Genomic DNA, 114,759 nt, shown 5'->3' on the forward strand with positions numbered 1-114,759 from the left:
CCATGAAAGAAGTCCTGTTTGCACGATTTGAAATTTATTTATAATTCTCTGGTAGTAATATTTCCATTTGAAAGTAGTCTAAAGAATAGCCTTGTGTGTATTAAATGGGAAAAGTGAATAATAAATCATTTGTTATGGATGTCATCACTCTTGGTAGGGTTACGCTGCTTCTGCCGTTCTGAATCCTCAATTGCATTGAAATCTCAAATAATATTTTGCTGTTGCATATGTGCTCCTTAAACTAGAGTATCTGACATTGCCCTAAGGAGATCTTTCATACGACCATAAATAACAAAGACATCTAGGTGTTCCCATTCATACACCCCACCCTGTATACGGAATGCGTCCACTGCAATGCCACAGACAGAATTAACTGTGAGCTATTGCAATAAATATTCTATATAATACGGTCAATAAGTAATGCGAACGGTGGCACTTGCTATTGAGAACATTGGAGTTGGCGCATTTCAGTGGAAACTATGGCAAGGTGATAATCATCTTCCATTGAGACGATATATGCCAACACTGATTAAAGAAATGCATCATTTATTGTATTTATTAGTCCTTAATTAAGTAAGGAATCAATTATGCTATTAACTAGATCATATTCCCGCTAATTCATATTCTTTCAAACTACACAGCGTCTAGGTATTTATTCTTCTAGGATATTCATCCATTACACTCTAAAACGCAATAAACAATCATTATATAAATAAAAATTCAACATTGTCTCCCATAAGATATCAATAAATAATTCTTTTAATCAAGTCACATCTTAAACAGAACATTCGTCTAACAATATTAACGTGTCGAAGTATTTGCACTATCAGACAGTTCAAATGTTATTTATAATAATAAATAAATGAATCAAATTTAAGTTACACAGGTCATTTATACAATTTTGCATGAAAAAAAGTATGCTTTAGTCCCTAGTTGTTCATACTTAAAAAAAAAAAACAGTATTCTAACTGCAAACGCTAAATCTAATAAAACATACTAAATCTACTAAACCATCAAGAGGCAAATTAGTTGAAGTTACAAAGTTGAACGATTCTCATCTTTCCTCTCAAAATACTATCACCCTTTAAACACAACGTCAGCTACTCCCACGAGAGTTGTTTAATGGTTTCGAAGATTCGCATTGTTCTGGCGAAGATTTACCTGCAAGTTTCACGCTAAGTTTTCCAGAAGTTTCGTTAGAAGTTTCTAACTGTACATAACGCAATACCTGTGCCAATAGAAACTCCACTGTAGGTGTTCTATGAATTCAAGGCGCGCAACATTGTTTGCCAAGACAAAGCGGCGCGTAGCCACTGCGGATCAATGGCCTATTGAAAATTTGTTTACATTCGATCACGACGACCTGCGGACGATGTTTGCGAACAGGTGCATACGTATATTTCGGCTCTGCGCAGAAATAAAGGCTCCTTGATCGTGCAGCGTGTTGCGTTTGATTCTGGTGTGAGCTAGGACGACACCACTAGTGATGCGCACGAGACGAGATAAATCTCGATCTCGAATCGCATCTCATAATTTTGTTCATCTTTGATTCTGTGTAATAAATTTCACAGTTCATAAGAAATTCGTTAGAAAATTTTCAAGAACGTCATCCAAACCACCAGGTCGTAAAATTAAACGCGAAACGTTCTCATAGCATAGAAAATAATAATTTATTCAGCGTTTAGCGGAAATATAAACGTACAGTGTACTGCAGGAAAACATTTTTCACGAAACGAACGAGAACGTCAACTATCATAAACAGCAAACAGATTCTATTGCCTATAACAACCATCGGCAATGCACACCTCTCGTCGCGTTGTTACAAAACGGTAATAAGATTCATCGTGTCTAAAAAACGTATGCAGGCGTGAAATTGGTAAATTCGCTTAAATCTTTTACCAACGAAGTGCTCTTCATCCAAAAGAACCTAATGTGTACCGAAGGATCCATGCTTAAGTAACTCACATGGACATACAATGGATTCTTGATGCGTACTTTCGTACAATAATTTCTCGAATGCACATTTCAGTCCATTTATTCGTTTTGTTTTAAATTCGCATTTTATTATTATGCCATCAAAATAGTCGCTATCGTAGACTATCTTGTAAACCTCTGTTCTACATATGTGTTTTTTACAAGACGTAGAATTCAACGTATAATATACACTTGTCCATAGTTGTTACTTCTTAAATAAATATTCAAAAGCTCGGCATGCACGAGAAAACCTGCATATTTTGTTGAGACTAATGCAGTGAAATGTTTACTTTTTAAGGAATTAAGAAGGTAAATGCGTACTCATGTCTCGAATAACACATTTTCAATAATAAAATAAGCGTCGGGGATATATTAAACAATTTTGTGCGTTTGATAGTTGCGATGATACACGGATATGATGAACTGTGATAAAAGGAGAGGAATGGAAATGTTAGATGTAGAAATTAATTCTGTATCTTTACATTCGATCATCTATAACTCTAGATTAAAGAGAAATATTTATCTGTTGGTTTGTTGAGTTTTTCGCTTCATAATTTCGATAAGAGAGGAGTCTCAGATTCAAAAGGATACAGTTGTACGAATAAAATATCGAAGCAATAAAATTTGTTCGGTCTGGAGTTTTAAATTATAATATGTAAAGATACAAAAATAATTTTTACATCTAATATATATTCTAAAAATTCTAAAATTCGTAATGGAATATCTGGAAAGTAATGAATATTTCTTTTTTTAAAGAACCAGCTGTTTTCATAAGTCATGCACCCGTTCAAACGTCGAAATTAATAAATATCAACGCGGAGAAAAATATTCTACTATAACTCAAGTGTGTGAATGTTGTAAAGAGTTTATAAAGAGTGAACATTTACTTGTTCAATAATCATGTTTATTAAACCTCACAAAACATATATAAACACTGCACAATGCTCAATCAAAATTTGCAGCCATCGGTGCACCTAAATAGACTTAAAAATCATGATACAGTTGATAACTAACTCATAAAAAATCTATATTAAAAAATTCCAGTTGATTAATCAGGTAAAATATCCATTAATTAATCATTGAACGTGCAAGCAAGCGTTTGCGTTCAACGAGAACTTCTTAATCCAATTGCACTGAATAGTTTCCAAATTCATAAGCCCGGAGTCGTCGAACGATTTTCAAGAGTTGACTGAATCGATACATAAAACGTACGTACATAAACAAAAATGGATAAACAATTGTTCTCGGCGAAAATTCCATCGATACAACGGACGTTTCTTCACGATCGACACAATTTCTGTAACGTTACGACGGAAAGAATCCACTGTATCGCGGGTTTATTGCTTTTCCAACTTGCGGTTCGAAGTGCGCGGCTACACGCGACTTCTAAACGCGATATAATCTCGCAGAAAATCACACTTCCAGTGCTCCACGCTACCTATCTATGTAAATTAACGATATAAAAGATCGCACAACGAACGGGGTCGGGGAGATAAATCGCATCGCGTTTTACAGAATAATTACCGCGTAATAATACTCACATTCATCTTGTACAAGTACATATACATGTGTATCTCTATAAATATATATATGGATGGTTCCATTCGTCTTCACCCCAAGACGTACACGTCGAGCAAAAGTGAAAGAAATCGATATAGACGCTTCCTTTTTACCAAAATCTGGAAAAAGTTTTGAACTTGTTCAGGAACGAATGATATTGATGAAAACTAATAAGAATTCAAAATTATATTGGCCTATTATGTCGGTCAATTTTGCTGATTTATATTACTGGGGAATTTAATTGTGAATATTTATTCCATCGATATAATGATTAAAATAGCTCACAAACTAGAAGTGCATGCGTGCAGGTATCCTTGAATGAACTATTCAATGAACCTTTAGCCATGGACTCCAGTTTGTTAAAAAGTGGGTTGATCATATTCATCGAAATTAAAAATTCTAGCACAGTTTCATTTTACATGTACTAGATTTAAAATTATTTCCTTCGATGAAATTATTGTAAACACAAGTGTTATAAACAGGTTTTGTTTAAAAACTATGTCTATCATTTTATTAAAATAGGAAAATAATAAGAAAATAAGTCGACATCTTCAACTTCCACTCGACACACACGTTCAACACGAACACGAATGAACGCAACCGTGAGTATATAATAATACTAAGTCGTAAGAAGCATTTCATTTACGTATCCTAGGTATCAACGACGCGTTACTCTCATCATTTATCATTAACTTCCTCCTACATCGTACAAAGTAATGCACTCGCTCCAATGAGCGTATGATAAATTATCATACTTACAATAAATCAACATTGCATAATTATATCGCGTTAAGTCTCATTTGGCTGACGAATTGCACGCTTTCAAAGGAAACCGCTATATCACCTACCGCGTGTCGGTGTTCGAAAAAGTACTGTCATTTCGACGTTTGCACGGTGCCATTATTTTATTCTTTTTTTTCCTTTCTTGCGTGAAAATTTCTTATCGGACATTTTAGTAGTATAAAAATATTGTCATTGAGTTGATTTCTTGCATAAGCTTGCATTAAGTTATTACGTGAATAACGAGTAAAATATTTCACGACTATCATTGTACGAATAATTTGTTCCCAAAATCACCTTTCATGGATAGATCAAAAACTGTTGGGGTTTACTGCAAAAATACTTATAGCTGAAAGTAAAGATAAGGAAATTTTATGTCAAGATTCTTCGATTTCCACGTAACAATACCTGAAAACTTCAAAGTTTAGTTTCTAAGGATTCTAAATGAATGTCCCATGTACCTATTCTGTAAGAATGAATTACATATTAGAAATACCATTAATCTAATCGGAAACTTATGTTCTACGTTGATAAAATTTAGTTTCCAGTGACAGCGAAGGTGTAACAGACCGAACAACTTAACAGATTTTGATGTCTACATTTTCCATCAAAATATTTCCCCCTTTTCAAACGGCGTTGCTGTACATCGAATCATTTCCAGGTGATTCAGTGAGTAAATAACAGTGATTAAAATAATAATTTTACAGTAAGTAAAACTATGCATGATTCAGCTTATTTCTTTTGTTTCGAGATATCCGACTTGGATTAATTTCAACAAAACAGATATCAAGTCATTATTTATCTGATCTAGAAATCAATTTTTAATACGAGGTATGGTGCAAAAATAATGAAAATTTTAATAATCAAGCTTCTAATAATCAAATTCCCCTATATCTAAAGAATAAAATAAATTGTCGATTTAAAATTGCCAACGTTAAAATTGAATTTTTAAGAAAAAATTATGTGAATTATGCGTGTCATCAGAACATTGCTTACAATTTCCCAAGGCTCAACTTCATTCTCCTTGACTTGAAGAATTTTAAATGTCCCATTGGCATATTTCAAAATTCCAGATTTTCGATGCAAATATTATTTCACACATTGTAAAAACTGCGATAAACATTGTGAATAAATTCCAAGGCTCAAATGTTGGAATACCAATACTTAATGCAAGGCATCGCATCTCGTCCAATGGGACATCCGTCCGTGGATGCCAAAATGGAAGTACTTTTTAGGACACTGACTACTAAATGCGTATTAAATCGATCTGCTGAACACGTATACATAACACAACAGCGCAACAAGTATATTATTCCACCGCTACTCTGCCACGTAAATTACTTCCAGTTTACGTTTATAATTACACAATATGCACAGGGCAATAGGGTATACACACGAGAATCCTGCGATACGCTATGACGCCAAAAAACAACGCTCACATATAAAGTCGCGCAAGGAAGGTATGCGACAATAACAGAGCTAAAAGCTGTTCGCCGTTTTGTTCAACGTAAACGACTAACGAATACGTTCAGCGGAGAACGGAAACTAACGAAGCTAAAGGCAGCTTAACGAAAGAACAGATTTACAGCGCTCGAGAGATATATGTATATGTAGATCTATCGATCGACTTCTGCAATATTTTTTAACAGATTTGTTAAAACGTTATCGTCCCCCCAGCGTGTTTGTTATGCTGTGTTTGTGTGAATAAATGTTTGAGTCGATTTAAAATTGATTTCTATATAACTGCACTGTCAATTGTATGATGAGATGAGTTTGAAAAAGATGGAAGAGGTTGAAAGAACAAATTTTGAAATAGAGTATCGTTTGTTTTATGGAATCTAGAGTAAACACAAAATACTAAGGTTTATACCATTATTCTACCTATTTAATGTTGAAAAATTATTAATTAATTGTATATTAATTTTAATTCTTATTTTAATTTCATCTCCATCGTCAATATCACAATTTAAAACTAAATTTAATTTTAAACGATGTATCTAAAATTGAGAATTATATATTGAGAGAAATTTGTATAATGTCGCTGTTTATAATAAGTTTGGAATATTAAGCTATGATATTTATTAATTAAAAATACACAGTTGATAAAGTATTTATCCACTCCAAACATGTTACATATTTTATGTATTTGAACAATTTCGAACCTGAATTGAAATTAGAAGAGTAGTAGACAGCTTTATTCGATTCCCTAATCGTTTGGAATAAAAATTCAATTTCGTGTTCAACCGTGTCCAAAAATCCTCCCCCATTGGGAATGCTACGTTTCCCCAGGGTATACCGTCCCCAAACGAAAAGCCACATATTCTGTTCCTTTCTGTTTTCGCTCCGCTCATTCTCGTCGAGGGTGCAGTAAATCCAACAGAGCCCCATTATCCGAAAATACGTAAAACAAGTCAGACAAAATGACGCAAGAAATTACGCTTGGAAGCTCCGTGGAAACGTACGGGGCCGGCGCTGGGCTAAATCGAATAAATCCGAACCAAAGACGGTCGGTCTGGTCGTAGCTAATGCACTTGACCGAAAAATCTGTTTGCCTGTCGTAACTCTGGTAACTCCAAATCCTACCGGTAAACCGGAAAATCTACTTGCGGCGATCCTACCCGTCGTTGTTGCTCTAAAACGTGTATCGCAAATGGTTTGCCAAAATGTACCGCGAGCTATTTCCCTCCAGAAGAGGACAAACCGTCTGGAAACCACAGCCGAGCAAATTTTATTTCGAACAAAATCTCCGCTGGAAACGTGCGATTGCTTTCAGTGTGATGATCAAACGACTGTGCTTCATTTACTGACTTGTGCTATTATAGAACACGAGTATTGTTTAATTTTCTACGTACAGTGTAGAAATAATTAATTTTCTTTGAGAGCTGGCCGCCATGATTGTTTCACCGTACGGCGAGTACGGTAAATGAATTTCTATTTGATCACTGCGAAATATTTGATTCTACAATTCAATGTCTAATCTTTCATCGTCTTCATCTCAGTAAATGAATATTTACTTTACACGTATAATATCGTAAACTTTGTAAATTAAATCTGTTAAATAAATGGAAGGAATTAAGAGACGTATACTTTTCGATTTTTTCTGGAGTCCTGTCTTGGACAAACGACTTTGAGTGACAGTAATGAATTATTGTCCTGATACCTTTCTTCAAGGCCGTGCCTTTTTTGTATCTTTTTGTACAAGCAGTTCGTGACATTAATTTTGTGCTGAGTAACGCTTTGGACCAACGGTTTCTCTTAATTTTATTGTCCTTTAACACGTTCATTGTCCACTGAACCACATGTAGGTCAGAAGAGTTCTCATTCAGGAATCCCTGACCTACATACAGCTACTCGCAAAAGATATCCATTCACCCCATACACATTTAAGTATTTAATCAATCTTAAAGTTGGAACAACCAATTCTTATTCAACTTCGTAGGAATAGTGAACGTGTTAATATTGATGATTTTATTTCTTTTTTTTTTTAAATTTTTGCGATTGAAAAAATGAAGTTTAATTTAAATATTAAGTTAAAAAGAGATGCTTTCGTGTCGTTTGCATAAAAATTGAGTAATAAAGTCGCAAAGCGCTGCAGAATCTGTTTTTCTGTTAAGGTTCAAAACAAACACTGGAAAAAGTAATGGCTGCTGCGACGCTAAGAAGTGTCGCAACAAAATCTCGTCGAGATTCGAGGAAACGACGACGACGGCAACATGTAGAAACTACGATTTAACTATACAGTACAATAAAATACGAGGCGTGGGGTATCTGGTTTTGGAACGAAACGATTAATACCTGAACAGTCCTCGCGATCAGCTGAGGCGTGTATCTGCGAAAAGAAATGAAATCAATCGTTTTTACGTATAGTAATCGTAATTCAAATTTTCATTTTCAAAACTTTGTGCATTAATTGTTATTTGTAACCAAAATTTTCTTTATTTACATTTAGAGAAAACAAACATGATAAATAATTATTGATTTTCTATTATGAATTACGATAATTCTATTACGAATTATTAAAAAAAAATTGTAACCAGTAAATAACGAGCAAATGTATGATTTTATATAACTTATTCAGATACTTCATATAAGTGATGCCATTTAAACTATCCAGTAATGAGTAATTCCTCATTTAAATAATACCCATCTCTGCTAAGCTGTGATTCATCTCTAATTATATATTTCTCTTGTTATTTAAATCTTCCAGTGATAAATAATTCCCTATTTAAATACTCCTTTAAACAAGAGCTCATTCAAACAATGCCCAACCCAGCTAAACCTCCATCCATCTGTAATTACATACACCACTAACCTGAGCAGCAATTTCTCGTTTTTCCAAAGAACACAAGTCAGCATCCAATTCCTCCGGCTTGATAGCCTCGGAATCCACTTTATCGTCGAAGAAGGTTCCTTCCGTTGTCGGTCTGCCGGGAGCCTTTCTCTTTCCCGCAGACTTCGCATACCGATTCGTGCCATTCCCTACGGAACCATCCTCAGTGGGTCTTTTCGTACCGATCACAGTGTATCCGACTTGAAATTTCACTGACTTCTTCCTTTTAACCTTACCGGCTTGCGTGCTCGAATCGTCGCGCTCGGAAGCCTTCTGCCCTGAACCACTCGTCGGTTTCTCCTCCACGCCACCCTCCTCCGTTATCTTTGCATCGTTCGATCGACTCGAATCAACTCCATCGATTTCAGGTTTCTCAACGATCGGGGAACGCTTGATCTCCGTTCTCAGCGCACTCAATCTCTCGGCGCTTCTGTCTACGACTGACGTTTGGAAATTGTCCCTCCGCGAGTCGAAGGACCTAGCCTCGATGGCCTTGGCCTCCAGTCCCCTGCGGATGCTGAACACCGACTGGTGTCCCGATATCCTGTCCGCGTCTACTCTATCTCTATCGTTGGTTCTCGAATCCTTGTCGGTCGTCGTCTCGCTTCGAATCTCGTAGTACTTAACGAAGCTCCTAACTCTACCCGGGGTTATCGTTACAGTGTCGCGGGATTGGTCGTCACTTACAGCTACGGGTGTTACGGCCCTGTTATTGTCATTATTATTACAATGGGGTCGAGGAATTCTCCTAGCTATGGCACTTTTGTCGCCGCTACCCGTCCTCCTCCTTAAATCTAACTGTCGCTCGATCGCGCCACGATTATCCGCCTTGACGTTCTCCCCGTAGCCACGATCATCGAGCTCGTCCTCGCAAACTCTTGCGTCAGTCTTTTCATCGCAGCCCACCATCTGCAGAGATTCGACAGACCGTTCGACGAATCCATCGCTCCTCTCGAGGGACGCGTTGCCCTTGCCCTTGCTGCTTGGTTCGACGCGCAACTCAGGTACGCTCATCGATAACTCTGAGCGATCCTCGTTCGTGGGTCCCTCGGATCTGTGTACGTCCACCTTCACGACCTCTTCGGTGCCGGTGTTCTTCGTCCTGTAATTCCTTGGGTAGTCCACTCGATCACTTCTGCTTGCTGCATTTCTTGAATAGCCGCTGTTTCGTCGTTCTTCGTGTTTCTCAGGCAATTCGGAGCTTTTGTCGAATTCTAGTCCACGATTGCTTGAAGGCTGTGCGAGGATTTGGTTATCATTTGCTTCACTTACGGAAGAAAGGGTGCTAGTTTTTTGTTTTAGATTCGTGTTCCTGTCGTTCCCTCCCTCGTCGTGCAAATTACTCTTACTTGAACTTTCCATGTTACTGTCTGACATAGATTCTATTTTTTCTGTGTCGTCAGTTACCTGCGAAAGGCTTTTAGAATAGACTTGCCTTCCACTGTTGACTGGTTTCAATTTGATGTTACTGAAATTAGAGAGCAATTCGTTTAACACGTTGCATTTCGCCTCTCCAGCGTTGTTCCTGTTAGGTTGGATGATCACTGTTGACCTCGGCTTCGGAACTGGAGGATTCATTTTCTTCGATGCTTCATTGGAGTCCTGTAAAATCTTTTGAATATCCGTGTCCATTCGTATTGCCTCGTTCAGCCTATCTGCGAGCTTATCTTCGTCTCTCTTGACTGGGATTGATTCTTGGTGAGTCGTAGATAATTTTGGAAAAGCACCGACGACCTTGCATCCTGTCGAAGCATTCCAGACTTCGTTCGATTCTTCGGAAAGCATATTTTCTAAAAAGGAGTTTCGTCGAACGTTAACTGGCACACTAACGTTTTCCTTGAAAATTTCTTGAGGTGCATAATTATTTTGGGAAAACGCATCTTCGACTCTATCCAAAGACATGTTAAAAATATCTGGACTACTATCTTCCACTACGGAAGCTTGAATTTCTTCTTCAGGATCGGTTGACGAGGAATCGTTATAAGTTAGGATATTTCGAAGCGATTCTTCCACAAACAGTTTCCGTTTGTACTCCTGACTGTTCTTTTTAGGTGAGTCGATTACTATTGCCTGTTTCCGATTACCTTCCAGCCTTCCTTGGACCAATGACACTCTTTCATCGATATCAATCCCTAATTCATTCGATACTAAATGTTCCTTCGCAACCTTGTCCTCTGCCACGTTTGTTATCGACTTTCGACGAAAGACTTCATCCTTCCTTTCATTTATTGTCGATTTTTGTTCACAGACCATTCCTTCATTTTCAAGGTTAGCGTTTTCTGCGTTCACCATTAGCTTCTGTTGAGTATCATTTACAATTTCATCTGTACTTCGGAAAGTGGTTTCTTTGTTCACCTCGATATTGTTATTTTCGTTCTCGCAGAAATCGTCTGGCAAATCCTCCACGACTTGACACTCTTCAGCGTGAGCGATACAATCCTGTAAAGTGGTCTGTGCCAAATTTTTACTTTCTGTCATCTCTTTCGAGCCATCATTAGTCTTATCTGATACAGAAATGCATTCCACCTTCGATACTGATAAATTCCTATCTGTTTCCAGTCTGTCAACGGCCACAGCAGAATCAAACGATTCGTTATGCGACTCTAGAGAAGTGGAGTAACGAAAGGTCTCGCTTAGATCAGCACGCACAGCGTCACTTTTAATAAATGATCCTTGATCAGGTGGATTAATGGAAGATCGTTCAATGGCGTTGTCCTTATTGTTTAAAACTGGAGAATCCACTTCATCCACGGTTTCTAGCATATCAACCGCCGATGTAGAATGGAAAGATTCGTTCTGTGATTCTAGAGAAGATGAAGAACGAAAAGAATCGCACAAATTAGCACGAGTATTGTCACTTTTCATTAATGGTCCTCGGTTAGCTAGCTTGACAGAAGACAACACGCTTTTCAACGAAGGCCAATCAAGGGTGTCGTGTTGGTTCTCCAGGGCGAAAGAATTTTTATCATTTATAGGTTTCAATTGGTCAACCTCTGATGCAGAATGGATCTTGTTCAAATTAACAGGAGTATCGACATTCGATCCTCGATTAGCTAGATTGATGGAAGCTAACACGCTCTTCAACGAGGGCCAGTCGAGAGTGTCGCTTTGATTCTTTGAACCTGAAGAATTTGAAGAATCTGCGTCGTTTACTGATTTATTTTGGGACTCCAACGAGGTGGAGCTAGGAACGGAGTCGTTTAGGTCAACACGAGCATCCTCAGATTTGACAAACGATCCCGTATTAGCGAGATTGGCGGAAGACAACATACTTATCAACGAAGGCCAGTCATGAATTTCGGTGTAATTCTTCCAACCCGAAGAACCTACTTCGTTCTGCGAGGTGGAACAAGAAACATCGTTTATATTAACACGACCGCCATCGCGTTTGTTAAACGATCCTCTACTGAGAGAAGACAATACATTCTTCAACGAGGGCCAATCAAGAGTATCATTTTGATTTTTCAACCCCGAAGAATCTGATTTATTCACTGATTCGTTCTGCGAGGTGGAGCAAGGTGAATCGTTTAGGTCGACACAAGCAGCGTCGCGGTTCTTAAACGATCCTTTATCAGCAAGATTGGAGGAAGACAACACGCTTATCAACGAAGGCCAGTCGAGAGTATCATTTTGATTCTTCAACCCCGGAGAACCTGCTTTATTCACCGATTCATTCTGGGAGATGGAGCAAGGACTGGGATCAACACAACCATCTCGTTTGATGAACGATCGCCTATTACCAAGGTTAACGTTAGTCAACACGCTCTTCAACGAAGGCCAGTCGAGGGCATCGTTGCGATTCTTCAAGTTCGAGTTAAAGGGTGCGTCCTCAAACTCATCATTCTGCGAAATCTGTTTGTTGCTCACCTCCACTTCTTCGGTGACTTCCGTCAACTGCACGGAAGAGGTGCAAACGTAACCTTCCTCGTCGTCAACGATGGGTTCGATATTTTGCAAACTGTCACACGTGGCGTCGCCATCTTCGCTCAGTTCGTAATCCGGAGTGGAGGAGCTCGGGGACTCGATGACGAATCTCACCTTTGTCAAACGGGGAACCGCGGGTTCTTCCTCGAAGCTCTCGTAACACATCGGGCCAGCCGATCGTCGAGCGTTGGTCTTGTTGCTTCTGTCTATATAATCGTCGAAGATGAAGCGACTGGACTCGTCGAACTTCTCGATGAACTGGCCTGTGTAGGTGGCGTTCCACCTGTCCAGGCACTTCTCGAACGGAAGGTTCGTAGTGGTGACACGGAAGCATAGATCGTTCTCTTCGTCGTCCAAGGAATGTTCAAAGGACTCGTGAATGGAACTGACGAACTCGACGGAGGTTGTAGTCCTCGGCTCGTCCTCGTTTTGCAGCGTGTTGGACATTACGTTTTGAAAGTCCTGAAGAGTGAAGAGCAGAGGTGGGTACTTGTTGGTCTCCATTCGTGGCACATTGGCGAACAGAGGGTACGGGCGATCGTTTGAAGAGTTCGTAGAGTTGCTTGGATCATAATTGTCGTTCTTGTCAGTGGAACTATTGCTCGTTTCCTTCGTTGGTATCAAATCGGTGTCTTCGAACTGAAGGGACGTCGGCTGGGATGTTCCCTCCGTCTCGCTAAAATTTAGACTATTCGAGGTTTCTTCGAGGTCTTCGGTTGATCTGGTGTTGGAAATCGTTTCCTCGTGGTGATCTTTAGTTGCGTGGTACTTGATTCTGCGGGCCGCCCGGGGCGGTGGCGGCGGCGGTGGTAAACGCTTTCTGTCTTGCTTGCCGGGACCCCTGTCCTGGTTGCTTGTCGGTGACGTCCCTTGCGGAGGTTTTACTGTCGCTGGAAACTTAGCTTTGCGTTTTTTGCGTCTCGGCGGGACCGGCGGTCTGTTTGCAGATTCTGCGCCTGAAACAACCATGGGTCGAACGTTGGTTTGCATGGTACTGGGGAGTGTCTGATAATCTTTGCTTAGGAGCGGAGGGTACACTCTTAGCGGGCTAAGGATCGAACTCCTTCACGACGAGCACTGAGTGTACATACGTGGATTAAATGCACGATATAATTTAAGTGTGTCGAGTTTGACAACTGCAACTCCGTAGTTTAATAACTAGTGATTGTTGTATGGTACTGGGGAGTATCTGAGAATTTTTATTTGGGACTAATGGATACACTCTCAAATCAAAGTTTGAACTCCTTCACAATGAGCACTGATTGAATTAAACACTCGACATAAATTAAGTATACCGAATTTGATAACTGTAATTCCGTAGTTTGATAACTACTTGTTATTTATCCCGATAGTTCGTAATATCGAACGTTGGTTTGGGTGGTACCGAAGAATATTAGAGATTCTTTAGTTAGGACCAATGGATACACTGTTAACTTATCAAGTCCGAGTTTGAACTCCTTCATAGTGAGCACTAAGTGTACAGATGATTAAGCACTTTAATTTAAAAACTACGTAATTGTTGATTGGAAATTCGTTGTTACTTATGTTGATATTTTAGAATATTTACATTTGTGCATATCGCAGAATGGTAGGTCACGGTTCGCGGTTGGATTTAGGTATCGTGATGCGGAAACGCGTGACTGACCACGGCGTTAGACCGTCCGAGGGATACTAAAGGTGATTCTCTACAAATGACAGACGATCCGCCACCCCTCGCTAGTTCTTTCTCTTTCTAACGCGCGGTCAATAGCAGTGATTCACTAATGCTGCAAGTTTAAATTTCCTATTGAATGAAGGAAGACCCTGACAGGGTGTCTAGACAAATTCTAAAATCAATGACGATTCCGAAGGTGACGCGCGGTGCTAGGGTTCTCTTCGAACACGTAAATTCACCAAAATAGCCATACGAGAAATTATTAAAATAACTATAAAAGGAACTTATAAAAATATTATTCTTGCTGATATTAATACTTTACACATGGCTCGCGGTGGATTTGAAATTTAAAGAATTGTTTCTAGAAATCGAATTAAAAGCATTCTTTCAATTTTCTAGAGAAGAAGATTAATGTGCGCGTTGGTGATTGACAGAGTATCGGAATCTAATGTCGATTATTGTTCACACTACGCGCGGAGACGTTTTCCAAGATCGTATTGAAATATTTCCGGTTCGGTTAAAGGACAAGCTTGATGTGACCGTACGTATTAGATAGGCGAGTGCAAAGAGTCACAAATGGTGCCGCCTCGAACTCTGAGCAAGGCTTCGTCCGCTAAGTGGATAAAAACAATTCGATTAGGTTACGTAGGCGGTGTAGCTACGTCCGACATAATCGACATAACAGCGTTAATGGTATTTTCGACGGGATTTTACACGAACGGACCTACCATCCCAAACGGTGGACCGAAATTAAGAGGATCAGGGAATAGCCATCAACGTAAGTGGAATTAATAAGATCCATTTACATATTAAACACGTAACGATGCATTTAAAAAATAAAATACGTATGTTTAATTATAAATCAACACAAAATAAAAGAACTACAACGTTCGAAACGTAGAAATATATACACACGCTTGATGCGACTTCTCATGCATCTTTTTTTCTTTATTAAATTATGAATTCGTTTTTCAAAAATTCAATTAAAATTATAGTGTACGTAAGTATCGACGGAATTAGTTACTGACCTGCGATTAAATAAAGACTTGGCGGCTGGTTCTGCTGACGTCGAAGTCCTCTATATTCAGCAACATACTAGCGGACTTGAGACCACCTGCATCGACGAGATCGCTCATGTAGAGGCTGTTTGCATTGTGATTACCCATTGCACTCGATGCAGCACTGCTGTACGCGCTCGAGGTGTTTTGCACCGATGCGCCGTCGGTGGTCCTTTGAACGAGCCATTTGTTTGTCACACTCGACGTATCCGCTTCCGAGTTCACATCGAATCTGATGTCGCTGAAATCAATACAAACAGATCGTTAACCCGCGATGAAAAGATCAGCCGTTACATGCTAACGAACGACCGATGTCCGATCGCAGAGCGGATTTGCTGAACTATTTGTGCTATATCTCGCTCACAAAGGTCTCGAATTTAGACGAAAAAAATAATTAAAAATCGGCTATGCTCTTGTAATCAGTTCATGGTTTGGTAATGCTAATAGTTTGGACGCAAGGTGCAATACCATTGCGTTTCGTTCTGAATTTGCTAGTTGGACTCATTAGTAACGTTTATCTAGCAGATCTTGCATTTGACGTGACGCTATTAATCGTTTGAAATCGATCTGCTCAAACTAATTACGTACAATAAATTAACGCGTAATTGGGAACTGTTCGAATGATTAATATCGTCGCGTCAAAGGGAGGTCTGCTTGATGAGTTTAAGCGATGATTTTCATTAGGTAATTTAGCCCAAAACAGAGTAATATTTATTTTACGTGAATGATATTATTTTGTACATAAAAAGGAGTGTTATTATATCTGAGTTATTAGGATTACATACAAGTAGAATACAGAAGAAAAATCCAAGACCTTCAAAATGATATATCACTCATATAAATAAATTCCAATCCATGAAACAAGTAGAGCAAAGGTAGTTTCACGAAGTTTCACCGAAATCGGTTGAGAACTCTCATAATTATGAACATTTAAAATAGTGCTCCGCTAATTTTGTCCAGTATTTTAGCTAGCATTCACTGTTTTAAAAGTTCTTCAATTAAAAAATCATTACAACATGATTATCCCACCAAGGAACTTTCATACTCACTTCAGGTAATTGTTTTCCGCCACGGTGTGTTCATGTTTCTGCCTGGAGATCGCGTTTTTGCGCGAGGTGGGTTGCGAGAGGACCAGCTCGATCGTGTCCGACGAGCTCTGCAGCATCTTCAGAGCGTCCTCGTATCGCAGGTGTAACAAATTCTGCCCGTTTATCGCCACGATACGATCGCCTGACGCAAATAAATTTCATCGAATTAATGCAGGCTCGGTGAAAAATGATACTCGAAGCATACCTTTGTTCACGTTTCCAGCCATATCGGCCGATCCTCCAACCGACACCGCTTGAACGTAAACGCCACCGTTGTTACCCTCTGTCACTTGTAACCCTATGCTACCCCCGTGACCCCTTTCCAACTTAATCGTCTGCAGGATTCGCTCCTCTGCGAAGGACAACTCCTCGAGCCGCGCTGCTAAGGAGACAGACATCGACTCGTCCTCGGTAACGTGGAACGTCTCGTCGTCGGTACGGATATCAGCGTCTGTTTAGTGAGAAAATTATTCATGCTTTCTAATTTTATGTGGAAATTATATGGTTCAATTGAAATTTTATTGCATGCGTCCTTTGGGTATATTTAATTAACAAAATGATCAGCGTTATTGTTAGCCAAGAATGCAAGCTTCAAGAAAATAAATCTTACATCAATTTTTGAGGAGTACGAATTAATCGATACAAGAACATAAACAATTGTTATTTCCACACGGAATGTTAAATATAGTACAACACCAAAAATGTAATGAAATTAACGGTTGTGTGTATTAAAGTGTTGGCTATTGGAAAAGTTTGAAACAAAATTATTACTAACTGAGCACGTATGCTTCGGGCAAAGGAGATTCCGTAGACCGTCCTGATAACGACTGAATCGACGACTCAGTGTCCGATTTTAGCGATAGGGATTCCATGTCGTCGGTAAGGGCGGTATCTTTTTGCGCCAGGCTGCTGTAGATGGCTCGCGTACCCATTTTCACCCCCAGTCGCCGTGGTAAACTTGGCGTACGATAACCACTCGTTTGTCTGGATGTTCCATAGTTCGGTAAGCTCGAGGTCTTCATCTGCATGATGTGCGAAATGATTACAATTTTAGTTTCAAGTCTCGAGTCAATTTTCTCGCGTTAAAAAACTATACGGTGTCTATGTTACAGAATCATTCGAACAAAGAATATTTCACAGAGCATTCCTCTCAAAAGCTGATGGTAACGAAGGGGTTGAAAGTACCACTAAACAGTTAGGATCTTTAAATTTAAAGGAAATTTATTGTTTCTGTTTATAAAGTATACATAAAATAAAACACGATTGTAAACGTGAACGTAAAATAAATAAAACATTCATTTTAAAATCCAAATAGCCAAGAAAAAATATAAGTGTTGAGTAAATATACTATAAGATAAAGTGTGTTCTTTTAGTAAGAAAATAAGCATCATTATGGAACTCAAGTGTCAGATAAATAGACTTCAATTTAAAATCGTAGCCCAACCCTTCATTTCGTCATTTCCCTTAAAAAATCTTTTCTCGAACTTCTTTTATATATACAGAAAAATACTGATAAACGCTTGCTCACCTTGTGTAGCGACTTCTTCACGTCTGTCACGTCCCATACCTCCTCAGGAACCGGAAACTCCATTTTCCTGGAGATCCCAACCTTGTTGATCGCCGCGTACAGCTCCTCGGGATTCTCAGGCTTCTCCAGCGGATCCGAGTCGTTCGACGAAATAATTTTGGGAAGGGAATAACCACACTCCGTCGATTCCGTTCCCAACTCGATCCGCGGACAATTGTAAACTTTCCCGTTACTTTTCATTCCCTTCGCGTCCAACGAAAGAGGTTCGTTGGGGGTCGTTAAGCTTCTCTCGGACTCGTCCTCCGTGTCACGGGACTCCCCCTCGGGCTCCAATCGAACGTTCACTTGAGCGTAAAGCGCGTCTTCTTCAAAGTTGTATGGTCCAGGCTCGCGAATGGCGTCTTTCGTTTTCGAAACTGCGTTCGCCTCCTTCTGGGGATTCTCGTTTTCTTTGTTCTGGTATTCCTCGAGCTGCAACGGGTAACTTGGCCTCGGCTGAGTGTTCTTCACGGTGTTCGCTATGGCTATTTTCGTTTTGCTGTCGTGAGACTTTGTCTTCGACGGCGACGATTTCGTTTCCACCGTCGTGGGAACCCCGAACTCTGCAAACCATTGGTTACCTCGTATTCTGAACTCTGGCGTTTGGAAAGAGATATCTTTCTCAACCCTTTACGCTCTAGCAACTTTCTAAACCTAATATGAAATGATTTATATACGCGGATTAATAAAAACATTGTATTTTGATATTTTATGGACCTCCGTGTTTTGGAAACATAATTTAAGTCGCTACATTTTTAAGCACTTCATTTTAATATTAGGTTCTGTCTTCATCATTCAAGTGACCTCGTTTCATGACAGTGTAAAATCATATTTATTCTTATTGAAATTGATTTCAGAACGAAAACATAGGTTTACAAAACTTTCGAAATAATAAAGACTCCAGAAAACAACCTTCTGACACCACTGTCAAATCTATACGAGTCACTTGAAATTTTAATTTTAATTTCAATATCAATTTTAATATTGCTTCCTGCTGCTTTCTTCTACATCTCATCGAGTTCGCCGTCGAGCGAAGTCATAATTTTTTAATCGCTTATTCGCGCGTGAAAGTTAAGGCGTACCTTTCGCAAGCCCCTGCAACGAAGTAAGCTCCGAACGCAGCCTCAGGAAGAACTGATGGTGCAAAGAGGTGAGCTTGAAAGCAAAGTAACTTCTGGAAAAGAAAAATACTCTCTTAAACTATCTGCCTGTGCGACGCCCGACTCCACGCATTAAATCCTCTTTCAAATCCCATTCAGACGCCGAAACTTAAAGTGTTTTTCGACCGTTTGCTATTCTCCTTCGCGTTCAACTAAATCAAATATGTTTTCGTTTAACAGTCCTTGATTGAATTAACTTGCTAGATATTCAAGACAATTCTAGGTGTTACTTAAGCGAATCGATAGAAAAGACTAGAGGTAACTAGAGGTTTATATTGAAACTGAATGTATAGTGAATTGCGTGTAGATTGTATACGTTTTCTAAAAATGCCTTTATGCCTAAAAATGTCCTTCTTTTTTCAATTTCATTGACACACTTGCTTCATTATATCTATTTATATAACTGTTCAATAATAGCAAGAAGTAATATTTAAAGAGCTTTCCTCAACAAAAAAAAACTAAAATACCAAATCACCCAATTCATAGGGCTCCGAACTAAACGCTTTAAGCATATCTATCTGTAACAGCCTCCACTCCAATAGACCTTGATCACTTCAAGTTTCAAGCTCCCTAGCCAAATGATTAAATAATGATAATGATTTTAAATTAAACGAAAACTTACTTTCGATGATCCATTCGAAGCTTGAACTTGCACCGTTTCCCGTTCACCTTGCTGTAAACGACCAAACAGCTTTTGCTGTAGCTCAGCGTCTGTATATCTTTCCACTGAAACTGCGCCAGCTCGATCCTTTCCCTTGGCTCGCCGCCCCTCTCGAACAGCTTCAACCCCTGCGCGTGTATCGCCAACCAGACGTTGCTCTCGGTCTTCTTTTTGCCCCCTTTGCCACTTTTACCTCCGTGATTTATGTTATTATTCATATTATTATTGTTTTTGTTGCAGGCCTCGACGCGCGACTTGGGCGACTTCTGGCCGTAGATGTCGTTCGACGTTGCGCTCTTCGTTAGCCCTGGTTTCGTCTCCTCGCCCCCGTAGGGGATTTTAGGGATGTTCTCGGAGGATCCTAGCCGAGTGATCTCGATCCTGGCGCGCGGAGGGTACTCCTGACGCTTGTCGCGGCTGTACATGTTCTCCGTTGTCTCTGGCTGTCTATCCTCGCGATTATCGTTCGCGTTTTTCTTCCTCTGCTGTGCCATCACCTTCTCCAGCTCCTTGGAGTCCATGGTGGCTATGTAATAGTGCGAGCCGTAATCCGCCAACGTCTGCGCGTGAGTGACGAACATCTCCTCGGCCTTGTTCGAGTCGAGACCGCGTCTGTCTCGATGAGCCTGGTGAAGCCTACCTCGGAGGGCCTCCGTTCCTCCCTTATTGGTCGGCGACTGATGCTGATCTATGTTGAGGATCAACGACTCCGGGACGTAGTGCTCCAGCAGGAAGTAATCGCCGCAGCCGTGCTCCTGTGCGGAGGGGCGAAACGTCAGGCGTTGTCGAGGAGGAATTATTTGGGGGACGATGTGTGGAGAACAGTTTTGGCGAGGGTGGGTTGGGAGTAGTTATAATAGATATGATTAGGAATCTTTAGGATAATCTTGGTCCTCTTGGATTTCTTTTCACTTCGTTTTCTCTTTCTATGAGTTACCTACTTATACTCTTTGTGAGTTCAGAAAATATGTAACGATTGATATTACGTTTTCCAATTTTATTCACACACCTGCTTTATTTTATTTATTTATATAACTGTTCCATAATAGCAAGAAGTAATATTCTCAGAAGAATATGCTCAGGCACCTTCTGATAGCGTCAATATTTTTCAACTAATGGAATTGTTTTGAACCCTCACGAACAATTAAAAATACAATGGGATCATGTTTGGAGAGGAACGATAGTGGAAGGATAGATTGTACAACATTATCAAAATACATTTGAACGATATTTTTCACCGTTTTCATTTCGTCTGTGTTATTTATGGCTCTGCGCTTAATTCTGGCACCGATTCAATCGGTTTATAACTGATACCTACTTTCCCAGATACGAGTAAAATCGATGAATCTCTGGTTTACTCACGTTCACGTTATAATTCCCAAATTCGGCTTGAAGAGCTAGTCCAGTAAGATTAATTAACTCCTGGTACGGGCACACCAGCTGTTGTTCCAATATACATCGTCGTATTTGCAGATACAGTAGATGCTTCGATATCCAACTCCTGCACAAGTAATCCACGGTTTACACCCTGTACGTATACTGATTGCAACCTTTATATTCTTGTCTTTTAAAAACGAAATACTTTTACAAAACTACTAGTAATTATTATACTGGAAATTATTATGCATAAATGTACATACTGTTTGGTTCTGTTTAGCACGAATTTATTTAATTAATTAATATCATAAGTGCATAAAATTCGCAGTTTAGTAATACTATTAATAAAATGCATTGAAAGTGTCGATGATTTTAAAGGAACCACCACTGTAACTTCTTTGAACATGTTCACATAAACGTTAACTGTGAATAAACAACTCGAACGTACCTAATACCACGAAGAGAGGGCAGAAAGAACCTGAGTCGCAAATACAGCATAAAACTAGTCGGAAGACCCAGGAGGCCTTTGCTCTTGCCACTGCACAACCATCCCGGTGGTGCGACCTTATTCAATTTAGTTTCAGGCGGCAAAATCGCGAAGTCACCCGCCAAGAGCACAGCTAAGCCAAGGGTGAAGTTTTCGTCGAGGCTTTCAGCTTGAACGATGGCCTAAAATCATTTGCGAGGGGTGCATTATGCAAGCCACCTGATTAAACGGTATCAAAGATACGTTTTACCTAGACAAGCTTGGGAATCGCGTTCGCTTAATTACTGTAAGACATCCTAATTACGGAATATACGAATCTCCGAATAGTTGAAAGCAACTGTCTTTGCATTGGAAGAAAATAAGTATCATCCCTTAATGTAAAATATATACACAATTTTAAATAGATTTTCTTTCGTGCGTTAAAAATGAAGAAAATATTTAAGGTAGAGACAGTTTCTGTCTGTACAGCTATATTGCGATTGTAGTCACTTGAAATGACCACAAGTGAAGAAAATTCTTAATTATCAAGCGTGTGCTTGTATACACAAGTGTGGAGTATTAAATGATATGTTGAAGCTGACACGTAATTTATCCTATGCACAATAAACCTCCAACATAAGTAATAAGTGTGTCCAGGGATTCCTACTCCCTGGGAAATTTTATATTCGATATTCGAAAATGCATCAATTTAATTTCAATTTTTTCAAACGCAATCAATTATGTTAAAATATAATAGTACAGAAATGGAAGAAATCAATCAAATTGACGCTTGTTACGTATTGGCCAAGCCATAATCGTTAGTATATCGCATAACTGACGGTTTGTGGATTTGTCGTATATAATGATTAATCTTGGCAGAATCCCAGAATTTCACGAGAGTTCACGCCGGAATTTGTGGTCTCGTGAATAACCACCTACGTCTTGGTCTTCATAGTGTGACACTAGATATCTATTCAACGTGTCGTAAAATAGATACTACCTAAATTTTATTTACGTGTTTACTATTCCAAATAAAAATAATCTGACGTCACTGAGAGGAAACTCTCTTGTTAAAGGTATTAAAGGGATTCGTAAAAATAGTAATTTGAAATAAAATAAAAAATAATAGCGATATCAAACAAATGATGAAAACATGTATCTGCGAAATGTATACTTATCAGATATGATTATAATGATACGAACTGTCCTCCTAATCATAATGTAAGTAGAACTTTGAAAATAAAGAAGTTCTTATAAAATTATTTGTAAGCAAAGCAATCTAAAATTTTTCCAAATTAATCAATGTTAATGTTTTTAGAAATACAAAAGAATAACTATTCCTAACTCGTTTGTGAAAATATCTTGTGTTTATTGTAGAAAATCGATATGTTTCTGTAAATGACATTATACGTATCATTCAAACAAAATTGCCCAGCAAATTGAATCTCTTATCATCGAGGGACACTCTCCATAGAAAACTCTCGGCAGTTCGTAGTTTTGATTGAACTTCAGCACTTTCCATCACTTTTCATCTTTGAAAAGAAATATATACTACCTAATCGATTTACTAATTCTGCGAAGTATTAAAATCAAAGACTTGTTTGGTAAAAATTGATCGATTATTGAGAATTAAATTGTGTATTTATTTAGGAGAGATTAACGAACTGAAAATGTATTTCCCCAATAATTACCTGGAACAAATCACCAGCTGTGACTTTCTGGGGATCACATGTCACTTCCACTCGTTGACCAGTCAGCATTATTACGACTATTCGGCCAGAACTGCCAGCCTAGTTGAAAAACAATCAACTAGTATTAAATTTATTAAACAATAGTATTAAATTCCCTTGGTTACATTATGTACGTATATTATGTTATATTTAAATTTCTATATGATCCTAAAATTATTTATATTTAGATGACATATGTCTATTGTTCACAAATAATTAATTAGTATTACTAACACAATATTTAATCTTAATTGTAATACAGAGATATTATTATTAGTATAGACAATTTAGACTCGTCATATAACATATATCATTGAGAGATTAATATTATTTGTGTTTAGAATACCATTCAATTTTATAGAAACCAATAAAACAATATAATGAATTGTTTGGTGTCATCATAAAATAAATTCGACACATAACAGCGAGAGAACCAAGATCCGGTATGGTCTAGTGGCTAGGATACCTGGCTTTCACCCAGGAGGCTCGGGTTCGATTCCCGGTACCGGAAAATTTTTTTTTTATTTTGAACTCTAATAAAAACTTTGGGTACCTACAATATCAGACACTCGTAAACCCGGAATGATTTATGATGATATGTAAAATTATTTTTCTTTTCATTTTGAACCATAACGAGAAACTTGAGATGCCAAAAATTTAAGGCACTCACAAATCCGGTATGGTCTAGTGGCTAGGATACCTGGCTTTCACCCAGGAGGCTCGGGTTCGATTCCCGGTACCGGAAAATTTTTTTTTTTTAATTTTGAACTCTAGTAAAAACTTTAGCTACCTATAACATCAGGAAATCGTAAATTCTGTATGGTCTAGTGACTAGGATACCTCGCTTTCAGGGTTCGGGTGACGCTGCGCCTAGGCACACGCACATGAGAGCAAAGCGAAGTTTTAAAGTAAAAATCAGCATTTAAATCACTATAAAACACAGTTAGCAAATCAATCAAAGTGTAAAAATCGCGAAATAACTTAAACTATCATATAAAAACCCCACAGCGGGCCATAAACACAAAGTGCTGATCAGAACAAATAATATAACCTATAAACCTAGGCAGAGCGCCACGTGGCGTGCCCAAGCCACGAGACAGAGCCTCAAATAAACAAAGGTCAAGTGGAGCAGAAGCAAGATCTGGAAAACTGGCAAACCAGAAGCACAAACCCATCACAAATGCAACAACACTCCAAAACGCAAATGAGGAGGAAAGCGCAGCCAAGCTAAAAGACCTTTGGAGAAGAGCTTTAGAAACAACGTCGACCCCAGGCATGGCAAATAAAATAGAAAACATAAACAACTTACTACCACCATTAAACTCCAAAAAAAAAAAAAAATTAAACCCACAACCAAATCTGGATCAATCGAAGAAAAGAAAACCACAGACAACAAAAATGATGGACTCAAACGAATCAAATGAAGACAATAATTTCCTAAACAAGGACCTCATGAAAACGATAAAAGCGCTCACAGATGAACTCCAAGTCATTAATAAGGGAAACGAAGAGTTAAAAAAAGCAAACCACCAGGGAAAACTTGCAACAACGGTCAACAAATCTGAAAATACAGACATATTAACCCAAAACCGATTCCAAGAAGAATCATACTGTAAATTATTTTAAATATTGTAAGTAGCTGTACATACTAGTCTTAAGAACTCCCCCCCCCCCCCCCCTCCTACGAAAAGACTGCGTCCAGTTTTTTACACATCTACTTATAAAGAAGAGAAGCCTAGCGATAGGCCATTAAGTTTCATTTTGTTTAGTTTATAAGTACTATCCTTTGTTTGTCGCGGATACCGTCTTTATATTGTATTCAAAATTTAGATATGCAATAAACAATTAAAAAAAAAAAAAATACCCGACTTTCACCCAGGAGTTTCGGGTTTGATTCCCGGTACCGGAAAATAATTTTTCTTTTCATTTTGAACTCTAATCAGAACTTTAGGTACTTATACGATCGTACATCTGTAAATCCGGTATGGTCTAGTGGCTAGGATACCTGGCTCTCACCCAGGAGGCTCGGGTTCGATTCCCGGTACCGGAAAATACTTTTTTTTCCTTTTTTTTTACTTAAAAAATTTAAATATGTACAGATATACACAATTTTTCAACCATTTCATTTTAAATGTACGTTTGTTTCTTCTAATTTTTCGTTCTAATTTTCGTTCTAACTTTTTACTACAGTATAAGATCGAGTCTTTCGAGATTGCTTTAATGATAATACTTACTAGAAAAAATTGGTTTACCTTTATTTGACCAACACATAGCGTCTTTGGCGGCTGATTTGCACGTACCACGAATTCAGGACCAACGCACTGCGCTTTGTTGAATGATCTCATGGGTCCACCCACAGTTCTATATAGACGGGACGGCGCTCTTTGAACCGCTTTCCCGCGCCGAGCTCTGGGTCCATTCTTGATCAGATTTCTGAAAGCATCGATAACAAATGTGCGTTGAAAGCCCCGTTTGCATAACAATACTCTCCAGGACAATAAGGATTTCTCATATATACTCCTTTCAATTTTAAATCCAACAGAGGTCGAGAATTCTTCGATCTCAAATACTTTAAACATTGTATCATTTGTAATCTTTTAGTATTACGTACTTTGGGTGTTTTAAAAAATTCCAAATGTCAATTTTTACACTTTCCACAGTTAGGATTACCATCTCTAGATTGTAGGAAAAGGGTATTCAAGGTACTTCTTCATCCCCTATTTCGTTAAACGTGGTACCCATGGTGGCACACAGTTTATGTCAAAGTTCCCTTCAACCGCCTTTAAAACATTCTTAACCTCTTCAATGCCGAACTATTTCATTTTAAATAATAAAAAATTCGAACTGATCGACCAATAACATTCATGAATCTTCTGAGAATGTGACAGCATTATTCAGAAATTAATTATGAATATCTATTCATCATTTTAATGTTCAATTTCATGTTATGAAAAACGAACGTGTTATGTATTTGCCAATCATTTTGAAGAAGTTCACTGACGTTCGTGTTACATGTACATACTATTGCATTGTTTTTATAATATTACTCACTCACTGCTTTCGCAATACATTTCTTCTTTATTATCGTGATTCCACCAACTGCAGTTCTGTTATTCTCACTGGACAGATTATTAGGTTACGTGGATCACCTGCTATCTTCGCAGTGCAAACTATTGCTATCGCTTATCAGTATCGTGCAAGCGTATCTTCAAACTTTTTTTAATTTCTCGCACATTCCACGACAGCATTTTCTCAGTTTGCAACAGTAGCAATACTAATTTAGCATACACTTAAAAAAAAGTGAAGATAAATGTTGTCTATTAAGTTATTTAAAATTTCACTTAGCTACTTGGAACAATAAGATGCATTTCTTCTGATTATAATTTACACTTACATTTAAAACAGGCAATCAATTTTTATGTCTGAAAACAATCTTGTAAAGTCATCATCTTCAAAGAAGAAATTAAGAACAGTACTGTACATGGAAAAAAGGAAAAACAAATATGTGGTTAAAAGATAAATAGACGAAGAAGCTACGTAGCAAAACCATACAATCCTACAATCCTCCCATAAAATACGAATAAAATAAATATTTAATCTCAGATAATTAATTTCAAATCATATTACACGATCCCCGCTAAACTGGCGTTAATTAGCTCTCACAATCAGTCTGGAGTCGACTACAAAATACGGCATAAAGAGAATGCTTTTTAAGGGCTTTTTCAGAAGCAATCATAGCCGAGCAATTTTCTTCTTTACTCCCTCCTTTCTTACGTCTGTCGTTCCTTATTCTTGCACCCTTTCCTTTCTTAATTTCCTCCTGGTACTCTCTTTTCCCAGCCTGTTCCCCTCTGCTCTATGAAACCCTCCTTTTTGCCTCATGCCATTTCCTTTTATCGTTCCACCCCCTTCCCACAATTTCTATTCTTTTTCGTTGTATTTTCTCGGCACGAAGTTCGCCGGTGAACTACGGTTACAGATAAAGGATCGTGCATTCTCCCTTACTCTTATTCTCTTTGTGACAGGCCAACATCGATCTTTACAATTTGTTGGCGGCGAGTTGATAACGGATGAAAGTGGCAAACTCGAAGACTCCCTGTGACTGGCGGAACGATAAGATGACGCATTACTGCGTTAGCCAGTTTCAATGGCTTATCCAAATAAGAAGTCGCCGAATAAGCGAATTATTGAACGGAATTTGTAGATTTCCGATACTTCCGGTAGATTAACTACGTAGAGACTGTTTTTCGTTGGAAAATTGAAGCAAGACGAAGTGGATGTTAGAGAGAAATATTGATTTTGTATTATCAGTTGATTCTCAGGTAATGTTACTAATAGCGTCCATTTATACGATATAAATAATAAGATTTCAAGGTCTAGTGAAAATTAAGCACTTTATTAAAATTATTTAAATAGTTATTTCCATAGTTTCAATACTATCAGAAAATATGGAACGATTCGTCGTTCTTTAATGCATCTCGTTTATTACTAAACAAAGAAGAATGATCATATAGAATTTCCAGTGCGAAAGTTGATTATCTTGGCACATCGTAATCCGTCTTCATTCATTAATATCTCCTGAAATAATTGCTTCGTAATCCTACCCAGGATATTCTATTAAGTTTCTGACGTTTTATCCAATACTGTAACCCTACTTTTTACTAAATTGTTTTTATGCAACTATGGATGAAGCTCTCTTATATTACTTAGTCGAAAGATATCAACCGTGCGGTTGATTACAATGATTTTGACGATTGGAATGAATCCGAAAATTTGAATAATTGCGGCGTACGTAACGATACTAACTCTTGCGATGATTACGATACTTATGTGCGTAATATGTATATAATTGGGTTCATTGCGATTATTGTGATAATTGTGACTATTCTGATATTACGTTTACGTTCAAGCTAAAAATGCACCATGTGCTTTCACTCGATCAAAAAAAAATCAATCTTTACAATAAATATAAGAATTAGTGAAACAATATACTCATGGCCTAATTAATTTATTTCTTCCACATACACATTTGTGAACCAATAGAGTACCACATTCTTTAACCAAAACGCTTAATGATAAATAATAATTCTGTCAACAAAGAACACCTCGCGACAAATATCCACATTAGTAATTCGTTTATCCCCTAGACGAAAACGTTCGAATAAGCTTGTCGATTATATAGAAGGGGAACGTCTCGCGGAGTGAAGCAAATCCAAAATCAATGAGCACTTGTCGTCGGTTTGGGGACGAGTGGGCGGTTTCTGTGCGACAAACGGCGCTATGTCCTGTCGCTCTTAAGCTCGGAAGTCTTACACTCTTCTCTTTGTGGCTCGCCAGTTCCGGGGGCTGCGACCCAGATCGCTTGAAAGCATATATTAACGCGGACGTATGACTTGGGGGACAAACTTAATAACGAGGACAGAGGGGGAGCGCGAGAGACTGCGCAAAAGACTGTTTTATCGTTGAGCGATGCTTTTCACTTTAATTCAACGTCGCGTCTTCGCCACGGGATTCATGAAATTCCAACCCCCGAAAGTAAGAACAAGAACGGCGGTTATAAATTCCTGGAGAGCGTCGGATCGACTCGGCATTGTCGCGTAGCTCTTGTTTCACGGTTGCTTTTGAACTTTGGACCCGCGGGAGAATGTGGCTGGTTAATCGAACAGTACGGCGGGGGTGGATACCCAGAGATCAAGCAGGGAAACCGGGGCTGAAAGTAACAGGAGTGGGTTCTAACAATGCCTGACAGTTTCCGAATTTATGAACACATGTGGGTGAGAATGGCGGAGATGAGGGATGAAAGTTATAAATTTTAGAATTAATTTTGTTCTGACTTAATTATTTTCCATCGTGCACGATGTAATATTCTATAATAATTACAATTGAAAGCTTTTGAGTAATTGTTGCTGTTAAGACTTTCAGATGCTTCGATCAATATTTCCGCTAATCTTCGTAGGAATGCGTTAATATATTTTACATAGAAAGTACAAGCTTTCAGGTGGCTTGTTTTCAAAATAATTAAAATTAGTTAATATGAGAATTTCTATGAATTAGATCAATGACGTTATCGTTAACATATGTACACGCGTATGTTAACAAATATTAATATACTTCAAAAAGGGTAAGATTTTTAAGATAAACATGTCGCAAAGTAAATGGGCAATATTGTTCATTTTTAAACAAATATTAGAACCCTTTGTGTTAGGGTTTAATTTGTCTATTAATATCATTAGTTTAGTAACTACGTAATCTGCTAACCTCACAGATATCGTAGATTTTTATCTGTCTCGAATAACTTTTTTTTAGTTGTGTCACTTCTGAAATAAACGAGAAACACGACAAACAAGTGGCAAGATTGTCTTACCTGGGCGGTTTCGCTGGTGGTTCCAATCTGCTGCTCTCCGCCTCGGGGAACGGTGCCTTCTTCAATGTGGTGATTATTCGCGGTGGCTTCGGCGGCCCTTGAACACTCCTGACTCTTATGGAAGACACTGGATTTTGTTGCTGATCTATCTGTTCCTCGTTCCTCCTAATGGGCAGACATCTGTGATCGGTCGTCGCGAAAGTTTGCTCCGGAGACCGCTTGAAATCCTCCTCTTGCTGATCCCTGCTGGGCAGCTGAGGATTTGAGCATTGCCTCTGCAACGCAGGATTCGGTCGTCCCGCTGACTTTCCGTAAACCTCGTCTCGTACACGGTCTGCTGACGACGTCGCTATGTCTGGATGAGAGTAACCTGCTGCGGACGGTCGCCTGGAACGAATTATTTTTATTTCAATTATATTCTATCCTTCAACTTTTGGAAAGTTATGAAAGTGTTTGCTTTAAAAATAAATAGGAAAAGTATTGTAAGAGTCGTAGATAAATGCGAATATAAGCCGCCGAGTAATCTTCAACAATATTCTTTTTATTAGAGACGCTCTGCTCGCATTGAACGCTGGCAAAGAAGTGACTTTCCCGGCCTGGAAAAGTCTCTACGCTGTCTTCTGAATGAAGGCTCTTCAAGCCGGCACTTACTTGACAGTCATGAGACATCAGCGTTACGGACGGCTAAGTTTGAACGTTGTTAAACTTATATATAAATTCAAATAAATACTGTAGAATGCACAAATACAGATGTAGCTTTCATCTAACGGTGTATAGAATTAATAAGAAAGAATAGCCAAAAAATAATCGTCAGTAATGTTACAATTTTTATGCGACTGGAGTTAATCAATTTTTAGAATGAGGGTACGATATTAGATAAACGTACGCTCGTTAGATGTTGCTCATTTATAAATATGTAAAATTTTCTTAAAACAATTAACAAAAATATACTTGCACAACCATATAGTCAAATTTTTCTTGATTAAGCTTCAAACCTTTCGACTCGACAGGGTCGAAAGTGTCACATTAAAAATCTCAGAAACGTCTACTGAGATTACATTTATCTTCCACTTCAGTTCTACAATTTCCCTTGAATCCTAAATTCCAAATTAACATTCTACATGCTACCGACACGTGTCCTCCTCCCCAAACAACTGTAATAACAGGCAAACGGGGACACCTTGATTGAAGGGCCGAGCAAACACTTTCCAGGGTGAATCACAAGGATCATTAAGGAAAACGTAAAAATGTTTAATATACCTCGCTATCGTCGTGCCTGTGTAAACATCCTCGTTACAATGAACGACAGGTGGCTTCACGGAGAGCCCGTTTACCCTGACGTCTTGCGAGCTCAGGAACGGTTTAACAGGCAACGCGTAAATAGGGTCACTGTACACGTTCCCACCGGGATTGTTTTCGCCGAGGACGGTTGGAAGATTGCCGTTACTCCTGGTGTGCTGCAATCTCGTGTAGATCGGCTGGGAGTACGTTCTGGAATGGTGGTGTCGCCGTTGATGATGGATGGCTGGTCCGACTGTGCGGCTGGTCGCTTGAACGTTCAGCTGTGATTGGAACTGCGACCTTCGGTCCTCCAGGTTGACATCTTGGCGTCGATTCTGTTGCTGACCGCAGAGACTCGGAAGATTCGGGTGCGAGTGAGAGTTGTGCGACTGGAGCTTGAACAGAGCACCTTTTCCAGGATGATGGTGAGGGAAGTGATGGACTTTGGGTATCTGGTGCTGCTGGGGGAGATCTTGAAGCTGTTGGCGATGCTGGTAGAGGTGGACTTGACTGGGAGATCGCTGCACGCGATCCTGTTGGCTCTGGCGTGGAGGAGGATTGAATTGATTGGCGGAGTGATACGGTCGATCCTGATGCTGGTGACGACCCGTCGGTTGATTGTGCACCTGTTGAAGAGGATCGTGTTGCTGAGGAGGTGGCTGATGGTGGTGAGGATAGTTGCTCTGGCGACGATTCTGCTCCAGTCTGTCTGACGGATTTCGTAGAGACGGGGGAGGATTCAAATGCTGATAGATCATGCGTTTCCGGGCGGCGTACTGGGGCGATTTCACCACCTCTCGGTACATGTCCATCACTATGTGGGTGAATGGCTTTGATTGCAAGCGAGTGCGACAATATTCGGATATCACCTGAAACAGATATAATGTGTGTTTGTTACGGTTTCGTGTAAGATTCTCAAAATAATTCAAAGGAGGATAACGTTATTTTTTCTTCAAGAATTACGAAATTGAAAATACATTATTTATTTTAGAACGTTAGTTTCACCCTTTCCTTTCCACTTGGTTGCTACTAGGTTTGACGCAGCAAATAAAACGGAAATAATGTTTGTTCAGATTACTAAACTAATGATTTTCAAATCTCAAATTAGGGATCTCAATAAAATATTACCATTCTCGAGAAATGAAATATCCAACACTTGATTTCGATTTTAAAATAAAGAAAAACATTGGTAAAATTAATATACAACCATGGAATAGATGGCAGAATTCGTAGAAGGACATTCAAAGTGTTATAGCACGTTATCAACGGGTGGAAATGAGGGGATGGTAACGAGGACAGAAATTCCCAACTGGAACGAAACTATCGAGGACGGGTGTTTTAATAGATTTAGAAGTTCCCAGAAACGATACCGTTGCGAGTCCCCCGCGGGCTTAATGAGATTGCGCACGTGTGTTTATCATGTTACTCGTACAGGTCTGATTATCCGATTTCGAAATTGCCGCCACCCTCCTGGAGACAAACTATTAGTTTCAGTTTCAGGGAACAATAGCCCCAGCACAAATTCCGCAGACGCTGTGAACTATGATATCAACCGAGAGCCGGGACGCAGGTCCAACCAATTATCGTTTCATTGTGCTATTATTATATTACTATCCCGTAATGGTAACAGCGAACTCTTGGACACGTAGCTGTCTTTGGAAAACGGGTGTAGAGAAGACAGAGCCAAGAACTTCAAAGAAACATACATGTGTTTCAAAAATTTCCACCCTTACGAAATAATTCTGTATACCCACTAACAAACTTTGCTAAACATGCAGTATTCCCTTACATTGGACATCAGACTAGCTTTCTCATGTAATTTCAATAAGAAACATTAAGGAGACATGCATACATGTGTTTCAAAGATTTCCACCCTTACAAAATAATTCTGTATAGCCACTAACAAAATTTGGTAAACATGCAGTGTTCCCTTACATTGTACATTAGAGTAGCTTTTTCATGTAATTTCAATGAGAAACTTCAAGGGGACATGTATATTCCATAAATGTCTACCCTAACAAACTTATTCTATAGAAACAAATTCCGCTAAAAATATAATATCCCTTCACAGTGGACGTCAGGGTCCAAAAGAAATAAATCTCCCTAAAAATGTTTCACTTTGCATAATTCCCTACACCAAACCCACGTCATCTACAAAATAGCGCCAATAATAAGACCCCCGACCCGACTTTACACCACCTATCATCTAGATAGCAAAGAGGACCTGATCACTCGTCGACAAACGCAAAATCGATACCGTTAATTTCACGCCGACGTCCGCGAAAAGACGTCGCAGTTCCGACGCCGCCGTCGGGAGTGTACTCTACGTCTTATCTCGAGGGGCACTTTCCTTTAGGTTTCATCTGTGTACCAGTCATCGACGGAGTGGCGATCTCCGGGTCTAGAGTAATTTATCGCAGGTCGAGGATTCCTCGGAGAATTCGGCGGCGGTGGAATAAGTTCGCTTGTCGAAGAACGCCCTCGACCCCGATTTCATCAATTTCGCGGCCCATTCAGGTGCAACCGATGAATAACGAGCGGCCGAACGAATGGCTTTATTAAAGTGGACGGTTCCCGGGAAGATGGCGCCGATTCTTATGCACGTTCGTCGCTGGATCTTCGCTGATGCTCACGGAGATCGCGATTAGCTTTGATTTAAGGGAGTATTCTAATCCGAAGCGTCAATTTTCAGTGCTTCTGCGGGATCTTTTTTTTTTTTTAATCAATAAGGAATTTTTATAACGGTTCTTGTACGCATATTTATTCACATTTTAAGAACATATACGATTTGTTGCGGGTAAACGTAATCAAACTTGAATGAAGTACAAGCGTGAGGTGCAGTCTCTTCTGAAAAAAAGTATATTCATGGTTGCCACGATTTCAGGTGTACTGCTTATCTGAAATGAACAGTTATGAGACACGACTTTCTTATTTAACATTGCTAGGATGTATTACATTAAAAGATAAACTCTGTTTAGTATAATAAACAATATTTTTAATATAAGAGCAATAATCAAAGAGAGTCGAAACGCGCAATTGAAATTCTTTGGAAGAAATTGCTGCCAGGAAATTTGGGAAAAATCGTTCGAGTGTAACGCCCTCTTCCCGTTCGAAAACGTGCTCCATTAAATCATCGTACGAAGTATTAGATTGCGTAATTACATCGCTGACGTCAGTACGGTCGTCACGCGTTACCGATACAAATTTAATTATTGTCGTACCAGCGAAGGTCAGAACGATCCGTCGAGAATAGAGGCGAGTATGACGAACTTCGCGCGATCGTAGAGAGCACTTGAACGCTTGCAGGGGCGGACATAGAAGCTCGCTTTAATCGTATTATCCGTAGCGCGAATGGAACGGAGAAAGAGAACGGTGAGAGTCGAATGATTCCGGGTAATTCCTGACCTAGCCCTTCGGGCACGACGTCGATAGATAAATCCAGAAACGAATGCCTAGGGTCACCTTGCCGACAGCTGATTGCCATTCGGTTGCTGATCATTTTTTAAACATTCAATGAAATGTCTAACGTCACGCGACGATTTTTTAATTAGAGGAATAGTATATACAGTCAGTCCCATAAATATTCGTACCCTCTATGTCTAATATCTGTCGATCGCGAACATTGAATGAACATGATTTAAGATGCTTAATTAGTATTGCAGAAAGAAATAGAAGAGACGCTAAAAAAGAAAAAAAAAACCCTAAAAGCAGTCCACGAGTAGAATTGAAAATATCGAAGGCAAAACAATTTTTAATTCCAAGCAAGCATTTTTTTTCTTCGCGTAGAAAATTGCAATCGTTTCAAAAATTCCGCGTTGTTCATTGCATTATGCAAACGGAACGGATTACCCGAATGCTAGAGAGTGATTCCATTCGCCTGAACGGATAATGAGAAGTTCGGCTTGGACTTCGGCACACGACGAAAAATTTCAATAACATGAGGACACTGCATTTTATGGCCAGGAAATTGCATTATTATTCTCCCGTGCGGGTGGCCCGTTGTTCCCCCGTTGTTTGAATAACGCGCATGCATCCGATTCAACTCCGATGCAGCTGCTTCTTCAGGCGCGCTCGTGATTCAAGATAGCTTGGCGTTCGTTGTTCTTGGCCGTTACACGGAAATTAGTTTTCGGCTTCGCAAGAACTGTTCGACCGCCAAATTAGTGAGCAGTGTAATTGCGAATGATTTAGAACGCGCCGCAAAACGTAACGCTGTTTAGATTGGAAGCGTATTTCCAAAGGACGACATTGAACAATCAATCTTTATCTTAATTTTCTTCAATTTCTCCTCCACTTTTAGAATATAAATTAATATATACACAGGTACATGTAGGTGTCTGCATTGTTAGCTTTTGTCCAGTAAATAAAAGAACCACCAGACCTGCTATCTTTGCCTATTTTTTCACCCGATATAAATGAAATTTACACCGACAGAGCGTACCTACTAAAAACCACAGTCGTGTTTCGTTGCAACAAATGTGAAAAACATCTGAGATACACGGGTTGCGGCGGAAGAAATATTTTATCCTCTCCTTCCGCCTGGAGTGGTTATTTTTATCTCAAGGTGTCAAGCGAAGGAAGGACAGAGAGCAGCTACCCGATCTTTAATCGTAAGTTCAACTTCAACACCCCCAACAGATACTAATCTCTTCCTTTATTTAAATTAAACTTCTTTTCAGAAGGTAACCCCATAATTTTGTTCTAATTTTATTCGCAACTTAATATCTGGCGATGCAATGACAACGATATAGGGCATTTTATGGTGGTTCGAAAAATTGGATTTTTGTATTAAACATTAACTAATAAAATACAATTTTTAGTCACAATTTTGTCGTTAGCAATATCAATTGAATTATTAGATATATCTTCTGCCCATGTAAGTATTCGGTATACTATATTTAATTGATAGAATATTATATTGGTTCGCAATCAACGAGCAGCAACCAAACAAGCAACTCTACATTTTTCAGCATTCCACGCAGAGAATAATATCATAGAAGGATGAATATATTATCGCAACGATAATATTTGCCCTACGTAAAACATTGTAGGAAAATGCTTCTCAGAGTAATTGAATTCAGGATTCTAGAAGTCTATATCCAGACGCGAGTGTGGTAGGAGAAAAGAAAATAGCAGAAACCAATTTCCACTGAATTTGCAAACTTACGTCTAGGAGATTCATCAAGGAAGCTCGCCTTCGAGGATCGGGCTCCGTCATGGCAGCTAAAACGGACTGGAGCGCCGACGAGGGTGAAACGGAAACCGTTCCCATCAGAGCTGCGACTCTCGGTGTTGTGTCCAATAATGCCCTTCCCAGCGAGTACATCCACATCTGAAAGCAGCGAGATTTCGCATGAAGATGATAAATCGCTATGATTCGTAATAAACGTGGATAATGTCTACGGTGAAAAACTAGTTTGCCTAGAAACGTACCGAAAATTCAAACTAATATCGATCGGTTACGTGTAATTTTATTCATTTTGTTTTATTTTTATTTTATTTTTCATTTTATTTTTACAAACCTATGACGTTCGCGTGTTAAACAAGGCGTTCTATATTTGGAAAATATTTTGGGTACGATTTAGCACTTGACATGCATACGTATCGATATTGTATGAACGGGGAAAATAAAGTTCTCCTCTTAAAGGTAAATTAAGAATAATACCTGAAAGAATTTATTATTTTGAGGACCTCACGCCTTTTTAACAAACACAAACCGTAAAAATAATTCGATGAACAAGAGTCGATCGTGAATCGTATGTGCTGAGCACAGTGACGCACGTACGAGCACATTGTGCTCGTCTTCGTATCTCTAAACGTACTGCTCGCTAGCCGCTTTTCACGTGGTATCGGTCCACGGTCTAGTGCCCTTGTTCCCAGGTAAATTCAATCTTCTTCAGTCAGAAGAAGAAGTGAAGCGACGAATTAATTAATGAGCAATTCGTTTAATGGTAAAGAGATTACTAGCGGATCCCGTTGATATCGCGAGGCAAGTATCGGACCGAATGGAACAGGTGTCGGGGGAAACGGGACTAAAAGTTACATAGCAATTGTGTTCATGATATTCTCGTGCAGTGTTTGCACGGATCATTGTCTGCAATCCTCTCTTCTGTCTTTTTTCGTCCCGTCGAAATAGCTTTCGAGCACGTATAACGAAAGTTTCAATTTCCTGCGTAGTGTGTGCTTGGCGTAACAGAATTAGTTTTCTTATGCGCGCTTTTTGTTCTTCATTTGCTTCGGGACGAAATTGAAAGCAGCGCTGTACTTTACGTATATAACTCGTATGCTCGTAGCGGGCGCCGAGAATTCCATTTTTCTTGTCGGAACTGGATTACGGATTTATTATTGTTGTCAGTTACGTAAGTCTTCATTTAATGCACGTACCATGTTTATTTGATATACATAGTACAAACGAACATAGTAAGCGTCCGAGTTGTCATAAGGATGTTTATATTTACAACGGAATATTGGTAATTTAGTTAATAATTAAGTTGTTAATTCGTCTAATTATTGTCATGGAAATATTAATACTTTTTATGACGAATGCTTGTGTTGAAATAAATTCACAAACAATGGTTTTTCAGGTAAGAGTCAAGAACGCGTGAAATAAAGGCACAGTTCAGAAACGGTATTTCACAGACAAGGTTACCTGGCGAATTCAAGGTCTTATTAGCGTGCCAGGATCACCGTGTAAGTCACCTGGACTACCTGCTACGGGTCTAGTCCCTATCCAAAACATCGTCCAGGTATTGGACGCAACCCTTTCCAGATTATTCGTACAGAGCAGGTAGAAACTATCGCCACTGACTAAACTACTTAAAAATACTGATGATTATTATTGATTATAAATATATCGTTTGATTCTAAATTGTGGATTTTCACTGCCTCAGAGGTGGATAACATTTACAGATAAATTTTAAATGGTATGACGTATAGAATGAAATATTGCACAATGAACAAATGAAAATTTAACTGTTCAATTAAATAAACGTCACGATTAAATTTCTATACGTTCACTCGCGATACGCAATCAAATTTTGCGCGTCATTGGATGCAGTTGTGCGCGAAAACAATTGGTAATCAAGGTTGAAACATTCCGCACAGAAAGATGGAGAAATTCGGAGTAAAGAGACGAAAGCGTAAGATCGTTCGAAGGTTATTTATTACGCGAGTCGTTTGTTCTCCCTTTAATCTGGAGGAGATAAATACTGGCTAGCTGAAACAACGGACTTCTGGTCGACTGCGAACAGGAAGGAGAAGAGCAGTGAAGCAGAGGAACGGTATTCCTGCTCCTCAGCAGCGAAGTGCATCCATACAGTCAGCAAATATAGATATTAACACTTTGGAAATTATAAGTTACGCTTACGAACTCCAATTCGTGAAACTACTTCGCTAGGAGTTGTGTAATTTCACTAATACGCTTTGGAAGCGAAGTGTGGAATAATAACAATTTTCAATTCTTTGTTACTATCTTGGGAAATATTGTAGATTTTAGATTTAAGTTTGAAACAAACTACACGTTTGTATAAATATTCGTCGTATAATTTAGGTATTCGTTTAATAAATTTCATTTATTTCAATGTAACATAAAACGAAATATAAATAAAAAAAAATAAACGAATATCCAGTCCATTCATGAACTGAAACGTCAAATGTATAAAGTTACATTTTATCATTTCAATTTTGATCTTTATATATACTGCGCTTTCTGTGGGGAAACAAAGAACAGCTCAACAAAATTTCATCTGAATCACATAAAAATAATAAAAGGTATATGTAAATTACACTAATTTTGAATTTTGTATCATTAATAAAATATATAGGTAGCACAGTATTAGTCGAAACGAAAGTAAATCTCTTTCCACGTTTAATTTTCTGGATCACGATTTCAATTCAGTGTTATTCTCAGTTGATATTTAACTCGAATGAACTTTCATCGAGGAAAGCTCGAATTACCAGTTTCCACCAATTGCATCGGACAATCGAAAATAAATATTTCACGCGAACGGCGCAGGATTAAAGTCCCGCGATATCGCGAATGCGGGCGGGGGGAAAAAATGGACCGCTAATTTCCCGATAAACAATTTGTTTGCCAATTTGTTCGACGTCCGGCGACGCCTGAGCGTTTCGTGCCAGCTATTCCGTACTAAATTGTCGCATTGTATTAAACGTCATTATATATCGACCGTAATTAATTATCGGGTCGCGCGAGATACGCTGGCGGCGTTAATTTCGCCTGCAACGACGCTATTCAGGAAAAATGTCTACCCTTTGGAGAAAGAAGAAAAAAATGCACTGTAATTTAGGAACGTTCATTCAGGGCCAGTCTTTCGTGTGAAATTCGTTTTATTTATGTTGGTAGTGTCTCCTGATAAGATTTGAGCGATGAATTTCATAGCTGTTTGAGAATATTATACATACAAAAAATTATAAATCTGTTTGTACGAGGTTTCCCTAATGCTTCTAGTATTTTTGAGCAACGAGGATGAAACTTTGTTTAGATGTTCTTTATATTCTGATTGAAAGTATAAATTACTTGATTCCGGAATATGGTAGCTATAATAATTGTTAAATAATATTAGGATCTTTATTAATCAGGGTGGACAGCAAAGAAACTTCTCGAAAGGCAATAGAATTTTTACTAGTGTAAATAAAAAAAGAATTGCGGTAATGTTTCATCAAACATCAATTCTTCGTTATGTTTGTCAGGATAATGTATTAGTAATACCTGTAGTTTTTTTTTTATCTACGAATTGATAATTGTTTTAGTATTAAATATCACCGAATAATCAGCCCTGAAGCTCTCGATATTCATAACTAACGAACTGTTCGACGAGTTACTTGACTTTTAAGGAAGCGAAGGCAATATAAAAATAGCATCACCTACCTTTTCTGAATCTGTGTCCGAATATATGCGACCTGGTCGATATTCTGGTGGGAGATAAGCCCGAGCAGTTTCGGGTGGTGCAAGTTGCAACAAAACCCTACCACGTGGTGTCAGCTCCAACGTGTGAAGAGTCACCACTGGTCCAGCCCTCGATCCACCCACCACACCACCGTCTGAAACAGATTTTAATGAGCCATTAGCATCCCCGAATGTTTCTATTGTAATTTGTCCGCTTGATCTGTGACTTCTCATTGTCAGTCACAAACACTTACGCCTGCTGTTGGATGCCAGGCCTTTCAACTTATCAATTATCGTTATTTAAACTCGGTCATTGTAAACACTGTTTCTGACAATTATTAAAAATATGCAAAACATTTATAATTGTTCAGTACCGTGTGCGTAGAAAAATAGAACCTTTTAGAAAAACTTTGAAAATTTAAAACTTAATTACACCATTTCGGAAAATCTTTTAGTTCATTTGTTTATTTCCAAAAGTAGTGCTTATCGACTCAACTTGTACACTCCATACCACCTGAAAATCAAATGTGTAGTTTGCTTGCTTTTTACAAAACAAATACAAACGTTGCTTCTTCCTACATCTTCAAAGAATTTGCTCAAACAAGCTCGAAGGCGCAGAAGCAGGCGCAGGTGCAACTGCTCCACCAGCCGCTGAAGAGGGATTCCCTTGCAAATTACCAAGTTTATTTATCGCGGCGGCGGGGACCACCGACATCCTAAATCATTTATTATCGTTTGTAGCGCGCGAACCACTTAACCGTAACCTTCTCGAGCGTCGTTTCGTCGGGCAAGGAGAAACATCGATAGAATCGAATCAGCTTCCCTAAGAAAGTGGATAGAAGTTGACGAAGACTCGATGAAAAATCGTGGAAGCGCCAAGAGAGGAGACACTTCGGTTGCCTTCGTTTTCAGCAATTTTCTCCCCCATCGTCGGTGCCATAATCGTGTTCCTTCGATTTGCTGGCTCCATTTCCGTCATCTCGGATCCAATTTAATCGCGTCATGCCTGTGTAACCGACTTCGACCGTGAAAGATCCGAGAATACGTTTAAACTCGCGTTGCATCGACACCAGGTTTACGGAGCACTGCCATTTTTTACCCATTCCAAAGTTTACGACGATCTGTTTACATTTCTTGCCAACCGCTTATTCTAACTTTTAAATTTATATACAAAGAGGCACGAATATTATGGATGAAAATATACAAGGTTCCATTTAAAGAAATTAATTTGTTTGTTAAATCTTTCCTATTATTTCACTTGTGACCAAATTATTTACTGTATATAATTTGTGTTTTTGGACGAAATAAGTTTTGTTGAAACATTTTTTGGTAGCTTCATCCCTTTGTGATCGCACTTCTGAAGGACTCGTCAGTACCAATTTCCGGAACACACGCATCGGTCGACAGACGTCTGGCAAGAAGTGTCAGCTGTCCTTTAACGTCGTCGCTGTACATCCAGTATAATTCGCCATTCGGGCGTTAATTCCGCGCGTGTCACGGACATTAACAGGCTAACGATCGCTGGGGCGTTTTGACACAGGAAATGTTCTCCCTTCAGTTATGGCCTAGTAATTCAGGTATTCGTCCTGACCGAGGAATACTTTGCATCCGTCGGAATTCCAAGGAAATTGATGCGAGCCACGGGATGAAATAGCTCCGAGGAACGAGTTTCTGCCTGCAACTTGCAAGTTCGCCGAATTCACGACACTTACGGAAGCTCTCTGTACCCTGGGGAAAAAAGTTTTTCGTTGATTCGGTTTACATTGTCTTCGATTTCATCCCTTCAGGATCCAGTTGCGAATAGTAGTTGCCGATTGGATCCATTGTTGGTGTCTTTGGCGAAGTTTAATGCGAATTGTTTTTCGTTTGACGAGGAATCGATTTGTTAGACTTTCTGGTATCGCATTTGATCGACTACTGTTCTGCGTTAAATATTTTCATTGTTTGTGTCAGTGGAATGTGCTACGAACCTTGGAAAAAGTGGTTTGTCGATGCAACGTTCTGTTAATTTTAAAAAAACACTGCAATACAGAAAATTGTAATTAGCAGCCAGTCACAGGAAATATTCGATGTTTTTGATAATATTTTGTTGATGTTTAAACAGAATCAGAGTCCCATATTTACGAACGGTTCTCATTTGGCTGTTGCGTAACATGTGCATTCGCATGATAAAAAAAAATAAATTCATATCGATAACCAATCTGTACATGCAAAGCATTCAGCGAGTAAAATGCTAATGAAACGATCATCATTATTCACTTGATTTATCGCATAGAGTGGAAAATCCATTTAAATCTTGATATATTTGCTGTCAAAGCTTACGAGTAATATATATATATATGTATATAATCTCTCAGATTTAATATCAAGTTGCAGAATATTGGCGAATCGTACCAAAATTGCTAAAGCACTATACAATTGTTACGTGGGCGTATTTGTGAGATTTCAATAAGCTTGAAGATCTTAAAAGTCTTAAGAGTCTTGAAAGCTTGAAATCCTCTAAAAGTATTTAAATTTCTAACCACGCTCTTTCTCTTGTTATTATGATTTACGTTTACTTGTGTAATAAAACAAGAATTTTATTTAAAAATAATAAATATGCAATGAATGCAGATGTGGTAAGAAAATTAAAACTCGACGAGACGTTCAAGAAAAATGCCTATAGGGACAAGTTTATGAGATCTCCGTCTCTTTCGCTCGAACGCCTTCACTGACCTACCCGAAGCTTGTCACCTATGTAGAAGCAAGTATAAAAGTGGGTCACGGTTTCTCCAGAAATTTCGGTCGTAATTCAGCATACATATTAAACGCTACACTTCGAGGTCTCGTATTTCAGGAACCGATTGAGGCATCAGCTTGAAAGAAAATCTGTTTTCAATAGCACGCTTTCCACCGTTTCATCGACAAACAAGTTCAACGGTTTCATATTTCATCCAGTTCTACCTATTAAATGCTTTTCTGTCTGAAATATAAATGCAAAATAAAATTTTATACCGAATAAATTATGTTCAATTTGTCCTTTTCTTGTATATAGAATAGCGATGGTAACCAATCATGATTTCTTATGTATATTTATTTAAGTAAACTGCTCTCAAGGGAAATATGTGCAAAGATAGAGAGCCGCAACAAGTAATAATCCTTAATAGAGTAGTCGAGCCTTTCCTATTCCAAAATTATTTTATACACGATTCTTCCACATGATTTAGTCATTTTATTTCTAAACATTCGTCAAATACAAAGGCACGTGGAATGACCTAATTCTAATCTTGTAATGCTTATCTACTCGTACGAAACTAGGATGACCTCCATTATTCACGACTATATCTGTATGATATGCTAATTGTAAGTGCTACTGTACTTGAATAAGTCATTTCTGGTGTGATTTGGAAACTCGTCTTTATTTTTCTTAACAATCGTTACCATTTACAGAAACTATTTTAAGAAAATAGAGATAATATAATTGATACAAAAATATATATAATTGCTAAGCTAGAAATATTGAACATTAAAGTAATTGAATATTCCGTTTCAATAATAACGTACAGCTTGAAAATTGAACAGGAAAATTACAGATTACTAGGAGTTGATTAACACAGTATTAAGTTAATCAGACTGAATGCAGAAGCCGAAATGTAATTAAATTCACGCAAAAACCGAGTATATTAGTTCCTCTGCGCCGGCTGCAAGCAGAAACTAATTGCATAGTAATGTGATGCGAGTGATGCGTCGGAATGCGTTACGACAGCTGCGAAATGTCCTAAAATCGCGAAGGGAGATATCTAGTTGAAGAACAATAATCCGAGGTAAATGTTTCAAGTCTATTCTTCATGAAAAATTAATAAATAAATAATAAATAAATCTCACGATCGTAGAAACAACGAACCTTCGACCGAGAGGCGGCAACGTCAAGATCCTTTTCGAAAGGGTGGAAAGAGCAGAGAAAGATGAGGACGTATCTCTGTGTTGTACGTGGAAGCATCGACGTTGATGGATAGTCTCCTAGAGCTTTCCGTTCCCTGTCCATCCTATTAAATGCTATCTACTCTACTGACCATTCGAAACCTCGCCCGGTTTTCTCCCATTTCGACCCACCCCCTAAGGTATAGCATATTTACTGCTCACCGTGGACCCATTGTTCCTCACGGCCAATTTGGCATTCTAGTTGGCTGGCGTGCACTTACAGCCGACTGAAGGGTGAATAATAAAGGCGTGTTTACGAGGGAAAGGATTTCTTCAAGAAATAGCTATTGTTTGAAAGCACCAGTGACGACATCTGCGTTTAATTGGAAGGTAAACCCAAACGCCATTCGGAACGAACCTTGGAAGGCTTTCACGATCCTGTACGATGATTGAATATTGTGAATTTATGATACAGTAAAATTGTGAATATCAAAATATCACGAATATTGTGAACATTGTGAATTTTGTGAAATTCGCGAGTTGATTGTTTCATTCTTCTATGATTAATTGGAAGTCTTCGTAAAATAAAAACATTTTCTCAAAATTATAAGGAGATACTTAGGTACATTTAAATTATCTAATATATCTCTTCGTCTAGAATAATTGTAAATTAAATTAGTAGGATCTTTTGTTATCATAATATTATTATTCAGATACGTTTCTCATTCAATATTACATTAGTTCCTTGTATAACGCTTTCTCCTATCGTTGCAGTAGAACCTTGATAAAAAATATATTAATTTTTGTCTACGTGTTTGTTTTGCTGATGCATTACGTTTTTAACGATATCATTTATATATAAGTGTGAGGGAATATGGGAAATACTCTTTTTTACCGCGACCTAATGTAGGTAATCATTTAATTTAAATTCCTGTAGACAGCTAAACAGCAGGAGCATTGAAGCACATCGTAATCCCACTTCGCCATTTGAATTGCGAAATACTTTTTACGATTTGTATGTTAATGCTAACGTACTTGCGCGTTCTTCGCATTTTCAATAGCAAACGTGAAAATACTTATTCCACGTTTAATAGTAATATGTCTCTGTCGTTCGCGATAGAGATGGTGGAAAAAATCATACAAATGAAAAATTATTATGCACTAAACAGGAATAACAGAAACGATAATTATTATTTGCAAATGTGCAGAACCATTTTTACCATTTGCACCGTTATTACCAATTTTATTATTTTCGCCCATATTTTGTCTAAATACAGTTTGTTTCGTAAAAACTACATTTCATATGACCCTGCTTAATTTCTATAATACTTGAAATTAAGAATATGTTTGCACCACAAGTACCTAGCATTTACATATCGTTGTAAGCGGAAGAGTGACTGGATTCATAACTTTGGAAGAGAAAGCAAAGCGATCAAATGGTGGAAAAATTGTTGCGCGTTGCCAGACGATTTGCCGAGAAATATATAACGCCATCGGCTGTATAAATGGTATTAAGCTATTCCTGATACTGACACGACCCTTTCCATTCTCGATAAAGCGAAGAAAAATTTGCCATGGCTGGTGCTTATTCCCGGGCTACTCGGGCGTCGAGCCAACCGGGATGTCATTAGCATAATCGACCAAAACTTTGTAATCTCTCTTTCAACAGTTTATTTGATAACATGGAAAAACAGGTCTATATCGCACAGGTTATATAATTCTGTTTACCTTGACCAACAAATATTTTTCTTTCTAGTACGTGACCAAAAAATTAAAAATAAACAGAAAAATTCATAATATTCTTATCGAGTTAATTTTTATTTCTACTTTAGGGTAGAATTAGAGTTTAAGGATTATCGAAGAACCACGAATTAAAAATAAAAATACCAAAAAAACCAAAAATTAAAAATAAACAGAAAAATTCATAATATTCTTATCGAGTTAATTTTTATTTCTACTTTAGGGTAGAATTAGAGTTTAAGGATTATCGAAGAACCACGAACGAAGGACGTACGCCGCGGATGAATTTCAATAAGTAAAAGTGTAAGTTTCAGCTTCCAAGTGGTTGGAATTTCATCTTGTGAGGGTGAATCTGAAAATACCTGGAATTCCTCAGTGGCTATAATTTGCATAACTTTCGGTTGCAACAGACGTACAGGTTTACAAATGGAGATAATGTATATTAATCACGGAACAACATCAAAGAACAGAGCATTCATGATTTCAAAAATGAGTGCTTTGTTTATTGTTTCTCGCGTGTCTAGTTAAAATATATCGCAAATAACGTGATAAAAATTGTTAAAAAAAATACGAAAATTTAAGTAACGTAGTACAATTTTCATGAGGTAACATTTAGAAATGGATTTATTACATAAGATAAACGGTATATTTAAAAAATGATACAAGACAAATATATACTATACATACTAAATACCTTGAGTTATAGAGATATTTAAATTATAAACATTTTTCTATACTAAAATTTCTCTCCTCGAATCGTGTAACGTCCCGTCTAAGGTTCGCATCTTCTCTAACGACCACTTTCCCACTTTGTAAAACACTGGTTAAAGAAAATTACAATTTGGTAAAAATCAGACCAGACTGCTTTCTTATTTAAATGAAAATTGAAATTAGATTACTATTTCAAGTCTCCGAGATAGCATTTCACGGATCGCCGGTAAAGTCGCCTCTGAAATGAGTCTGTTTCCCGTAAAAGCACTGAAACAGTTTCTCACTGATTCGAACAGCGCAACTTTCTTGTAATGGGAATCTCGTGTTGCGACTGTGGAATTGTAGTACTAGCGCGCGAACAGGATATATACATGTGAAAGAATTACCATGTAATGGCGCACTCGGCGAACCATTCGGGAAAAGACAGACGTGTTGGTCAACCGCAGCGGGAGAATATAAAAAAAAAGAAAAAAAAAGAAAAATCAATGAATTGGAAATCCATGAAAGCAACAAATATAGACGAAATCGTCCCAACGTGACACAACTTGAATAGAGGGAAACGTAGACGATAATACACAGTTATTTTTTTTCATTGAAAGGCGATAATACACGTTCGTTTCAATTGAAAGGAAACGCGAGAGTACGACGAATGTCAAAGATCAAGAATGAAAACTTTAAAATCACTAATTCGTTAAACACAATTTTCAATACACAATTTTCACTTCATCCAAAGACACTTTACCATTTTTAAAGGCAAATTTAATTAAAAAACCAAAAGATCACCGTTCGCACAACTAGACGCGCACACAATCGACAGAGCTTTCCAGCGCACCGGCCGAATTTACGACGTAAAATTAGTATCAATTCCTCTGATGAATTAGAGCATTAAAAGCCGCAATGAACGTCAACGTTGATTTAAGGGGTGGCCTTTATCGACGCCGCCTGACCGGCGTTGCAAGTGACGGCCTCCTAAAAGCCAGACGCTCGTCTAACGAAAGAGAAAACGCGAAAATTAGAAATCCCCTCGGCGAGTGACGCCTGGCATTGACTGCTGCTTTACTTTGCGAGCAAATATTTAGCCACGGACTGGCCAGGCGGACCGTAAATGACGAAATAAGGACGAGAAGCCATTAGGCTACTATCTTGCTTCAAGAGCGAATGGGTCTCTCACCCCTGGCCTCCCTCGACCTACCCAGCGCGAGCTTCGAATCCAAAGAGGTGAACGAGATGAGGCCACCTGGCTGGCGGCGTACCGCTGTAAAATATGCCACGTTTTACACACATCTACCCCGACACTCTTCCTCTTTCGCGAGGTTCAAGGGGTTCTATGTATTCTCCTCCAGCAAAAGGGGACAGAGAGAGCTTTGACGGAATGGGGCGACTTGTTTGGCTGAACGCGATGATTAAAATCGAGTACGAGGTACCGAGAACTCGTTTCGGGATTCTCGGCAATGTAGTAGCCTTGTGGACTCGATATCGGTTGAATTTGAAATATCCAAACTGGCACTGGCTTGAGGGTAAACAGTTTAGATGAAATTGTCGAAATATCTTTCCGTATCTGCTTTAGTAGCAATAAATTAGATGATATATTTATACAGGGTGTTCGTTATTGATGGTAGAAGCGAGAAGAGAACAAAATTGTTCATGTTGTAAGATGGAAAACTTGTTCGCTCCATGGACTGATTAAATGAAAATATTTAGAGCTTGTTCGAAGAATCCATATTTTTTTTAAAGAATATTCGAAAATTGTAGAAAAATGTCGTTTGTATCATATTTGAAATAACCAGCTCAATGTCTCCCGATGTGTCGAAAATAATATTATTGAAGTGGCAGTTACGACATCCACGAGTGACGTTAAAGTGTCTCCAGCATGTTGACAGCACTGATAATGCGAAAGACGATTTCTAGTGGGCTACTTCAGTCTAGGGTTGGAGACGAGCGCATCTCCAGCTAATTAATGGCCGAGATAGAACCGTCAGGCGTACGGGGGTCGTATATACAGCCCGATAGATGAAGAGAGATCAAGAGCGAAGCTTGAAGGGTGAACGCAAAGTCTCTCGCATGGGCAAACCGGTGAGCACTGTTGCGAATTCGAGCTGCTTCGAACGATTGAGGAATTGGTCTGTATCGCGACACGGCTATTCTTAATTCAGACAACAGACAATATTTGCAATCAAGACTCACACGTGCCATGGGTCAATATCACTTCTACCTGACGTTCATATGAAATAAAATAAATAATTCCTTCCTGGGGGTGTTAACGATTCCATCTATTCGCAATGTATAATTCATACATATTATCTACGTGGAAGTGTGTCAGATAAAAAAAAATAAAAAACACGAAGAATTGATAGAATAGTAATAGAAGTTAGAAGGTAGGACTTGATTCACCCCTGGCACGTGCCATCTCTTAAAACTGATTTCTCTTTTATCCGAATTTCTGATCACGTAATTCGAGGCTCATCGACGTTTTATAAAGTAACATTGATATTGAGCACAAGGCAAGGATCATAACCACGCCTGAAAATGAATCTCTTCGTAGAAGTATTTTACAATTCTACGTGACTTCTATCAAAATTGTTTATGGGTAATTCAATCGTTTCATCGTCACGTTTTACACACATCTACCCGCATATTTAGTCCCATAATATATTAATTCATATAATATTTATAATATACTGAAGCTGAACCAACCATCATAAATGAATTATTTTTATCCAGTTGCCCGATAATTTCATACGCGTTTCCCAAAGTATACACCGAACCGCGAATTCGTTTATCTAATTTCCAAGCTTTTGGCACGTTAATGCTCCCCTTAGTTTGTTCTGTTTTGTCACATTTTTATTCCTGTCAGTCAGAGCGTCGCGGATATATAAAATATATCAAGATAACGCGAAGCTGCACACGAAGTTCTTTTATTCACTTAGCGCCCCCGATATTTCATGCAGCTAGATACAACGTTGAAGAAAAATGTTTATTGGAAAACATGAAAAATTGACACCACGCGTGGCAAAAGCCGGGAAGCTTTTCAAATACATCGCCGCGTTTGACGTCAAGCTGAGAATTTGTGGCACGGTCTCTATTTGAAAAAGCGAAAAAGGGAAAGCGATGAACGGTCGTATCAGAGATTTGCCGAAGTATCTACCTGTTTAAACGATTAAATTTTGTTATTGCTTAACTTTAGAAAACTTAAAAAAAAATGTGTAAAGTGGAACGTGCAGAATGTAATGAAAATTTCAGTTCAATTTTAAGTTCGAAGCTTATTTTATTTACGTAGAATTTAAATATTGAAAACATATCGATAAAATAGCAAGCATTTATTTCAATATCTTTTAATTAGAGGAAAATGATGCCAGGAAATATATGTATAAAGTGGAACGTGCAAAATATAATGAAAATTTCAGTTCAATTTTAAAGTCAAAGGTTATTTTATATGTATAGAATGTAGATATTGAAAACATTTCAAAAAAGTGCCAAACAGTAAAGGAAAATGATGCATACATACGAAATTCACATTTTACATTCTCAAGTAGTTTGATTGTAAATTATCATTTATATTTATTCACATATACGAGATTGTTTGAGCCTGGACAAATTGTTTTCCAAATGGTCCATTCCATCGCCAGTAGTTTAACGTCTCTATCTGAAAATATTATAGTTTCGGTATTTTTACTACCCTTTGTACAATCATTTTAACAATATGAATATTTGAGAATGGGGCGCGGATGTATTTTGAAAGAAGAAGAGATAAAAGCAAACGCAAATATGGTAAGGTGGCCTGTGTCAACTCCATTTATCGGGATTACCGCGTTGAAATTGCTTTTGATCCAGAATTGCATTATACGATCCACCTATGTATCGGAGATACGTGTTTAATTCTTGTGACTATGAAATTATTACCAAGTTAATCGAAACAAGCAGTGATTTCGATTCCCATTCGCGCAATTAACTGGAAATATAGATCATGTATTATAACGATCATGTAGAATATATTTTAAAAATAGAAACCTTGTACTTATATATGTAAAAATAGTAAAACAGTATTAAAAAGTGTTCGAAATTACCTTGCAATATGTTTTCTACTATTTATTCCTGGCACTTCTTCGTCTGTATGAAGATTGAAACGCTTTTCTAAAACACATCAATTTCAATAAACTTTCACCGTTTTATTTTATTCAACTATTTTTCGACTCTTACTAGTATTCATTAATTTCATGGATTCAATGAATAGTATTTGGAGTCTACGGCACCTACAAAACCTAATATTAGATTTTCTGCTATTACTCCCTCTTTTATTTCCGCCTTACACTCGGAACAACAAACTTAAAATACACCAACGACGTCGAATTTACCACAACTTGAATAAACCACATATTCATTGCACCGCTTTTCCCGACTACAATGCAATTTTCCACCCCTTTTGATTTACACCATTCTCTTCGTCCAAGACTCGCTGGGCCCACCCATTAACCCTTTATAGGTCACTGGTACTCATTATTACCACTAAAAAAGGGGACGGGAATTCTGTATTTTCAAGTTTATGGTGTAAATAAATTATCGCAAGAAAAGTGAAAGAAAAGAAAATGTCCAGAGAGTTCTTCCCCGCAAAGGGTTAAAATTACACCAACAACGTTCTGAAGCACGAAACGTTGGCTTCGCCGAAAACCACGCCAGCGACAGTATAATAAATCCGACAAGTGAGCTGGGGCTTTTTCGAAAGCGGAAAAAGGGGGAAGTGCGGATAACTACGATGGAGTCTCATATGTTGGGATTACGAGGTTGCTCTCTTTTCATCCCCTATCGTGCAGCTTGACCTCGCTCGAATACTGCCGCGATCCTCATGGCTGTTTGCAGAGTGCCGTGTAATAGGAATCAGGCACGGAGACACGTACTCTACATGCGCCGAGCACAAACTTTGCGTATCCGTTCGCGTGTGTGCATATGCCTGGGTTATTGCCACGTTTTCGACGTTTCTGTGGCCGCCTGTCCTCGCCGCTGGAGTGATTAACGCGTAAGAGGAACAGCGGAAGCCACTGGAGGGAAGAGAAAGAGGAGGAACAACGCCTTTGCGTGTATGTACAACTCTGGTTTCGTAGTTGTCCGCGTCAACGAGTGCTGTTGCAGTGGTGACATTTCCTCTTAGACGCGAATCAGTGTTGGATTAGGTTTGTTGTGTTTGCTACATAGACGTTACTCTCGATTCCAGCGAATCGCGCTGGGAGAAAATATTTGATGGATGTGAGAATGTTGTTGATCCTCTTGGGGGGGGGGGGGTCATGTTTTTGTTCTGTATGCTGTACCCTGTAATTATTTGTGTTTCAACTGTACATCCATAGTTATTGCTAGAATGTGAAATTTCTGAGTCACTATCAAGCTAATATTTGAGCCTTTGTTGCAATGACCCCAAATGGCCCTAAATGGCCCCAAATGCTAACATCTATTCTACTGCTCCCAACATCCTTAAAAGTTGTTGTATATCTATTATATATCTTGTATCTTACCTAAATTTTTGTTTAAAAATGATTTTGTGAGAGTCTTCATTAAAGTCGGAGGTACATATCACGCCGTGTTACGCTCGTATCCTTAAGGGAAACTCTCGAGGAATTCCTGAATGCATCTAATTCGAGGAATTCCAGCTAGGATGGAAAGGAGACTTTTATTTGACGGACTATTTATTTGCGTCTACAAGGAACGTCACACTGCTCGCGTTATATGCCTTTGAGTTTAAGTATATCTGATGTACTCGTCCAAGGTTTCCAGGTGGAACGTTTTCAATTTGTTTAGTTTTCAGAGAAACTTTCAAAAATGAATCTGAAGAATATTTTTTTCCAAGGAATTCTATTTAACGATAAAGACGATTCTCTTTATTGATTATAGATAAAATGACAGTTGGAGAATTAAATGAACTTGAACATACAATGTTTGGTATAACTACTATCTAAATTGCGAATACTTCAGATACTCCTCGTAATTAAATAAAACTTGATGTTTCAAAAATACACACGTTTTCATTTGATCTACAAACCAAAATTAAGGTTTCCGAAAAATATTGACCACTAAACCTAAGTACTACATATCTTGACGTCCAAGGCAAAATGCTTTAAATTTGTCTAACGGTGAATGGATCAAAAAAGCGTATGAATCGACTCCTGATAAATAAGGTGTTAAAAAATTGGCGGACCAAAAATATCCGGGAAACACTGCTCGTAGCATCCAGACAAGAATTGCAATCAAAATTGCAGCATGAATACCCGCGGAGGTAGTGGCAGGAATCTGGAGTAAACATCAGACCGGTACGAAACCGCAATGATTCCACGATCGTCGTCTTCACGAGCCCCTCAGTCGAATGCAAGGACGAATCCGCGGCATTCGAGGCTCGAGGACTCTGTATTCAGCAGGTAGCTCTCGTTATACGACGGCCGTGAGTCATGCTATGCGAACTGTGGCATCGCATTCGCATGCAGGATGCCTCCTGGCAGTTCCAAGGGAACCAGTAGTGGGAGGTCGGATTGCCGACATTGTAAACACGCCTATTAACCCGTGCACGCGAGTCAAGAACCGCGCGGGCGAAACGTATGCAAGTAACGCGCGTAATCTCGCACTTCACTATGTATGATCGAGGCGTAGAATATCCTCCCAGCCAAGGAGTATGTGTAACGGCTGTTTTCCCGGGGAAATTTTATGCGAGAGAAACGGAATCCTCGTATGTGGCAGCGTACGGCCAAGGTTGGATTGGACACTTGGATGCTGCAGGATAGAGATTTCGCCGTTATGGATAGTCATAGGGATGGACAGTGAACATAAACGACGGTCAATCTGTGACAATAACTTGACCTGGGTAGATATCAATTATTTCTTTGCTCAATTTGGGTTTTGGATTCTTTAGAATTTTTGGAGTGTCGTTGGATATGGTTTGATACACTACTTTATGAGAGGCGTAAACAGTAAAGAAGAGTGTTAGGCACTCTATATTAATATTAAAAAGAAATGAAGACTCTGAGTTTTGGCCCTCAATGATATCAAAGCCACTAGATCTACGTAGAATATATATTCTGTAACACTATTTCATCATATGGATAACAAATCACAGAGAAATTCATTCAACTACTTGCTAGATCGAGACTTATTTAATATTTAAAAAACGCGATACAAGCGACAACATTTGAGTTTTATTAAAAAATGAATTCCTACAGGTTCTTTTGGAAAACGCTTTACATTCCATTTTATCTTTATTTATCCTTTATAATCCTTCTGTATGGTTTTTCATTTCTCTGCGCCAAATTTAAAAATACTAGCGAATGTTCTCCCGTTTATTTAGAGAATTAAAAAAAAAAAAAACTACTTTGAGTATTTACTGTTATTATCTATAATATTAAATAGTATTAAGAGTTAAGAAGGATGAAAGAGTAAAATAAACATTTTCCTATTTGACGAATTGTACAGTTTCAGCTCGTTCCGAATGATTTTAACGTGCATCATTTAATGCCTCCATTCTTCGAACGTAGTGCTCCGTTATTTTAAGCTCCATCTAAGCTACTTTCGTTCCGCTCCAGACTAAATATACGACAGCCTACAAACTGGAAAGCACAATTCTAAAACAATACTCTCGGATTAAAAAAAACTTCATTTTTCCTCTGCCGGCGGATAAAAAAGTGGATGCGAGTTAAAGAAAAATGATAAGCTGATTATCTTTTCCGTTCTAATTAATGTCTTTCGAGGTATCATTTTACGAATATTCTGTTGGCAAAATTCTATATTCGAAATGTTCAATTTTACTGGAATTAGAGAGGAATTAAAGAGGAAGTAATATTTTGCTTTGGAGTAATATTTTGAGTAATTTAACGAAACAGGTGAGAAGACTGCTTACTCATGATAGAAGTCTAATGAAAAGTTAGAATTGTAAAATTATGATAAGTGCTAAAAAATTACTCAAATGGCCCACAAGTTCTAGTTCTTCACCTAATTAGTCATACTGAATTTTACACGTTTACAAGCTTCTACACATGATACTTGCACAAGGCGTGCCTAATCTGGAGTCATCAGTTTCGTGACATACTGAACTCTAATATCAGTAATTTTGCAATATGCACAAAGAGCCACAGCTTCACAACTGGAGAAACACGAGTATCTTTTACATGATCGGAAAATTATGTTTATGAAGTAAGAAGTGTTGATTTCATCAAATTTAAACGTATCGATATATAATTTATAATAACAATCTGAATTCAGAATATGTGAGTTAAACTGTACGCAAGCATAACCCTCCATTCTCCGGTATGGTCTAGTGGCTAGGATACCTGGCTCTCACCCAGGAGGCTCGGGTTCGATTCCCGGTACCGGAAATCTTTTTTTATAAATATTACATTCATGTAAAATGCTAATTTTAAACTTGTTAAATATTGCATGCTCTACTTTACTCTCATACAATAATTGAACCGTAAACAATTGATTTATACCAATAGGAGTGCTACAAGGAAACACTTTTCTCTATTCTTAAAATTATTGTTACAATATTATTAAAATTATATAATAACAGAACGTTCTGTTGACCTAGATATCATAAACACTGGCAAATTTGCATCGAAGCACAACCTTATCAATTTCTAAGTGCTTGATATGAAAGAAAATTTACTTAACGAATTGTAGAAATAAGTGACTGGGAGATTCTTGCATGTATAACCGGTTACTAACTTATGTATCTAGACGTATTTGCATGAGTCATGTCCCGCAGAAAGTATTTGCATTTTTAATGAATACTCTCGATCAGCGATACAAAATTTCATCAAACGACGTGTACCAACTCGTCGATTCTTTTGTAACCGAAAGACTCGCCGCAAGATCCTTTGACCTCGCGTTAAGAAATCAGAATTCGAAAGTAGTCACCTCTCCGCGGAGAATGCATCGGATGCAGATTCAACGGTACCCTGACGGTCACGTTTCTCCACGCCTCGTGATTATTGAATATTTAACGTCGACTGGTCCGCGTTTAACTTCCTCATCCAACGGGGCGAACCGTAATCGCCGTGATCGTGCGATTTAACTTCGCTCCGAATAGCCTTTGTCCCGAGATTTAGTGTTATCGATCCGCGCCAGGGTTCCAGGCCTATCGTAATACGCCGTTCCGGTTTCAATTTCGAAATTGTCTCGCGACACTCTACACTTTCGTTGATTCCCGGTCGCATTCGTCGAATCGTCGCGCGTTTGATGGATATCTATCCACCTGTATCTATCCTTCCCGCAAATGCGATTGATTCGCCCTATTGGAAGTTGCATTGTGACCTGGGGACGCTCCAAATAGGTTGGGTTCTATTCTCTGCAGGTGCGGAAAAGATATAATAGAATCTCGTTTATTGCAACCTGGACTGTTGCGGGAGGTACTCGTTTACTGCGTGCGAAGGGGATGGACGTTAAGGTGTGGATAAGCTTGAGGATAACAGGGTAGAATTGGCATTCAAAGGTGTATCAATCATTGGACTGGATACCTCGTTTATTGTAGGAACCTTGATTATTGCACGGTGCCCACAAATAAGGTGGAAATTGTTGTGGATAAGATTAAGGGCAATAAAGGAAAAAGGGTATTTAGAGGGCCAGTACTCATTGTACTGGATACCCCGTTTATTGCAACCTCGACTATTGCAAGGGAACCTCGTTTATTGCATGGGAGTCTCGTACATTGCATGGTGTCGATAAGTGGAGAGGCTAAGTAATAGGTAAGGTTGGGGGTAATAGTGTGAACGTGGGGTGTAGACGACTACCACTCGTTAGACTGATTGCCTTGTTTATGGAGGTACCTCGATTATTGCACGAGAGCCTTGTTTATTGCGTACAGCCGAAAAGTGAAGGGGATGAACACCAAGTGATAGGTAAGGTTGGTATAATAATGGAGACATGGTGTGGAGAGGATTAATGCCCATTCAATACAATTTGAAGATGATTAGTAAGATTTCTAAAGTAACGTTGCACAATTTCCAAAATAATTTTCATTCCCACTTGTAGTAGCGTATACGTTTTGCTAAACATTTTCAATAAAAGTACGAAAAGCACGTAACTTTTCACCGACGGAGAATTCATATCATGTACGATTTGTTAATTACACTTTCTCGTTTAAATTATTTTTTGCTTACGCGAGCATTTTCACATAAATGAATGTTGATTGTATCAGCCTCGTGTGTCACAGTTTCGCTTCTCGCTGGATTATTTTTTTTTTTTTTATTATTACGGACACTACCAAAAAGGTAATTAAACCAACCAGTTTCTAGAAACTCTTTAATTAAATCAGAACGCACGGGAAGCGGTGGACAGGTACTGTCAGGAAATCTTTTTATAGGGTCATACTATTCCTGTTGAGTATTGCCAACCGTAAATATTTTTCCCACAAACCGAAAAATTTACATTTTCTCCGCTTTCAGCGTTATTATTAAATTTTAATGACGGTGTATCAAATAATAATAGTAAGTATTATCAACCGGAAAGAAAAATTTAATTGGTTTTCTCTTCTTTGGAATGCGTTACATAATCTTCAAAGATAAATTACGGTATTAAAGCGATTGGAAATAGATCTTGAGAGATGAAACAAGCTGATAAACGTATTTGGCTCTATCTACAGACGTAAATTAAATTTGGTTACTAATCTCTTAGGTTACTAATCTAATCTTGATTGTGTAATTTTTCATCGAAGAATCATTTGTCAAATCAAAATCAATTCATGTTATTATTTGTACTACTTTAAGTAATTGATTTTTTTTTTAAGCTATTATTTAGGCACATAAAAGGCTGTTCAGCTAAAATGTTGTTCAACGAAAATATGTGGAATGGTTTTCACTACGAAGAGACTAATAATTTAATTTGCAATTACCTCTAGAATTAAGAGCAAAATGAAGCAGTTCATGAATTTTATCACTTCAAATTATTCAGCATAAATTGCTACAAAAGAGAACTACAAAATTATAACAGGTAAATGGAATTTATTTTCTTTCGCAATTTAAACATTCATTGAAAATCCGAGCAATGTGTGCGTTGCAAAATCGAGCGAGCAGAATGAAGCAGTTGAAGCATCAGAAGGAATGAGTTTCGGTATGTAATGAAGTATTTAACAAAGAGAGTCAGTAATGAGAGCTGATAGCGATCAGTCATTTTAGAAGTGTATTTTCATTATTTATTGCACATTAATTTACTATTGAACCATTAGTTGAATATTCTTATTGTTTAGTTCAGAGTCTTGTCAATGACTTGGAAAATTCTGTTTATGAAGTAATAAGTGTTGATTTCATTAAATTTAAACATATCGATATATAATTCAAAATAACAATCTGAATTCAGGATATGTAAGTTAAACCGTATGCAAGCATAACCCTTCATTCTCCGGTATGGTCTAGTGGCTAGGATACCTGGCTTTCACCCAGGAGGCTCGGGTTCGATTCCCGGTACCGGAAATTTATTTTTTTCATTTTTCCATTTTTTTTCTTTTTTTTTTTTTTAAAGAAAATAGCTTTTTATTACTCATACATTACCAAATTGATATAAATTTACAAATGAATTGTTTGCAGAAGTAAATAATATATATCGTCGCAAATGTTACTAGGATAAATCTATTTAGAGGGACGTTGAGAGTGAATACTTCAAACGTTTCGTTACATTTGCAAGTTTAAAATTTTACAATCTAGATTTTTATAGTCTAAGGTCCGAGATGTTGTCAAAAAAAAAAATTTAACATTTATATTCCCTATGTAATATACATTCGTGCATAAAGATTTTTCGTGCATTCGTGCTCAAAGATTTTATATTTTAATAATAAAATACTCAAAGTGACCGTAATAGACATATTAATATAAATATAATTACATTATATAAATCCAATATATTCCATTCCATTTGTACTCTGTTAAAAATGATAAAGAATGGAAGTGGTTATTTTCAAATTCGCGCAGTTGATAGCCTAAGAAATATTATTGCATAGGGCACTGGTGAAGGTAAATCCGCTACTGAGCGAGTAGGTATAAAAAGAAAAAGAATTCTTACTTGAGAGAAAGAGGTCTTGGAGGGCCTGGGCAGCCTGGCATAGGAGTGCCCATGTTTCGGCAGCGGCAAGTCCTGTTCCTCGCAGGGTAAGGACGTCTCCTGCCACAACAGGAAGGCCAGGTCCACCGCTTAGGTCGGTCTGCATCCTGTAAAACCAACAAAATTACACTCGTTACTTCATAAGAATAGAAGTGGGCCCACCAAACAAGTGCATTGGTACATGACTCTCTGTTAACCCAAATACATAGGTCCTAATATAATATTCTCTTTTAGGTTCTTAATAGAATATTTATCCTTGAAAAAAACAACCGCATGTGACCAAACAGGTCCCAATATAATATTTATTAGAAATAATTTAATTAAAACACACGTCCGTTCAATTCAAAAGTTCTGAGGTAAGTGCCGTGCATTTTCACACGGTCCTCTTTCCAGAAGGCCATGCCTTCGCCACTCCGTGGCCAAATCTTTCTAGAACAATATTTCATTTGTCTAATTACCATTTATGGCAATGCAACGTCGGGTTGCTTACCCTGTTTACGTGTTACCAATGGTAATTCATCGGTCATACGATATTCGTTTTGGAGCCGCATTCAGATCGTCACGCGCTCGATCCGTCCTGACGTCTCGAGCCCCTCGTGAACCCATCGCCAACCAAACAGCAGCAGATCAGCTGTTCCAAAAATCAATATATCGATCGGCTGTTCGTCAAACCATTCATTCATTTATTTACATGTCTATGAATATTTTTCCCGGTAAAATAAAAAAATCAATTTTATAAATTGTGGCTCGTTTAACGACCGCGGTCTACCAACGGTGTAACGAGACCTTTGTTCGCTGCTGAATCTTCTAAATTCGCTATCGATTTTTCATTCGTAGACAATACTTCGCAGCCAGCCACAAAACAAGCAGCGAACAGTGGCTGGCTTTCGATGAAACAAGATTGAAGCAACGCGTTGCGCAGCCCGCCGAGAACAAACAAATGTAAACAGGCCGGGGCGTGCATATTGGATGCGTCGGGCTTGTTGGGCTCGGAGCTTCGATTATTTCCATCCCTTTTGTTCGACATGTCGCTTCCGCTCCATTTCAGGCTGAGAAACGTGCACCCTTAAACGCGCCTTCTTAATTAATTCGATCGCGATTGTTCCTTCGATTTCATCGCAGATTCATGGAAACGTAGAACACGTAGTCTCCACAATTTACAAGCACTTACGGTCGTACAAAAACTCAAAACTTTTTTAAGGGTAAATTTTCACCACTAGACTCGTTTAATTACCAAAACAAAAAATAACCACATCTCCGCATTCTCGAGGTTCCTTGAATTTTTGCGCTGGCTAGCTAGAAAATTGCTACTACGACGAAACGAATTTTCCAGGCTGAAAACTTGAAGGACCCACTCCCGTCGACAGAGATCGAGTCGCGTCTCGAAACGACGTTCCTTCAAATTAATTTTTGGTTCTGCTAAGTGCTATTGCACAGCATATATCGAATTCCAATGTATTTCATTTTGCCATCGTTCGAGGGTCGTTGGAACGATCAAATCGGGGAGTATCCCGCTGCTCGTAAATGAAAACTGCGGCCGACCTCCGATCGATTTTTAATCAAACGCAGGACTTCTTCCATCAACGAAACTACAGTTTTCACGTGTGCTTATAAATTCGACGTCAGTAAATCTTGACACTGAACATACTGAGGAGCAATCAACGGATGGGCCAACCATAGGGAGACAGTAGGTGTCAGTCTGTTCTAACCAGAGTGAAGTGCAATGTGCTCGTACTTTTCGATTCATTTTTTTTTTCTTTTTTAGATATAGGTGAGAAGAGGAAAAATAATTTCAAAAGGTACGAAGGGGTGTAACTGTTCTATTTATTAGAAATAAATTCTTTAAGATGGTGTGTAGTTTTAAGAGGAGAGATTACTCTCCGAGTGATTTATTTGTCACGACTAAGCCAGAATCTAGCAAAAGTTTCGTTGATTCTTCATGCAGAAGGAATTGTCTCCTAATGCAGGAGCTTTGACGAGCGTTCTGCATATACCGTTGCACCAAAGTTTCCAAGCGATAGCGACGGATAACTTTCCAGCGTTTGCGTTTAAAACATACACAGAAAGAATGATCGGTATCGGTCGAAAAGTTCGAGATTGAAGTTTACCCTGGATGCGAAATTTTCAAGCCGACTGCGATTGTCGTGGAAGTTTCGTTAGGTGGGGGACCAATCGTCTCCGCGAGTCGGTACTTTTCCCTACTTTGGCCAACGTGATGCTCGTATTTATTATATGCCTCGTGATCGAGAGATAAGACGAACTTAATGAACTGTCTCAACCATTTAGATTATTACTATTTTTAGTAAAACGATTTAATTTAATAATGAAGTCGTATTTCCAGTGCGAAAAATTACTCTATGCAATGTAAATAAAAAACATGCAGAATTATTAATGAGCTCCATATTCTGCATTTTTTAATTTGCAGTGTAAAAGGGAATACCAGAACATTATGCAATTACTGCTACAATATCTGTTACAGGAAGATGGAGTTAATAAATTTTGTTCTCGCTTCTGACGTATTAATTCGTTTCCCTTCCATTAGTCTGACACACTGCACTCTATTACATCTGACAAATTATAACCTCCTTTGCGATCAAGGAAATGCACAATATTGACGTAACTAGGTCATCGATTACCCGATACTTAACCCTTTGATTGCGAAAGGTGTACATGTCCGTCTTTGAAAATTAGGCACTGAGAAATTTTTAAACTCGTCAAATCAATATTCTTTAAAATTCGATTGTTCGAGTGACGCGCCCCTTGGAGTTTCCAGAAAAAATGGTTCCGCGGTCAAATGGTTAAAGGAGATTGGAAGATCATTCAATTGAAATAATACGATTTCCCGGATTTGCTCGATCTTAAAATGCAATTTAAGAGAACTGAAAGTCGGCTTTTCGTTGCAGCCTCGATACAATTTTTAACTAGCTGGAAGAGTATAACAAAAGTACGTGTAAGGATTAATTGATCCGAAACTACCCGAAATTAAATATTCGTAAAATTCAAATAAATGCACCGTTTCTGTGTTGAATAATATTTTAAATGTGACTAATTCTCAAAAGGAATCCGTGACGTAGAAATGATTAAATAAGCAAAAGTGCTCGGTCTATCTATAAAGTAATTTGAAAAGGACACTTTAAATTATGACTGAATAGAAATCTTCTTAAAAACATCGTTGACGAAAGTCTATAATATTAAAGGTTAATATGCGTTTGTAACAGATTCCCTCATTACCGCGTCACGAAAAATACGACGCTGCGCTAACAATAAGTGACATCAACGCAAAGCTCTTAGACTGCTGCGGCGAAATGAATATCACAAGAAATGCATCCAATTTGTAAGGCTGTCCCATTAACCTCAATGCGCGCCTCACTTTCAACTCGTTAACAATGCAAATTGCAACGATGTCAAAAGATTCATTCAATTACGATTCAATACCTCTCAACGAGCCAACGAATTCCTTTGTGATTTAGTTACGGTTAGGGCAATTAAAAGATATCGACGATACCGTGCTGTGAGTTATCTCGAGCATCGTGAAACTGTGAAACGAGAAACGTTTCAAAGGTTCTAAAGCGACACATTTCCTGACATAGTGGTCTTCATCGTGCTTGGATTGGACGGTTTAAAAGTCGACTCCTGAATTAATGTATTTTTTCAGTGTTTTTATTCGTTACTCAATTTTAGTTTACGAATGAAACGTTCGTATAGCAATTAGAGTAGTTATCGATGAATTTTATTTTATCTTTCGATACAATTTATATATATATATATATTATATTAATTACGAATCAATTACGAATTAAAATTTTACCGCTCCAACTACAGCCTATATACGATTCAAATCGGTCACGTACCGTTGCTATTCTCCGTGTAGAGATCTACGTTTAAAAAGTTCCAAGTTGTCAGTTGAAACATCATCGCAATAACTCCTTTACGTATTAAGGAAATCTAAATTGCACGTTTACGTATTTATTTTCCTTTCATTCATAAATCTCGAAAGCAATCACCCGAGGCCGAATACTCGCCCTTGCTACCTGCAGATTCCGATGACTATTTGCAGATAGGCAATCGGAGGTGAAGCAACATGCTCGTTACGAACGATCGAGGAGGAAGAACGTTTAATTAGAGGACAATCCGTTAATGGGGGCACGAGAGTGCCTCGCCTGATTCTCCGAAATATCATCAGAAAGCAAATCAAGCTCAACGACTGCCAGTCAAGTTCCTACGGACGATCGTAATCGAATAACGGTGCCACGGCTGCCATAATTTTTCCAATACGCCTTCGATATTGCGTTACCGGCTGTTATTAAAAAATTATGGAGTACAAGGGACGATCTAACGAAGAGCGAAGTTCGTTCGCGCGACTAGGGTTGCGCCAATACGTGACCTCGATCCTTCATAAAAATCAATTTTCCTCGGTAGAAACATTTTTTTCCTTTACATTGCCCTCAATTGCATTTTCATTTTGTTCTGTTGTAAATAAAATTTTGGGTTTATTGTATTATGTGGATTATTTTGAGGTAGTCTATTACATCAACTTTGACGTTAAATATTTGAAGCCACATTTACGGAGCCTTGGAAATTTGTTTACAGAAGAAAAATTCTCCAGCATGAATCGAATAAAGCACAAACTATACGAGTCGTTTTATTTCATAACGGAATACACACGCACCCAATAACCGTTCAGCAAATTATTTGCCTTGAAAATCCTGAATAAATTCGAACAATCAACGCTTCATTTGAACATCGAATACCGTGTTCCAACAATTCCACCAATTTATCGATAAAAGGACAAATATTTGCGACGCCTACGTTTTCAGTTTCGATGTCGCGCAAGCTATCGCCTCGTTATTCGTTTAAAAATTCGGTCCGACGCAAGGTAGGGGGCAAAAACACGAGGATATTAGTATCGCCAGAAGTTCAGCATTCTGGAAAACGGTGAAAGCTCGGTCGCACATTAAATCGGACAACGGCGGGCGCACGTGTGCGTCACTTAGTCAGCAGGAATTTAAATTTCAGCTTGCTTGTTCACTGACGCGCGGTGGGCCGTTCGATCCAATATGAAAAATTACCAGACGATCCATGCGCGCGCCAAGTTGTCACGGACCTGCTCGTCATTCCATCCGACACGTGAACCGACCGAGAAATAGAACGATGAAATACCATTAATCGGCTGCAGCCAGAGATGGACGAAATTTTCAGTGGATAATAAACGACACAGTACTTTTAGCTCGGTATTTGTTCAATTATAGATGTAATTGAAGTATGCCTAACGTGTGTATGACGTATAGTGCGTCTGCAAATGTACAATGTGTGTACCTTTATCAATTATTTAGACAGATTAAATATTATGCGAAATTTATGTGAAATTTAAGTGACGAATAAAGTGTTAAACATTATAGTATATTCCCTTTTATGTATTTATGACCGTATCGTTCAAGTTCATGAAAATCCTGACAAATAACCCATTAAGGTAATCATTGATAATAAATATCAGTTGCAAATTGTGCAATCGAATTATGCTTTATGTTAGAAGAATGGAAGCCCACCTGAATGATTATTTCAACGAACATTGTGAATTTATTGTTATCTACACCCATTATTCGTCATCTATCAATTATTGTAAATAGGATTTTTAGATGCACTTCTTTTTGAAGCGCGATTAATAACGGGATTTATATCAAAGATTGGCGAAATTTGTATCTAGATGAAGAATATTGATTAACGAATAGGAGATCGTACGCTTCCTGATCAAACGCGATTCATGTTTGTTCGTGACTGGCCTCCATATTAAATACGAGGAAGTTTCTTCATTTTTAATCACCGAGTGTGTAACGTAAGTGATAAAATGTCAATTTGCAGAGGTCTGGACTGACGATGAGTTTACTTCAGCGAAACTTGAGCGCCTAGAGTTAAGAAGTAACGGGAGTTGAAGGAACAGTTCTGGAACTCTCGGTGCGACTTACAGCTACTCGCGTGGCGAAAAAGCATCTGCGTGTGTGAACGTGTGTAACAGTGTTGAAGGCGTCGAAGAAAGCGCCCAGTGTCAAAGTTCTTTAGAGTGTCGAAGTGGGAAGACTGCTGGAGGATGTTGCGGAGTGCACAAAGAGTGCAGAGTACATAGTTTCAGAAAAAGGGAGGGCAGAAGGGGCTAAAGGGCATGTGTACCCTTTGGTTGTGTACTTCAAGTATACACCGCGTTCCGTGACACCTGAAATGGCTCAGCTTTGAGATCTGATGAAAGTTCACGGGTAGATTTCAAAATTACACGTTGCTCTCGAGGTGGAGCCTTTTTGGGGAAAATCTCATTGACGTCGGGAAGGGTGGTGAACAAACGAAAGTTGAAAGGAATTGGAAAATTATAGATCTTTAACGCTAGATATTGGTAATTAAATGTTCTTCGGTTTGTATTGGAATTAAAAATAATCACTCAGAGTGATTATTTTGTGATGAGTACACTGCTATAAATCATTGAAGGATACGATTAAACGATTTCATTACTTGGTAACTGTAAAATAATCTGCATTGTGATAGTTTCAACAAGCTAGATACACTTGACGTTTGATAGAAATATTGTTGCATTACAGGATCTTTCATTATTCAAGATCCATCGGATTTCAATCAGGTTTCTAGAAAAAGCCATGTTTCACGTAAAATATTACATCTCCATTACTAATTACCATAGAAAAAAAGTGTTTCTTTCGAATTAGAAAAAAACAGACGTTACATTATCATACACAGTTTTTGTTGCCTCACCTTTGAAGTTGCACCTAGGACTCCTTTAATACATTGCCTTCTAAAACTACCATTTCCACGATATAAAGACACATGCAATAGTAAAATACAATATTTGTATACAATTATACTCAAAACAATTTTACTACCCGTAGGAGCTTATTAATATTCCCAGAAGCATTTGGAGTTGGTGTTCCCTAGAGGAAATGGAGTCGGGAGTAAAGGGTTGGTCCGACAAGTGAACGCGTTAATGGAAACGCCAAAGTTAGGGTACATTGTATCTCACCTTAAACATTGTCGATCGGCGCGTCGTAGCGCGGCAGTGTTCTCGTCGTAATGATTTCATGCGGCGCGAAATCGTGTGCCCGAGTGCCGGGCAGATAATACACGAGGCAAGAGACCCCGACGAGGAACAGGAAAAACAGGAACACGAGGTCGAACATCAGCAGGGAGTTCAAGGTCATCAGCTGCATCGTGCGCGTACAACTTTCTCCACCATTACATACATATACGCAGCTTCTCGCACGCAAGCGCGTCGTCACCCACGCAACAAAATTTCCCACCTTGATCGAACGAGATATTTAAACTGTTAGATCATTGGCTGCCGTGATTCACGTTTCGCGCGTGACGTGATAACACGCTGCGACGATTTTCCCGAAATAATCTCTGGAGGTTTCAGTAGGAATCGGTTTGGCACGACACAGGTGAAATTTGAACGTAGCGATTTGTGCGACTGTTGGGATAATATTTAGAGAGGTCATTAGGACTTTGTTTTTTTTTAATAAAATGCAAATACGATGTCGCTTAGGTATCTACGACTACGCTGACAGACCTGTTTTATTATTCAACAATTCTAAACTCTCCTTTGGATAACATTTTAATAACAAAAAATAACGTATGCAACAACATTACTGTAATTTAAATATTTTTTTAGGGAAGGTAGTGTCAAGATAACGTTCTCATTGTCGTTCATCGCGCAACCTACACTAATTTAACACGTTAACCTAACACAAGAGCGTTCGAAAATCATCCAAGTCTCCACAGGTATTCACGGAGGAACGTAATCGATAACGATTTCAATTATGCCGTATTAATTTCGATGGTAAAAGTACCATCCATAACTGCCGATATCACAATACGCAACGCGCAAATAGCCTATTATGCTAGGCGCGGTATTAACCTCTCACGCATAACTTGGTATCGATAACCTTCCAGGGAAATCCAATTACGCCTCGATACGCGGTTCAACGTTTCAGCTGCTCAGCCGTTTATTTTGGATGACTGCTAAAGTTTCCCTCGGCTATTTATGGCTAGTATGTTTCCATGAAAGTAATTAAATGAAAATTTTAAATAAAGTAGAATTATAAGCGAAGTGATGAATGTATTTTTGGCGGAGATAATCAATATCGCCCAAACAATTCCCTCTATTCCATTATTAAATATAAAATAACAATTCGCTACACTAACGTACAGTCTCCGGTAAAAGGGAACAATGAGGGTATTATGCTATATTTTTTAATTTTTAATGGAAATCGAGAAAGGCGGTTTTCATCTTTTATGATTCTGTTCAAATGTATAATTGCTGCCTGCATTTATATATATATATATATATATATATATATATATATATATATATATATGTGTGTGCGTATATATGTTGGATTGTCCAGAAAGATAGTGCCAATTTTTTAAAAAAATTCAAAGACACATTTGAATGTTAATATATATTTATTGAATTCGATAGGTAACGTTTTGTTTCACAACCTTTCCACTTTTTAATGGATGCACACATGTTATTTGTTTTCAACAATTCCGATATATTCAGACCTGTACCACCTACCAAAAATCGACATGGACTTTTCAAACAAATTAATATATATGTATATATAAATAATAAATCATCAACACGACATCAATCTCTAATTGATCAGAGATATCGATCGGGATAAATTGTGAAAATGTTTGGCGACTAAAGGCGGTTCAAGGATACTTCAATCGATCCTCCACACCCGACACACCGTTCCCTAAATCGAAAAGACCAGAGATTCCGCTCTTTGGAAACACAATAGACTCTAGCCATTAGTTGCAGCGGCAGTGATACGGCGAAAAGAAGAACGTTTGGGTGCAGGGGACAGTATCGGCATCGATCGGCGATTAGATGCGTTCAACCTGCAGAGAATTTCTGTGGTAGACTCGCTTTTACTTGGTTTGAGTCAAGGATACATTCAGTAATATGAGACTTGTCAGAAAAATGTACACTCGTACTTCAGAGCATGAGAATGCACCATAGTAATACACGACGTAAATATTAATGATTACAGTTTGTTGTAGGTAGTGGATGCTTTTAAGCTTTCGTAAGTTACTAAAGGGAAGTGAAGCCTTTAGAAAGTGTCGTAATATTTTTTGACCGAGTGAAACTAGAATCGAAACAATTATTTCAGAAATAAATTTTCTTTGGAAAGTACTATGTAGAAGTCAACATGGATAATCAGTAGACGTTCGAATGATGTTTCTGAGAAAACAATTTTTTTTAATAGTTATAGTATGAACGAAACGCGAGGTTTGATAGTAACGTATTAAGAATTTCACTCTCTTTTTGTAACTAACACCCACAGACATTTGTTAACAGTGGTAAATGGTGGTGGATAGGACCATCATTGTTTGGAATGCCATCCCCGGCACATTTATCGGCAGCGAGCGTGCAGCGTTCAAGTTTGGACGTGTTTGCAGTGTCTGTCGGGGTTATGATGGATCGAGGAACAAAGAACGTGCATTAAGTTTTGCGTTGAAAATGGGAAAATTGGGGCAGAGACTTTGCAGATGCTGGGTGTTCTTTTTTGGTGGCGATTGAACCAGTAATGTATCAGCTGATAAAATGATTCAGAAAGTCCCTAGAATAGTTGGTCAACTTTCATTATTCAGAAGATTGTTGACGTGGTAAACAACCCTTTCGTGCTGAGTAATTTTGTCTAATAAAATAGTACACTTTTTTAGTGGTCGACGATTCTAAATTGTAATTAATGGTAAAAACAAAATAATAGTAATCTTTTACGTTATAATATCTTGGATTTGGAGTCGTAGCATGTATGCAATTTCATAAGAAAATTATATAATTATTGCAAAGTACCAGGTTAAACATAAAAGTGTATAGTGTCACTTGTTAGATATGTTAAAAAACAGAACTAGACCATATCTAAGAATAAATTAATGTACTAAGAAACGATTCGGGCAAAACGTTCTTTAAATTTAGAAATTTACAGAGACGAGAAAATTATTGCTATACATCAGTCTCCCTATTCCCCAGATGTTGCCTCTTGCGAATTTTTTCTATTACCCGGAATCGAAATGGAGCTAAAAGGGAGAAGATTGTTGTCGTTGACACAGTTAAAGCGAACGTGACAGAAGAGCTCAACAGCCTCTCAGTGGGAGGCTTCCAGCGATGTTTTCAAAAGTGAGAGAAACGTTGGAGCAAGTGCATACATTATCAGCAAGACTACATTCGAGCAGACCATTAGCGTTTATCTTAGACATACCAGACACCTTATTCTAAACATAAACTTTCAGTCAAAAAGAAAAGTAAGAAATAAGCATCGATCCTAATACAACTGAAAGTATGCTTAAGTATAATACAAGCATCAACGTGTTCGTAATTTTCTAAAATCGTACTTTAGCTTTCATTTGACTCGATTTCAGAAACTTCTGTATGAACTATTATTTTATATCTGACGAATCATATGGAATGCGTCGAACGTTAATTTGTAGAAAATCGGTGTTACGAATATTTTCACTACGTTCATTCAGTAAGAAATCGTTCCAGATTTATTAACGGCCTCCAGGAAACACGGTTTATTTCCAGCGATACGGAGGAAAATGTGCGACTTTGATCGACGTCTTGTTAAGCCACTTGACATTATTTCACCGGCGTTCGACGATCTCGTATTTCTGATTCGCTTAGTCATTGACGAGGACTTAACGTCGGGTTAAAACTGATTCGACGACGTTTATTTCAGAATCCTGTACAATTATGGGTCTCGAGATGCGTAAGACACGATTCTAATCAGAATTAATTTCTTATGAAACGTTTCCTACATTCCCATAATTATACATTCACTTCCACGCGAAAAATTGAACACCTATAGTATGGCGAAAAAAGTATTTTTATTCTTCTACATCGTAGAATATTAAAAACCACAAAACCTTGAATTAAACTTTGTTACCATTGCTTTTTCGATACAGCAGACATTTCACAAGATATCAACTCGCTATTAAATCAATAACACGAATAATATAATTACCCGAAAAGGTGAAAGGGTGCTTCCACCCATAGGACCGTTTTTCCAATGCAGAAATGAAACATAATGACGTTATTAGGATCATTTGAGCTACAATCTCTACATTGAGCTGCATTTCGCGTAATTTCAATTTTTTTTTTTTAAATTCCCTTAATTTTTAACGAAACGTTGCATTAGCATGAATCTCTATACTTTCTAAATATTAAAATGTATCCGATTTCCGGCGATATTAATATCCGTTCACTCGAAGTTCCAATTGGAACAGCGCGTTAATTAGGATTCCGATGAACAAGCTGCAGCAGAAGTGAAATGCGCATGATACTTTTAGTGCATATGCTCGATCATAATGGCCGTGAATGCGCTGTCATTATCAGCCATATCGTGGTTGCTCTGGCTAAGCGTATAGATTTGATCGAACAATTCTCCACTTAAGCGAAACCAATTCTCTGTGATCTACATCGCGATTACCAAGGGAGATTAAAGGATGATAATTTTGCAGTCTTGAAGAAGTTATTATTTATCCACGTTTCGACTACTGCTTTATAGTTATCCCCGGAACTTGTGAATGTTACTACGAATTTACTAAATTTACATTTAAAAGAAGTTGCTAAAAGTGAAGATATAAAAAGATACAGCGGTATTGCACTCCGTGACAAAGATCGCGCGCATCTTTCAATATCTCTTGTAAGAGATTTATTATTTTCATACTGCATCCCGTATAATATAACTATAAAGATTATCGACAATTTACCATCACATAACTAAATAGGATTAGAAAATATAAATATTAATCGAGTTTTAAGACAAGATCAAGATAAATTCAAAACTAATTAATCACAAACTTCAAACAAGTATGAGAATAAAATGAAATACTGCGTCATTAATCTTGTCATCGTGCAAAGACAAAATTTGCATGTGATTTGTCGTTTATTGTTAGTAGCGGCTGAAGAATTAATCGATTTAATTATAATTTTCTAACAAGTTATGCCAGTGTAAACCGACTTTATGATCGGTTTCTTTTTCTTCCATTTGATAGGCGGATCTTTAATTAAGTTCCTCGACTAATTTTGATCTTTAACGATGCGCGCTTCTCGTTAGGGAAAAATGTTACACTTGAAGAACTTAACTTTCGCGAAACTTTGCGTAAACTAAGTTAAAAGTTGATGTCCAACTTTACCCTGTATAATGGCACGATGCACTAAGGACAGTGATATTTCGAGCAATAGATATCCAAGAAAGAATACATAACAGAATGCACGAAACAATTTTAGCGTCTTCGTTATTTTATTCGTTTATATTACGTTTTCGACTAAAATAATTATTTCATGACTCACTGTAAGAAATTCGCTCGAGTATCGCACAAGAGTGTTGGAGAATTGACGACACATTCTGCAGAACTGATCTTTGGGAGAATTTGAACTTCATCGTCCCAAATGGAAGTGCACGAATGCACAATTAGAAAAATGCTCGAGAGAGATCACGATGACATACGATATGTCATGAATCGTGGTTCAAACGTCCTGCTGAGGACAGAAAAACAATGGGATGGTATAAAAATAGAATATAGCGCGCTGGAGAGCTAATATTGACATTGGTAAACGTATGAAAAGGAAAGATGTCATTTTGTTTAAATATTGTCTGAATCCTTGTTTCTGCAATCAATACTATAGATCTCGAATAGAATAAAACAATCAAACAAAGTAATTGAATAATAAAGTAACAAAGTATAAGTTTCAGCAGTGCAAAATCTCTAAATCTCAATGAATTACCATTTTCGTATCTAAACAAACGTAATTTGTATCATAGATTTTCTCAAAAGGAACTCCACGTAAAAAACGTATAATAACAAAGATATAAACGTAAAGAAGTTACATTTTGTGTATGTGTGTTCTGCTAGGATTAATAAAAAATTATTCTTCCCGGAGAACAAATGTCTAGAGAACAAAAACGAGTCAAGTTAATGATTAAATTTCTACTTCTGCTTGGTAATGAAACCAGGGTAGAAATGACCTTCTGCCATAAGACTTAGAGGCAAGAAGCGAATAAAGCGAACGTCAGACATTATGCTCTGTTTGCCAGCTGTTCCGTGTCTTTTACCTGCAAGCCACGATGGCTGTATTTTTGTGTAACCAGAAAAAGTATGCGCGCACGTGACAATACACATTTCAATGTATTTGCGATTTTCTGTCCATTTACCGCTGTCCCACGTAATTTTACACTTTGCCGTCTATGATTGGTTAAATAATGATGGCGATGGTATCTTACATTCAGAAAGATGTTTTCTAGAATTTCTATAATACTTTTTCTTTACATTCATCATGATTGTTTAATGTTCGTCATAGTTGACGATGTCCATTGAGGTTTTGAGGTTGATGTATAAAATTGTATTCTTTGAAACGACGCCAAGTAGAAAATACCACCGATTATCTTGATTCAATATCTAACTCTAATGATGTTGTTAGGACGTCATAATATACTTTACAAATAGAACATTCTTGATTCAATAGCGTAATAAAGTATAAAACAAAAGATTTTTACTGGAATAGTTTGAAGTATAAAATACAATATGTTTAATTAAATAACCTGCAGCATAAAATATAATAGGTTTGTTTCTATAGTCCGAAGAATAAATCATTTTTACTCAAATAATCTCAAGTACATAAAATTTTGTTAATTTATTCTCGAGGATAAATATCGTCTATTTAAATCGATATTTTCTAAACGTTAAAATAATTTCAATTCCGCTATATTACGAATAAACTGAAAATAAATTAAACAAATAAACTACCTCCAAATAATACCTCATTATTTTCACTATCTTCAATATAAGGAACTGCCTTTCAAATACTTAAAAAAAACAATATTATATTATTTGCAAAATTTACGCGTACGATTTAAAGGTAAAATAGACTGTTTACTGTTTACTGTCTCGAATAGTATGTTACGCAGCTTCGCCTCCTAAGACACGAGACAGAAATAAACCGCGAAACAACGGCGTATTACCGATATAAAGCAACATCCTCGCCATGTGTCGATGCCCGTTCCTGTCAACAAGCTCCTGTTCCGCCGTATTCGTATCTTCCCAGTAACCTCTATTCTCCAACAACTGTACGACGGCATAGTCCCGCGGAAAAGGAATCAGACACGCGCGAATTTTCTGGAAAACATTCAGAAAAGTATGAGACGTGTCGCATTACGCGTTCAATATTGATTTCCCTTTCCGCGTCCAACACCTGCCTGCCGTGTCACGCTTGTCGTCAAAATAAGCTTCGAGCACCCTACTATATTGTCAATTCTGTCAAACGACGAAAATCGAGGTGAAAACGTGTTCGATGATTGGTGCTTTTGATTTATTAATTTTAGGGAACACGTAAAATTCTGAAGTTTCGTTAAATTTTCTTATCCTGAAAGATAGAGAAAACAAACTATATGAACAAAATGTAAAAGACGACTCGAATTACATGAAAGTTTGTATTTGGAAGTTTTTGAGCTTGCTAATTACGAATCTGAACTCGGAATAATAAAAATAAAAATGTACGTTTATACCTCTTCTAGAATTTGTCAATTAAAATTTTCACTGAGAATATAATGAAATGTTGAAATATATTACACTTGTATAAATTGATTCATAGGCTTTTCCTTGCGTTCCAACTTAACGAGAATGATGGCCGCGTGTCGAACTGTCCGAAATATCGTGGAAACTATACTAACAGAAATTTTTGATGGATGTGGCGAAGGGAATAATCTAAAATCATCCGACCATTTCCTCGGCTTGGAAAGTAGATATCAACTTCGAAAGTTAGAAGAAACCTATCTGGAAGTTAAACAGACTCAACTCGGTTATCCTTGATAGAAGCTTGAAGCTACCGAACCAAGTTCAAATAATAATTTTCCTGGTAGAAGAGGCTCGATCATAAATGACGTTTCGCTTAATGTTTGCGACGTGAATTCGCTCGCCTGCGGTCGTGCTTATTGCTTAGCCCGATGCTGATGTTCCGAAAACATTGCTCGATGGACTACCATACCCAATCACTTACGCGACTACGTAAAATTTCCCATTGAGATGGTCTACAAAGAGAACGTGCTCTTAAAACTAGAATTATGCAATCTTCGCTTTATTGCGGTGAAATGTATCTGCATACATATCCGATGCATTTAAAAACACCGTGTTATCGAGTATTCGTCATTTTCGATGACTTACGGATAAGGGCGGGAGAATTCGCCCCTCAGAACCGAATGAACGCAACGAAGATTAAGGTTCGCTGTATTATGCGAACGGGTCGATAATTATGCCGGATCTACGTGCACCGCTATGGAACAGATGACAAATGGTTTCTCCTTGCTTTGTCTGAATGCGGTTCATTCCAATTTCACGGTGCAAATGAGTATTACCCGACGAAAAACAAGCATCCAACGGGTAAATTGAATTTTCCCATCCAGCGTAAAACCGATTTTAATGCAACGGCGGTCTCGTTATTTAACGTTTCAATTTTTCATTTTCTTTTCGGTGTACGGATTAGGATGCAAACTGAATTCCATGTGTAAAATCTGTGTTGGTTTTTCAGAATAGAAATCAAAGACTCTCCTAGGAGTCAATTGACCGTGACTGATTTGTAGACTCATTGTTGTCCCGTTATTTTCAATATTTTTTTATGCAAAATATTTTATTTTTACGGTTAAAGACTTAAGATAAAAAAAAAATAATCCAAAATACTATCTAAAACCAAGCTCTGGTTGCAACCTCTTTGTTAGTCTCTCGTTAACATAAAATAATGAACGCTGGTAATAAAATATTTCACGTGAAATTTACTTTTATCCTGGATTTATTTGTACTGTTGAATGTTATAATTATTCCTTACGTATACTTAATTTTGACATATCTACATGTAACGAACAGGAGGTTCCAAGGGATATCCCCAAATAGAGATAAATCTCGATTTCGAGATTACTTGCATTCCAAAACCATATATACACTTTTTTTTAGAAATAATTAGGTGCTCTTGAAACGTTACTTGCCTCCGTTTACAGCTACGAGGATTCAAAAGTAAACAAACGGGCGAATAGACTCGTTAAATAGACATTGAAAAATGTTTTTCGGTGTTCGTCGGTGTGCCGCTATTATTTAATTGAACCGTCGAAGCAAAAAGTCGACGTTTCCCGTCGCGTTTAACACGAGCCGGTGCATACTGAAATTTCCAAGCGGCGTTTCAGCACTTCCGCGGTCGTTGCTCGTTAGCAAAACGCTAAAGCAGCAACGTGCCTCTTCTTATGGAGGTTCGAGTAGAGCGGAAGTGTAAAAAGCCAACGGGAAAGAGGAAAATGGAGGAACGGTCGCGGAGTCGTGGAAACGCGGGCACGCAATTATTCCCTGGAATGCCAACCACCCTTTTCCAGCAAACGTTGACCACCGTTACAAAGGGAAAAGTGAAAACGAGACTCGACTTTCAACCCCTGAAAATTAAATTACAGTAGCCGATTCTCGTCCGACAGCAGCTCGAGGAACAACGTCGGGGAGCGGATTACAAGAATCACGGAAACCAACTGTTTGTTTCCGAGATTTTCCTTTTCTTTTCATTGAAATCGTGAAATACTTCAAGGGAGACCGATGCTAGGATCGGAAAGATTCGAAGGGAATCGAGTCGCAGCGAGGGAAATGGATTGGAAATCAACTGCAATCGTTGATAAAGTGGAGGGGAGAAATCGAAGCATCTAAGTAGTAATTGAAAAACTTCCCCGAGTTATTTCCGCGGAAAATGTATATCCCTGGCTTGATCAAACAGAGAGATATTTATTTATACTTTACCAATGCGATCCTGCAACCAGAGAAAATAAGAAACATTGACTCTCCGTGAAGGATTTATTACGTGACTTTCCCATTTACGGTTTCTCATAAATGTGACACGATTGGGTCATTCTTTATGCCAGGACAATTTGTTATCGGTGATAAACGAGGGAAGACGAATATACAGAGGTTACTGTAAACCTAAGAGAGGTTACAGTAAACCTAAGTAAAGTGGCTCCATTTGTCGTAACGCATTAATAAAAGGGAGAGATTCGATTAAAGAACAAATGGACAATGCCTCGACGAAGAATGCGCGAACCAAGTGCATTATTAAAGGAACAAAAGAAAACTGCATTCCGAATAATTAATGCAACGTCGGGACAAAAAGAAATCGTCGATTGCTCATTTTCCAGAGGGACTCGCGTTTCAGTTCCCGCGGTTTTCGCTTTATACGCGTTCCCGTTTATCCGCGAATGTTTCAGGGAAATAATTTCACAGGAAAAAGCGTTATCGACGGCGTATTCGTAAACGAAGGCGGATGAAGTCCCGACAGCCCTGGGCCATTATTCCGTAGAAATAATCGGGCGATCGAAGGTATCGTCGAATGCATCTCCGTACCTCCCTCCAATGGAAAAGAGAAGATATTTGCATCGCCTACAGGGACTGTCGAACAATCGACGTCATAAAAAAACATTGAGAATAATTTTCTTCGACGAACGGTGTCTGGTTGTCGAACGCTGGCTTTTAATGAAGTACTCGGATCGATAGTTCGACGAAGACGACTTAACAAAAGCCTCGCGAGTCCTGATGACACTTCCTGGAGGCGCGTGGGGAAATTTACGCTACTCTAGTCGCAGGATCGCGTGAATTGTTAAAAAGAAGCGACAATGCGATGCTGTGTCTTAAAAGTGGGAAACACAATGTGAGTAAATCACAGCAAGACATAGTGCGCGTCTGCCTTTTAGAAAACGTTTTACTATATTCCTGAAAAACTAGGAATTCTCTCGAGAAGATAATAATAAGTAAATCAACCCTGTCGAGGGCGAGACATTTTGCTAGCCTTAGCAGACCGAGCAATTTATTTGAACGTTTCATTAGGTGAACCCTACTACGCCGGAGACACAGGGCTCCTTTCAATTTCACGGCGAGGTGCTTTGGAAAAATGCTCGCCCTTTGTTTCGCGCGGCGTTCTCGATTCTTTGAAACGCGACGCGGGCGAATTTATACTGTACTAATTAACGCGACGGCAGATTAGTATGGTCGAGCGAATGATACGCGCTGCCCGTCAAACGGAGCAAGCAATAAACGCGGTAGTATTCATTCGCAGCTTCGGGGCCGTTAATAGCGCGAAAAATCAATTTACCCGACACCCGTTACAATTAATTTACGCACCTACGAATCTCCACGGCAACGTTATCGAGGAATTACATCAGAAATAATAAATACGAGCGAAAATATATTTACAGATGTTCTTTCATTCAAATAGCATTTTGCCATACTCTGATTTCTAATGTTTTATTTATTTTTATGCATTTGAAAATGAAAGATACATTTATATTCCTTTACGTGCGTGTGAAATTTATTATGTATAATTGAGGGTATCAACGTTATAAATAATATATATCTAAAATACACAAACAGTAGCAGCTATCGTAATTGCATCGCCTCAAAAATAATACCTACTTTACTTTCGCACAAACAGTGCGAAGTTCTATGATCACGGTGTAAACTTTAAATAAATTCATCGCTACGGTAAACTGACTTGTATCATCTTACTTTTGTCCCTGCTCGAAATTCGGCACGCAGGTAGTACTGTCTCGTTAATTATAATTAAATCCGGTGTGGTAAGCTTGGGCACCACTGTCTCAACACCTCGCTTCCAAGCGACTGAACAATTCCGATTCGCGCGGGACTTCGGTTCCACACTTCGCGTTGAAAAGAACCGGGCGATTAATGCCACGTTGAACTCTGAACTTCCCACCGTGGAATTCATAACAGCGCGTCGCGTATTTCGCGAAAGAAACCTTTCGTGGAATTGCATCCGTCGAAGGGTCTTCCCGGGAAAAACATACGAACGGAAATCGCGCGACACAAACGCAATCCGCGTGTCTATAAATTAGGTCGTATTTCATAACCGGGGGATCGATGGGACCTATTGAAAGCGATGGACCATTAAACGGAATAATGCTCGAAATATTAGGCGTAGAAATTAATTCCGCGCCTCTATATTCAATAATTTATAACTCTAGTTTAAATAGATACACTTGCTCGTCATTTTGGTACGTTAACCTCTTGAGGGATGGTTTTATATCAAAATTACTATTACTTACGAATAAAAATAAAGACGAGTAAAAATAAAGTCGATTATTACTGGTTTAATGAATTAAAAAATGTCATATCTTTTTACAAAGGACTGGGAGATTCTGTGGTGGATCACTACGTTCAAATGTGCACCTCGAACACCCGCGCTTTTGTTATTTGGTCCAGCGACTGGGCTAAGTTGAAATTGCTATAAAATTTCATTTTCCCGCGCTCTATATAGTCCAGTCACTCTAAATTAAAGTGCACAGGACGTTATGAAAATATTCTTTTCAAGCAGACCTTTCGCACATACTTCTATTAAGTCTTTAAATGTAATATAGAAAATTTCCCACGGTTATACCGATGTTTTACATCATTCAGCAAAATGTGAGCGATCAGATTTCGTGAATATCTCAGAGACTATCGACATTACTGCGAAACTATCTGTTGTCAAAAATGAAGATAAAGAAATTTTCTAAAAAATTGCATTACGTATTTTTCCCGTGTAGTCAACAGCTCACGTGTACAACGCCATGTCGGAAGTCAATGTTCGCGTGCACCATAGTTCACACCTTTCCTATAGTAAATTTCCTTAGCTACATTTCCGATAATAACAATTTTCGCGGTACACCCAACAGTTTCTAAGATATTTACAAAAAGTAGATCCCTCGCGTCATGAAAAATCTGTACAATTGTATCTGAGTTATTTCACAAATAATTCGTAACGACTAAATAAAAGCGTACGCAAAATAGAAGCTTGACAAAAATATATCCATAAGGAAATCTAAAGTGGATCAGCAGCCCCAAGGCAACGTTTCCTGATTTTACCAACACCGTCAGCAGCCTCAGCGAAAATAATTCCCACGATTTCAATTATTTACACGACGACGTGCACTGAACTGCCTGTCTCTGTCAAAACTGTTTAAAAAATCACCAGGACGACCAGATCGCGGCCCGTTCGCGAGACTGATCTTCCACGGTTAGATTCCGCAGGTAGGGCTTGCTCGCCGCGTGGATACTAGATGAGTACTGAGGCACGTCAACGGGTACAGGGATTCAACCCCCTTCTACGTATGCCTTCTCATCCCTCTTTCGTCCTACCTTCCACCTCTCCGTTCCACTCCCTCATCAAACGCGCATCCACCCACGCAACTGTTGCGCCCCCGCCCATTAGTGATCGTCCCTTAGCATTTTGCAACTCCTTAAAATCCCCCTTCCATCCTCGCGCGCGTGAGCTTTCGACGAGCGCGTGGCAATGATCCAGTCACGTGGGATCGATCGATCGGGATTACGGGAGCGTTACCATAGAGGGAATGTAACGGTCGTGTTAACCCTAACTCTCTGACACCTGGAGAGGATGTTCGCGGCATGATGTACGAGTCGATGGCTATCGGACTATCCAAGTTTAGGGTTGTTTGTGCGTTTATGTACGGTGAAGGATTTTTAAAGGACTTTTGTGTTTGCTTATTTTAGATTTGTCAGGTGTTGACTCCGATTCTTTGGCATTTAGGCCAGACTTTTTGGAACACGATTTTTAAAGGACTTTTGTGTTTGCTTATTTTAGATTTGTCAGGTGTTGACTCCGAATCTTCTTCGGTGAAGTGATCTATTATATTATATAGTTTTTAATTATAAATTCAGAAAAACCAGTTCGGTAGTGTTGATGTTAAAACGAGCACAGTGCGAAAACTCACGCTACCATTCCTACAGAATGGAAAATAATTATCGATCTCTGACACACTATGCGAGCTACACGCACCAACAGTAATTAAGTTTCATTAGAAAGTGGACGGAACGTTCCTTAAAACGTATCCTCGTTTAAGTATACGCGAAGCTGGAGGAAGACAACGAGTAATTAGCAGGAAAAGCTAAAACGAATTGCCGATCCCGTTTAACTAACTTGCCACTTCGACTAATTGGCTGTCTCTCTCGAGTCCAGGAAACCGAGATATTGCCTCTACCTTTGTTGTCGTTTCGCTCGGACGACATCCGCGAATTTCGTCACTAGCTGACTGGACTCTTCTCTTCGTTAAATCTGGGTTAATTGCTCGAGCGGGAAGTTCAGACTCGACTTGCTTTCGCAGTCATTAAATGCACGCAATCGCATAATCTATGTATCCACGCGGGGGACCCGAGAGAGATTTGTGCTGGTGCTATAGTCGAATCAAAGTGGCTGCTCGTGGCCGTTTTCCTTGGCTGTGATTTACGTCAGAGATGTGCAGAATTTTATTCGAATAATAAACCATAAATAAAAACACGTGGTGATTTATTCGTGACGTTCATTCGAGTGTACAGTTCAATCTTCACTATCGTGAAATATTTGTTTCTATAATTCAAACTCAAACGATTAAGGGGTTGTTTATCTTTTGCTCGCCATTAGACATTTTTGGTGCGATAAGAATTTTTCCAATATATTTGGTCTGTGCAAGAGAGGACTATTTAATGAATTGACAGGTATTTGAATATGTTTATTTAATAAAACTAACCGAATATAATAGAAATACTTATTAAATATTTCTTGCGTAACTATTTAACTGATATAGAAATTAATAAAATTCCTCAATGAATGACAATTTAAGCAATGAGAGTGGGAGACTTACGTAAAAATTCAAATCTTATCTATACAATCAAATACTATTTTCCTTTTTGTAGCAAAACATTATGTTCAGTACGTAATGCGATTGTTTCCTTACATCACACAGAAACGTGAAACAACACGAGTCAACTACAATCAGTTATTGACAATAAAGACACGTGTTTCATGCAAATGTTTGCAAACAGAACGAGACGTCGGTGCTCATATTACGATTACATTCTGTATTATGTAAACTTACAAATTCTTCGTAACATTGGTTGTAAGTTTTCTCAAGAATTGTACGACATTCCTCTGACTACGATTACGTGAGTTATCTACGTGAAATATTTCTCTACCTCCTGCACACGGTACCAATTTCTATACGATTTAATTCCAAACAATTTGTATTGTTATTGTAATATCAGACGTATGTTTTCTTATCAAAGATTATTCTTTAATTTAAAGTAGAGGTCTCGACAAGCTTTCTTTGGAATTCCATTATATTTTCGATGAAACAACGACGTCCATTAAAAAAAGGTACTGTGACTCATCGTCAGATGCGAGAATGGAGTGGTTAATAAGAAGTACATATCCTGAACAATGAACAGTTATAATAATAGCAATAAACGCGACAAAAACGAAAGCACGAATGAGAAATATAATTCAGCAAGCTCCAAGAACTGAGAGGAACGTAATAAACATATACAACGTGGTTTATTTACTCTGTGTTTAAATAATCACTCTAAACAGGTAAAAAAGCAACGCTGTGAGGCCACGAGAGATGTATCGTAATAATTTAGGTTGGAAGGAAAGAACGATTCAAACCCCCCGTCGTGACGGATACCAAGGAAAATGCAAATTCGAAGAAACGCTGGAAATAGGATCCGCCCGGTTGGCACAAAATGAGAATAATTTGTCTCCCGCAAACTTTACAGCCCTTGTTAGCAACTTTTACGACAACTGAACTCGAAGCGTTTAAATAACGGTCAGCTCTTGAGTATATTTCACGTAAATGAGATAAAATTAACTAAATTAAATAACTGCAATAATCGAATACTGTCTCGAAAGAAGTATGTAAATGAATAACGTTCAGAACGTTTCGTAAAGTTCAATTGCTGTGTCCCATAATAATTCAAATAAATTGATAAAAAATTTACAAACGAAATTTCTTGCAATAATTTTGCAACGATACAGTGAAATGAAAAAAAAATTTGTTCTATTATATTCTACGAGCCATTATTCATTCACATAAAAGTAGAATTTAATTTCTTTTATTATTAAATTTAATTGATGATTTAAATCGAGGTCGTATAATAGAAATACGATTTGAGTGAGATTCTATTTTAATAGTAACGTAACGAATAAACGGGATATCAGTGACTATCAAAAATAGCTTCATCTTAAGACCGAGGTAGTGAACAAATAGGGCAACTGTGAATACCAGAAATAGACTCAATTCTTCCTTGTTTAAGAACTGTCAATAACTGTCAATATACCCAGCAAGAGCTGGAAAGGAGTGAGAATATTCTACCCAGTTTTCGGGAGGTTTTACAATTTTATTTTTTGATACCAAAATATATCTGCCAACGTTGTCACACTGGACACTCAAACAATATTCTTTTTACGATTAATTGTATTCATGTACACTTTCATTTAAAATAAAAAAATCAGATATATTCCACACCATGTACGTCAATTACAAAATAAAATCCTGAAATCGCCTTTTGAAAAACCCCTCGTGTAGATATTACACAGATTTACAGAATTGTAAAAACAAATTGTTATCGGAGTACACTGCCAAAGTATCAAATTATGAACTATACGTACGAATATGTTCCAAGAAGCATCGAACAGATTTGTCCTAAAATATTGCAACCAGACATTGACAGAGAGCATGAACGATCAAATTAGTAGAGGAAATTACGAAGCTGGAGCGCTTACTCTCGACGCGGGAAGCGGTAATCCAATTATTAAGGTTCTTCGTGAAACGAACTGGATGCCGGAAAAGGGGTTCGGATATAAGTTAACGGAGCAGTCAGCCTAGTTTTTCGAACAACCAGGAAAGTTGGCAGACAGCACCTGAACCTCTACGCAAAGAGGAAAATGGCTACGGCGATCAGAGAGAGATTAATTCGCGTTACAACCTAAAGGGGGATGATTAACTTGGACTAAAATTAGTATGGAAAAAAATAAGAAGAAAAAAATCGTAACAGTGTAGTTTTCGAAGAAAATTGGTCGTCTTTCTTCGTGTGTTGTGTCTTGAATTGTAGACGTCAGGTATGAAAATACTAACACGACGACTCAGAAATTGTGACGCATTCACATCCATTGATTTGTGTCTTCCCCGGATAAATCTTTTGCGTCACAGAGCGTCAGGTCTCGATAAGACTGGATACGTCACTGTACTTTCGTAGGACCGATTAAACGAAATAAATTCATCGGCCAGGGTCGATTTCGCCGTGAGTGGAATAACGTACGTGCTATTGTACTCGGGGGCATTTCCCTTATTTGTATTCCACGAGGAAGAGCATGATAGGAGCCAATGGAGAAATCACAAAAGAACAGTACAGATAAGTCACGTTCACCTTGACGGACTTTCGGGCCAGTCTATAAAAGAGACGTGCACCTTCTGGTGGTCACAGTCACAGTCACAGTGAAACCAGTACGAAATGTTTCGTCCGATTGTCGCTGCCCTCCTCGTGAACCTGGCACTGCTTCAGATCGCTTCTGCCGTCGACGTTTCCAAGTACAAGAACATTCGTTTGGAGTTCAACGATAAGGATGCCGTGCCCAAGCAGAGACTGGTGAGCGATCGCGTGTCTTTTAACAGTTTTAACCAGTGTAATGAGAGGCTTTTCGATGACAGTGTATTCGAGATAATTAGAGCTCGTTGTGGCTCGACAGTGAACCAGCAAACTAAACAAATACTACAAGGACCACTGTTTGTCAGCTTCAGCGAAAGTGTTGTTTATCATGTTTGAATGATAGTCGTCGTAGGTCTGAAGGATCAGCGAGGAAAAATATTGATCGTGAATTATTGTTTAGTAAGCTGTTCAAGATTTTAGCAACAGTACCAATTTTATTATAGTAATATTTGGTTAATTGTTTCAAAATATCTGAAAAAGTGACTTCGTTTTTTTTTTGGACAGTAATAAAGTCTACAATTTCCTATGACCATTATACAATGTGTTGATATAGCAAACAGAAAATTCTCACGAGTGGGTTTACCAATTACTATAAATAAACAGTGAAAAAACTGATGCGAAGTGAAGAATATATAATTATTTCTCTATAAAGAGCAACTTTACTGAATTCTATTTAATGTAACATTCGTTTTAAACAGTTTGGCGTAGGCGAAGAACGTGGACGTGGATTCATTGGAGACATAGTAGTGGGCCCAAGGTTGGACGGCGAGTATGTTTTCCGTCGACAGGTTGATTTCAATAACCCGACAGATGAAGTTGAAACCAGCGTCCTGAACTTATCCGTATCTCGTGGTAAATTGTTTTATTTCATTATTATGTTCAACTTCCAATTAATCGTCCATTTTCAAACGTTTGTTATCGATTTAATTCAAATCGTTGTTGAAATTGTTCGAATTATGATTCAAAATTAAATCAGTATTAACGCATTCGCGATCGGCAGATATTTAACGTTTCTAATATAGAAATGAACATTCTTTTTCAGGAAACATCCACCATATAAGTGCGCGGAACGGTCCTAACAGTTTCGCCGTTGTTTGCATCAATTCAAGCAACGCCGGTTCACCAGGATCGAGCGTCAGCATTCGACTTGCACCGCAGTCGAGGGCTTCGTTAACTTTGACTGTTGCAGTAAAATAGTCGAGTGTACCACGATTCATAAGCACTTCTCGAATTAAACTTAATTGAACGGGTTAGATAACATCTTAACCCTGTTTACGCAAACCTTGATGACTTCGAGACCACGTTCGCTTCATATATCACGCTGATCATGCATACTGTACCACGAAATATGACGATGTTTACGATCTTTGGTCCATTGAAAATGGAACAGGGAATCCCCAATTGTATTTCCATTATAAACTACCGTAGTTACTTAAGGCTTTATTATTGAAACAAATACATATCGCATTGTTCCTCATCTAAACTGTCTTGTAATTATGCTTCCTGAATTCTCTGATTTGAATATTCCCGTTTAGTTTTCATCATGATGGAGTTTTTTAATAGAACATACTGTCTCCTAGTTTCCAGTTAAAGTTGAAAACTAACAAAACTTTGCGTAACTGAGAAACTTTTTACTCGCCCGACGTGGACCGAAAATAAAAAGGTCAATACGATATAAATCTGCCCCTTTCCAATTAAACACAATTCAATAGTCTCTATTGAACATTTCCGCCAGGTCAATGAGGCCTCCACCTACCTCGCCGAAACAATTTCGTATAATTAACAATTTACAATAAAATCCCATATACACCCGCCAATTGCAATTAAATTTTCTATATTTTTCATATCGCGGTCACTGTGACTCCACTTTTTCAATCGTTATTTCCCATTTCTCGCGTTCAAAATATATATCTTCGATCGAAATTTATTTGGCTAGGCTCGCACTATTATTGCAATTAACTGCCGATACGAGCTGTTACAGTGCGTAATTAGCGTTGCGTAACGAGCAACCGAACGATCCAGCAAACAAGTCACGTCCCCGCACGCAACGTGCGCGCACAAAGGCGATTGTATGCGTAACAGGTGACCAACTGACAAATGTAAATTTCGCGGGTACTATTTTCATCGCGTCGCGTCGCCACGGCTCTTTACGTTCCCTTAAATAATGCTGATTCATAAATACATCGTTTGTACGGCAAGCGCATTTCATGAATAACAAATGCGCAAACAATGCCGCGCAGAAGAATCCTGCCGAAACGGAGGGAAATCAAAATGATTCCGGTGGGAAACCGAATTTAATTTACGACTGTTTACAATCACGCTCGCGACGTTAATGACTGTTGCAAAAAAAAAGAGCAAATTAAAATTGCGGGGAAAAATCGGTAAAATTAGAGTTCAATTTGGGTGTATCAAATGCTTTTTATATCCCTCGGATTAGGATTTTTATTTAAACGACATTGAACGTTGTTTCGAAAGGTGTAGGTGTTGAAATATTTTAGGGTGCTTTGAATTATCGATTTTTTTTTATAGAGCAAAGTTGAATTTCACTTAATTTAATTATACATTAACCCTTTCAAACCTGGCGTCCATAATTGAGGACGTTTAGTCCTTATTTGTGCACACGAAGAAAGACCAGTTTTCCTGGAAAACTACATTATTAGTTAACCATAAAAATTAAATTACATTGATACGAGAAAAAAATAATTCAGGTCTGAAATAATTAATTCAACTAAATGTTTCTCATACTCTTTAGAATATTACTATTCGAACGACAGCATCGCCTAATAGTATTCTAAATAACAGCCAACATCTTCACTCTATACATTATAATTAAAAAAAAATAGAACACGCCTTGTTAAGAACACAAGCTAACGAAAGTGAAGCACGAGTTCAAGGCCCAGCCAGCGTTAAGAACATAATAAACAGTCCACAGATATCCCTCGGCTTCAACTTTTAATTTCACCCTGTAAAACTGCACGTTCGTTCGCGGCGTAGTCGAAGTCACTTCCGGTAGAGCAATTACTCTGAGCGCGTCGACGCGAAGAAACGACCGTAGTTTTGCACCTTTCGCGTTTAAGAGTGCCGAGTTAATTGTTGTGGCGCGACTGCATTGTTCTTCGTGCCTCGTACACCTACATTCGCGTGGAAATTACAGGTAGCGACGGTTACGAGTATTTGATGGGCAACGGTGGCACGACGATTGCGTATTGTTTAAGAAGGACCTCGTTATTTCGTCGCCTGAGACGGAGTGTAAAGACACCCACGCACGATCGATATCATTAAAAGGATAACATCGAAAATTAGTAATTGACACGGATGGCTCGGTGTTATTTAGATAATTCGATATAAAACGTCCAATATGATAACGAATAACAAATTGTATTACACAATCATTTTTAAACTTGGTGACTTTGTAACTTGATAGTGAAGAATTTTATTACCAAGTTGGAAATTGTGATAAATTAACGATTAAATAAGAATTGTTAAACTTGATAATACATAACAGTGATTATTTCTCAATTATTATTCGAATAAAACGTACATGACTAATTTAATAAACAAATTGAATGTATTCGGTCACACCATTCTATATGCACTCAATGCCTGGTAATCTAATCCCAATCCCTTCTGACGTAAGCCATGAAGCCCATGCATTGGCTCCAGAAACATCTATTACAAAGGCAAATCGAACACAACATGTTTACACGTTCGCTCTTCATTGGAACGTACAACGATTTGCACTTAATTTTCCTTTTACATAATAGGTACGTTCCAATGAAGGTCTTTTAACAGAGAAGCTTGTCGATTATAGCAAAGTAGAATTTATTCCATAACTTTATTATTATTTAACTTCTGGATGGTATAAATACACTATTCTTTTTCTATTTATATTCTTATATCTATTTTGTAAGTTTCTATGTATTTATCTACTGAAATTTTCTGTTCTTCGATTTTTCTTTTGATAGGGAAATAAGTATGGATCTGTTTAATAGTTTTATAATAATAGTAGAAACACGTACCCTTTGTTGTTAACCCTTTGTAGTCTAGATTATTTGATTTCAGTACAGTTCTGTCGATTAAGCTTGAGTTGTAGCCAGTGTATGAATTGGAGTATACGTATACGTACCTGCAACGAAATAGAAGAATGTGATTCGAGTTAGATAATGTATAGATACTATTACATAAAAGCAGAAATGAGTTACGTAAGTTAGACGCACGTTACAAGGATCGTTTACTTGAGAGCGCGATAGGTAGCGAACTGTACTTTAACGCTTAACCCCTCAAACGGGGAGAACGAACGTATCCGCCCCCGTAAGCCGATCGTACGGTGGACCGAGCGGATCAAGTACAAAGTATCGATTTTAACGATTTCATCTCGAAGTCTTCATATGTTTTCATTTCTTATCGTGTATTCGCTTTTAAGATGGGAATAGTTTACAACAAAATTGGTGGTTTTTTTCATCGGTCAACTTCGAGACACTGCGAGTGCGAATCGAACATAGAATGCAATGTTCAATCATATAATTTTCTTAGCACTTTTTTGTTATAAATGTGACAAAATGAATTTGTGACTAAGAAAAGTAGACGACAATATTTTTATCTGTATGGAGTTGATTCTTCGAAAACTTCATATTAAGAACAACCATCTGAAATTAATAAATCTCGAATTTTCAAGTTCGAAATCTTCTCTTGTTTGACGTTTCATTGAAAAATAGTACACGTGCACTTTTAATGATGAGTGATTTTTCTTTAATTGCGATGTTCTTCAATTTTTTATATCTGAAATTACCTCATTTAGAATTACGTCAGTTTTCAGTTCTACTAGCGTCTATGTACTTCTACAAGTGTCTTAATAGCGCCTACTATTTTTCACCGTTTCTAAACCCTCGACGAACGTTATAGGTGAGGGTCATGCAATCACTTCTCGTTATACCAAAAAGTGTTTCCTCCCGTAATCCTTACTAGATACAAGATATATGTACAGAACGAAGGCACATATCTCGCAGCAAGAGTCCAAAGAGATCGTCCACTCGTAAGAGGCACATTAGTTACCAGCGACCTAGATATTCCTTAACAAAACGACCAACAAACTGTATCCCTTGACCGTAAGGAACGGTTTTCGTCTGTTGACCAAGCATTGTGCTCTTTGCGAACTCCAAGGCAGGCGTCTATGAAAGAAAATGGAAACTGTGCAACGCCTTTCGAAGGTCTATGCAAAGGAACGAGGGGTGTCGCTTTCAATATCAATGGCATATTTAGTGTAGACGTTCTAGATATTCTAGACGAAGGACTCTTTTTGTTAGTCTCAGGATATTTCTCAAGATATTTAAGAAAAGGTGGACAAATAATTCGTTCAGAAAGGAATTATTTATATGGCATTGCTACAAAATTTTAAGTTTAAGAAATCTGCGGGACGGAGAGTATTCTTTTAAATAACAAAACGTGAAATGTATTTTCCGTAGTAAATAATTCCATTCCAAATAATACAATCTATATCGCATAATCTAAGCGCATCATTCAAACACGATGCCCTAGCAATTGAATCAACACACAAAATTTGAAAATTAACTATTCCATGATTATAGTACATACTACTACTAGTGATTTGTATAAGAAGGACTTTGTACGGGAATGCAGTCTTTAGAGTTCATGAGAAATGCATTCAGAATTGTACAGCTTCATCGCTGAAACGAACCAGGGTGTAATTATGTTAGAATTCAATTTCTACGACGAGGAGGAGCAACCCTCCTGAGGTAGTTTAATGGAGACTGCTCGTTTAGGTCGTCTCTTTTTATCGTCAGATAGTTACGTAAGACAAGCCACGCGCAGTATAATACAGATATGATATCATTCAATTAATAACTTCTCTTACAAATCTTCGTAATATTATAATCAAGGTATTTGATTATATTTTGAAATTTCTTTTCAAAAAATATTTGTATTAAGTCACTTCTATAGTACATGTCGTATTGAACCAGTACAATTTGATTAATAACATTTTCATGGATAATTTATCTTAAAGAATTTTAAAAAAGAGTATTAAGTAAATCTTAAGAGGAATCAAATTAGGTGAAAAGATTAAAAGAAATTTTATCTCTGAATCTAAATTCCTGAACGTCTTCAAAAAGATATATCGAGCCCCCAAAAATCAATATCCTAACCCACCTACTGTGTTTACTATGTCGTACCTTCTTCCAAGTAAATTTTGCCAGTATTTAATTAAAGCTCATAACGACCAGAACTGTAATAAAGCAAGAAATACTTAGCAGAAAATAAAAGTCACAAGATTAGATTCAAATTAATGTATAATTTATACGAAGAATTCTTTCTTCAAATAAATACTGTTTGCAAATAGATTTTCATACTTGCTAAATATCGAACTCCACGCTCCTCGAGGGAGCTACCAAACTTTCTCGCAACGATTTTGCACTGGAATTTTCTTGATCGATCCAATTCGAAACGATACTATTGGAGAGGCCACGGACGAACTGTCCTCAACAGTTCGATTTCGTTGCTCATTCAAACTCGCTATATTACGAGATGCAAACGTCAGAGGTTTCTTTTCGAGACGCCATCCGTGCGAGCTTCCGAGAACCCTTAACGGAACGAAGACAGTTCCGTAATGAGCTTACTAATTCAAGAAGCCCTATCAACGAGATTCAACGGGAACGTAGAGGGGAAAAAGCTGGCAAACAGTCGAAGACAATCGTTTCGTGCGCTAACGTTACGTGAACTCGAAGGACCGAAAAGCTCTCCCTGGAAAGCTCTCCCCCCGCTGGAAACTTGGTGCCGAATCGTGATTCGCTAAACTTGTACCGTGATCGACGGAACACCGATTCATCGCGGTGAGTTCTATCGAGAAGGAAACTCCGCGCTCACGTAATTTAGTTTCGGTGAACTTCACAATGCCCGTCGAGCGCCTATGAAAAAGTGAAGATAAAACACTTTATAACTGTGTTAATCGGTGAAGACATCTATATGAAATTTAAATTAGACAAATTCAGATTTTATTGTGAGTGCGAACAAGATTCGAGCAAGTGATGAATAAACTGCGGATGTTTATGCAAATTCACATTCTCACATATACAGGAAAAGAATTGAAACTTAAATGAAAGGTTTTATCTTCTAAACGGTATGACGTGTATATTTTTGTGGATATTTAAATATTTTGGATTCGTGCTTTTTCTCATAGATATCCTCATATTTTCATTTGTCATAAGTGCATAAACATTTGCAGTCTACTGATGATACTTGTTTACTTTTGTGATTAATATTGAGCAGACCTTGATTGTGTTTCATAAATAAAATTTAGTACAAATTAGGAGAAATATATTTTTCTTTATTCGTATGCTAACGTGATTTTGATATACAGATCAAGTTACTTAATTTGTTGATTAATGCTTGACAGACCTTCATTCTATTTCGTTGGTAAATTTCGGTAGACATCTACATCGGAATTTTGCACATCTCTTCACGAGACAATAAGAACAAAGAAGGCTAAAGAGTACTGTACCGATTTAGAGTCCTGTAATTGTCTCCTAGTTAACAGCTAACTATTTTTGCCAGTGGCGATTGGAGTTCCGCCTTACATTATGCGAGTTTCACCAGAAATAATGGAAGAACAAACTTCGGTAATTAGGAACTCGATAGGACGGTCCAAGTTTTCGGGAAAAGACTAAACCGAGAGAAAGGATTAATTATACTATTATATTATATCTGAGGCTATCGTGTCATGATACTTTCTATTCCACCTTTCACAATATTACTAGAAATATTAATTATCACTACTTGTAACCATCATATAATTGTGATAAATGTTTTACTTAATTTCTAAAAATAATTCTCATTTTCTAATTAAAGTGTTTGTCTCTGTTTTTCAAGAATTTGAAGATTTATTCCATAATGACTTATTATGACTAATGATTTATTTCATACTGAAAAGCGTGAATGTAGAATGTAGGTATATAGGCATATTCTACATATTCTACATTTTCCGATACTTGTCCTGAAACCTTTCTTGCCTTAAAACCTCACGTTTGAAAGCCGCGTTTAACACACACCATTGTGCACGGACAAACGAATCATGCATGTGCGTTGGATCACGGTCATCGCACCCGCTCGAGCACTCGTATTATTTCAACGTGCAGGAATCTGTGAAATATGCCTCTGTCACTGCTGCATGCTGGTTAATGCACGCGGATCACTTGACATCACTTGGCCTCTAGACCCTAGACTAAGGTAAACGTGATAGGACTCGAATTCGGTCTATTTCGCATAAATCTATTATGCCAGGAACGCCATGACAATGAATATTTCATTGTAACTCGGGGTACATTCGAATTATAAAGAGTGTCCTAAGAGACCCTTGTGGCTTTCCGGCTTTAATAACAAATACGTGATGGACACTTAAAACACATCATCTTTTACGATTTTAGAGTAATAATACACACTTTCATTTCAAATAAAAAATTGTTTTATTAAAAGAAGAAATCCTAAAGCTTCTTGTAAGAAACTCTTTATTACGTTGAGACAACCGATTTATTCTCATTGGATCGATGCTGGAACGTGTTGCGAGTGGAATGAAAGAAACATTTCATTTCTGTTTCAGATACGAAAATGTGAATCAAATAATAAAATGAACGGATTACGCGAGGAGAATAATAGAAGGAATAAATGCGAAGGAGGAAACGGAAGTTTAAAATTCGATATGATTATTTAACAATTTTTTCTTGGACAATAATGAAATGACAAACGTTTTACATCACTAAAAGCATTGCCAGATGAAATAATGCAACTGTATTGTCTCTAGAAGTGAAGGAACTCTATTACAAAATATGTTAACCTTAATGCTGGTAAGTAATATAGTAATAGGATAATGGAGAAGCCATGAAAGATATCTGAAGTAGCTTCGAGTTCATCTGAATACATAGAAGCATTCACTTACACGCACTGAAAAACGCTATAAACCTTTTTCTTGTTTACTATTCGTTTTGAACAATTGGACTTGTCCCTGCGGGTCCTAATTAAGCTGAATATCTGATATTAAAAATGAGAAGTAATCGTTTAAAAATATACCATTAATAATAGCAATGAAATCGATAACTTTGAAATTTTCAGACTCCTACGCGATTCTCAGCGTGTTTGAAGGGAAACTACGGAATCGAAACAATTTTCAGATGAGTCCCACGCAGAAGCAATGAAGAAACGCGGCAATCACGAGAACAGGGCTGGGAAAGGTCGACAAAACGAAACGAAACCTGCAGAAGATAAAAAGAACGAGAAAAATGCCGAGCAAGAGATAGCTTTGAACGATGACACCCACAACCAAGGATTCAGCGAGTGGCTGAGATCCAGCGATGGCATTGAAATGATGCGACTCTTCGTCATCGCCAATTCGGTTTTAGTCTTCGTGACTATGGGATGGCCAAAAATGCAAGAAGCTATTGCTGTTGTCAAAGACTATTTTTACGAGGAAGAATAAACGCAATTGGTAGCAAATAAGACAGTTATTCAGCCTAGAAAATGAGCACAATTGGTAATACATCAAGATCTAAATTTATTTATTAATGCTATTAAAAATAAGCTTTTGGTCTATAAAAATGGATTCATCTGGTAGCAAGGGGATCAAGATTTAACTTCATCTGTTAGTGCTATTAAAACTGACTTTTTAGTGTAGAGGATCAACGCAACTGTAAGTAAATGAAACAAGATCTAAGTGCATCTGTGAGTGCTATAAAAACTATTTAATCTAGAAGTCGGGTGCAACCGATAGTAAGTGAAACAACCTAAATTCACGTGTTAGTCCCATCGAACATATCTTTCTAGACTAAAGAATGAACACTGCTGGGAACAAGTGAAAGAAGGTCCGAGTTCGACTCCACGAAAATTGAAGACTCGATACCAGATTAAGAAAAAGAAATTGCACGAGATAGAAAGGATACAGTAAATAAAATACTTTCAAAAAGATTCGATGCCTGCGACATGGTACCTGCTGTAAATTATTCCTGGCTCCTTGACGGTGTAAATTCTAGACATACACCTAGTAGTCGTGTAACGAGTAACATGGCTCAACTTCAAAGAGAGTAGATACAGAAATGTTTGTGTTACCTTCAGCGGGGTATCGAGTGTACTATAAAATCTGTATGACATAAATTCTGAAAGGCTTGGAGCAACGGAAATTATTCATAAACTCTTTGGAATTTTAAAACATTCCTTCACAAATACTCCAATTTTGTAACTTTATTGTTAACTTCTTTTCAACACGTCAGAATAATACATTACCACATTGACTACCACGTGGATTCATAAAATCTTTCCTGCGGATTCAATCGATTCACTCAAATCAATTGAACCACTCCATTTCGTTTTAAATAAGCATCCAGTGGTAGTCGAAGTGTTAATTGTACAAGCGTAGAATACCATCTTCAGGATTGCCAAAGACTAAACGCACGTCGATTGAAACTGCTCAACTGGACAATCATGCTGGGGTTGCTCTTTCGAGGGGTGTTCCTCATCGGCATACTCACCTGGTACAGCACCAGCGTGTGGAAATTGATCGACAGCTACTTCAGGGACCAATTCCGCAGCTACTTGGAGGAGGAGTACCGCAAGAATCCACGGATGAAGTCCGACGTGCACAGTGCCTCTGTCGGTAAAACCGATCCCGTCGCAACTACCTTACCACCCGAGGCGACGGTAGAGCCGTCGCGGGACTTGGACGAACTCTCCGTGGCGAACGTCGACGCGGTCGTAGCTGCAGAAAACGATCCAGCGATCGCCGAACCGGAGAGGAAGGAGGAGATGACAGGTGGCACTAGTGAAAACGAAGGGGAAACCACCGATAAAAATGCATTCCTGGCAACCGTCGCGGAATCGGAGCTGGAAAGTAGGAAGTCGAGCGACGGCGAACAAGAATCTCGACGACCCGTTAATCACGACGACCGTGACCTCGAACAAGAGAAGAGGAACGACGAACGTCCATCGGTCTCTACGGTGTCTAAGAGGCCCAGGAAGAGGGCCAGGTACGATAAGAGGGCCGGTTCTAGGGACATGTCGCGGGACAAGCGTGCACCAAGATCGAGAAAGGTGAGGACCATCACGCTCACCGAGGAGGATTTCGTCTCAGTCGCGAACAATGACGTCTCGGACGATGACTTCTGGGAATTCGAGGAAGACGCGACCGAGAAGGAACGGTTGGAGGGAATTTTGGTTTCGGAATTGCCGTTCAAACCGAAGCTGGATTTGGGGGACCTGAAGAGAGTCACCGCGGACGAGTACTGTCCCCTGACCTTGGAAGACGAAGCGACTTGCGGGGACACCTACACGTGGCCTTGAAGACTATGATTAGCCCTACGTGGCTAGGTAGGACGGAGTGCTGGATTCTACCGATCGTATTTGACACTAGAAGCTTTAGTGTTTTAATTTGAAACCACTAAACATATAAACTTGACCTTGAACTAACCCATTTGTTCTATGCTTAACATCTTGAGGGATACTGATACTTACGTTTACTTTTGTACAAAAATTATCGTTATTTACGACGACGATGCCTTTTAGGGGTTTTCAGGTAAACATTGCTTCGGTTTGAGTACATTCGATGAGAGCAAATAATTGATTTAATAAAAAAATATACCATGACATTAAATGACGATGAATGACGCGGTTATTCGAGTACTGTTTGAGTACAGAAAAATTAAACAAGTTCCAGCCCTAATAAAGGCTCTATGATCAGGCAGTACGAAGAGAGGGTTAACGATCTTAGTCAAGTTGCAACAGTGTGTCCTTGATCGATCTCGTTGCACGAGTCCTGGCACTACCGTGCAGTAATTTGTCTGGGTGACTAAGTCGCGTACATTCCACTTTCCCTCTTTTTGAATTTTACAACAGTTTCGAAGGTTGCTACTTGTGTTCTTACTCAACAATGGTGGAACATCGCCTTTTCACACTTTCGAGGTCGACCTTAACGCTCCTGAACGTCGGGATCGAAATCACCCTCATTGAATCGCAAAAAGGTAACTTTGCATGCGTCACGTGACATGGCGATGTTGTTGATGAACGAACAAATCATTTTTGAACATCTATCTAAACAATTGTCCCTTTCTGAAATTTATAAAGAATATACTAACTAGACTGAGGATATTTATGTATTTATGGTTAGTGAAAATATGGGAAAATGTATGAAGATGTGCATAAATCCAAAAATATATAAAATATTAAGAATAGAACATATGCTACACTGTTTAAAAGATAAGATTTCATTTAAATCTCAATTCTATATCTGAATTGGCATAAACCAGAATTCGTAGTCTAGTAATAACGAGCATGCTTCTTATTTGTAGCCATCTTTTTGATCAATATTGTATGTTTATATTAGTTGCATAGAATAATTATACATGTTGTTTTAAATAAAACTATATTCGGAAGTTACATTAAATTTGGGCTAATCTCATTTTATGAACAATCTCTGCTAATAATTTTAATACAAGTAACTAGTATACTAACTTATTTCCAAGCTTGATAGGTGCCCTTCGAAGGTACATTGACGTAAGATATAATTATATCTGTACGAATCTACCAATTTCATGAATTACATGCTAAAACTTTATCAAGGTAACCAAAAGATATAATTTTATAAAGAAACTTGGATAATTACGTACAATACTAATGACCTCGGCGGTTTCAATTATCTTAAATTGTGGTAAAAGAGAGAGGTTACGAGTGTTTCACTGACAAATATGGTAACTGTCCCAGTAATCCAAGTAATTTAAAAAAAAAAAAACTAGAAAAAAGTAGAAAGTATCAATGCAAACGACAATTTTCTAAATATATTATCTAATTTTGCTACTACACCAACAAACTAAAGAAGTGATACCGAATAAAACCATAGAGTAGCAATTTATTCGTAATGCTTATTTAAGTGAACTGTACAACATTTCATTGGATAGTTCTAATTGCAATTTCTACTAGAAAAGAAAAAAATAACGAATAAAGAAATCCTCGATTTCTTAGTCATTATTCGATGTTTTTATCTACACAATAATTGTGCCCATCTCTGATTACAAGGCACGTACAGTGCTTTCCTTAAAGAAGTAAATATTCGTAAGTAGGACGATATTGCTCGATTAAGGTCACGGTTTGGAAGAGAGTTGCCCTTCGACCTGGAAAATGGGGCCTCACACAGGGGAAACTATCAAGTTGCCGTGAAAGTATAGAGAAATTGGAATATATGATTTCTATGCAAGTTTACGATTACCAAGGAAATTGAATCGCAGTGAGAGGACGAGTGGAGTAAAAGTTTTCGCTCGTATTATATCTTGTCCATTTGGGTTGCTGCAGTTCTTCGGTTGATAACGTATCATGCTTCCGTGCATTAAGATATTGTCCGCCAGTTAAAATTACTCTTACATTTCGACTCTGTTATTATTTTACTCTCGCGATAACACCGTACTAGCCATTACGAATCGTACTCAAGTAAACAATAGTCGATGCCACTAGACAACTGTGTTAACTACGGTGTCGCGTACTATTTTATAATAATAATTCCGTATGCTGCTTGTTATAAAATCGGTAAAATTTTTTATTAAAGGCTTTGACCGAGAGATTTTTTGAACCTCTGTAAAAACTAGGAAAATGTTTGGTTCTATAAAATGAGAAACGATAAATATTTTGAGAAGTGCTACGACGACATTATGAAAGCTTCAGGATAGAATTAGTACAAAATTAGAAGGAAAATGTAGAAAATTATTTCCATTGGTGTAAAGCTATTGGAAATATGAAAATATAATTATAATAATAAGTAAGTATTTTTTCAAGTACACTTTACTTGCTTTAAAATATACTTAATCACTTCGGGTCATCTTTCTATTTCACGGTATACTAACTTCTAATCTTTACCGTTCTTTTTATCTCTCCATCTATGTTTGTACAAACATTCCCCACCCTTTCAGTTACTATTAATATGTAAATATCTGGAAAGGGCTCCATGTAAGAAGGCTGAAACATCGTTTCTAATTAAAGGCTTCACGTATTAACGAGGAATACGGCTGCATTCGACGAAAAAACATGAGATTACACTTGTACTGGACTAAATTTACACAATAATTAAGCGTGAGTTCTCCCTATCTATAAATAGTTAGTTCCCTTGTAATAATAATGCAATTGTATTTAATCATATTCTATAGATATTTCATCGAAGAATTTTTAATCTAAAAATTGTCAATTATCTGCGTGGTATTAAAATATTTACATAAATATTATTTTTCTGAATTTTATATTAAAATCCTCTATTCTACATTGAAATTCTGTACTTTCTCCCATCTTAATTAAAATTGATATGTAAATACGTAAAGACAGCTTCATATAAACTGGTTGGAACGTGGTTTCTAATTAAAGACTTCGCATAATATCCAGGAAGGAAGCTACCTGCCTTAGACAAACGAAAAAAGCAAAATAAATAAATAAATAAATAAATATATAAATAAATAAATAAACAGTTAAATGTTGCGCAAGATTTGATTGCCCGCGTAACACATAATCACATCCGCGTCATTCATTTTCCTATAATTAATAACATTGTATAAAATTCGCATCGTTGAGCACGACGTTCTATTTTCAAGTGAAACCGTTTCACAGTCGACACTGAAATTAATGATTTACTAACGGGCACACGAGCCAACGGTTAATGCAAATTAGAGCACAGACTAGGCGCTAACGTGAACGCATTATTAAGGAAATTCGCTCATTATCATTCAAGGAATGAAAAGACTCATCGTGGAAGGTCGTTCAACGATTTTATTTTCAGAGAACGCATCTTCGAGGATTAATTAAAACAAACCGCGAGCATAATCGCGTGGCTAATCGCGAATCGCAAATGAACGTTTCAATCGTGAGCTGGGCGGATAAATATTTCACCGAACCGCGGATTTTCGCGTAGAAACGATTAAACGTTCGATTGCATCCAATTAAAAGCGTTAGAAAAATAATTAGTCGTCTATGGTCGTGCATAGGAACGTTTCTCACGATTGCATGCAACGGCTTGCATTCACAATAAGTGTGAAAGTGCATTCGGTATCATTCACCGTAATGTATGCAATTAATTGACAGTGAACTGCGATTACGTGGAAAAAGGTATAGTTCACTGTCTGAGGAAAGTTAAAACATTTCGTTTTCTTTTTTTTGTTTTGGTGTAGGTATAAGTACAGCTTATAATTAGTTGGAAATAAGCCTTTTTTTAATACAACGTTTATTAGTCATTCTACGTTTGTTCGAGCAATTTTCAGGAATAAACTGAATTCGTTATTGATTTAACTTGATATTACAGATTAAGGATGAATTGTATGTTTATTATTTATTCTTTTCTCTGTTGAACTTCATCATCTTATATCTGATATAAAGACACAATTGTTCTAATAAAGAAGGATTTTGTGATTCTATTGATTTTACCACCCTTTGGTTATAATTTTAAAAAATTGTTGTACCGTTATTTTGTTAACATCGTTATATGCATAATCATTTATTTTAGATTTTACTGATATATGACATTTGTATAAATCAAATAAAATACCAATATTCCCTTACTTTCGTACATTGTTATACCAAAGACACTGTTACTTTTCGAGTACAGTAACTATTGTAACGTTCAGTTCCTTCCATGAAACAAGTTTATTTTTCACTAAAGGCTACGTCACCAGTGATTGTTAAAAGTCCCGAGATAGTCTGGCGAGCATATTAGTCAAAGCAATTTACATTCGAATGCGCACAATGACAGGCGGGTCTAAAAGAGGCAACGTTCGCGGACGCGCGAAGAATATTAACATAATTCTGTTAACCGTGGCACGGAAATGCACCGTGCAAGAATATTTTTCTACTTCGAAATGCCAAACAAATTGAAATGAAAATATCGATACATTGATTTGAAATTTATTTCGTATCAATGGCCTCGATATAAATTAAGACACATTTAAATTAAAGTAAAATTCTGCTAATGGAAAATTGAATACCTGTAATAGTTCACTACAGGCATAAAGTTCAATTTCATATTGTTTAGAATGCTAAATACTTGAACTCTACTCCAGAGGTCGATACATTTATTTTTGATCGAAGGTTTACAATAAAAGAAATATTATTTTATTTTTTACTCAGACTTATTCTTTCGTTTAAGTTCTAATTGATCCATAAGTGAATAAGTAACTAAATAACTTTTCGATACTGTAGATCATAAAATGTACGCAGTAGAGGATCAAGTTCCAAATGGCGCGTAACCCGAGTAGTATTTCACTGTCTCAAAATGAAAAGCACACTTAAAAAAAAAAAAAATCATCATTGCTATCCAATTATGCAAGAATCAATCGATGCGTTGAGATATGTGCGTCATTTTACGTATCCATGTCCATGGTCAACGTGTTGCATATACGACAGGTGCAGGAAATGCGTGCACGCAGCCTCAAACTGTTTCTTATCGGAATGCGAGTTGAGACAGAAGAAATACAACCCGGTCGAAGTATAAATAATAAATTCATTATGGTTCGTGCTTGAAACGCGAACGTGTTCGATTATTTGCGGCTGAATCCACTACCTACGCCATCTGCTTTTATTACCGAGTATGAGCAAGCAACGATTAATTAACGTGATTTGTTATTGTCCTGGAAACACCGACCTCAACCATAACGTACATCGTATATTTAATTTTGATTTCTTGTTATTATGGCAATAAATTTGAGGACCGAAAAAAAATCGTAAATTGTAATGCTAGCGAGTTTTTTGTTCTGTGTATCTATAGTCAAGACCACAATACGAGAGAAATAAGTTTTCGTATGAAATTGAGAATAATATTGATAATATCGTGTAAAATTTAGAATTATATAGGTAACATCCATCTGTATAATTGAAAATTTAAATTATATTTTTTTTTAATGTAGAAATAAATATTTTCTTGTTTTTTAAATATACAGTTGAAAGTTCTAGTTTCTTTTTCTAAAATATAAAATTGAGGGATTTAATGACAATCTCGAAATAAAAAATTTTCAGCCAGCTTATACGCTGATATGATCTCGCAAGAAAATATGTACCAAAGTATTGAATCGATTTGCCCAATGTTTATCTTTCAAAACAAACTATAAATCGACAGGGGGATATAATAAAAACAATTTTCAATCTATGTATAAATTTTTCATTCAAGATCATCGTCCTCGAGTTAGTTGTCATGTCGAGATTGTTATGTAGCCCACGCGACTGGAAAGAAAGATAAAAAAGCTAGCCATGAACGGACGAAACCGTTTCCTAGATAACCGAGAAAATACACCGGCAATGGCCTCGTTACGATCGGCAACGATTTCTCGTAACCACTTCCCGCATGCTTCGATTTCGATCAATCTTTTCCTGTTTGCCTCTCATCTTTCGAAACACATGCATTCACGGACAGGAAGCTCATAATTATCGATGTAAGTTTCACAGCATGGAAATATGTAATCGATGTTTGACAGAAATAATCGGAAAATAAGAAAACAATTGACTAATTGCTCTAACAACGGGTTGCACGTTTCCTGCGGAAAGGGATAATTCGTTAAGTAAATTGTCTCACCTATGTACGATTTGAATAATCGAGTAATTTTGTGTAATGATAGTAGAGAATCTAATGAGATCAATATTGAGGTAAATTCGTCGCTTCTTAATTTCAAAGGTGATTTAACGAAAGATAATTATTTATCAAACTTAATTTTGTGTAATGATAGTAGAGAATCTAATGAGATCAATATTGAGGTAAATTCGTCGCTTCTTAATTTCAAAGGTGATTTAACGAAAGATAACTATTTATCAAACTTAGTGTTTGTCAGTCTACATTTATTAATCCATTTTTTACACCTTTTTCGATATAGTCAAATGGAACAGTAATCTTTTGAGTGAAATAAAATTGTTTCTGTTAGGGTAAAATCAAATTATGAAAATTAAGGACTTGGCTGCATTATGAAAAATTTAATGAAAGAATCATTGGGAGGTGAATAAGAATTCAATCTTTCGAACTATAATTCACCCAGTGCCGAGTCCAGACCTTGCTCCGTCTGACCATCACCTATTTCAAGCAACGGTGCAGTTTCTGAGACAAGAGATGATTCTACAATGATGACGTCGTCAAATGTGGATGTGCATAGTTTTTTGTACCCAAAGAACCAGCATGATGTTGCAGAGGAATGCAATTGCACTCGGAACGAAGGCAGAAGGCCGTAATTCGTTGCGTTTCAAATTATAAGTCATCGCAGTCGTCCCTGATAACTTATCACTTAAAAGATTAAAATTTTGCAATTTAAATGCAGCGTAACCACGTAAACGGAGATGGACGGAATAATTTTGATAACAAAAGAAAATTAAAATAACAAATGAAGGATAAACAACTTTGGATGCGGTATTTCTTTAAGAATTACGATTTTAAATTCGCCTTATAAAATCGAAACCTTAACAAAATACAAAGTTAATATAAAGGCTGCAAGTATATGTTTTCTTTATGTATATTTAATTTTCGTACGTGTCCACGATTAGAAACCAAATATTATTCCGACTCTTTGTAACAGTAATAGACTGGAAGTGAAATTTTTCAAAATGAACAGTGGTATTAAAACAGAAAAATTGTTTAATTCGTATCCTTCGTTACTAAACGACACGTAACTTCTGCCATGCCTAGTCTTCAAACGATCTTCAAAATTTGTATCAACAAATTTAAAAAATGCCTAAACCGAACGAGTTACAACGTCAATAAAATAAGTCGTCCTTAAATTTATGTACTTCAATTGAAACAAAAATTCTGGCCCGCTTTGCTTACAAACGCAAAGTAGAAGAAGCGATATTTCCGCCGAATGAATTTCGCTTTCTCCGGTATGGATTTGAATACTACTTTTGCTCGCACTGCGTATTTACACGATAGCGCACCGAGGGCCACCCATAGGCGCAACTTTCTTTCAACGTTAAAATCATATGTGCATCTCGATGGAAGTTACTTTCTCGATATGACAGTTTCAGAATCGAAATGAAGAAAGCGAGCACGAACTCCTCCTTGTCGACCTCGAGTTCGACGGCACGCGGAAAGCGAATCGTCCGCGTCCGCGGTAATTATGGGAAACATGCAAATGGTCCATGAAACGAGGAACGCTAATTAGTTCGGTCGCCGTCGGAGAAAATCTTTTCACTTTCTTTCCGTCGTTCTTTTGTGCTAGGTATTTTTTTCTAACGGTATAGCAAAGTTCGTTACCAATTGATAAATAAACGAGATACTCGAAGTAACATTCCTCTAAATAACCAAAATAGCGAAGTCGTATCAAACTGATAATTTTAATTACAATACCAAACTAATATAAACCTCTTACACCATTTCTATCAATCGTTTAATCGAAATTCGACATTTTTATCTAGATAAGAGTTTCGCCTATCTGTCGCATTTCTGTTATGCCACCATTTACGTAAGTTTGTTTTCAAACTAAAAGAACTGATCGAGGACGATGGTTTCCCGGTCAAATTTCCGGATGGTCGTAACGAAACATAATGGAACTGGTCGATTCGCGTACGGTAAAGACTGTTACGGTTAATTAGATCACAACTAGATCCCTTGAAAGTCCGGCTTGCAACCTGTTGCACGTGATCGTGCGACCAGCGACATTCTTCAATGATTTTGTTGATTATGAGCCCCTACGCATATTGAATTGCCATTTACAGTTACCGCGGTGACTGTCGAAAGTGTAATTTAATTCTTCCGCGTGGTGCCAAGCGTGTTATTCGTTAAATTAAATAACTATCATCGCGTTTAATCATCATCTACCATCGCTCAACTGTGAGAAGGACTAATCTTCAACGAAAGGTTCATAGCAATTAATTGTTGGAATGTGGAAGAAAAGTTAATGATTTTTTTATCGATTTTATCAAGGAGATACCGTATACGTATATGTATATTTGTGTATATTCCATATCCCACATTTGTCGTAGATAATTAAAAGAATTGTATTTTCTTTGTTCCACAAGGATAAAATCGTAGAAATATTACTAATAGTTATAATTTACATTTCGAAAAACTTTAATATTCGTTTCTTGATTTATCAATCTCGTTTGTTATATTTCCCATTGTGAGTAATTTGTTACCAAATTCTCTCATTTCGAATTCTTTATACTTTATAATGTTGTATATATTAGTTGAACAAAGTTTCAAATAAGGAATGTTAAACGTACAAATTGATCATCGATCAGAGTGAAAACAGAACCAGCATGACCTTTCTTCTGCTTTCACATGTTGAAACGTTCTAAACCTTGGAACCCCGGGAATACAAATTTTTTAACGATTTTATAAATTATTCATAAATATTGCAGTACGCACGCGCGACACGCACTGAAAGTTTGCAAGCATACTCAAGCAGGTGAGTTCAACTTTCGTAGATATTTAGGCCTCGTGGAATTCCAAATCGGAGTAATCGTCTTGTAAATAAAGATTATACGTGCCTAGAGCAATTGAATATATTTAAATTTCCGCAACGTTACGCAAAAGTGTAAAATCACAAATATATATATATAATAAAAAAGAAACATATTTGCAAGGAGTATCTAAGTAATAGCAATGAATAAATTGTATACATTATTCAAGCAATATTCTAAGAGAATGCTCCTATATAACATAATATCAGTCATAAACAACGTCATTTTTAAATTAGTACAGTAGAAGTAGAGGCAATTGAAAAACGACTCAAAATCAATGGACTGAAATTTGGAGCAGATAACGTAAATCGTCTGCTCATTATTATTATTTGAATATTTACATCTTCGTATGTTACTTGTAAATTTCCTCATAACTACGATAAATTCTTTACTAATACTAATACAATTTGAACAAATAAATTTACATACTTGTTAATAAATTCACAGATGAGTATATCCAAAGCAAATGAAAAATATGATACAGAAAATGGGTTCGGAAATAATTAATTAGAAAAAAAAGAAGTACTTATTTAAGTTTAATGAATAATTTAAATGAAGAAGTAACTGACTGAATATGTAACAAAATATATGAATACGTGCTCCGAAGATTATTGGATAAATTGAACGAAAGAGAATGAAAATTCTTACATCACTCTACTCATATTATTTTCCATTGCTGAAGTTTCTTGAGACGCGAAACATTCTAACTATGTATTCAATTACAAAATCTGTCCACGTTACGCAAAAACACATAAACGTGCAACGCGGGTCGAATTGCACACCGAAAATTGAGCACGTATGAGTGCAACGGTACCTTTTAAATTTTACGAATCACGTTCGAGGCATGTGTGTCTAAACATTAATCGTTTACACCGTTTAAAACTCTACGAAACATAACTGTACGTAGGATGGGAAGTATGATTTTCCGTAAGGCCACATTTGGAAATTGATGTTTCGCATTTTCAACAGCGATACAAAAATAAAAATTAAGAGAAACTAAAAATAGAAACTCAGCTTAATATCCAACCGAAATTTGTAATATAGATAAGAGTTAAACATCTTAACACGTTGATCGCCACGTCGCCCATATGTGGGTGACAGTGCTTTTCACTGAAAAATGAAAACTATTAATTCTGAAAGTTGAGTGTCACAGAAAATGAATTTAAATGAAATACTTGAATTTTGACGAAGTTACAAAACTAAATACCAAAATAAATGTACCATTACGCAGTTTCCAAAAGTCCGTAAACAAAATATAAGCACGATAGAAATTTTCAAGAGTTTTAGTCTGCCAGTGAATGTGTTAATCAAAAAACAAGGCATATTTAAGGGTAAAGAGTACGTCCGATTCTTCCATAAAAGGATGATGAAAAATCATGGTTCCATGAGCGTGGGCTGCCTAGGAATTTTGTCACTTTTGTCAATAGAGCTCGCTCTAATCGTTATAACCTAAACAATTCGTTAGCCAGAGTGAGATTTATTTTAGACTCAAGATTTAGATTATGTCATTTGGCAATGTCCAAAATATGAAAATGAACGTGCTACCCTCGTAACAGCGCTTCACCGTCGCAAATACAACCACCCGACTTGTATGAGATGTTTCCTATGCGGTCCAGATATTAAAGGTCTGATGATTATATTTGAATTTATTAAGCGAACTTAATTTAATTAATTTAAATTTAATTTAAATTAAATAATTATTATTATTATAATTTTACTTCATTAAAATAATGTAAGCACACAGGCGCTACACAAACTAGTTTTAAATTCTAACTCTTTTTTGTAACTTAATGTATGTAAAAAGAGCGCGTTAAGACATGTTATGTAACGTATGGTATATAAACCATATTTGGTTTAAAGCAACAAATAAATAAATAAATAGATAAGAGTTACGTCGAAAGCAGTGCGTGAACGAGTGTATACACAGAGACGTGGACCATCACTCCTTTTGCAGAGGGGTCTACGGGGCAGGAACACGGCCAGGACCCCCGGGTTCGCATTCCATAAAGGAAGGACGAAGAGCAAGAGAGACACGCGCCGGCGCGCATCGTTTAGAATTAAAAAGGACCCTTCGGGTCCGGACTCGAGAGGACCCGGATGCTACGTCCTCCGAAGGACGGTATTGTTCGTGGCCGAAAGCCTGGCCCCCTTGGACCGACCGGAGGGGAATGCAGGCGATCACTACCTAACCTAACCTCAAATTCGAGCAGCCCTCGTAGGTAAAGAGAGTCGCATACCTCGTCGATCGTTCCTCCCGCGTTATTTACGGCGTCCAGCGGTGTCCTCTTCATTCATGGAACTCGGCGTTTCACAGAAATCACCGCACCACGCATGTGTCAAAACACTCCTCTACACTCGCGTCGCCGCATCGCATACTGTGCACTGTTTGAAAAGCTCGCGGTTAAAACTCCGAAGGAATTCCACTGTCTCGACTCCACTGTCCTCGCGATTCAGTTCACTCCGTTTCGCACAAGGGAAATCGCGCGTACGCTGATACACGTGGTTGGTGTGGAACAGAGACGGGACACGAGACGCGACCGACGACAATTCCGAACTGGCTCCGAAACGAGAGATAAATAGTGACAGAGACGCTAACCGATGTGTTGCCGTTTGACCTGTCTCTGAACCGACCAATCGCCTTGCAGGTGGTACGCTACGATGTTCCACGCTGCTGGGGGGAAGGGGAACCTGGGGGGGAAAAAACCACCTGACGCGCAACCTTTTGGGGCCCGGCGAAAGATTTCTCGGGGGCCAGAACGAGTCCTTTCGAGCCTGTTGGGAATGACGCGCTACGTTGCCACCGATGGTTGGTACGGTTACTAACTTACCCGACGGAGCTGATTTGAAATGGACTTTCTGTGTGTCGGACGGTCGATATTGCCACCCGTTTATCTTGTGTTGATTCTACAGGTTTCGGGATTCTTTACCCCTTGAGTATAACGTTTGAATTCAAACTTTGTTTTAAAGTCATACTTTTATGAACTGTTAGGAGTAGAAGTTGGTAGCCTTTCTAAGGCATACAGTGGGTGTAGAAAGTATTCGTACACCGATCAATTTTCAAAAAAACTATGTAAAATTGTAATTTGTTTTTTATAAACAATGACATTCTACATATTCTTGGAAATCTCTAGAATAGATATTTTACGAGAAAAATAGTTATTTATGTAAGTTGCGAAATTAACAAGAAAAAAACGATTAATCGATAGAAATGTCGAAGGAATAAGTATTAGAACCTTTTTTAAAAGTACTTTACTGGGAATGTGATATTTTCTAATTCGTACGGAACAATAAACTAACGTGTTTACGTTACAAGCTCTACTGTAAATGGTTCGTCACAAGAATTGTACAAATACTTATTGTTTCTAGACTTTTACCAACTTTTCGGATTTTTTTGTTAATTTCACAAATTATATTAACTAGTAAATGTTGTTTGGACTATATCTATCTTAGATATAACAAGCAACAAATAAAATCTGAATTTTATTCGAGTAACAAATGACGAATGAAATTACAATTTCCTATCGACTGAATATTTATTCAGATAAGTTTAGAGATATGACATCATACTTTCATTCAAATTTTCGTCTTTGTTCAACGAGCAACGATTGAACACTTACTTATTTTTTTTCGTTACCAAACATTCTCACCCAGATAAGAATTAAAAAATTATTAATTATTACTTGCTCCTCATATTCGTTTTTTGCCAGTCTGCTGCACATATTGTGCTGTCACATAATTAATTGTTCTGCGTGGTCCCGACAGAAGCAAACAGAATGGAGCAATCGGGGCTGGCTCTTATCGGGCGCGAAATCCGCGAGCGTTATCGTTTTGTAGCACGGACGACGAAATATCACGAGGCAGACCTCAAACGGTGCTTCAAGGCTGACCCGGTATAGGTACTTATTGTATCAAGTCTCGTTAAGAGATGTTCATTCACTCGCACTCCCAGATGACCAGTATGGTTCGTGCAACTCACGACGATCAGATTGGCCCCGTATCGGATCGCGGCGGTGCCAGTGAGAAATCGGCAACGAACCCAACAAAATGTGCTTGAAGCGTCGATCCCACGTAATGAGAACTCGAATTGTGCACGGGCACATTTGATTGCGATGGCAGCGCTCGTTCGTCTTAAACGTGGGAGCGTCCAGTTGAGACATGCGGCGCTGGAAATGAAAGGTAAGGGGGCACTTCTCTCAAATCGCTTACAATTTAATTACATCACTTTTGCAACATATATTAACTATTCAAATACGCAAGGTTATTCTAGAGACTCCACACAGTGAACATAAAGCGAAGGGTGTGCTCAAAACAAGTTTAGTATTTTATTGTTGTATAAAGTAAAAACATCCGTCAGCGTAGATTTAAATATCATATTTCACGTTTAATTGCTATCACGTGAAAGAACAAAATCCTGAAGTTCTAAATAGAAAAGTTTTTAAAAAAAGTCGTGCGAAAGCAAAACAGAATGAATACCAGTCATCCAATGAACAAAATTCGGTGTATGGATAAAAATTGATCAATTCACAATTCATTTGTAATTTATTTTCTGGAGTCCACAGAATAATTAAAAATATGTTTGTATTTAAAGTTTAAGAAAGAAACGAATTACAAAATTGTACGTGTGAAAATGTAGTGGTCTCAAATTTAGTTACACTAAGTACTTATTTTATTAATATCGTAAGTGTTGCTAATATTTAAAAATTGGTGAGTAATATTTAGATGTAAGGTTTATATAATTCATTATTTATATTACTTCATTACCTGAATTATTTTATATTAAATCCTTAGTACCTTCTTAATATTAAAAAAATCAATATTGACAATCCTTATCGATACCTAATCAGGAGAATGCATACAAGAATAATACAAATGCTTGATTGTAACATTAATTCAACGGGTTTCCGATAATTACGTCTTATCGCGAATCTTATCACCGATGTTCAGAACATGAAAACATCTCCACATGTGTTACAAGTGACAGCCTGAATATTACGATATACAATTCTCTGTGTTTGATTTGTTATCGTGTAATTTGTGTATTTCTTATTGGTGTTCTAACAAAAATTTTCCATAACGATTCAAGCAATTCGACCTGGAATTTTTTCCCAATAGTGGATCCAATTGAGAATAATTATATCTCACGGCATTAGAGTGGTGGATGTTGATAGCGAGTAGTAGTTTTCAAGAATCATTATTTGTGTTACGTCCTGAGGCCACCAAAGTCGAGGTCACCGGTGTTGTACGAGGTAGGAAAGAGATAGTAGGAATAGAGTCAAATGACAAGACTGATAAGAGGGACATGCATTCGGTGATTTTGTCTCTTTCGGGTTTTGTGAAATGGCAGACTTCGTCAGGAGAGGTAGCGTCCATCTAGTGAAACATAGTAGTGTGCAATTGAAACGAAAAGCGAAAGAGGTTCGAGGTTCGTTACGTATAACACATTTAAGAACAAACAAAAAAATCTAATTTACACGCTTCGGATTATATTATGCGTGATTTCTTTTTATGTTACCTTTGTCAAAATGAAGAATGATTTTGGCACTTCAACTTGGTGGCAATTTTCAAATTAATTATCTTGATCTTTTGTCTGTTTGCTTGCTCTTGGTTGTATCCTGTGTAGGAATAGTAATTGATCGTTGCATACATTAAGAAATCATCTATTCATCCCTTCGTCAATCGCTTGAATCTTTCTTGGGGCAACCTGAGTTTCACGCTCCGATTCCTCCGTTCACTTTTCAATTATTGTCAAAAATGTTTTAATATTTTACTTGTAGAGCTCTTACCTTTATCAAATTTTTTAAGAGCCTCTGGCGTTAGTAGAATTGAATTTAAACATTCATCATTCTTTTTTTTTAAATACGTTTATTCAGTGTTCAGTAATTACTCCTAATGTACACATAGCATTGCAAATAATCAAAGCAAATCGCTTTCTTCTAATCTCCTAGCTACGATAGTTAGATCTAAATTTACGCATGTAACAACTAATAGGATATACTGTGTTCACGCTGAATTTAATGTGAAAACTGCGACAACTATTGTTTGAGCAGCTTATCAGGATCAAACAAGTACCATTACAACAGACGTTTAATGTCGTCGTTAGTGCGTGTCTATGTGCTGTATACGTATACACGTGTGCAGAACGATTGCTTGTCCATTGACGTACAATCGTATTTAAACAATAAGTTAAAGACGATTTAGATTTTGCCTGCGTTGAGTTTCAAAAGGATAATTTCATAGCAAACGATCGAATGACTTTACTGAATAAAATAAGCATTACAAATATTACATTCTTGTATTTCGTTTTAGTAATTATAGTTGGCTTTTTATCAATCGACAGCTGCCGTGCGAGCGCGACACATAGTAGCTGCGCTCGTTGCAGTAGGATTTGCACTCTGTGGCGCAGTTGAAGTCAGCTCATCGGTTGCATTGCTCGCGAATCAGAAAGACAATCATGCCATCATCGACACATCGTGGCACTGCGACATGCTGGTCAACATCAGTAGTCGCAATCGAACAGAGGACTTCGAAGTCATACTTTTGGAGGTAAATGCGACATAATGCAACGCATTTTCCCATTATTCAACTCCAAATCAATATTAACAAATGTTCGATAGCGTACAGCTTCGAATTTAATCTGTACACAGGGTACATATGGAAATGAGAAACACATTTTATGTACAAAGCAGAACTACTCGAAAAAGTGTCAAGTTCCGAAATATTTGTTTAGCTTCTGTAGATTTAAATAGTATTCGAATAAATATTAAGAAAAGTGTTTATATTATTATTTATATGGTATTTCTGTGGTATTCCTGTGGTTATTCGACGAAATTCTCATCGTTCTCGAGATAATCCATACATCTTCGATAAGATGATTTGGTAATCTTTACAGTTACCACCGGAAGAGCGTACAGAATCCATAATGAGGGAAGCTTTTTTATGGGGACAAGTGGCTGGGCCAATCTTAGGCGGATGTTTAGTATGGGGAAGATCAGGTCCATCCATGGTGTTCTCACGTGCGGTTCTTAGCGCTTGTTTGGCTTCTCTATTGGTCCCAGCCGCGTGGAGAGGTCCGTCCCACGTAGCTCTTCGCCTCTTTCAGGGTCTATGTACAGTAAGAATTTATCCTAACTATCGTGAAATTAAATCTATATACATATTTACAATGAAAAATTGATTTGGTAATATAAAAACTATTATTTAATTTAGTCAAACTTCTTCGATGGTACGAATATTTATGGGATTAATGATATTAGTAATTAATTATTTTGGAATGTTAGGTAAGAGATTGAATTTTTGAAACTCTGGAAATTGTTGCGACATTTCTCTTTTGTAGGGCGCGACCATGCCCGCTGCACACATGTTCGCTATGACCTGGTTTAAGAGCAATCATAGAAGCTGGTACTTCAGTTGTTACGCTGGTACATAATTATTTATACATTTCAACGCAAAAGTTAGTAAATGTAGAAGTTGTAATTGTTAATGATTTAGAGTAGAATATTTAAAAGATCGTCTAAATTACTTGCAACTCATTATTTTTCAAAGATAATTAATGTATCAAGGGAAGTAAAAGTATTTTAAACTTTGCCAAACTTTTCAACTAAGGTAACAATAGTTGTTAATACAAGTAATCGTTTGTAATAATTATTATGAATTTGTAAAGAATTCAATTTTAATTAAATAAATAAATTTACTTAGACAGTGTTGAGAAATATCTAGAACGTAAATAGCTGTATCTAATCTCAAGTCATGAATGAAGCAAGAAATCGTTTCTAAGTCATGCACATGTTTACGATCACGGTATTAACAGGACAAAAATTTTTTTTCGTAGCCGTCAGCGTTGGATACTGCCTCACAGGGTGGTTAGGTACAGCCGTCGTTCGAAGCTTCGGCCGGGATTCTCTTTGCTATGGTCTCGTTATAATTGCGCTGTGTTGGTATTTCGCATTTGGCCGGTTCGTCAAGGACACTCCTAAATCCTATCAGCACGATACAAACGTAAGATCGATTTCTTCTTATTTTCAAGGAATTTTCAAAGCCTCGTAATTAGTATCACAAATCGCTAATAATTTCATGTTACAAGCAGGAGCTAAAACCTGTAATAGTTGTGTTAAATTCTTCATAAGAACATTTCTTTGATGTACACTAACGAATGAATTTTAGCCATCTGTCAGTACATCAAGTAAATAATGGGAAGGATTGAAAGAGAGGAAAGCAGCATTCTCTAATTTATGCGTTTAGTGCATTGTTGCAATCATAAAATCATTGTTTAGAAATACCAGTAACGACGATTCCCACATTAAATGTTAAATAAATTGCATCAGAATTATTCACGTTCACTCTTTCTAGACAAGTTATCAGTCATGAAACCATCATCAAGGAATATTTCAACTGGAATATTGTTTACTTGTCACAGTCTTCAACAATAGAATTAGTATTTATTTTCAGAAAATTTTATTCATTAAATAAATAATACAATAGGCAGCTGTGATCCCATGGGGAAAATTGCTTCGTTCGGTTCCTGTTTGGGCATCAGCTGTGGCAACCATGGGCAACCAATGGGGCGATGCGACCCTTGCATTAGGCATGACGAAGTATCTAAAACTCATCTACGGATTCTCCACAGCTAATGTGAGTTTCTAATTTTAAAGAAAGCGTGAATAATCAATATATCCACTTTTCATTTCCACTTTATTAATCACCATAGGGAGATATCATTTTATTTCATTCCTATGTATAGTTTTCATTTTTCTTTCCATTCAGTAATTTTTATTTTAACGGATACTACTTCTATTTATTTTTAAAATTATCGTAATATCAAGAACATTACAAGACATAATATATTTAACATGTAGTCAATTATTATTTTCCTTCTCTTAATGTGTTAATATAATACAAGAGTGACCAAATTTGACGTATGTATCTCATGTATAATTATTTTAAAGTAACTTAGAAATGACGGAACAACATTCAAATGGTTTACGTCTTTAGGATTCCGTTTTAACGACGTTACCTCACATTGGTCATTTCATGGCTGCGTTAACGTGCGGCCTCCTCGTGGATCACGTTCGCGAATCTAAAATAGTTTCAACGACCACAGCGAGAAAGTTGGTCGTTTACACAGGTATGTGCCGCAATTAGAAATTTTCATTTCTCTGAATGCAATTACTTAGGTAATTTTATCAGTTCCGTTGTACATAAATATATGTTGTGAAATATCCACATGCACAAACAAAATGAACAAGGCAATTCAATTACGTATTACTTTTCACTATCTGCGAACCAGAATTACTTACATTTTAATTACAATTACTATATCATATATCTTTGAAAAGTATAACATACATACACCAATTCTTTAAGATAGTAAATATGCAAATGACGACTATAGCAAAAAGGAACATAGTTTATTTAAACGAAATGTGTTCTAATCTCAATTTTAGGTCCTCTTCTGAAATTGAAGCTACTGAATTATTCCTAAAAAAGATTTTGTGTTTTTGTCTCGAGATAAATAACAAATCCTTTAGCTCTGGTCTTCTTGAAATGTATAATTGATTTCCAGCTCATTTTATTCCCGCGGCCCTACTGTTCGTCGCTGGCTACGCTGGTTGCCAAGCATTAGGCGCAGCATGGTTAGGTATAGCCGCTCTCCTGGTCTCCGGAACTGCACCAGCAGGTGCATTAGCAGCGATAGCGGATCTTGCACCTGTAGAATCTCCAGCCTGCGCTGCAGCAGCGTGTGCTTTGTGCTCTACTCTAGGAGCAGCGGGCTTGTTGGCTGCCAATTACTTTGTTACTCAAGCTCTTCACGGCTCTGTAAGTGGAACTGCTACAGTGCAATTTTATGTACACCAAATTCCCACAAAATAGTTGAAATTCTGAATTCTCCCTTTAAGTAACCGCGAATCGGGTGAGAATATAAATTTTAGATAGAAATTAGCAACATAAACTTAAGAACATTTTATTTTATGCAGTAAGAATGCATTACAGATTCAAATAAATATTATATGTTTTTAAAACTAGGATTGTATTATCGAGGGGTTCTAATTCTAATCCAATGGAAATTTATGAAATGAAAATCTGTCGATATATATCATATTCGTTTGAAAATGAAAATACCAGATCCAAAAATTGGTGATACTTTCAAATGCCATTGTAAACAAATATAGTTTTATATATAAATAGTCATCCTGCACGCAATATGCTTGAATAAAATATTCACCATGCTGTTTCATATATTTAAACATTTGAATATTTAATTCTAATTTAATTTGTAACAGATATAATACATAATTATAGAGACTGATAACCAACCATCTCTATGATTGAAACGTAAACGTGTGTTACAGATTGCAGGTTCGTGGCGATTAGTTTTTGGTGTGGCGTCCGTAGTTTTGTTAACGACTGCAGCAGTGTTTTTGGCGCTCGGCAAAGGCACACCACAACCGTGGATTCCCTCCGTTGCTCGACCACGAAGTCACGACGCAATTTACGAACAGGACGCCCTGGAACTCGATTACGAGGACGTGGGTGTACAAACGGAGCCTTTCAGTCCCTATCCGCTGGAAGACGATGTCGAGAGTGTGAAAAATGTCCCTCGTTCTGCCTCGGTTCACTCGAAAGTTTCGCTTGCGTCCAATTAAACACGCCATCGTCGCTCAGAATTTTTATATTTGTATAAATAATCGATTAAAGTCGTACGAATGTTGGAAAATGCTCGTCGCATTACTGATGACAGATACCGAAGATTGTATATAAAATTGATTAATGAGAAGATTGTACAAGGTGGTTCACCGTCTACTTGAATATCGATCCACTTTTATTCAAGTGTGGTGAACGTAATAATTTATGTAAAAACAAGTACAGTAGTAAGAATAAAGGTACAAGTAACTTATTGGTAGAAGCTATTCGCAAATTATTGCTTTATTTGCAAATTATTCTGTAATTTAATACAAACTACATATTTTTCAAATGCGAAAGAAACTGTGTAAGGATTAAGCACGTTTATACTCTTGAGGGAGTTTTAGTGATCAACCTTAGATCTGAAATTTTCGAAATAATAATATAAGCAGTCGAAGGCTCGAAGGCAAAGAAAGATTGTTATAGAAAACATGAACCTTCTTAATGTATTATTTAAATACGTCCACAACAACTATCGTTAATGTCTTTTCCACGACTGACAGCAGAAACGGAGGAGTTATCAAGATCGACTATAATACCTGCGAATTCTCCTTTCATCTTCTGTGTTCGGTATTCCATCGCAGATTGCGTGGAATTCTCCAGCATGAGAGACAATGAACCCTTGTCTTTCACGACAGCTTTCCATTGTAGACAAGGAAAATCGACGAAACACGTAACAACTGCTCTAATTAGATGCTTCGAAGGCAAGGTACAACCTGTATAGTCCAGGCCGAAACGTACGCACGTCCATTGGCACGTTCGCGGAGACACCGGAAGTCGCAGCTTGCAAAACACACGAACGCTGGCTAGTTGGCAAATTCTTCTGTCTCTTAACGACAGCCGTTCACATGGCGTATCCGGCTCGCGGAGAAAAGTCGAAAGGTTGCCAGCCGTTGCTAGAAAATATTCTTTCATCCGTTGGAAGTGAACTATCGGCTTCTTGCTTCATATCAAATGACGCATTATTGAAATCGTGGCGGGACTAATGATTGGCGTTATTTCGTTAGGCGTGCTTCAGGTCCG

General features: G+C 37.7%; 4 protein-coding genes and 5 non-coding genes across 21 annotated transcripts; 8 read left to right on the forward strand and 1 right to left on the reverse strand.

Moving 5' to 3' along the window:
• Positions 1-6,281: 6,281 nt before the first annotated feature.
• LOC128889645 (uncharacterized) lies at positions 6,282-105,655 on the reverse strand. Of its 12 annotated transcripts, XM_054147421.1 has the most exons (20): positions 87,478-87,661; positions 86,832-87,393; positions 86,634-86,740; positions 58,249-58,394; positions 39,862-40,034; positions 36,142-36,306; positions 30,954-31,843; positions 29,694-30,080; positions 25,582-25,762; positions 23,291-23,389; positions 21,582-21,802; positions 21,119-21,257; positions 19,718-20,511; positions 19,018-19,109; positions 17,897-18,498; positions 17,144-17,390; positions 16,574-16,819; positions 16,330-16,510; positions 15,251-15,521; positions 13,391-13,524 (listed from the first exon to the last, which is right to left on the reverse strand). In XM_054147421.1, exons 4-19 carry the CDS (start codon positions 58,391-58,393, stop codon positions 15,257-15,259), a joined length of 4,827 nt encoding a protein of 1,608 aa, XP_054003396.1. In that variant the 5' UTR covers position 58,394; positions 86,634-86,740; positions 86,832-87,393; positions 87,478-87,661; the 3' UTR covers positions 13,391-13,524; positions 15,251-15,256. The 12 variants fall into 12 exon arrangements, with proteins under 12 accessions (XP_054003388.1, XP_054003386.1, XP_054003396.1 ...); XM_054147422.1 differs by lacking the exons at positions 86,832-87,393; positions 87,478-87,661 and adding an exon at positions 105,297-105,655; XM_054147420.1 differs by lacking the exons at positions 86,832-87,393; positions 87,478-87,661 and adding an exon at positions 88,980-89,104.
• Trnae-uuc (transfer RNA glutamic acid (anticodon UUC)) lies at positions 23,769-23,840 on the forward strand. Its single transcript has one exon. It is a non-coding gene; the product is annotated as a tRNA-Glu (tRNA).
• On the forward strand, positions 24,003-24,074 carry Trnae-uuc (transfer RNA glutamic acid (anticodon UUC)). The gene has a single exon. It is a non-coding gene; the product is annotated as a tRNA-Glu (tRNA).
• Positions 25,308-25,379, forward strand: Trnae-cuc (transfer RNA glutamic acid (anticodon CUC)). The gene has a single exon. It is a non-coding gene; the product is annotated as a tRNA-Glu (tRNA).
• On the forward strand, positions 54,501-54,572 carry Trnae-cuc (transfer RNA glutamic acid (anticodon CUC)). The gene has a single exon. It is a non-coding gene; the product is annotated as a tRNA-Glu (tRNA).
• On the forward strand, positions 57,591-57,662 carry Trnae-uuc (transfer RNA glutamic acid (anticodon UUC)). Its single transcript has one exon. It is a non-coding gene; the product is annotated as a tRNA-Glu (tRNA).
• LOC128889647 (uncharacterized) lies at positions 82,588-84,091 on the forward strand. Its single transcript, XM_054147425.1, has 3 exons — positions 82,588-82,773; positions 83,313-83,466; positions 83,657-84,091. The coding sequence occupies exons 1-3, from the start codon at positions 82,639-82,641 to the stop codon at positions 83,809-83,811; spliced, it is 444 nt and encodes a 147-aa protein (XP_054003400.1). The 5' UTR covers positions 82,588-82,638; the 3' UTR covers positions 83,812-84,091.
• On the forward strand, positions 92,107-95,047 carry LOC128889646 (uncharacterized). Its single transcript, XM_054147424.1, has one exon. The coding sequence runs from the start codon at positions 93,094-93,096 to the stop codon at positions 93,946-93,948; it is 855 nt and encodes a 284-aa protein (XP_054003399.1). The 5' UTR covers positions 92,107-93,093; the 3' UTR covers positions 93,949-95,047.
• A 1,346-nt stretch (positions 105,656-107,001) lies between the features above and the next one.
• Positions 107,002-113,950, forward strand: LOC128889169 (sialin-like). 2 transcript variants are annotated; one of them, XM_054146554.1, is made up of 9 exons: positions 107,002-107,235; positions 109,397-109,602; positions 109,949-110,170; positions 110,393-110,477; positions 110,888-111,054; positions 111,538-111,687; positions 112,048-112,180; positions 112,619-112,872; positions 113,406-113,950. In XM_054146554.1, the coding sequence occupies exons 1-9, from the start codon at positions 107,169-107,171 to the stop codon at positions 113,697-113,699; spliced, it is 1,578 nt and encodes a 525-aa protein (XP_054002529.1). In that variant the 5' UTR covers positions 107,002-107,168; the 3' UTR covers positions 113,700-113,950. The 2 variants fall into 2 exon arrangements, with proteins under 2 accessions (XP_054002529.1, XP_054002528.1); XM_054146553.1 differs by lacking the exon at positions 107,002-107,235 and adding an exon at positions 108,337-108,481.
• Positions 113,951-114,759: the final 809 nt, after the last annotated feature.

The sequence above is a fragment of the Hylaeus anthracinus genome, unplaced genomic scaffold, assembly GCF_026225885.1.
Source record: "Hylaeus anthracinus isolate JK02 unplaced genomic scaffold, UHH_iyHylAnth1.0_haploid 11997, whole genome shotgun sequence".
In the NCBI taxonomy this organism is placed as follows: Eukaryota; Metazoa; Arthropoda; class Insecta; order Hymenoptera; family Colletidae; genus Hylaeus; species Hylaeus anthracinus.

Bases quoted from the DNA above. Each gene is read 5' to 3' on its own strand.
- LOC128889646 (XM_054147424.1), top strand. From the start codon at position 93,094: ATGCTGGGGTTGCTCTTTCGAGGGGTGTTCCTCATCGGCATACTCACC.
- LOC128889645 (XM_054147411.1), bottom strand. The intron at 8,144-8,626 runs GTTAGTGGTGTA...TTCTTTTCGCAG, and splicing joins AACGAGAAATTGCTGCTCAG to ATACACGCCTCAGCTGATCG.
- LOC128889169 (XM_054146553.1), top strand. From the start codon at position 108,397: ATGGCAGACTTCGTCAGGAGAGGTAGCGTCCATCTAGTGAAACATAGT. The intron at 109,603-109,948 runs GTAAATGCGACA...TAATCTTTACAG, and splicing joins TCGAAGTCATACTTTTGGAG to TTACCACCGGAAGAGCGTAC. The intron at 110,171-110,392 runs GTAAGAATTTAT...TCTCTTTTGTAG, and splicing joins TCTTTCAGGGTCTATGTACA to GGCGCGACCATGCCCGCTGC.
- LOC128889647 (XM_054147425.1), top strand. From the start codon at position 82,639: ATGTTTCGTCCGATTGTCGCTGCCCTCCTCGTGAACCTGGCACTGCTT. The intron at 82,774-83,312 runs GTGAGCGATCGC...CGTTTTAAACAG, and splicing joins CCGTGCCCAAGCAGAGACTG to TTTGGCGTAGGCGAAGAACG. The intron at 83,467-83,656 runs GTAAATTGTTTT...ATTCTTTTTCAG, and splicing joins GAACTTATCCGTATCTCGTG to GAAACATCCACCATATAAGT.